Raw genomic sequence first — 124,416 nt, 5'->3', positions numbered from 1 at the left:
CTTTAAACCTTGAGAGTCACATGTCATGGGGCAGTCTCCTTTGTGAATGAGACCAGGGCTCTGAGTTGTCAGGGACACAGACATGGAGTTCTTTCCTGCAATCCTTTCTGGGATGTATTCTGTCTGGACCTCTCCCAAATTCTAGAATTTTAGATTGTATCCCCTTGTTTCAGGTTTAAGATTGAGTGACTCTACTTGTTTAACACTATTCTTTGTTTCTCTATAAAGGCAAAAGTCATTACAAATCAATGTTGCTTAAGACTAGTGCACAGTGTATGACTTGACTATGCTACAGTAACAAAGGAACCTAAAATTTCTACAGTTTAACACATGCAGGCTTCTATTTGGGAATTGTCTTTTCAACAGGTGGCCCAAGCCCTCATTGACATTTTTTGGGCTCCCATTGGCTCTGTATACAGCTAAAAGTTCACTATGGTGGAGCCAGGCAAGGTTGAGGGCCTTGGACTTTCCTCATTGACTTATCAAGAAGTGCAGGTCCCATGTACACCCAAGACAGGGTCTGTACACGCTAAGGGCAAAAGAGATGGAACCCAGAGAGTTATACCTTAAACCGCTGCCACAGTCAACTTCACCTACATTGAATGTAATTTAATTATTTCATCTGAGATGAGGAAGCATTTAAATTTGTCAAGCCACAGCGGTAAAATTCTATTCATTACCATGGAAAAGTGATAAAACGAAGAGCAAAAAGATGGCTGAACCAGCCAAAAGCCTTAGGTAGCAGTACATGGATGCCACTGACCGGCAAAGATCTCAGAACTGGCACAGGCCTCTTTGTGCCTCAGGATTTTATATGAGCAATGAAAACCCAGGGCAGAGATTTCTCTCTTTTCTATTTTGTCTCTAACTAGATTCTACAGCATTTGCTTCTGAGACACACAGAGAGTTATGGAAGGCAGGATTCATATACATCTTTTCTAAAAAGGCTCTCATGAAGCCTAGGTTGGCCTCCGACCCCCTATTTAACCAAGGATGTTTTAAACTTCTAATCCACCTGCCTTCACCTCCTAAGTGCTGAGATTACAGGCATATGCCAGTACATCTGGTTTATACAGTATTGAGCATTTGCGCATGCTAGGCAAACACTCTACCAACTGAGCTACATCCCGGCCCCCACTGACTTCCTTTGCCATTTTATGCATTGCTGGGCATTGAGTGTTTGCAACTTTCTCTGTGAGTGGTGGGAATGGCAGCGAACAAGACACACCATGTCTCTATTCTGGAAGGAAACCAGAAATAAAAAGGCCCAACCTTTATACCAAGCCCAACCTTTTCACCAAGTGTCATTTATTTTCCCGCCATTGGGTGACACTTTTATTTTTATTATGACACTTATTCCCTAAGTTATACTTACACACGGGTGTGTTCCAGGTGCTTGTCTTCTCCTACTGGGAAAATTGGCATCTAAAATGTACAAAATATATTGTCTCACAGTTTGGAAGGTGAGACTGGGTTCTCCATAGAAACAGAACCACTAGAAAAATATTCTGAGCATTATCTACACATATACTATGGAATAAAAGTCCATATGTATCTATGTAAGTATATCATTTAGAGGTCCAAGATCTAGTGGGTACATTGGAATTGGTACTTGTGATTATATAGAACAAGACTCCCATGGTCTTCTACAGGCCAGCAAGATACCTTAGAACAGGGCATCTCAAATTTCCTCCCAATGCTGTAACACTTAAATACACTTCCTCCTGTTGTGGTGACTCCAAACCATAAAATTATTTCATCGCTACTCGTGATGGTTTGTATATCCTTAGACCAGGGAGTGGCAGCATCTGAAGGTGTGGCCTTGTTGGAATAGGTGTGACCTGGTTGGAATGGGTGTGTCACTGTGGGTGTGGGTATAAGATCCTCACCCTAGTTGCCTGGAAGTCAGTCTTCCAATAGCAGCCTTTGGATGAAAACATAGAACTCACAGCTCCTCCTGTGCCATGCCTGCCTGGATACTGCCATGCTCCCACCTTGATGATAATGGACTGAACCTCTGAACCTGTAAGCCAGCCCCAATTAAATGTTGTTTTTTATAAGACTTGCCTTATACTTTACTGCTGTGTCTGTTCACAGCAGTAAAACCCTAAGACACTACTTTAAACTGTACTTTTGCTACTGTTATGAATAGATAATAATGTAAACATCTGATATGCAGGATATCTGATATGCCTTCCTTGTGAAGGAGTCTTTTGACACCTTTGCATGTTGAGAACTGCCACCTAAGAAGTCACTGGTGAGAGTCAGTCTGAATCTATAGGCCTGAGAATCAGGATGAAGTTGTATGGATAATGGGGAACAGGCAGAGGGATTCTGGAGTCTTAAGATCAAGAGCCAGGAACTCCTACATGGAAGGCAGGAGAGAACCCCATGCCAGCAAAGAGCAAACTGCCCTGTGCTCCCTTTCTGTTCTCTTTCTGCCTTCAGTGGGTTGGACCATGCTTCCTTGGATGGGCGTGTCTACTAGTTCCAGCTAGTCTATGGTTCCAGGGTCAGTCTCTCAGCATTTTCAGACACATGGCTTCATGAACATCCCATAGCCCAGGCAAGTTGACACCTGTTTTGTTATGATCGTGTCTGGATGTCTGAGGTTCAGATATGGATGGGGCTGGCTGCTGAGACAGTGAACAAGTAACTCCTCTAGGCTCTCCCAGTCCTCTGGTAGTTTACCCACCTCATCTTTGATTTGTATTCTTTTACAGAAGGACCTCTCACCCCAAACTCACAGTGTTACCAACCCTGTACATGTGTGCACCTGTGCCCTGATTTCCGTTTCCCAAGGAGAATAGTCATAATGGATGAGGTCTCTGGGAATTCTGCCTAGATTGCATCTTAACAAATACCACCTGCAGTCACCCTCTTTGCAACATGCCCACACTTTGAGCTACTCATAGTTGGATTTTACACAAGCTTCTTCAGGCTTGGAGAAGACATAGATCAGTACACCTACCTCAGTGAGGCTAAACAATTGCAGTGGAGAAACTGACAATTTACTTGTACCACATTGCATGCCCTCCATTTTGACATTTGGACATTCATTTGGTAGACTTTCTTGAGATCTCAAAACAGAAAAAGAGGAAGTCTCTGGTGTGGAAGATGTGGGCGTGGGCAGGAACCCCACCCAGATGGATGGCCTGAGAGTTTTGGTAACTTTCTTCCCTCCTGAGGTTGTGCCCTGGTAGGCTGCTTGTCTCCCCTGAGACAGTACACACTGCAGAAAGTGCCCTTGTTTTTGAGTGACTTCCAGAATGAGATTAATAGGCAGAGATGGGCCACGTGTGGGAGGTTATATCCCACGTCTCCAGAAACACAAGGTCCTTCAGGATCCTGGGTTTCCCTAAAGAGAAGCTTAAAGAGGAAAGCCACTCAACGTTGCACTCTTCTCTAGAAACAGAGAATTGGATTTAAATAAAAATAACAACATTAAGCTGAGGCAGGAGGCTCATGAATTTGAAAGAAGCCTGGGCTAGATTTTGAGCTCCAGTGCATCCTGGCTACAGAGCTAGACTGTTCCTAATGGGTCAGGGGGAACAAAGCAAACCAACCAAACAAACAAAAAACAAAAAACCGGAAAGGATGTGAATCCTAGACTTAGAGTGTACAAGTGGGAGTTTAAACAAGTTGCACTATTCTCCTTTTTCTTTTCTTTAACTGTAAGTCACAATTTAAAGCTTCCTTTAATTTTATCAGGGAGAAACCTTCCCAGTGACTTTGCCTCGTTTCAGTGTCTAGAACATTTACATGGGTACCAGGACTTGGGCCCACTTTCCATGGGCCTGCACTTCCCACTGTGGCTGATCATAAGATGTGTGCCCAGGGAGACAGTGAACCGTACATCCTCAGCACAATAAGGTCCTTCCTAACAGTAAGGTCTTTCAAACAGGCTTGAGGTGACCGCCTTGCAGGGAGCTAGTCAGTCTTCTTCAGTCAAGAGCTGGACTGAGGAGCCCGGTCAGGGTGGAATGGCTTTGAGAGCCAGGCAGCTTTCTGGAGAGAATGGCATTAGCTGTTGAAAGGCTCAGAGGAGTCAGCTTCATTCATTATTGAGCACTTATTACTCTTCGGCTCTGTGTGGGATCTCACAGAAAGACATCCTGAAGAGCGGTGATCTAAGCTCCAGAGTAAATACCCAACACCCGGCGCATGGTAAGTACCATAATCCACATAAAAACAAGGTAAATAGATACTGGGTGCGGGTGGAGGGTGGAAAGCAACGGCAGATTCGTCAGGCTTCATAGATAAACCTGGAAGTGCGCTGTGTGGTCTGCTGCAAATCCTAATTTCAGTGCCTGTGTAGTGGACTCAGATCATCTCCCCAGGAATAGTTACATAGCGTTAGCCAGCCCGTCAGGTCACGGGTGTGACAATGCACAGGTTAGCACATAAGGTCTGGGAGGTGTCATCTGTGCATTTTGATGAGGGTGGGTTTTCCACCAACCCACAGAGATTCATAGGCAGTGTGTTACCAGTCCTTTGTGTCATGGACAGCATGGGGAGCCTCAGTCTCGCTGCTTCCACTTACTGTGAGTTTCCAGCCCCCCTCCCCCAGCAGACTCTCAATCCTTCATTCATAACTTTGCTCCCCAACCAGGCCTGGGGAGGTGTGAAAACATTTCTCTCAGAGCTCAGGCCTTCAGGCAAAACTATTTCTATCTTTCAGTGAGAGGCCGAAGCAACAAAGTGCTGTTGTTAGGATTCTTCACACTGTGCGCTTTCTTGAACAAAGGCGTTTATACAGAGTCTGATGCAAGCCAAGGCTCTAGGAGGCCACGTGTGTCCTTGTTTTGTTTTGGCTTTTGCCTATTGGACATAGGCTCTCACTTATCTAGTCTGGGCTGGCCTTGACTTTGCAATCCTCCTAGCTCAGCCCTCAGAATGCTAGGCTTATTTGTATGAGGCACGACATCTATCAAGTCTTTGAAGATTTGAAACATTCAGCCCAGTAACTGGTGATGGTATGGAATGAGGGGCTGGGGAGACAGCTTGGTCATTACAGTGCTTGCCACGCAGGCCTGAGGACCTGAGTTTAATAACCAGCATCCATGTAAGAATATAGATGTGGTGCATGTTCAACATCCTAGCACTGGATAATGGGGGTTGGGGTAGAGGCAGAAGGTCTCCTGGAACTTGCTGGCCAACACGTCTAGATGAATTAAAGGGGTTTAGGTTCAGAATATACAGTAGAGAAAAAGAGGTGAACAGCCCAGCATTGACTTTTGGCTTGCAGCCACATACACATGTATAAACACAAATATGCACCTGGGAATGTAGCAGCAGACGGTAGATGGTACAGAGCTTTTACTCCTGTTTTAATTCTCTAGGGGAAAACCAGAGAAGTTAAGTTAGCAAATGGAGGCTCTCCAGTCCCCCAGCCAAAGGACGCAGTCCACAGCTGTTTGGACCCCAAAGTGCTTGAGCAGAACATCTTAGGAGAGAGAGAGAGAGAGAGAGAGAGAGAGAGAGAGAGTGTGTGTGTGTGTGTGTGTGTGTGTCTTGGATCCCCCCAAGGGCTTTCCTTGGTTAACTCCCACCTCCTGACATTCCCAGAGCCTCCCAGAAACGTCTTTACCAGATGCAGACCAAGCGTTCAGAACACATGCCTGTGGGAACATTTCATTCTAGCCTTAATACATACTCAAAGGGTTCACCCATTTTTGCACGTTTGACACGAACTTCCAGGAACTACCAGAGAGATTGCAAGATAATAACTTATGGGAATTCCCATCCACTGGTGGATCTTAGGCTCTAAGGGAAAGAAACGAAATGCTTTGGCTTGTGCTTCATATATATGCACGGAGCCTCAGCCTCAGGTCCAGGCAGGTTGAGGACTCTTCCCATTCCTTTGCATCATCAGAAGTTAGGGTGAAAAGATGATTCTTTTCATAGTATTCATGGTAAAATACTCACAGGCAGGATAGCTGTCGGGCAGGTTCTGGCAAGTCCAGAGACTTGCTGTAATTTGCATAGACAGACTACTCTAGAGGGTCCCAGATACCTCACTGAGGTGAGATTCCCAGCCCATGACTGGTAGGGATTTTTCACTCATTTCTTTCTAGCTGTTGGCACTCGTTCTTCTAGTATTGAGAACAGGGGGCCAATTTCAGGAGGACTCATTGCCCCCTTGTTGCCCCCCCACCCCCAACTGATCTGGGCCCTTCCTCTGGCATTGCTGGGGGCTGCTCGCCTGGTCCTGGTGCATGGACTTCAAGGCACCTCTGAACGGCAGGGGGTGCTGGCGTGCAAACTGGCTCTGCCTCCCGCGCCCGCGCTTAGTGCGCGCTCGCGCCCCGTCGACCCCGCGCGCAGTTCTCAGGGCGCAGGGCGGGGAGGCATAAAGGGCGCTGCGCTGCGGGGCGGGCTGCACGCGAGAGGCTGACGGGGCAGCGGCACCCGCGAGCCGGCACCGGGCGGGGCCATCGCAGCCACGCGCAAAGAGGCCGAGCGGGAGCCCGGACCGCGCGGGACCAGGTGGGTGACGCGCGCGTCCCCTTTGTGTCGGCATCGCCCGAGCGGGCCGCGCGGGATAAGGCTGTGCGGGGCTGGTTTCGGCCCCCTAACCCGTGCTGCCGGGCGGTGACCCCGCGGGCTCCCGGGCGGCGATGGGGACTATGCTCCGGGATTCCGCTGGGTGACGGCCGCGTCCTCCTGGCCGCTTGCACTTGGGGATCGCGCGCCACGGAGAAGTCTCCAGCCGCAGGCGCGGGGTGTGCTGAGCTGGAGTGGCCCGGGTGGGCGGCCGTCTGCAGGCCTTGGGTGGACTCCCGCCGTGACCTGGACATGGGCAGAGCGAGGGCGTGGGGAAGGTCGGGTCCGTTCTGGCCAGTGGCAGTCGCGAGTACCCCGCAGTGCTTAGCCGCGCCTGGCCGTGGGCATGGTCCTCTGCTAGCCTCTGGCCCAGGAGTCTCCGTGTCCCTTGCACCCCTTTTGCCCAAGGAAGTCCCCCTCAGGACTCTCGTATCCCGTGCTCCGCATTGCTCCCGGTTTTCTAAACCATTCGTGGAGCTCAGAGATTTTGTCGTTCCTCCTGCTAACGGAAGGCTTCCTGACCGCCGCCGTTGCGCGGGAAGAGGCGACTTCTTCACCCTAGGCGGGTCTCTGGTGGTCGCACTTAAAGTTTGCTCTAGTTCTTGTTTTGGTCTCTTTTTTTCAGAGAATGCTTTAAAGTATACTTATTTTGAACAGTCCTACAGCCTGCTTGGTACAGGGTCAAAGGCCAAGTAACAAGGAGAGCTAGACAAGGCTCTGGGAAACCTTCCCAGGGTTCCTGTGTCCTAGGATTAGAAGGACAGTCCAATCTTGCTTAGAACAGTTCTAGGAAGGAAGGGTCTTCCAGGCGTGGTGTCTGGGAGACAGGTCCTTCTCAATGACCCTGGCCAGGGTGGTAGTTTAGACGGCTAAGAGACGCGCATAAACACAGTAGCAGACAGAAGGAAAGGTGGTCAGGGTGCCCTCCGATGAGAGGGCAGAGACAGGGGCCTTTCTAAAGGAGGGCTGTGGAATCAGATGACCAGTGGGGCGTAGCCAGGGTGGTGGAAAAAGCACCAGCAAAGGAATGCAGAGTGTGAAGAACCGTTCCCACGGGGTTGCCTCCTTGGCTCCCAAAGAGCCAAAGTTTCGCTCCTCTTCAGCCGTACTGGACTACTTTTTTTCAGTGTCTTCCACAGCTTTGCTCTTATTACATTTTAAAGACTGCTGGGGAAGCATGTCTGGAGGGGGGTTTGAATTGCACTTGGCCTCTGTTGAGTGGGACTCGTGGGTGGTCTTGCAGGAGGACTACAAACAGTAAGTACTTCATGCTTCACGGTGGCTATAGCAGTGTTAAAGGGCCAGGTGCCCCCGTCGGGTTTTAAGTCAGACACCACCCTTTGCCATACACACCTATTTTACTTTCCAGGGGTCCACGTGACCCTTCTGGGAAAATGGGTGCCTATAATTCAGCTGGACTAGGAAGGGACTTTTCTGGACCCAGCACAATTTGAATTCTGGAGTTAACGACTTGATATATACATTCCTCTTTAGTTTTTTTTCCAAGTGAGTTTTTGTAGGCTCCCTAGCCCAGGCTGGCCTGGAACTCCCTAGGGAGCTGAACATGACCTTGAATTTCTGCAGTTTGCGCCAATGGAGTATTGGAGTGAATGGGATGGACCGCTATAATCAGTGTATGTATCATTGAGGTTTGAACACAGGGCTTTGTGTATATGAATGCTAGGTGAACACTCTCCTGTGCTTCATCTCTAGCCCCTGGACTTCATTTTTCTAAAGATGTGCTAAGTTCTCACGTTGATGCCTCTCAGCCCCGGCAAGGGGGAATTACTGAAAGATAAATTCCTGAAAGAAAACACGGGTGAAAAGGAGAGTCCACAGGCCACAAACCAGCGGAAGCTCTGGACAGTTACCTGTTAGTACTTTACAAGTGTCTTTTAAAACTCCGCTTGCAAGCTTACAGTGCCTGTTTCCAAACTGTTCCTTGACTACGTGGCTTCTCCGGGGGCCTTATTGTGGCTGGAGACTTGGAAAAGATACCACACGCTGTTTTCCCAGCGCTGCCCATGTTCAGAGCTAACGCGCTGTCCTGCTTGCAGCCGTAGGGCCCCAAGCCAGGAGCCACGTTGCCTGACTGAGAATGCTGTTTTTTCCACTGTGGTTCCTAGTTTGGCCTTGCTGCCTCCTTTTGTTCAAACATCTCCTAGAGGCCACTTTCTATAGTGGCAAAGAGGGAGAGAGAGAGCTGCTGGAGCCTGTCCTGAGCCACCGAGAGGCATGGCTATAGGTGGGTCCTCAGCCCTCCTGTATGGCCATGAGGACACGGTAGCTGAAGAGAAGCAATCAGGTGCCCAGACCACATGCTGGATCTGTCCTGAGTATCAGTGACCCTTTCCCTTTTTGCTTCTTGGAATAAGTCAGGGGTGTGAATGCTCTCCTGAGAACCCATGATCTTTAGCTGATTGGGAGAATGTCCATTTGACTTAGCAGTAGCCCTGCCCACGTGGGATGTTCCCATATTGAGACTGGGTGGAGTGGACTCGTCTTTGGAAGGTGGATTGTTGTACTTCTTCTGGGTCTTTGTGGAAGGTGCCTTTCATTCTTTCTGGCCTGGAGAAGTTATTTGAGACTAGCCTTCTTTTCTTGGGAGGGTTTCCCAATCACTGACACACATGGATACTTTTTCTTAATTAACTGGAGAAATTAATTGAAGCCCTGTTCACACGTCTTCGGGGCATTTGTTCCCAGCCGCGATCCCACCCAGCTGTCTGACCTTGGCAAGCATCTGCTTGCTTGGATGCCTGCAGTTCCCCGGGGATGGCTGTAAAGCATTGGCCCAGATGTTCTCCTAGGTCCAGGAGCACTTCTAGAAGATTTCTAGAAGAATCAATAGTACAGAATGACCTATGGATATGACCATTTGTGTGAACTTTCCCGAGGAAAAGGTGTGCTTTCACTCTGAAGGGTGGCTGTTCTCCAAGGCTGCATGGGGAGAAGTGAGCTTTGGGGAGGCCGCTGCAGCTTCACAGCTAACACTTGAAATAGCTGTGAAAGCTAAAAGGACCTCTTATCAATTGAGCAGAACTGTGGAAGGCTTGCTCTAGAGCAGTGGCCCTCAATCTGCATGACCCCTTTAGGGGGTAGAATGACTGTTTCATATCAGACATCCTGGATACCAGATATTTACATTGTAACTCATAACAGCAAAATTACAGTTACAAAGTAGCAACAACAACAACAACAACAAAAAGATTTTGTAGTTGGAGGGTTTCCACCAACTACACTCTCAGATTATAGGCTCGATTCAGTATTACAGGGAAGAGTGAGCTTCCTGCCAGGCTGAAGTCACGTGTCAGTTCCTGTTTGATTGTATACGATACGCCTGATGCTGGTAGTAGAGCAGACAGGAGTATATCCATTAAACTTTGCTCATAGGTAGGTGTACTGGCTAGTTTTGTGTCAACTTGACACAGCTGGAGTTATCACAGAGAAAGGAGCTTCAGTTGAGGAAATGCCTCCATGAGATACAACTGTAAGGCATTTTCTCAATTAGTGATCAAGGGGGAAAGGCCCCTTGTGGGTGGGACCATCTCTGGGCTGATAGTCTTGGTTCTTCAAGAGAGCAGGTTGAGCAAGCCAGGGGAAGCAAGCCAGTAAGAATATCCCTCCATGGCCTCTGCATCAGCTCCTGCTTGAGTTCCAGTCCTGACTTCCTTTGGTGATGAACAGCAGTATGGAAGTGTAAGCCGAATAAACCCTTTCCTCCCCAACTTGCTTCTTGGCCATGATGTTTGTGCAGGAATAGAAACCCTGACTAAGACAGTAGGTATTAAGTATCATATGGATTATAAATGCAGTTCTCATAGCCAGAGGAAAGGTGTATGGTCTACTTCCACCTGATGTGGGCAAGCATAATCCAGTCTCACAGGGTACGTGTTGTGGAAGCCGAACTTTGACCTTAGAAGTCTGCAGAAAATTAAGAGTGTGTGACCTTGATCTCCAGTGGAAAGAAATAGGATCAAAGACAAGGGCAGGTTGATTTTGAGGTGGGGTCTACTGTGTTGGAAATGTACAGTGTAGTGGGCCCTGTGCTTGCAGAAGCCATCGGGTTGTTAATCTGGTAGATTAGAAGGCCAGTGTCCAATCAGGACTTGAAATGGCATGAGGCACCTTGGGCTGTATAGAAACATAGAACAAACTCAGGCTCTGAGCTCACCTGGTTGACATCCCCACACTGGAGAGCTGTCCAAAGCAAGCTTCTTGCTTGTCACACAGTGCTTTTACTTCTGGTACCTTCTGGAAGGTTCCCCAGGGTATTTTCATTGCCATTCACTCTTGCCCAGTTTCACCGATGGTGGGGGTCAGAGTTCAGCACAGGTTTATGAGAGCAATGAAGTAGTGTGGTTGTCACAGGCAAGAGGTATTATTCCTGAGTGGCCTGAGAAGGCTTCCGTGACTGCTGCAGCTCCCGTGGGTGTTGAGAACTTCCCAGCAAGCTTGTGTGGAAGGTGTGGTAGTGTGGGCTTTGGGGGTCTTATTCTTGGGCCCACCCAGCTTGCCAACTGAGGTGGGTGTATTACGTATTAATTGTTCCTGTGTTAAAACATCATGGTGGAGGCAACTTAAAGAAGAGAGTTAATTTTAGTTTATGGTTCCAGAGGGATACGAGTCCGTGATGCACAGCAGCAAGTGGCAGACTTGATGGGCAGGGCAGGGCAGGAAGCTCCCATCCTCAGCAGCAAGCAGGAAACAGAGAAAGTGAAATGAAGAAGTTATGAAGCTTTAAATAACCAAAGCCACGTCTAGTGACATACTTCCTCCAGCAGGGCCACCCCAAACAGCTCCACCAACTGGGGACCAATTGTTCAACTTCCTGGGCCTATGAAGGGCATTCTTATTCAAACCTCCAACATGGGGCAACTTGGAAAGCTCTCAGAGTCTGGCATGGATGGAGCTGGCTAGTCAGCTGGGCTGTTGATATCTAACCAAAGACTAAGCATTTTATGCACTGTTATGCTTCTGGGAGAATGTGTTAAGCTATCAAAGAACCAGTTTACATGTAATCTGTGGGTCAAGGCATGCTTGGTTTGGGATGGTAGCACAATGGGAGGTGATTTGGAGGAAGGAGCTGTGTGATACATCAAACTAGGATGTCCCCTGACCTCCTGGACAGATGGCTCATCTCATAATGTGACTGACTCTGTTACTTGGCCAGTTTCCTGGGTAGCTCAGAAATTCTGTTCTTACATGTATGTATGTATGTATGTATTCATGCATGCATTGTCACATGTGCATGAGCAAGTGCACACACACACACACATCCATCATGGGCTCCCTGCACTTCATGTAAAGGTGACTTCCTTTCTAGCATCAACCACTGAATTTCTATATCATTTCCCTGAGCCCCATCACACCCTTCTCAGTGAATCTGCCCTCATTCCCTGAAGGAAGAAGCCAGCCTGCTGTCGGGGTCAGCCACTATATGAGAGTACTCACATGACCGTGGGTAGAGGAGGGGTTTCCTGTCACAGAAATAAATGTTCAGAGCTTGGGATCTCTAGCCCCCCTTCCTACATTTCCACTCTTTTTTTTTGGGGGGGGGTGAGACAGGGTTTCTCTGTTTAGTCCTGGCTGTCCTGGAACTCACTCTGTAGACCTCTTAACAGGAACACAGGGAGCCAGCACCCACACTGAATTTTCATGTGGTACTTTGTATCTGTCTCTGCTGTCCCTCAACATTCTGTCCACTCACTCCTGTTCAGACACCACCAGTAACTCCGTGGCCTGATGGGGAGCCTCTGGGAGGCTTGGTTGAGCAGCCTGTCCTCCAAGGAGATCTCTCAGTAGCTGCCGACTGGGACCTTTCTGCTGCCATCTTTTGTCAAGACCAGATTCAGATGATCTGCCCTCAGATAACTTCCTGTTCCTTATTGGAGCACCACTAATGTGTCTTTACTCCTCCCGACATAGGCATTTTGCAGAGATAAAAACGGAGGTGCACAGAGAAGAATGAGGCAAGACTACAGAGTCAAGGCTCAGGCCTAGGCCCTGGCTCTCTAGGCCCAGGCTTCCCTGGGCTTAGGTCTCCCTAGCCTTACATTGCCTTAGGCCCAGCCCCTACCTTCCCTTCTCCTCTGAGGTAGATTTTTTCCCATTAGGCACTTCTGTAGCAACTTTCCCTCAGAACCCACAGTTGCATTTATCTAATCTATTTTACTGATCTGTGTATCTTGTTTCCTCTGCTAAGCATCAGCTCTACAAAGGCAGGAACTTACTCATTTGGGAAGTCTGCCCCACCCACCCCACAGGTGCCTTGCTTTCTTCCCGAATGAACTGCTATGAACGGATTGACAGCATTCAGAGGGTCTAGCCCTACAGGGTCTCCATGGACATATTGTGTCAGTGAAGGAGAGCTTTACTGTCACTCTTTCGTGTGACCTCAGCACTCCCCATGCTGCTGGCCCTTTGTTTGGAAGGTTGGGCTGAAGCCAAATTCACCTCCGAGCAGGAACAGTCGGGTGTGGGCACTGGCTCTGCAGTGAGGGGTGGAATCCTGCCGGAATGCACAGTGGAAGCCCTCGGGTACTACATTTGGTATAGCGAGTGTGTAGGCAACTCCATGCTGACAAGGGCAAGGGTCTGGTGGACTAATGCCCGAGCTGCAGCCTGAGGCTTCATGTGGTGCAGATGAGGTAAGAGGCATGGTCGGCTTGCTGGGACATCCATCCATAGTGCACTAGAAGGAGCCGTAAAATGAGATAGACACATTAGATTAGGTCCAAGAACTAGGCTGTGCTCAGCAGGCTTACCTGAGGGGAGACTCTGAGGAAAGGCTCAGTGATCCTGTATTGGGTGTGGTGCTCTGGTACAGAGGACTGACTCAGTGGCCGCAGGTTTGAGGGTGCTGAGGAGATGCCCTGGCTGGGGAACCCTAGGAACAGCAGGGCAGGGAAGTTGCTCACCCATACATACGGAAGTCCTTCTGATAAAAGACTGGAGTAATCTCCCCAAAGCAGGGGGCAGAACTGTTCCCTGGTGTGCTTGCCAGAGCCAAGACGGAAAGAAAGCCCGTGCTCTTCCCTCTGAGGGGAGAGAAGCAACCACTGCAGGCAGATAAGATTCTGCCTTAGGGAAAGAACAGTGTGACCTTTGAAGAGTCCGTGCCCTTGTACTTGTACACTCATAAGCATGGGGGCATGTGTGTCCCAGACCTGTGCATTGGAAATGTACATGTATGATCAGAAATACAGATTCATTTTTCCTGACATCCCCCCCCCCCCCATGGCTCTGCCATACCTCTTGGTAGCCTGAGCCACAAAGCAAATCAAGAGCTTCCAGAAGCCTGTTAGATTTGGCAACCCAGGTTGGGGAATTGGTTAGCTCAAAAGCGTTTACTTCTTTGTGGCTACATGGCCAGGGGTAGATACTCGAAGTCCTCAGGTGGGTGGGTGGGTCAGAGATGATGTGGTATGCCTGGAGACCCTGATTCTGTTTTTGCTGGCTAGAAAGGCAACTGCAATAGGCAGTCTGGTCGGTGAAGGGACCAGATGTGACGGGGGAAAAAAAATCCATCTGTTTGAGGCCCAAGAAACTACCTTTTCAACATGCCTCCCCAGTTTCTGCCCTTGCCTCTGGGCTTTCCCCAGTCTCTGTCCTCAGGCCCAGTACTTTAGTGCTGAGAGAGGAGAGAAAAATTCCCTGCGTTTCTAGCATGAGAGCAGGCAGGAGTCAACCAGAGGTGATAGGCTGGAATCCAGGCCTAGGTGTCACTCTGGGCCTGGTGATCATCTTCTCTACCTCTGTGCCATCTCTGTCGTCATAAGGACCAATCAAGCTGGATGAAGGCCCACCCTACCTGATATCATCTTACCATGAGGAGACTAAGGATGGGACATTCACAAGTGCACTCTAGCATGTGTGCATGTGTGTGTGTGTATGTGTGTGTGTGTGCTGGCTTGTTTTCACTGTCATCTCAGTACAATCCAGGAGAAATCCCTTGGGAAGAGAGTCTCAGTTCAGGAATTACGTACGTCAAGATGACCTTTGGGCATGTCTCTGGGGGGGGGGGTTGTCATAATTGTTAATTGAGGCAGGAAGACCCACCTCGGATGTGGGCAGTTCTATTTCACGAGCTGCATTCTGAACTGAATAGGAAGTCAGCCGAGGAGGTAGTGGCAGGCAGCATGGGTGACTCTGTCGTGCAACCAACTGTAGTGTGACCAGCAGTCTCAAGCTCCTGCCTGTGTCTTCTCTGCAGTAATGGACTGTAACCTGGAATTGTAAGCTGAAATAAACCCTTTCCTCCCCTATGCTGCTCTATAGGTCATGGTGTTTTATCACTGCAACAGAATTGAAACTAGTAACTCTCTCTCTCTCTCTCTCTCTCTTTCTCTCTCTCTCTCTCTCTCTCTCTCTCTCTCTTTCACACACACACACACACACACACAAGCAACTGTTAGTGCTTGTGTGCATTCATATGCATCACCATGTGCTTTGGTAGCATCAGAGTGTCTGTTAACAAGGACTTGCACCCACAGGTATATTTACTCATGATAAGGGTAGATGCTTGGAGGCTAATGCGGTTACTCTCATGTCCCTGAGAACCAGGCTCTCCGCTTTGCTTCTCTATCCTTAGTCCTCAGGATACTGGCCTTTGCTTGTACACAGGTCTTAGATGTCTGGCCTTAGCTGTGGGCTTGTGTTTTCATTTCTAGTAGGGGTGTGTGTGTTTGTATGTGTATATGTCTGTGGTGAGGAATATTTCTGTGTATGTGTGTGTATCTGCATATGTATATGTGTGTGTACATGTGTGTATGTGTATATGTATGTGTTGATGGATATTTGTGCGAATGTGTGTATCTGTATATGAGTATGTGTGTATGTGTCTCTGTGTGTTGATGTAGATGTATGTGTTTGTATGTATGTGTTGATGGATATGTATGTCCATGACATCTTCTGCCTTTCATTAGGAAGAGACAAAGTTTTCTGAAACCACTACAGTTGATTCTGGTGTGCTGTTGGGCAGGAGCAAGACTGTGTAAACACACGGCAGAGACAGAGAAGTGGGAAGCATGCAGGAACTCCAGAAGCTAGGGTGAGACAGAGTTCCCGGTCACAACCAAGGGCAGTGTTTGGCTGTTCTGAGTGTCAGTAAACAGCTCTCCCTCCCTTACCTGTTATTTCTAGAAGAGCAGGAATCCATATGGAGCAAGATCCAGGTGGATGTTCGCACAGCTTTGATACTCTTGATGTGGTAAGGGCTCCTGTGCCTTTGTCTGAAGCCCTGTGTGGGTTGCAGAGACTGTATAATAGCTGCACGAGGCTTTCTGCAGTAGGCACTCACTTGGTACTAAGAGCTGCATCTTTTCCCACCCAAGTCCTGAAAGTCCAAATGGAGTCTCGGCTATTCACTGCACTCGTTTATGTTGTTAGTTTGTACTCATTTGATGTTAATCACTTCTCAGAGAGTACTTGGTTCTGGGGATTTGGAGCCTTACCCACTATAGGGAGGGTAAGGAACGGAGAAGTGGGGCTGAAGGTCTGGTGAGGACTTTCTATAACAGGTAGGGCATTATATTCTGCAGTCTGCAGAGCATGAATTCCTAAATGATTGGAATTTCCTGCATTCCACTTTCCCTCTAGAAATCTGTTCAGCTGGAACCCACAGAATCCCTTCTCTCCAGCTCCACAGCCTGTCCCTTGATGCTAGCTGCGGGGTGAGCCTGCAGGTGCATGGATTTCACAGGCTGAGCAAAGACTGAGCCCCACCCTCCGTCCAGCACTGTAGTATCCTGTGTCTGATGGGAATGTATCCTGAAAGACCTGGCTTCTCTTGCTTCTGAGGCAGTTGTGCAGTTCCTGCGAGCCAGTTGGCTGCAGAGAGGGACTCTTATCTCTTAATGCTTTAATACTCTCTGGCCTTGTTCCTCATTGGCTCCCAGCTCTGCTTCTTTGACGGTGCCCGTGTTTCCTCTCTGTCCTAGATGCCGGCAACAAATCAGCTCCAGCCAGGAGCAGCAGTTCCACTGAACCCATTGATGACACATGCTGGCCATGAGTGAGTCCTGTCTCTCTGGCAGATAAGGGCTGTGTTTCTAGGTGGCAGGACCTCCCTTGTGTGGCTGTAAGCCACAAACACAGGCAGATGGAGGAGATGGGACAGCCCCGGAGCCTGTGTGCTATGGATCTTGGCAGCTGACTGCTCCGGCTCATTCTATTTGAGCTGTTTGGATGTGGGTGAACGGTGTAAAAACACAATGTGGCGCACAAGTAGGAATTTGTCTATGAATCACATGTTGAGATAACTATATTTTGGCTGTTCTGGGTTGAGTAAAACACATTACGAATAGGACTGGGGAGATGGTTCAGTGGTTAAAGTGCTTGCCACATAGGCAGGAGGACCAGAGTTGGACTCCAGGTGGGTGTGGCAGTCTGCCTATAATTTCCATGTTGGAGGGCAAAGCCAGGGTCCCCAGAGCTGGCCAGCTAGACTGAGCGTGATTGAGAGATCCTGCCTCAAAGAGTGGAGTGGATGAGCGACTAAGGAAAACTCCTGACTTCCAACTTCCCATGTGCATGTGACAGGCCTTCGTATATACATCCACGCTCATGCACCTAGACACGTGTGCTCACACATATGCAAAGTCACATACACATATGTGCACATCGCACACATACACACACAGAAAGAAAAAAAATCCATTGTCTAAAATCAGGAGAGTATCCACTCTCCCGACACTTGCTTCTTTTCCTCCTTCCACTTCCTCTTCTTTCTCCTCTTCCTCTTCCATCTTGTCCTTCTCTTCCTCATTCTCCTCCTCTTCCTCTTCTTCCTTCTCTTCTTCTTCCTCCCCCTTCCTCTCTTTTTCCTTCTCCTCTTCCTCTTCCTCCTCTTCCTCTTCTTTCTTCTCCTCTCTGTCTCCTCCTCCTCCTATCAGAGAATACAAACCCACACATGTATTTGGCGTTCTGTTTTCTTGGACTGTGCAGCTGCTGTGGAAGAGCAACAGGAGCAAGCCCCCAAAGCTCGTGGCATTCTGACCAGGCCTGTCCCTCTGGAGAAGTCACTTCCCAGGGATCATCTGGCCATGGGTTGGCTCCTGGTCCTATGTTATCACTGAGGTTATGAGTCCACTTGACACTGTGAATTCCCACCCACATTGTTCCATTTGGGCACTCCTGAGTCCTGCAACCTATATTATTGTAATTAAGCTACTAAATGGATTCAATTCAGCATAAAATTGGATTCTAGAGTTTTTTAAAAAAATATTTATTTATTATTTTAATGTGGAGAATGTAGCCTTTTCCTTAACAAAGCTTCCCAACCTATGATGTATATCTGACCACCTTTCACCTTTGCCTGAGGTTGTTGCCAGGTGTCCCAGTTTTTCCTCCTGCTGGGAACTTATTATCCCGGCCTTCTAGGTCTAAATCAAATGGCAGCCGTGGAGGATTCAGAGTAGCTGATGGGAGGAGCCCCTCTTCCCTGTGCTTCACTCCTGCATCTGCCCCTGACTACATAGCCATGTCCTGATGCTAAGCCGTTATCCCAGCCAGCTGCTCCATCGCCCTGATTCCACTCTCCTCCCATGACCTCTGTGCTGTTGACCTCTTTTCTGAGAAGATTCTTCTCCCCGGCATCTGTGTGTGTGCTTTCATAGCTGCCCCATATTTTTTCTGCTTTTCTGCAGCTTGTGGCTTTGCCTGGCCTGTGCACTGAGCAGTGTGCCTCCTGGCAGACTCCTCCCCATCACTGGTCTTTCCGTCTTTTTCACTCTGCCCCTGGCTCTGATGTACGAATCCTGGCTCCCTGTCTTCCTATCCTATGTAGTGGCTGTGCGTATTTCCATCAAGAGTCAGGCCTCCTGGCTTCCCCAGGTGGCTCTGGCATAGTAGGGACAAACGGGAAGGAAGTCACCATCCCTCTGTTCCCTAGGCCGGCAGAGAGCCAAGGTGGCTGAGCTTTGCCAAATGGGATATTTGTCAGAGCCTGGAAATAAAACTATTAGTTCTGAAGTATGAAGAGACAGAGCTGGGACTCTTGTCAACACATATGTTTTATTGCATCAACAAAATTGAGCCCTCGTGAGGCCTACTGAAGCCCATGTGCCGTGAGATAGATCACATGACCTCTGAAATGAGGCACTGCCTAGTGGTCCAGCCAGAGCTAGGGAGGCCCCAAGAGTCTGGCACATCCTGGCTCTGAATACTGTTTTGTTCTGTCTCTCTCAGGCAGTTGGGGGTAGCTCAGATTCCTTGGGTGACAGAGTGGCCAGTGGGCTCTAGGGGCAGAAGTATGTGTCAGGCACATTTAAAATTTTCTTTCATAGGACCTTGCAAACCAAACTTCCATGTGCTGACCTTTTCTCTGAACCCTTGGCTGGGCCGAGTGCATGACTGCCATCCCACTACTTGGGAAGCTGAGACAGGAAGAGAGAAGCAAGTTCACCCAGCCCCAGTGTTGAGTTTTAGGCCAGCTTGAGCTTAGAACTTGGACCTGTCTCAGAAACTAAAAGGAAGGGTAGCTTGGAGGGAAAGGAAGGGAACTCACTCATCTCATCCACAAGGGGCTGAGGGTGTCCCTCAGATCACAGAGTGCTCCCTACGCATCGAACCCCTGACTCCACCCCTAGCTATGCACACGACTGTAATCTCAGCACTCAGAAGGTAGAGGCAGGAGGGTGAGGTCTTCAGGGTCATCCTTAGCTTCTTAGTGGGTTCTAGGCATCCTGAGCTACGCGAGACACCGTATAAAATTTTACAAAGGGTGTTGCTTGAAGGTATATGTTGGTAATTTTCAAAGCCGTGCGCCAGGTATAAACCAATAGCGAATGGGCTAATAAGAACAATCGCTTAAAGTTCACACAATCCTAGGGTGTCTGGGTTTAATTATATTTGGATCTTTCCTTTGTCTGTCCAGATCCCAGTCTGCTTTGCACAGCTCTGCTGATGTAGGAACAAGGAATAGTTACAGCGTAACCGTGGGCAGTGGGCAGCCATAATAAAGACCTTGAGAGATAAGATAAAGGTTTCTTTGTAAACATGAATCCATTAGTTCTTAGATTTTTTTTTTTTTTTAAGAAATTAGCTGAAAGGAACTTCTTATTTTTTAAAGATGAACTAGCTGTGGGAAGGAGGGAAATGTATCTTGTTGGCTTAGTCAGAGTAATACATCTCTTGGCCCAAGCTCCGGGAGGGGCTAGATTAGGATGAATGTATCAGTTTTCTTTGCTATGCAGCCAGCCCCAGAAAACAATGCTAAATGTGGAGAAGAATAAATGATTTGCGCACAAATGCTTAATGTTTTCATTTCTTTTTAAAATGTAGTAGCTCCAAGTGGAAAATATTTAAATGTGATTAAATAAACATCATTCACTAATTAGATAAGATTTTCAGAGATTGTGGCCCTGGGAAAATGTTTAGATTATTAAGAGAAAATAATTGTGAGACAGGCTTGTATGTAAAATACGGTTTATCAACATGGAAACTATGCCAAGGGAAAGACTCATAACTCACAAAGAACGTGACTTTTGTTTTGGTTTTGGTTCTTGACCTTTTTTTTTTTCTAATTGTGGTTTTGTAGTTGGCTTCCTGTGTCGTTGCTTGGGTTCAGCAAACTGTTGATTGAAAACACCCAGGGGAGGACCTTTTCCTGTCTTGATTTTGCTCTTGATATTGTTAAAGATATTCACATTGTGTTAGACAGCCTGTGTAAAGCAGAGAGGATGTACAATATTATGGGGTCTTGGGTGTGAGTCCTGTCATCAGTGACAGGGACAGAGACCCAGCCCTTATTCTGTCTCTGTGCAGGAACCTAGAAAGTTTCTATTCCCTTAGGGATTCCCATTTAGGCAAAACCAGGATTCCTGGCTTCATAGATCAAGGAAAAGGATACCATGGTATCTTAGTGTTTTATTGCTATTAGAGACACCATGACCAAGGCAACTCTTATAAAGGACAACATTTAATTGGGGCTGGCTCACAGGTTCACAGGTTCAGTCCATTATCATCATGACAGGAAGCATGGCTGCATGCAGGCAGACATAGTGCTGGAGGAGCCAAGAATTTTACATTTTGATCCAAAGGCAGCCAGGAGAAGAGGGGTTTTAAGGCCCTGGGTAGAGCTTTAAGTGCTGGACCTAAAGCCCCTCCCCACAGTGACTCACTGACTCATACAAGACCCACCTCTGCATAGTGTCACTTTCTATGGGTCAAGCATATTTAATCCACCACACATGATGAACCCTGATGAAGCAAGGCTGGGGATTTACCAACAGACATTTTACATGTATATCTCATGCTCGGGGTTTTTAGACAAATGACTGAATAGCAAAAGCACACCAGGAGGATGAAGGTGAGCTTCCCTAGGGCAAGTTGGAAGCAGGTTTCTATGATGGGGGTGTATAGGGTTTTGTTGGCTTTGGCACTGGCTGGTATTTTTTGTGAGCTTGACACAAGTTAGCATCACCTGGGAAGAGGGAACATGGAGTGATGTAATTGCCTCCATTAGGTTGTCCTGTGGCAAGTCTGAGGCATTTTCTTGATTAATGATTAATGTGTGTGTGGGGGTGCAGTATACTGTGGGCATCTTCCCCTGGGCAGTTGATCTGGGCTTGTATAAGAAAGTAGACCGATCCCTGCAACTGACCCACCAACCAAAGAGCAAGTATAGGCTGGACCTAGACCCTCTGCATATATGTAGCAGATGTGCAGCTTGGTCTTCTTGAGGATCCCCCAACAACTGGAACAGGGCTGTCTCTGACTCTGTTGCCTGACTCTGGATCCCATTCACCTCACTGGGCTACCTTGTCTGGCCTCAATGGGAGAGGATGCACCTAGTCCTGCAGTGATTTGATGTTCCAGGAAGGGTTGATACCCAGGAGGACCTCCCTCTTCACAGAGAAGGGGAGGAGGTGATGGAGAGGAGGGGAATTGTTACTGAGATGTAAATTGAATAAGTGACTTAATTAATAAAAAACAACAATAAACCAAACCAACCTACCAAACAGAAAAGAGGCTGAGCAAACCACTGGGAGCTAGTCAGTATGTGGCGCTCCTCCATGGGCTCTGCCCTGAGTTTCTGCCGTGACTGCCCTCAGCTACAATGAACTGGAAGTATGAACCAAATAAACCCTCTCCTCGACGAATCAATCACAGAGTCTATGACAAAACAGAAAAGCACACCAGGATCACTCTCAAGTTGCATTTCCGAAGGCTGTAAGGGCCCCCTGTCCCTCTTTGCTCCAGAGGACCACTTACAGGAGGAAGAGAAGTTCAAGGATGGACTTTTGGAAATGGAGGCGTGAGGTAGATTTACAGACACTGTTTAGATTTACGACAAAGAGCAGGCACCAGAAACTCAAGGTTACTGTTGCTTGGTCCCTCAGTAAGCACACTTGGTCCACGGTCCCTCATAGGCATCCTATGGAAAGCATAAGTTGTCTCTGTGGGCAGCATGGGATTGCTGATGCTTTCTGATGCGGTCGGCAGGACCGGCCAGCTGGCCAGCTGGGGTTTTTCTCACACTTTCCCACATTATCCTTCCTGCCTTTCTCTCATGCCTCAGCTATGCAGAGACTGCCATTTTACATAAGGTCTGGTGCATCTGCAGATTTTGGTGTCTGTGGGAGGAGGCAAAAGCTGGGGCCATCATCGCTGGCTTGATCCCAGGTGATAACTATATTCCATTCCATAGTGAAACGTATTATTGTAGTTTGAGATGTTGACCAAATTGTAAATTATACCTTATTTTGTATGCATATATGTATGCCTTTGTGTATGAAGGGATATGCAACTCTGTGTGTGTGTGTGTGTGTGAGTGTGTGTGTATCTCTGTGTCCGTGTGTTTGTAGGTCAGAGGACAACTTGCACGAGTCAGTCCTTTTGCCATGTGATTTCAGGGGATTGAACCTAGGTCATCAGGGTTGGTGCAGTTGACTTTATCCACTGATCCACCCTGCTAGTTCCCCACCAAAAAAACTTTTAAATGTAAATTAAAGTTCATCCCAACACATATAATGCATTATTTCAGACATGACAAGCATTTCAGCGGATGAGCCAGCGGTCTAAGATAGGCATTTTGCAGTGGTGGTTTAGAGAGAAATGAGTAACAGACCAGGAAGGAACCCTCCTGTTATTAAACTAAACAACAGTGCAAACATCAGCACTGTTTCAGGAGGGCTGCTGGTTGGCTCCTGTGGAGGTCAGGCCCCTGCAGATCTGTTTGTGATGGTAAACCTGAGAAGGGAGGCAGTGGCCTGCAGAGTCAGCATGCAGGGCACCTCCCAGTGTGGCAGCTGTGGTCAAGATTGTGCAAGTTGCGGTAAGATGAGGTCAGAGAAGAGGGTCTTGCCCAAGCTCTCAGCTCCAGTGGGACTTAAGTGGAGGCCTTTGACTTCTGTAATTGTTCACAATTTGTTCATCTATATGGGGAGAATGCTACCACCATTATTTTAGTCATGGGACTCCTTTGAGGACTGAAGACATCATGCCTCTGAAAATGTAAAGGCAGACATTAAAGTGAATCCAAGAATACCCCCTGGTGGGAAAGGGTGAGACCTTCTCATCCATAGCAATGGAGAGAGCGGGGTCTGGAGTTGTAGCTTAGTGGTAGAGTGCTTGACAAGAGTCCCTAGGTCCTGGGACCCATGCCCGGCACTGCATAAAATGAGCCAACAAATAGTAGAAATTAAAAACTGCTAATTACTTTCTTTAGTTTTCAGCTAAAGGTAGAAACACATACATGAATAATACCCCATGCTCTCCTTATTTTTTAAACATAATTTTTTTTGTTAAGATTGCAGTGATGTCTGTGGCCCAGGAATGATGTGTGTGTGTGTGTGTGTGCATGCATGCTTATGCACATGCATTTTTGTAAGCATCATGTTTCTCTCTCTCTCTCTTTCTCCCCCATTTTGTTCATACACAGATTCTTTCTCACAGTGTCTAGGGTAGACTTGACATCTCCAGGGTTTCCTGGGTATCTTTGGTCACGGGTTTGGGTTGTGAAGAAGGAGCACACTTGGGATGGTTTCTTGGTTCTTTTATTTCTTTGCTTTTATATTCACGTGTAGTTCTAGGCTTGGGATGTCACGTGGGAGCCAGAGTTCAGATGGGAGGCTGTGGATCAAAAAGATCAAAGTGATTGTTAGTGGTGTTCAGATCATCTTGGTCTGCTCTATTTTTCTGCCTGCTGGATTTGTCCATTCAACACCTATAGGTGGTGTTAAATCTACTTAAAGGCTGCTTCTCCTCTGTACTGGTATCAGCTTTCCGTATGAGTTTTGGCACACCTTTGTTGAGTATGTACATGTTTTTATGTCGTGCGGTGGAATTTGCCCCTTTATAGTTTGCATCGCAACAGTTCCCTTTTGCATTGAACTCTTGCTATTCAGTTTTCTTTGGATTAGCTTTGGCATGGAGCACGTGTGTCTCCATCCCTTAACTTTTAATCTGCTTCCGGAGATTTTCAGCGAGTTTCTCATAAACAAAGTAATGAGCAGCTGTAGTTTGCTTTTGAGCTCATTCTTGTATCCATTCAATATAATACTTTTTTTTATTTCTTTTTTTTAATATTTTTATTACATATTTTCCTCAATTACATTTCCAATGCTATCCCAAAAGTCCCCCATAGTGCCCCCCACTTCCCTACCCACCCATTCCCATTCTTTTGGCCCTGGCATTCCCCTATATTGGGGCATATAAAGTTTGCAAGTCCAATGGACCTCTATTTCCAGTGATGGCCAACTAGGCCATCTTTCGATACATATGCAGCTAGAGACAAGAGCTCCGGGGTACTGGTTAGTACATCATGTTGTTCCAACAATAGGGTTGCAGATCCCTTTAGCTCCTTGGGTACTTTCTCTAGCTTCTCCATTGGGAGCCCTGTGATCCATCCAATAGCTGACTGTGAGCATCCACTCCTGTGTTTGCTAGGCCCCGGCATCGTCTCACAAGAGACAGCTATATTTGGGTCCTTTCAGCAAAATGTTGCTAGTGTATGCAATAATGTCAGCGTTTAGAAGCTGATTATGGGATGGATCCCTGGATACGGCAGTCTCTAAATGGTCCATCCTTTCATCACAGCTACGAACTTTGTCTCTGTAACTCCTTCCCTGGGTGTTTTGTTCCCAATTCTAAGAAGGGGCACAGTGTCCACACTTTGGTCTTCATTCTTCTTGAGTTTCATGTGTTTAGCAAATTGTATCTTATATCTTGGGTATCCTAAGTTTTGGGCTAATATCCACTTATCAGTGAATACATATTGTGTGAGTTCCTTTGTGATTGTGTTACCTCACTCAAGATGATGCCCTCCAGGTCCATCCATTTGGCTAGGAATTTCATAAATTCATTCTTTTTAATAGCTGAGTAGTACTCCATTGTGTAAATGTACCATAATTTCTGTATCCATTCCTCTGTTGAGGGACATCTGGGTTCTTTCCAGCTTCTGGCTATTATAAATAGGGCTGCTATGAACATAGTGGAGCATGTGTCTTTTTTACCGGTTGGGACATCTTCTGGATATATGCCCAGGAGAAGTATTGCTGGATCCTCCGGTAGTATTATGTCCAATTTTCTGAGGAACCGCCAGACTGATTTCCAGAGTGGTTGTACAAGCTTGCAATCCCACCAACAATGGAGGAGTGTTCCTCTTTCTCCACATCCTTGCCAGCATCTGCTGTCACCTGAATTTTTGATCTTAGCCATTCTGACTGGTGTGAGGTGGAATCTCAGGGTTGTTTTGATTTGCATTTCCTTGATGATTAAGGATGTTGAACATTTTTTCAGGTGCTTCTCTGCCATTTGGTATTCCTCAGGTGAGAATTCTTTGTTCAGATCTGAGCCCCATTTTTAATGGGGTTATTTGACTTTCTGGAGTCCACCTTCTTGAGTTCTTTATATATATTGGATATTAGTCCCTTATCTGATTTAGGATAGGTGAAGATCCTTTCCCAATCTGTTGGTGTTTTTTTTGTCTTATTGACTGTGTCTTTTGCCTTGCAGAAGCTTTGCAGTTTCATGAGGTCCCACTTGTCAATTCTCGATTTTACAGCACAAGCCATTGCTGTTCTATTCAAGAATTTTTCCCCTGTGCCCATATCTTCAAGGCTTTTCCCCACTTTCTCCTCTATAAGTTTCAGTGTCTCTGGTTTTATGTGAAGTTCCTTGATCCACTTAGACTTGACCTTAGTACAAGGAGATAGGAATGGATCGATTCGCATTCTTCTACATGTTAACAACCAGTTGTGCCAGCACCATTTGTTGAAAATGCTGTCTTTCTTCCACTGGATGTTTTTAGCTCCCTTGTCGAAGATCAAGTGACCGTAGGTGTGTGGGTTCATTTCTGGGTCTTCAATTCTATTCCATTGGTCTATTTGTCTGTCACTATACCAGTACCATGCAGTTTTTATCACAATTGCTCTGTAGTAAAGCTTTAGGTCCGGCATGGTGATTCCACCAGAGGTATAATACTTTTATTTTAATTTGAAGGTTTCATAAATATATACAATGTATTTTGAATATATTCATTCCCTACATCTCTTTTTAATTTCTCCTGAGTTCACCCACACCTTCCATCCCATCCTAACTTTGTGCCCTCTTTTTTTTTTTTAAATTTAATTTAATAATGCACAGAAGAATTTGTGCTGCCCATATACTCCTGTGTGCAGAGTCATCTGCAGGGGCATGATGGACCTATTAGAGGTCACACCCTTAAAGAAGATGAACTCCCATCCCTTGGGAGCCATCACCGTCATCTTCTCAGCTAGGTGTAGGGGCTCACAGTCCCCTCTATCCTCCCTACTGGAATGTCACCTGGCTTGATCTTCTGTTGGAGCCACCACTGCCCTGCCGTGAGTTTCTGAGTGCAGTGGTCCTATGATGTCCAGAAGACTCTGCTCCACTCCCAGCTGCAGTCTTACAGACTTTTACATCTCTGTTCATCGCTCTGAGCCTGAGGGTTGGGATAAAGATCTGTGACCAAGAACCACATAGACACTTGCTCACTTTGAGAAGTTGTGATTTCTGATTAACCACCGCCCGCTGCACAACCGCTCTCGGATGAGGTCTTTTAACTGATCTTTTTAGGCAAATCATGTTTAACATGATTTTTTTGATATGATTGCCTAGGAGCTCTAATACCGATGGATAACTATTTTCAATTCATTGATTTTTTTTTCCCTTTGATTTTCCTGTTTGCATATTTATGGTATTAGCAGGTTTTGATTAGCCAATTGATCATACCTTATCAAACTAAATATTTTCAGTGAACTGTCCTATAATGTAGACTCTATACTTCTATAATGCTCCTGCAGAAATCACTATGCCACCAGACATAATCACTGTTGCTTTAGGGCATCTCTTCTTCCTAGCTCCAGGCCCTGTGATAGGTCGTAGCTGTGACTGTGATTTCAATCTCTATGCAGGGTCTTAGAACTTCATTTCCTGGGTGTTCTAAGAAGCCAGTTTGTGTAGATAGGAGTAGTAAGCTTATAGGCTTCCATACAGTGAAGCTGGCATCTTAGGTCTCTACCCTAATGTGCCATTCCTATCCCCAGCAGTGCCTAGTCACAGTGTCCTGTAGTCCCTGTCTGTGAAGGTGGCAAGAACTTAAGTCACACAAGGCTCAGAGAGATACCTTGTAAGGTTGGGCTATTTTAAAGACAGGGTTTTGAGAATTGACCTTTTAGACTGTAAGAGACCCTAGAGATGCCCCCGTTCTTCTTGTTTTGAGCCTAACATTGTCGCATCAGAATAGCTCTTGCACCTTTACATCGGTGAGATGTTTAAAAGGTTTTATTCACTCATTACTCTTTGCTCTGTTAAGTGGGCAGTAATTATCTGTGTACTCGTTGTGTGGATAGTTTCATCTTCGGTCATCTGTGGGATTGGCTATAACTGATTTAGAGCCATTAGACAAGCAGATAGCCTGGGAGACATGTGATGCTTGGCCTTTATGGGACTGTCCCACCAACTCTATCAGCTCAATTGTAGTTTTTAAACAAGAACTTAAAAGGTCGATTCTGATTGTAGGAACGTTCCAAAGATGCAAGACCATTGGTGCATGCCAGAAATGACTGATGGCCTGTGTGAGAGATCTGAGGGAGTTTATTTTAAACTAAAGGACATTTATTTATGTATCCATTTATTGGATGTGCGTGTATGTGTGTGAGATTGGAATCAAACTCAGTTCATCAGGCTATTTGGCAGACAGCTTTTGCCAGCTGTGCCCTCTCACTGGTCCTGAGATCTGGTTTTGATGGTGGTATAGTGATATGGTCCTATGAAATAACTCGCCACATTAACGCGTAAACTTTAAAACACCCAATCTTACATTATGTGCATACCACAAATAGAATACATTATAAATGCACAAGCCAGACAGTACAGGATCTCGCGGTATCTGGTGCTTCTCCTTCCTGCCCAGGCCTTCAGTCTTTGGATACAGAACCATCAACTCCTTCATTGGAATCCTCTCCTTGTTAGAGTCCCCATCTCTCCCAGCACACATATGTTTTGGATAAAATCATAATGCATCTTGCTCTTTGGAGAAAGTTTCCCTTGCTCAGCACATACAAACCCACCTCATTCCCTTTTAAGATATGTCGCCAAGGGAACTGCTCTCTGCGTTTTTTAAAGTCACAATGTGTTTTATTGTCGGACGACTCTAAGTAAATTAGTTTTTCTAGTGTAACGTCCCGACAGCAAAGAGACTCTTATTTTGGGCCTGCATCGGCATCCAGTTGGGTAAATCAATTGGTTCTTTGTGAGCGGCTTGAAGCTTGAGACTCAGTTTCATTTTTATGAGTGATTTCTTTCAATTGGCAAGGATGGCAGGCTAACCAGAGAGAGGCCTTTCATCTCAGCAAGAGAATTAAAAAAAAATTAATTGATATCCAATGAGCCAAAGCGTGTGCTTCGTGCCTGCCTTGAGAAATGCTTCAGTTGCCTAATTTACCGCAGAGAAGGAAAATGTTAAATAGGTCCCTTCAAGACAACAGGAAAGGGATTGCTGAGGAATGCTGGGTGGCTTCTCCATGGACAAGACTCTTAGTATAGCATGCATACAAACAGAGAGGTGCTTTATTGAAGCCAGACAAGACCCCCATTCATACTCAACTCCAGCAGCTCACACGTGTGGAAACCTCTGCTCTCAGCCACTGTGAGAACCTCCCTGCCTGCCACTGCTCTGGGCTTTGGAATCCAGACTTTCAGGACCAATGGCACAGAGGAGAAGACAGTCCTGGGCCTGTTTGGGGAATGGGAAGATCTGGGGAGAAGCAGCCAGGTCCCTTTGGGTCCCTTTTGTTGTGTGCCTGTGCAACGAGACATGGGTCTTTCTTCTCACACTTGCTTTGTAGTGATAGCCAGAAACAGGTGAGCAGAGGCTTAATGTCAATATACCGTGGGGGGAGGGGGGCAGTAAAAAGGAGAGAAAGAAAGCCCTGTTTGTGGAGCCAAGAGTACAGGGAATTAGGCCCTTCCTGTGGGGTTTTAAATCATAGTTTGTGGTATGTTATACATGGCGTATGTGACCCTTTTCAGAGAAAAAAGTAAGTAGTGGCTGAAATTTACCGTGCCAGGGATTGTTAGCCTCTGAAAATCTAAGGCTGTACAGAATTCTCAAGAGGAGCAAAGGGAAAATGTCTTCATTTTTTTCTGGTGTCCTCTAGAAGAACTGTGTCTTCAGTCCTGCTCACGAGTGGAATGCTATTATACAAATGTTTGGCACGTTGTCTTTACTCCCAGGTGTGTCTTAGACAGCGTTCCATCCCAGCAGATGAAGGGCCATCGCTTTGTCTCTCATGAGGATGGCGTCATGTTATTGATTCAGCTTGCTATCCTCAGTTCTATCTTCTAGTGTTTATTCCTGCAATGGCTCCCAAAGCTGATATATCACCGGTCAGTGTTGATCCTCCTGTGTGAGGGCTCCCCGGTGTTGCCCCATCCCCTGACTTCCTAAAGGACACTGGGCATAGCTTTAGCCTCACTGATTGCTATTGGTACCCTGTGCTTTGTGTCTCTGTGAGTTGGCATTAGATAGTGAGGTATCCCTGCAGACGTCTGTTGTCCTTTCCTCCGATGCGCTCTTGTCTGTCTCCTGACTATATCGCAGACACATAGAGTTGTTCTGTCTGCCCCAGAGCAGTTTAGGGACCGCATGCTTGGCACCTGCCTCCATCCTCTCAGGTGCTTTGCCGCTCACAGTCCAGCTGCTCCACTGCTCAAAATGAAAACCTGAAAGCATCTTTGGCCTTTTCTCCTCTCTTTCCTTTCCCTCCTCCTCCTTTCTCCTTCTCCTCCCCTCTTCTTTCTGACTCCCTTTTCAAAGATACAAGGTCCTTCTTCGTTTCCTCCCCTCCCCTCCCCTCTCCCTTCGCTTCCCCTCCTTTATCCTTTAACTTCCCCCTTCTCCCCCTCCCCTCTCCTCTTTCCTTTCTCCCCTTCTCTCCCCTACTCAAGATCCTTTCTCTTCCCTTCTCTTCCTTCCCTACCGCATCTCCCCCTGATCTCCTCTCCCCCTTTCCCTCTGCAGTCTGTTGCTCCTGAAACTCACTTCACAACACATCAGTCTCCTCTCACCACAGCTGCTAGGACTCCCCTGAGTCTCCCACACCCACCTTGCTGAGCTGGTCCCTTCTCAGCCTTCTCTATGCCCTGCTTCCATTTCAGTCAGTCTGTTACCATCCCTCAGAGATCATGAGAGACCTTTCTAAGTAACAGCACCCCCCCCCCCAATTCGAGGCTTTACTTTAGTGTATCACTTGTGACTCACAAGTGTGCATACGCATGGGTGTGCATGTATATGTGGGCAGATAGGTTTACACAGACACAGAGACTGCAAAGGTCTAGCAGGTCTGTTTTATAGTCACACAGGGCAGCAGATTGTCATCTACAAAGTTTATACTTGTGCAATTTAAATGGGCAAAAAATTAATAAAATCTAGATAGAAAAATCTCATAGTACTTGTAGTAAGTGTGGTTTTGTGTTGCGCTGCTATGGCTGTCCCGTGGCACACACAGCTTTGGAGCTCTGAGTTGGATATGCTGGGAAGGAGGCCAAGTGATGCTCCCACTTTGCATTCTCCTCACAAACCCAGTTATTTTAGTGGTTCCCTTTATTTAATAAGCCATGATCACATATGCCCCCCTTTAGATAGAGATGTGCGTACACTGATGACAGGAGTCCATGAGATCATTCCTTCATATTTTCTGCATAAGCTTGGCTTTGGGGGTTGACTTATCTTTTGTGGCGGCATCCGTGTTCATATGAAGGAGTGAATTAGATAATATTGGGATTTCCTGATAGGAAATGAGACATCTTACCTAATTCTTCATTATTTTTGCTTCTTGGGACAAACAAATGAAATTTGTTAATTATTAGAAGAGCCATGGGTCCACATGGGGTTCCATTTTGTGCAGGATTCTTAAGAGCAAGGACTTCTTGCCCATCTCTGCTCCAGGCACACTTACCTGTATCTCAGTAGAAGTCCAAGTGCAGATGGGGAATGGAAGATGAAGTTAACAAATGCATTGTTGGTATCTGCAGAAGAGACATGGAAACATGGCAGGGCTCACTGGGACACAGATGGAGAGGGCTGAGCAACCACAGGCGGTGCTGTCTTATCTCAGGCTCATGCTGCTGGACGAGTGGTGCTGTTTACCCTGGAGTCACAGTTCTTGCCTGGGGACTATATGGGAGAATATGCAAGTCAGATAGCCAAGTAACTACACTTAAAAATATCAAAATTTATCATTCTTCATGCATGCTAAATCAGTAAGCAAATGAGAAATAAAACACTTTTACTACCATTAATAGCATCTACTGACACCTTATCTTTAACACTGCAAATGAGGGGCTGGAGCGGTGGTGCAGCAGTTAGAAGCGACTACTGCTCTTGTGGAGGACCAGAGTTTTGTTCTCAGCACCAACATTGGGCGGCTCACAACTGCCTGTAACTGTAGCTATGGGGAAATCTAGTAACTGACTGTAGTCTCCATAGGCACCTGCAAGCACATATGCATACATACAGACAGGCATATACATACCTATCCATAAATAACAAAATACAGTTTAGTATGATTCATCACTGTAGAAGGCATCTTGTATGCAACATATGGAGTTTTGCTCTTAATGAGCACATGTTAATTACACATAGTAACAGGGTTCATTGTGACATTTCCACACATGTGTAGAATGTATTATGATCATATTACCGTTTTCTCCCACTCCATCCAGACTCCTTCTCCCCGATCTCCTTTCTATTTCCATGTCTTTTTTTTTTTTTTTTTTTTTGAGACAGGGTTTCTCTGTGTAGCCCTGGCTGTCCTGGAACTCACTTTGTAGATCAGGCTGGCCTCAAACTCAGAAATCCGCCTGCCTCTGCCTCCCGAGTGCTGGGATTAAAGGCGTGTGCCACCACGCCCAACCTTATTTCCATGTCTTACATGTGCCCAATCTTCCAGAAAAAACTGCAAACAGGCTTTGAGACCATGAGTTTTGGGAATGAGGGAGTCAGTGGACTTTGTAGCCTGAAAGGTTGAGGGGCGGGGACACCGAGCTCCGAGCTCCGAGCCCAGGCAGAGAGTTTTGCAGCTGCCAAGCTCTTCTTGATGCAGCTCGAAAAGGCTTCTCTCTCCCCTGTGCTGTCTGAGCAGAGTGTTGCTTTCTTGCTGGCAATAAGGCATTGCTATTTCTCAGCTCTTCTTATATGGGAACACCAGCAGAAAGGTGGATCTGGAGAAGGAATGTGTCGCCTTTTGTCTGAAGAGTCAGAAGTTATTGCCATGTGAAGGCAGAAAATAGACCTGAAGCCTAGTGGTGGCATTTTCTGAAATACCCATAGTGAAGCTGTTCAAGACTAGCTTGTGTGCAGGTGAGAGGCTTAGGAGGAGGGGTTAGGGCTCTGCTGGGAAAACAGAGTGCTGAAGGCCTCAGTCTTGAGCAATCTGAGTGTTGCAAGAAAAATGAGCATTTGCATGCGTTGTGGGCTAAGCTTGATATTCTAGTGTAAGGGGAGAGAGAGGGAAATACCAAAGAGACACGCATCTGTCTATCTGCCAGGATGAATCTTCCATCCTGTCAAATGGTGGCTCTAGAAGCCCTCATTGAAGGCACCAGGAAACTTTTTCAGGTAGGAGCAGGAAATGGTCACTGGTGCTCTGTGCTCCATGACCACAAACTCATCAGAAAACAAAAACAAAAACACAAACACAGAGTTCAGGCAAGTGTGTTGCAATCCTGGTGAGCAAAAGATTTAGAAATTCTGCTGCAGTCTTACCTTAGTTTTACCTTGTATTTCTACATCTTCCAGGAGCCTGTGCATTTCTTCCCTCCATTCCTTCCTCCCTCCCTCCATCCTTCCATTCTTTCCTCCTTCCCTCCTTCCTTCTTCCCCATTTAAACTAATAGTTTCCCAGACTTTCACATAGCTTGAAAGTCACCATCTTCGAGTCCCCATACAAGGGTTTTGAGCATGTTTACAGGTGGTCTTGTGACTGTCACCATTACCTGATTCCAGAATGTTTTCAGTAACCCCTGTCTATGTACCAGGTCTCAGCAAGCCAGGCATTATCTTTCTCTCTCCATGGATTTGCCTTCACTCACTATATGAATGGTTTCATATAATGAAGAGCTTCTGTGCTCTTCTTTCTTTAGCCCAGCATAGTGTGTTCAAGACTGAGCTTCTGGCTGAGCAAATGGCTCAGTGAATAAAATGCTTGCTGAGGACGCAAGTTCAACCTCACAGAACACATGTGAAGACTCAGGCATGGCTCCAGCAACCCCAGTACTGGGAGGCAGAGACAGAAGGATCCCCAGACTTACTGGACCCTACTTAGGGCAAATGATGAACTCAACTGAGAGACCCTGTCTTACAAAACAAAAACAAAAACAAAAACAAAAACAAAAACAAAAACAAAACATGATAGTAATTTAAGAAGGACTTCCTAGTTTCATCCTCTGGTCTTCATACAATCATCTGTGCCTTAGTGTGAATCAGTACTGTAGTTCCTTTCAGGATGAAAACAGCTGCATGGTCATGCAGTTTACCAGCTAATGGACATGTGTGTTGTTTTCACATGTAGCCTAGTGTGGATGATGCTACTTTGATCATGTGTGTGCAGGACTTAGTGTGTAGCTGCCTTTCATTTATCTCAGGCATTTACTGCGTCATAGGCTAGCCTTGACTTTAATCACGAGCTGCAAAGTGTTTCCCAAGCAGGAAACTTCACTGCTTTGCACCACCCCCACCCCCAGCCCTGTAGGTTTCTCTGCATCCCATTCAAAGCATTTAATGTAATTACTAATGGAGAGTTTGTGCTCACCCTCATTCTGCCTCCCAGGGTTCTTATTTCTCCTAACTCCATTTCACTCATTATGCATTCCTGAGTTGTGGTTTTTGGTGCTGCTTTTCTTGATGGAAAGAGACTTTCCGCTGAGTGCCTATAAAGACCATCACTACCCATATCCCTGTAGGAATCCCACAGGGACAGACAGAGCTGGGTGGTCCAGGCCTGCAGGATGGTCTGTTAACTTCTTGGTGGGATTTGATTTTGTTGCCTAGTGAACCATCATTATTTCTCTGGCAAACTGTACTGTTACACTGATGCTTAATGTGATGGGTTTTCAGACAGCTGTTTACCCAGCTTTCCCTTGGCTTTGGAGATAGGAAGATGAGTGCCAACACCTTGGTCCTTCTTAGCATCCAGACCATGCCGTCCTCCTGCTATTCTTGTGCTGACCGCTCTCTGTTCCCTTGCTTCCTAGGTACTTTGTGTTCTGCTGAGTCTGGTGTCCCCGGGGCTGCTTTTCTCAGTTGGATGGACCCCTAGTGCAGAGACCTCTTCCTTCTACCTATGGGAAGAAGCACCTGAGTACTCCTAAGCACAGCAGGACCCCAAGACCTGGCTGGAAGATACCACCTCTCCTCACCTCTGCCCTTCCCACAGGTAACCTTGGCCTCTGGAAAGGAAGGCTTGGAGACCTTCCCTTATTTCTTTCTTACTACCCAAGTCTCAGACCAGGGACAGGAACAGTTGGACTGCCTGAATAGAATTTTGTACTCATCCTAAACCGTGGCATGTAGGCAAATTCCTTGCAGGGCTCTCCTGGATGAATTTTAAGGGGTGTCATACATGCAGGCTGTTAAATTTATGCTTTGTAACAGATCTCACTTCAGTTGCTTATTTTCCCTGTGTGGGGCTGATGTTGCCACTCTCACGCTGGATCTTAGTGACAGGTTCATGAGGCTGTTGTCACTTATGTGACTCACCGGGGGTCTCCTGTGTTCATTCATGCTCTGGCAGCATAAGGAGCGAGTTCTCATTTGTGCCTGGTGCTCTTGTGATTCAGAACATGCCGTCCACACAGCAGTCCCAGGACTGGCTCTTGCTGTCTCTCAGGAGGAGGTATGAGGACAGAGGCAGCCATGGGGAGACAGCATGTACATGGTGTGAAGAAGTAAATTATGATACCTGACAAGACAAGGAGGTAGCAAGAAAATAATGTCGCGAAGCTTTCCAAGTATACATATAGCAGTTTTTACAGGTGGCCAGGGAGGTCTTTAAAACACATGGGATTTGAACTCAGGCTTCAAGGAGCTACAAGCATTAGCCACTTAGCACCTGGGCAATAAGCACTGTTGAGGGAACCTAAGGTCACTGAAGCCTGAAAGCAATGCATCCTGGGAGCTTGCAGGAGCTCCATGGAGGACAGGGTGTCGTGAAAGGAGCCCAGGAGAGACAGAGTCAGAATGGGTCCAGACACTGCAGGCATCTGGGTTGTCTGGCAGGACAGCCATTGCCTCATGGGAAACCTGTGCTGTTTTATTTATGTAGAGGAGGAAGGGAGGCTGCATTCCACCTGAGTAGAAGCTACTAAATTCTTTTGTAGAGTCTGTGATGATTATGGGACACCCCAGTGGGGATGCCACACTGGCAGTATCCCCCAAGCCTCTGTTAAGAGGTTGATACACTCTGAGATGGCATAGATAGCATTCTGACTAGTGGCTGATGCTTAAAGTAATAGGATGTGCTATGCCCAGAGAGGGAACATTTTAAAAGTTGTGCTGTAGGACCTTCTAGCGTCATGAAGAACATGTGTGAAGGGTTAGCCAGTAAAGGAGACCTAGAGGGGACATCCAGGAAGGAGAGGCTGGGCACTTGAGGGCATTTTCAGAAGGAGGTTCCAAGGAGCTGTGTCCAGGTGCTCGTGGACTGGGTGAGGCGAGGAGCAATGGATTCTGGGATCTGAGCCATCTGGGTCACCGGTTAGTGGGGTGGTTTGGTCTGGTGGCTGTGATGGTGCTGGCAGGAGTGATGGAGACAATTGGGAACCGCTGCGCACAGCTTTGCTGCAGGAAGAGCACAATTTGCGGTGCAAAGGTCAGGAGAGTTATTTATTTTCAGTTGGAAACAGTTTCCACGGTCTGTGTGCCAGTGTGAGTGACCGAGTCTAATGACATCATGGGTATTGAGCTCAGAGGCTGCTGCGGCCACTCCTGCCTCTGGCTTAGGAGGTACAGGGGCTTGCCACATGAAGGCTGTGTGGTGGATATGTAGCTATGACATAGTAAGGGGAAGAAAAAAAATCGACCGGCCTGCAGCTATGTTTCTTTGTGATCTAAGAGAATAGTTCGCCTGCTTTGATGGTTAATGCTGACTGTCAACTTGGCGGGATTTAGAGTCACCTGTGAGGGAGCTTTTAGGTTGGGTTAATTGAGACAGGTAAGCTAATCCTAAAGGATGGATGACATCATTCAACAGGCTGAGGTCTTAAACTGAACGAAAAGGAGAAAGCTGTTTGGACACCAGCATTCATCCCTCTCTGCTTCCAGACTGCTAATGCAGTGTGGCCAGCTGCCTCATGTTCCTGCTGCAGTGAGCTGGACTAGACCTACGGTGGCCCAGCTGGGGAGTCGTAGGCACACTGTAGGCTGTGAATTGAGGCTCTGTTTGGCTAGACAGAGAGGGACAACATGCGAGAGTGAGGCTGCTGGCATGCAGGAGAGTTGAGGAGTCGGTTCACGGTGGGGGCTGAGAGCCTACAGTGAGACCAGAAGAACTGAGGCTGGTGGTGGGGCCTGAGGGAGGTCCGTCCATACCTTTGGAATCAGGGACTTAGAGGAGGTCAGCGTGGGCACCTGTGGCCTTCTGAGTGATGAGGGACTCTTTGGGTGTTTGTAGAAATCAAAAATCTCTAGAGTACTTTCTCCCATCCCCGGAAATGGAGGCATTCTTCTGCCTTGCATTTTCGTTGTCTGTTTTAAAAAATGGTCTGCTTGGGGCATCTTCCTGTGCCCACCCACCACACAGCCCTGTGACCAGCTCACTCTTTTAAGGACAGTGGGACCGATAACTGATGTGTCACTGATGCCTTTCTGGATCCAGTACCATGGCCAGGTAGGTGCACCAGGTGCATGGTGGCATCAAAGGTGACTGGCTTTTCACGTGATATTCCTGCTGCCCATTTTGTCCTTGGAATGTAGTGTTGTAAGCTTTTATCTTCTCATTAACACTGATAGGGTCATTGCAGCCCTGTCTGCGAGGCACTTATGGACCAGAAGCAGACTCTTCCAGCTGTGGGGATAACCATCAGGGAGCAGACCAGAAAGCTTTCCAAGGTTGAGTGGATTCTGCACTTTGTCCAGCATCCCAGCATCCGCCCACACCTTCCTCCTAGGACATTTGCTTAGGAATCTGTCTCAGATTCCAAAAAGTATGAAATAGCTTCAAAAAAAAAGGAAAAAAATCAGGTTACAGAGGCCAAAATACCAGAAAATATCATTCTGGCACAAGCAAAGATGATTTGTTGATGTTGAGGGTAGAAATAACATGGTTCAGATGCCTCTGGATACCGTCAGTGTGCACATCTGGAGTGGAAATGACATGAGATGTATAGATATCTGCTTTTTGTTCTAATTGCTTCCCTCTTCCTTTAGTTTGAAAAATAGCCTTCTTTTTAAAAACGGGATGGGGGGGGGGAATCTGACTGAGGAAGTTTGGCTGAGCTTTGACCCTCTCTCTCGGCCTTGGGAACAGCTGGAATTCAGAGAACTGCATCTGGTTACTCTAGCTCTCTGCTGCTGTGCAGTAGGCTTCATAGACTGCAGGGCGGAGGCAGCTGAGGGGACCTCAGCTAGGAAGATGAGTCTCGGTGCCCGGCTCCCTGGGCTCAGGGGCATTGACCTAGAGAAATTATCTCATCACTTTATTTTCGGAGGCAGGGTCTGTCATTCATTTGAAGCTTTGTGTTCCAGCTAGGATGGTTGGCCAGCAAGCTCCTGATATTTGTCTGTTTCTATTCCCTAACACTGGAGTTACAGACATACCATGGCCACCTTTTCCTGGATATTGACTGGGGAGTTGAACTCAGCAGGTGTTCATACCAAGCGCGCTTGCGCACTGAGTCGACTCTCCAGTCTTCTTGAGGTTCATTACTTTACACAATTGCAGGGACTTTGTGAGACATACCTGCAGATATCCAGAGGATAGTGATGGTACATTTGGACAGGTTCATTAGGAGCTGTGAGCTTTTATCCCAGGAGTAACCTGAAGAACAGGAGAAGACTCAGAAGGAGAAGCTGGGGCATGTGCTGGACAAAGACTGATGTGTCTGTCCTTCCTCTGATTTTAAAACGCTCAAGGCTGACAGTGGAGTTTCATAGACACACTTTCACATTTATAGAAGTCCCATGCAGCCGTCTCCCACATTTGCTGCCTAAATAACTCCCCACTCTAGTTCGCTTTACTATTGGTGAATTAAATATAAATGAGAAAGCCATTAGTGTCTTGGCCTTGTCGGATGCTTTAGAGTGGATAGCATAATTCAGTCATCACAGCCTCACTTCAATCCTGACTTCACTGGTTTCAGTAATCATTGTGTGCGTTGTGCCTTACCCCATATTTCTCAGTGTTTTAGAACCTGTGTCTCCCGCATACATGTTAAAACACATAGAGTATATAACAAAGATGAAACATTTGTGTTCAAATCCTAGGCGGGGCTGCTTCCGATAGAGCACAGGTATAATTGACAGGTTTGAACATAATCTCTTCCCATTTCTATTGTTCCAGAAATGATCAAAACAGCCAACAAGACCTCACCAGCATACATTTAAAGAATTCTTGTAATAAAATTACAATCATATACTGATTTCCCCCCAACTTTTTTCTATGTATATGGACCTAAAATAGTATGTGTTTAAGAGACAAGTCATGGATTAAAATGAGTTATTTATATAATTCTCATGTAGCCTTTTGCTGTGGTCTAGCTTTCTTTCTGTTGCTATGACAAAACACTCTGACCAAAAGCAGCTTAAGGGAGGAAAGGGGTTATTTGAGCTTGCAGGTCACAGTGTGTCACTCAGAGAAGTCAGGGCAGGAACGCAAGCAGGGGAACTTGAAGGAGAAACGATGCTACTCCTGTTTTTTTGTGTACATTCTGGTATCTGAACTCAGGTCTGAGGCTCTTCCCCACTGAGCCATCTCCCCAGGCTGTCCCCAGTTCAGTCCTATTCTAGTAGCTGTAGTTACAACCAGGCACTCTCCTGTCACAGACATGGAGGTTATTGTCAGCCTTGGCTATCTCAAGCCCGCTACTTTTAATATTCTTCCATGTCTTTCTTGCCCACAAGGGCATTTTTCCCCTTGATCAGATATCTACAAAGGGCACCTGTGCTGAAGAGAGATTCACTAATAATCAGATACAGAGACCGCCATGGCAACTTCCTGAAGTATGTTGAGCACTACTGTCTTGCCAGCAGAGAACCAGTCTCCTGTAAAATTGGGCTTTAGAAACAACCTGTCACTTAGCGCTGTAGGGCTGGTTAATTTTTACTCAGTGGTGATGTGACTCTGGACAGTCACACCTCACACTCTGTCCTCCTCGGGGTTGATGGCTATTGTGTGCCGTTGTTCACCTTTATCCTTTAAGCGGTATTTTCCCTCACTGATTTGAAAAGCCAGCCCTCATACATGCTGAAGAGGATTGTTCAGTCTGTGTGCTAAAAATAGCACCTCCCAGTCTGTGCCATTGATTTTCATTTTCTGTGGAGAGTCTTTTGGATGGCCACACATCCTTGACTGCAGCGTATAGAATCTTATCAATTTTGCCTGACAGCTAAGGCCATGCATCGGATGTGCGTTGTATTCCAAGGTTTTTAGTTGATTCTTTATGTTTTCTTTGGATAGATTTGTAAATTATTGGGCACTACTTTGTGTGTGAGGATATTGTAAACTGACATGACGTTTATCCATAGGAGACAAACAGCACCCAGGGCTCTGTTGATCAGCCCTCCCTTTCTCTACCAACCTTGATGACATGCACACCCTCCTACCTGTCGTGTATTCACGTTTTGGGTTCCTTCTGCCATTTTATCTGTTCATTCCAGTGTCGCTACAGCCTGTGGTATTATTACAGCTCTTGAAGAAAGTTCCATATTTGGACCACCTAAAGTTGCAATTTCTTCTTGCCTGTGTACTTGAGCCTTTAAAGTTCTATAAAATGGTAGAGCTAAATGATAAACATTAGAGCAGCAGAAGCAAACTGAAACATGCCCTGACCTGGATGGCTTTAATTGTCAACGTGGCACAGCCAGAATCATCTGAGAGGGAAGCCTTGATTGAGGAGTTGCCTAGATCAGTTGAGCCATGGGCAGGTAGGTCTATGGGAGCTGTGGTATTGACTGATGTAGGTGGGCCATGTCCACCATGGGTGGTACCATTCCTAGGTAGGTGACCTAGACTGCATAAGAAAGCTCTAGTGTGAGCCTTAAGGCCAGCAAACAGGGCTCCTCCCTGCACCCCCCCTGGGTTTATCCTTGTGTTAACTGTCCTCAGTGGCGGACTGAAACCTGGAAGTGTAAGGTGAATTGTGTGCTTTCCTAAAAACCTAAGTTGCTTTGGCCATGGCATTTTATTGAGTTAACAAAAAGGAAACCAAAACCCAGCCTAAACAATAACAGTGATTAAAACAAACAAACAAATAAACAAAAACCCCAAATCCAACAAACCCCATTGATGAATAGACTGGGTGCAGGTCAAGAAGACAGTACTGCCATTTTTCCCCACTGTACCTTTTTAGGGGGACATTGGTGTCTGTCATATCCCTTATTAACAGCTTTTCTCCCATCTTGTGCTTTCATATAGATTTGCCTTGCCCATCTGTGTGGCTAGTTCTAAGTCAACTTGATAGTCACTAGCTATAGCCACTTGAGAAGAGGGATCCTCAACTGAGAAAATGCCCCCCAACAAGTTGGCCTGTGGTGCCTTTTCGTGTTAGGTGATTGATGTGGGAGGACCCAGATCACTGTGGGCGGGGCCATCTCTGAGCAGTTGATCCTGGGTAGCCAACTGAGCAAACCAGGAAGCAGCACTCATCCTTGACGCTGCGTCAGCTCCTGCCTCAGTTTCCCTGGGTGATGGAGTGTGTGACCTGAGAATCAGAAACTGAAATAAACCCTTTCCTCCCCATGTTGCTTTTGATCATGGTGTTTTATCACAGCTGTACAAACCCTGACATCCTCTCCTGTGGTGTTTGTTCCCAGCTGTCTTACTTTGGGAAGGGCGGACTGTTAGTGTCTACAGACTCATTGGTCGACTCTTTCGGTGGTCCCACATATTTAGTACTCTTTAACATTTGTCTGAAGGTTCTCCAACATATAAAAGTCAGTTGTGAATAATGAAAAGTAGTTTACTCTTCTTCCTTTTTCTGTTTTTGTTGTAGGTCAGGGAGGAAGGAGAGCTATGAAATGTGTTTATTCCTCATGCCTGATTCTAATCAGGACTGGTTGTTACCACCTTCTCTCTGTGTTCAGTGTATTAGGTAAAGGAAATCCTGTCTTCTCTTTTCCTTTGTTTTCAGCGCTCCATCTTCAGTTTTTATTGAGGATGCATGATGAGGTTTCTCTCCATGTGTTGGGATCCGATCCATTTCCCACCATCCCCCCCCCCCCCCGTGTTACGTGACACGTTGCTTATTGCAATGTCAGATTCTCTTGCTGTCCTTGGAGAAACATGTTTAAATACATGTCTCACACACATCTGGATCCTATTTGCTCATATTTTGTTTTAAATTTTTCTTCCTTTACTCATGAGAAAGTTTGGCTTTCTCCTTTCCCTAAACTGCTTTTATCTGATTTAAGAGAACAGTGACTTTCTTACCTCTCAGCTCATCACTTCTTACCCCCACCCCCTCCCCACCCTGCCATTTCCCATTTCGTCAGAAGACTCTTTTGACATGAGGTGAAATTACCTGCTCTTGACAGTTGTGATATGTTCGGTTATAAGTGAAGCTCGGTGATCCATTGTGGAAAGGCACTGTGGTGAACAGTGTGTGCGTGATGGGAACTCTGGTCTTCTTCAAGCTCAATGAGTCCCCTTGCCCTCTGACCTTTGGATCCTTAGTGCTTCATTTGAAGTCCACTTTGTGCCTAGATATTTTGTCTTTATAGCATCAGAGTGAAGCTGACATCTCAGCTTTGTCTTTGTGGCTCCTGAATGCTCAAAAGTCCCTGCGTCTCAAAGCTGACTTCATTGTGCAGAACACTGAAGGTGGGATCCCTTCTCTGCTAGGAGGTGTCCCATAACCACTGTGTACATGGTCAGTCGGTGAAGAGGCATGACTAACAGGCAAGGTAGAACAAGTATTTTTGATCCATTTGAGCTAGGTAGAGAGTTCAGGCCTCACTCCTGTGAGAGAACTTTTGCCTATGTCCACAACATGAAGAAGGGACGTTGCTCTAGTATTAAGATTAATTATCTGGCCAGGGAGATGGCTTTGTCCATAAGAGGCTGCCATGCATGTCTGAATTTGGTGCCCCCCCAGAATCTGTGTTAAACACAGATGGCCTTGCAATCTCAGGGTTGGATGGACAGACATGGTAGAATCCATGGGGCTTGCTGGAAGTCCAGTATAGCAGAATTGCAAGCTCTGGATTCAGTGAGGGACCCTGCCTCAAACATCAGGGTGGGGATTGATGAAGGCACTGGCCTCCTCACATATGCACATACATTTTTCATTTTTCCCCAGAATCTTGAAATTTGGGCATACATCAAGGTTTTACTGCCAGGCGCATTTACAAGGTATCTGTGGCACAGAGCTGGGTCCCTTTCCTTCTGCATGTCTTACTGTGAGTTAACGTGTGTTTAAAAGTGGAACCACAGAAAATTCAGCTTTGAGTAAATGGCAGGGATCATTCTGGGCAGGGGTTTCCAGATGTTATTTTGGGTATGGCATTGTAGCAATGCTTCTCACAGGTTGTTTTAAAGAAACCTATTCCTTAAAACTAAGTTACAACAACATTCTGCCTGGGCGCAGATCAAAACAAACTGCCGTGTCCTGTGTTCTCCATGGTCTTCCAGCCAATGCTTACAAGACAAAGTCAGGATACCTACAAATCCCTTGGAAATTTGATTTACTTTTGACCTCATGTCAGAAGTTCAGGAACTTGATAGCAGAAACTCAGAGCTTCACAGAGCTGGCCAGGGGATGGACCAGCCGATGTCAAAAGCCCCTTCCGAGTCCCCTAATGTGCTTTCCCACAACCAGGCACAGTAGTTCCTTCATGTAAGGCAATTAGGAAATGGTTGATACATTTCACTTTTATTCCCCCCACTCCAGCTCATACAAATATCTATTTTTGAAAACGTGTGTATTGTGTGTATGCCTGATGGGTGTTGGATGCCTTGGGACTGGAGTTACAGATGGTTGTGAGCCACCTTTGGGTGCTAAGAACCCCAGTCCTGGAAGAGCAGCCAGTGCTCTTATCTCCTAACTGCTTCCTGTAGGTCAGCCTCTTGTCAGGTTGTCTTGCTCAAGTGGCCCACACTTATTTCAGCCTGACCAATCACCACATTCCCAACTCTGAGTGTGCTGGCCCCTGGTATGTCCTTGACTTGGGAAGCCTGCCTGGCGTCCAGTAATGGGCAACTGGACAAAATCCCTGCTGTCTGGGCTGTCTTTACTTGCTGGTCGCAGCTAGGCTGCTCCCTGTTTGTCACAGAGGAGTTGGTTCTTCCCAAGCAGTCAGACCGCATGCTATTTCTGGGCTGTAAATTTCCAAAGCTGTTTCCCCGTCCACCTCTTCAACCACATGCTGGAAAGAGACGTGTGTTTCCAGCTATAATCGGTACACTTAAATACTGGTTAAATTCAGAGGGAATTAAAAATCCCTATATCTTCTGACCCCGAATGAAGCTATAAAAATCGGACATGGCCAAAGGCCCTCTGGGGCCTTTCAAAATAAGATGATCCTTTTTAACCTTTTGAGAGCTTATTGGGGGTTTCAGAATAGCACAGACCACATTTAAGGGGTTGTCTGATTCATAGGGAACAGTGTCTGACCATTGAGGAGTCCTGGATGCTCACTGGCAAATTCTTTTCTTGTGTTTACTTTTACAGAGATGAGGTGCTCTGAAAAAAAAGATCACTCCATTTGCTGATAAACTGCTGAGGACAGTCCCTGGCTTTGGGAACCTTGATACCCAGTGCTGGTTCTATACTTAAAAGAGGTGTGACACTTAGGGCTCGGGAGTCAGAGGCACCCTGAGGAAGGCCCTGCAACTCTCTCTCTTAGTGGTCATCATTGATGGTTGTATTTTAGACTAGAAATCATCTTATACATCCCATGGCAACCTGTGAGAAGCAGCCTAGAGACAGGTGACAAGACTGAGGTACCCTGGGCAGTAAATGCCCCCTCCTAGGGAGTATGATTTGCAGTTGAGTCCTAAGTCCAAGAGTCTCTTAGACCCAGATTCCCTCTGTTGTCCTAGGGTCAGTTTTGATGCTCTATCTGTTACAATGGTATCCACCAGGCTGCTGGGCTTCCTGCTGAGGATAACCATTCATACTTCTGAAGACACGCAGGCAGGCATAGAGGGCTCCCCTGTACATGATCCGAGAACTTTATAATCTTGCAGGTGACCTGGCTTCATTTCTCAGCACCCATATGTTGGTTCATAACAACATTTAACTCTCATTCCTGGAGATCAAATGCCCTCCTCTGGCCTTTGTGGGTACTAGGCACATGGTGCACATGTATACATGCAGGTAGAACACTCACATACATTATATTTTTCTAATTACTTATTGTTGTTACTGATAGTGGTGATGTTGGTATTGGTGTGTGTGTTTGTGTGTGTATGTGTGTGTATTTGTGTTTGTGTGTGTGTGTGTGTGTGTGTGTGTGAGAGAGAGAGAGAGAGAGAGAGAGAGAGAGAGAGAGAGAGAGAGAGAGAGATCACTGTAGAGTTGGTTCTTTTCTCAAACCTTGATACAGGTCCTTGGATCAGACTCAGCAGCAAGAGCTTTTACTCCTGAGCCCCCTTGCTGTCCTCATAGGTTTAGTCTGCAATGTCAAACATCTTGAGATACTTGTGGTTGAAAACTCTCATCAGTGGTACTCGGGGCTGTGTGGACCGAGGTGGTCCCATGAAGCAACACCTAAGGAAGATAACTGCAACCTCCCCTTCTCTGGCCACCAACACATCTCAGATAATAAAATATCCTCCGGAGACTTAGTTCTATCCTTCAGTTCTTTGGACTCTACTGTATCTGAGATAGGCTTTCTCTTTGTCCAGGGGTCTCTGGGAAGTGTGGGAGTGGCTTTTTGAAACAGTATCATGAACAAGACATTTGCCTGTCCAGTGGCCTATTTAATGTCCCATTGGCATTGGTGGAGTTTGGATCAAAGAACCACGCTGCACAGACTGATTGCATGGGTGGGGGGTGGGCACCCTGTGCTGTTCATCCAAATCCTGTTTCTAAGCAGCTTTGTGTTTAGTTGACCCAGAGCCATGTCTGAATAGTGTATCTGGGTTTGGATGGTACAGCAGCATTTGGACTTAGTGATGTTCTGGGTCTCAGTGTCCCCTGATAATCTGGCAGAACACCTGGAGGCACAACCTGAGGACCACCTTTTTTGCAAATGCTGTTATTTTAAGTAAAAGAAATGTCTTCACTCCCTCCCACCCCCTTTCCAATCTTAGAACCATGGATTGTCTCGTAGGTTCTGCAGGCCACCACGCACTCCCCTCCCACCACCCGGTCCCAATCTGTCTGTTTTTGCCAGCTCCATGTCAGATTCTCAGCTTTTCTTCTGGGGTTACAGCTGAGGCTTCTAAACTTGGATGCATCCAGACTGGGGTGGGGGAGTCAGGATGGGATTCCAGGGATATACACGGATCGCTGGAAGGCTTCTGTCACCATTGCTCTGAAGGTGACAGATGGGAGCATCTCTAGCCACAACATAGTCAGAACACGTGGTCTCGCCCTCAGTGGTGGGACTTGATCTCTACTCTGCTTGGCCTGAGCAGGTGCTTTCGACACCACTGGGCTGGGCTGTTGTCCCTTAGCAAACTCTGGACGGCTACTGAAGACAAATGTGGGGCAGGATGCCACACCAAACCAGAGCAAGCCCTTCTCTGGTCCCATCTCTGCTGTTTGGTACTCACTCAGTCTGGTAAGCAAAAGACACATGCTACATCGCCAATACAACAGTGTGCTACAAGGAAAGTTTCAGATCTCCAACCCTGTCAGCATTTATCTTTATCCACCCACAGAGAGTGAACTCCCTAAGGCAGTGGTTCTCAACCTTCCTAATGCTGTGACATTTTAATCCAGTTCCTCATGTTGGGGTGACCCCAGGCATAACATTGTTTTTGTTGCTTCTTCATCACTGTGATTTTGCTACTGTTATGAATTGTAATGGAAATATCTGTGTTTTCTGATGGTTCTAGGCAGCCCCTGCAAAAGGATCATTCAACTACAGGTTGAGAGCTACTCCCTGTAGGGAGTTCTTGGCCATGGGCTGCAGCTACCACCTCAGTCTCTTACAGGGAGCAGCATTGCTGCATCAGAGTGATAAGCTCCCGGAACTTCAGTATGTTGTTGCTTTGTTTGTGTTCTAAGTCGTAGCTTTCTGTATGCTACTCTGGGGAGATCAATGTGACTGATCAAGTTCTTGGAGCATCTCGTATGGCCTCTGGCTCTCAGTCCTTTGGTTACCTGGGTGGCCATTTCTGAAGCTTGACCTAGAATAAAGATGGGTTGCTCTCTATTTTGCCTGCAGCACATGGCCATACAGGGACCCTTTCACCTTTGCTGTTACCCTGGCTCACGTTAAGTAGACTCGTTGTGTTTAGAGGAGTTCCAGCATGCAGCATTAGGGGACAGTCAGTGTCCCAGACTCTATCACGTCTCAACAACATAGACAGATGTTTGCTTTGAGTTTTTCTCAAGACCGGATGTTTGCACTTTCTTTCCCATATGGGATCTCTTGCAGTCTGACATAGGCATCCGATGCAGACATTTTCTAGGCTCGTTCCCACAACAGCCATCCTTCTCTTAAGTGTAGGGATCTCCATCATGTGGCAGAGGCGCCACCTTGCTATGATGTTCTGGTCTAGCTCAAACTCAAGTCTGCCTGGGCTCATTTGACCCCATTTACTTTCTCTTGCCTTTCGTAGAGGGGCTTGACATCCTCTAGTAGATGGTTTTTCTCTTGCTCTGTCCATTTTCCCGGGGATAATTAATGCAGGAGTTACCAGTGAATTTACTGCCTGCTTTATAAAAGGCACACACTAGTGATGAGTGACAGGGCTTTCTGCAGCAACCTCAAAGGGAGCGATGAGGAGAAAGGCCAAGTCAGTACCTGGGTTTGGTGACTCATATGCCATGAGTGACATGCGATGGAAAAGGCAAGGGACTGCATCGCACCAAGCATCAGCTCCGCAGTTACACTTTTGATGCCCCCGTGCTTGGAGTAGGCTCTATATCATTGTGTAGAACATTTCTGTCTAATCCTTGTTACAACCCTTGAGGCAGAGAGCATCTTGCTGATCCATCAGAAACACATAACCTCCCCACCCCCCATGAGGGCTGAGGTAGGCCATGTGCCACCTCGGGAATATCTCACCAGATCTGCAACTCCAAGCAGGTCTGATCCTGGGAATCCCCAGAACTTTGTAATCTGCTCTTTTTGCACGATCTTTGTGGGTGGTCAGGAGGTGGGAAATGGAGAAAGGAAGCTGAGTAGGTAGGGAGGACTTGAAGAATGAACAGAGCATCTCTCTTCACACGTGTGGAAAGTTATTTAGGAATCCAAAGGTCATGGCTCACTTTGAAATTCATTCAGGTGTAGCATTGCTGAAATATTTTTTAAAAAATAAGTACAAAAATTAAAATCCACAGTTGAGGCTCCCCCCATCCTATGTGCTCCCCAGAATGTACCTAGAAGTCTGGGGTTGTCTGGTCTCTCTGTGCTGCATGCAACCTGCCCTGCGTTCATGGAAATCATTGTTCTGTGTTGCTGTCTCTTTGGCTCGGCTTCCTGGGACCCTCTCAGTCCTCATGTTCTGAGATCCTAAGAAATAGTGTTCCTTATAGATATGCAGCCTGGCCCTGCTGATGAGAAGTGTGTGCTATAGCCATGGAACCATTGGAAAAGCCAATGGAAATAGGGGAGGAAAAGGAAACTTCACTTGGCTTTTTTTTTTCTCAGAAATGGTTTTAGATGCTCCTGCCTCCTTCCCTCAGGAGGAGCCTCCGAAGACGTCCATGCCTTAAGTGGAATCTGTGCAGCTGAGCCAAACCCTCTGAGGTCTCCAGATCCACTCAGACTTGACCTTACAGTCTCAATTTCTCAGCGTCAGCCTCAGCCTCACTGAGGTTTGTTGCTAGGATTTTGGAGGAAGAAACATTTTTTTTTTTGTTGTTGTTGTTCATTGGCCAACTGTAACCAGGGACATCCTGTTGGCTGCAAGCACCATGGGGAAAGTGAAGACCCTGCGTGCAAAACATTTTCTTTTATTTGACACAGGGTCTCTTATAGCCCAGCCTGGCCTTTAACCCACTAGGTAGCTAAGAATGACTTTGAACTTCTAACCCTTCAGCCTATAACCCCTGAGTGCTAGGGTTCATGGCAGTAGACTGCTAGACCGGAGTCTTAGGCTGGGGACTATGGTTGTGTGGTTTATACATACATTCCAAACCCTGGACTCCCATACTAACCAAAGGAGAGAGCCAAAGTTGAAAAGAAATCGTGGGAGTTAGAAGGGCCACTGCTCACTCTGTGTCTGGTTAGGCATTTATTCTACCTCCCCAGAACTTAGTTTTCTCCCCTATAAAGGAAGAGGCCATGCTAGGTCACCTCTCTTCAGACCCTTCCAATCCTTGAATGTTCTGTGGCTAAAATGGGTCTCAATGTAAGAACTCTTGCCTTATGATGGCTAATCTTTCCTGTTAACTTGACATATCTCAGCGGGGAACCCAAGTGAAGAATGTCCCCATCAGATTGGCTTACAGACATGCTTAGGACATTCTCTCCATTGCTAACTGATGTAGGAGGGCTCAGTCCACTGTGGACGGTGCTGTTCCTAAGCAGGTGGGGGTCTGCACTGTAGCTAAATGAGAACCTGGGAACAAACTAGTAAGAAGCGTTCTTCGGTGGTGTTTTTAGTTAGTTTGGTTGGTTGTTTGGCTGTTTGGTTGGTTGGTTTTTGGTTTTTAGTTCTTTTCCCTTCAAGCTTCTAACCTGTAAGATGAAATGAACCCTTCCCTCTCCAAGTTGCTCTTGGTTATAATGTTCACTCCAGCAACAGGAAGCAAATGAGAATTGGCTTCCTTTCGGAGATCCCAGCTCTTTTTGTTTGGAGGTGCTCCTCTTTCCCAGATGGCCTGTTACTCCCCCAACTTGAAGTGCGAGGGGAGAGCTGGAGCACGGTGTAGTCTGCTCTTGACTTTGAAATTGCCAGCGAAGTCACTGGTTGGTGTAATGCCAACCTAAATTGTACGGGGCACATGTATCTGTAGTCACGTGTTCATGTTTGTGTGCTGTACTGGAGAGCTTTGTGTAATGTTTAGAGTAAGGTTGGACCCTTTGGATGTTTCCCGGCGTGTGGGTTTAGGGTTTGTCTTCTTAGTGCCTTTCTGGTAATTTCTTTTGAAAACACCATGCGATGCTTTTGCAACCGAGAAAGAAATAACAAATGCTTTCTTTTCCTGAGGCTGACATTAGGCCAGCTCACTGTTTCTCATTGTCTTCTCTTACGTCACAGGGAGGCCTGTTGCTTCACAGATATTTGGTTTCTGCTCAGTTTATGTTTACATTTTTGTCTTCCATGATACCCAGATGTGAATGGTGACAAAGGTCACAGGTAGCCCTGATGTGGAGAGCAAAGTCTAAGCTTGTCTGAGAACAGAGCTCATGAGCTCTAAGTTTGAATCCTCGTGGAAACTGGACCATTTGGGGCTGTGGCATTCTTAGATACCTGCTGTTCCTTGGATGGGTGAGGGGAATCTCTTGGGATCTAGAGAGATGAAGTATAGAGTCAGCCTTTGGAATCTTGAACATGTTCTTAGAGATGAGAAGGGCTTGATAAGGATGTAATTCATATTTTGTGTTTATGGCTGATGATTTTAAGAGAGTTAGGTCTATTGTACAGTGCATGTTTTCCCTGGGAACAAGGTTTAACTTGTACTCCACTGTGGGGCTTACTGTTCCTTCTGCCTGAAAAAGTCCTTTGCACTCACATAACAAAGCCATCCTGCTACCTGAAGGCCACCATAAGAAGCATTCGTGAGAAAGTCTATCCTGATGAGATCACCTGGCAGTCCCTATCCCTCCTCCTGGGAATCATTAGGCAGTGTCACAAATAGAAATGTAGAATTTTTCACTGTGTCTGATTTCAGTTGGGAATATCACTATATATCCAAGGGTAACCTTAGAATCCATGCTGCCAACTTCTTAGTGCTGGGGCTATAGGCATGTATGATATACCATATATAGTTGTTTACATGCTGAAGGCTGAACCCAGAGCCTTGTGCATCCCGGGCAAGTATTCTCATCAATTGAGCTACATCCTCAGCTTCTTGAAAAATATCATTGTTTACTAAATATATCTAAAACTTTGTGTAAACCATTGAGCTCATTTCTCTACCTGAATGTACATCCCACTAGAGTATGGTACTCATTAACTAAGATAACCAGTGACATTTATAACCCTTACTAGGCAGCCAGTAAGATTTAGTTATCTGTTCTCCTGTTTCTCCTGTTTACATACACACCTGTGTTCTTTAATCCTGCCATCTGAGGTCTCGGGATGTGAACCCAAGGCTGGCTCGGACTTTACTTGGGGGAGGTGAGCTGGCTATAACTTGAAGGCCTTGTGATCCCTGAGAGCATCCATGTCTGGTTGACCTCTGAATGTGTTGGTCAGTGAGGAGAGTGATGTCATGGTAGTGATGATTTTAAAGTACAGATGAGAGCGGAAGAGCTGACTCAGGAGAGTATGCTTGTCACAAAAACTTGAGGACTGGAGTTCAGAATCCCAAAAACATCTAAAAGCCATTCAGATTGGGGATGGAGTGGAAGCCCACCATTTTGGAGGTAGAGACAGGGGATCCAGTGTCCTTTGCACATCTCAATGACTGCAGTTTGAACACTGGGTTGACCATTCACCCTTATCAAACCTCATGGACACAGCCACCTTGAATTCTGGGAAAACAAGGAAGTCAAGAAGTCAAGTCGAGACAACTAGAGATGGTTGGCTCTCTACAAGGCCAATTATCTCTGCATCCTAGTGTGTGTGTAGGGGGATTATCTAACATTAAAATTAACTCCAATTTAAAGCTGCTGGGTAATATTGTCATGTATACTCATATGACCACCTTAAAGAACCACTTTCTCTTAATCCCAGGCAGAGAAATCAAGTCTTCCTGTGGAAGGCCAAGACAGAAAAGGTGTCCTCAAGTGTCTCAGATGAAGAAAGTTTGAGGTTAGGAAGTAAATTGGTGCAACTTTCCTCCAACTTTCTGGCTTCTTGTCCTTCCATCTTTCTTCCTTCCTTCCTCCTTTCCTTCTTTTCATGTGTATGTGTTTGTGATTTTCACACATGTATGTGTGTGCTCATACATGTGCATATGTGTGGGAGTGTGTGTGTGTGTGCTTATACATGTGCATATGTGTGGGAATGAATTGGAAAGTCAAAAGTTAATGACCAGTATTTTCCTCAACAGCTCTCCCCTGAATTTATATAGGCAGGGTCCCTCTCTGAACAGAGAGTTCACCAATGCTAGCTTGTTTAACTTACTCCAAACACCACACCACCACTGAAAATCTTATAGGAAACTCAGTACCTCTCCCAGAGACACAGCTCTCGTCATAGTTACTTTCTGTTGCTGTGATAAAATAGCTAGACACAAGCAACTTAGGGAAGAAAGGATTTATTCCAGCCTAGAGTTCCAGGGCAGTCCATGGCAGAAGAAGCGTGGCTACAGAGCATTAGGCCAGCTGCTCTCAGTTTAATCCGCAGTCAGAATGCAGAAAGGGAGAGAACAAGATGTGGAGTTGACTAGAAAACCCCTCTAAACCACTTCTTCCAGCAAAGCTACAACTCAAGAGTTCACAACCAACCCAAACAATACCACCAAGTGAAAACTAGGTGTTCAAACCTATGAGCCTGGGGCGGGGCACTGCACAGTCACATCATGACAGCTCCTTTATCACCTTCCGGAGGAAACACTCCTGGTTTCCTTCAGCACCCAGTGTAGGAGGAACAAGTGAAGAAAGTGGCTCCTTGTGAGCTGTGGGGATGACAGTATGTCACTCTTGCCTGCTCCACCCTCAGTGTCTGGTTGTCCACTGTGGGTACTGGCATTTGCTTATATAAGAAGTGCCTCTGCAGAGCCTGTGTTGTGGCTGGAAGGCAGCAAGTCCAGTAGTCCAGGCTCCAACCTAGAGCATCCCTCAGCTGATGGATGGTGAAGTGTGCCGGACACCACCAGTTCCTTGCAACCTAAAAGGGTTAACTGTGAGACAAAGTGTGAGTTGGCATCTCAGATTTCCCCTGGGGTTAAGCATCCAGTAGCATCACTCATCCTCAGAAGATGGCCCCTTCCCTGGCTGTCTTTCCTTGTCTGCTTCACTTCTCCATGTCTGTAACTGGGTTTTGTGGGAACACTTCCTAATATCACCAGCCTACACTTGAACCGTTGTGGGCTTTTAGGAGAAGACCAACTCAGAGCCCTCTTGCAGATTTCTTTGTTCTTAAGTGTGAAATGAATATGACCAAGTTTTCTGGACTCAAGATTAAAGGACTAAATGACTAAACAACATGGGTGTCCCTTTAAACTCAAAGCACTAAACTTGCTTGGTAGGGGGTTAGCCTTTTATCCACATTTCAAGGAACACAGAGGTTTTCCAGAAATGGATCTGTGTGTTCTGTAAATTGTCCATACCCCTAATGTTGGGGGCAATGACTACCTTTTCAAATGATGCTTGTTGCTGGGATGCCCCTGGGATCCTTTTAAACTGCACACTCTTAGGCTATGGCTGACCCTCCCAATGGTATTGTACCCATGACTGGAGAAAAATGCCATTATTGATGAAGACAGAATATCACTTCCCAAGGTGATGTTATCTAAGGTCATAGGTAGACCTAGCTCATCCTGTCTGGACAATAGTCCCTTTACCTCTAGAGACCACCATTGAGAAGGTTGGGTGAGGCATGTTCTGGGAACTTTTGGCTTTCATTAGTTACACAAGAAATCCCAGAAGAGAGTATTATGTGGTATTATTTAAGAGTCAGAACAGGGGCAATCCTTTTGGGGTGGCATTGGGTGCAAGAGAGGCCAGTTAACACACAGAGCTCAGCCAAATGGATCAGTACGAATCACAGCATGGGCTCCTTTCTGACTGGTGTAGCCAGCTCTGCCAATTATTCCTTGCTTCCCAGCTGGGGCAAACCAGTGATTTATTCTGGGAACACTGAAGAGACTCCTGGAATTGAATGAGCTCTTGTGGCTGTGGCAGTAATGAGGCCGAGCCCGTGAGACAGCGTCCTGGCATGGAAGACTTAGCTCTTAGTATTCTACCAGTGGCGGCGGGTCTGTCCTGAGCACAGGAAGCCAACATACTTGACAAAACACTCATTTTCTTGAGTTTCTAAAATAGCAGCTGAAATTACCTGTACAATTGTTTATTTATTTATCTTTACAAAATAATCTAGCCACAATGTTCAGGAAAGCAAATAGATTCTTCTGTGGAGCATGGTAGACACTCCGAGACTGATGAAGCAGCCCCCAGCATGTCTGAGGATTGTCCTCAGAGAGGTGACAGTATTAACAGTGTCCTTTGTGTATATTAAAGTCTGCAGTGGACCTGGGAGGCCAATGAAGCCTGGGTGATGGTTATGATCAGAGAGGTCTAAGGTCAATAATGCTATAGCCACAGCATGAGGTCACATGGTGAGACCAGTGCCTGGACTCAGGCATACTCAATGATTGTTGCCTCGAAGCACAACATCCCATTGTTACTTTAGGAGATGCTCATCCTCAGGGGCAAGGCTCTTGGAATGTTGGTGATGAGGTGGGAATGGAGACCATAATGATGGTGTCCCATTGATTGAGCCAAGTCTTATTGGCTGCATCTGCCAACATGGCTGATGCCCACTGGGGAATCAATGCTGGTGTGGATAAATTGTGTTCCCTTAAACTTCAGGATTTCTACTGCAGCCCTTGCCTGGACTCAGTACCTCAGAATGGGAGCCGGCAGTCTTGGGCAGAGGTATGAGGTTGAAGGTCGCTTACTGTAGGGTTGGTGCTTCAACTCAGTTGAGGTTGTGTTCTTGCAAGAGGGAGGAGTGTGGAAACAGAGACACAGCAGGGAGGAAGATGTGAAAGAAATTGAGAAGATTGCCATGTTTCTCGTCATGGTGCTCAGGAGCCAACTTGCCAGTGCCCTCCCTTTGACTCCAGGGTCCAGAACTATGGGGCAATTAATTTCTACTATGTTCTAGCCTGACTGTGATAATTGATTCCAGCAGCCATAAGAGACAAAAGCATGCAAATACCATTTTCCTCACCGTATGGAACAAGGCCCACAAAAAGCAGGGGCTTTAGGAAGCCTGCCGAGAGCATGTTAGGCTGTGGTGGAGATCCATGCTGCAAGTCAGCCATACATCAGCCCCAGGGTGCTATGGCAGTGAACCAGCTGTATGGCCAGTTTTCAACCTATGGGTGATCCCTAGGCCCTAATTCTCTGCCCGCTGCCCTTTGCTTTGCTCAGTTTGGAGCCCCAATTTATTGCTGCAAAATTACATGCTACACAGAATTTAGTGCACAAAATCTCTTATTCCCCCCAGCTTTCAAAAGTCACTCTAGTGAGGTATGTCTGACATTTAAGAAGCTGTGCTCATTTACTGTAAATGACTGAGTTTGCAGATGAGTTAACACACATAAAAAACTTAACATCATCTGGGGCATAAACGAATCTATCACCAATGTGTTTCCTCCAGCCTCTCTAGTGATGCTATTTTATCACTGAAAGGCAGAGAGATGGCTCACTGGTAAAGTGCCCCACATGCAAGAGGATCCAAATTCAGATCCCAGGTCCTATGCGTGAGGTGGAGGCTTGGAGAAAGAAAAGAAAAAAAGCAGATACCAGGTTATCTATGTGCCTCTATACACAATTGCACTCAAACCTTTTTTTTTTTTTTAAATGTCAGATACTCAAATCCATGAAACACATTGGCCAGCCAGTCTAGGCCAATCAGTGAACCCCAGGTTCAGTGACTGTCCCAAAGGATAAAGATTCAAAGCAGTCAAGGAAAACACTCAACGTTGACTTTGACCTGTCACTTGCCACATTGCTGTGCATATAGGTGCATACACGTGCACACATGCAAAAGAAAAAGATTAAAAATACTGAATATAAGATTTACTCTCTCTGGAAATCAGTCTGGCGGTACTCAGAAAACTGGACATAGTACTACCGGAGGATCCCGCAATATCTCTCCTGGGCATACATCCAGAAGATGTTCCAACCAGTAAGAAGGACACATGCTCCACTATGTTCATAGCAGCCTTATTTATAATAGCCAGAAGCTGGAAAGAACCCAGATGGCCCTCAACAGAGGAATGGATACAGAAAATGTGGTACATTTACACAGTGGAGTACTACTCAGCTATTAAAAAGAATGAATTTATGAAATTCCTAGGCAAGTGGATGGACCTGGAGGGCATCATCCTGAGTGAAGTAACCCAATCACAAAAGAACTCGCACAATATGTACTCACTGATAAGTGGATATTAGCCCAGAAATTTAGAATACCCAAGATATAAGATACAATTTGCTAAACGCATGAAACTCAAGAAGAACGAAGACCAAAGTGTGGACACTTTGCCCCTTCTTAGAATTGGGAACAAAACACCCATGGAAGGAGTTACAGAGACAAAGTTTGGAGCTGAGACGAAAAGATGAACCATCTAGAAACTGCCATATCCGGGGATCCATCCCATAATCAGCTTCCAAACGCTGACGCCATTGCATACACTAGCAAGATTTTGCTAAAAGGACCCAGATATGGCTGTCTCTTGTGAGACTATGCTGGGGCCTGGCAAACACAGAAGTGGATGTTCACAGTCAGCTATTGGATGGATCACAGGGCCTCCAATGGAGGAGCTAGGGAAAGTACCCAAGGAGCTAAAGGGATCTGCAACCCTATAGGTGGAACAACAATATGAACTAACCAGTACCCGCCCTGGAGCTCATGTCTATAGCTGCATATGAATCAGAAGATGGCCTAGTCAGCCATCAGTGGAAAGAGAGGCCCATTGGTCGTGCAAACTTTATATGCCTCAGTACAGGGCCAGTGGGAGTGGGTGGGTAGGGGAGTGGGTGGGTAGGGGAGTGGGTGGGTAGGGGAGTGGGTGGGTAGGGGAGTGGGTGGGTAGGGGAGTGGGTGGGTAGGGGAGTGGGTGGGTAGGGGAGTGGGTGGGTAGGGGAGTGGGTGGGTAGGGGAGTGGGTGGGTAGGGGAGTGGGTGGGTAGGGGAGTGGGTGGGTAGGGGAGTGGGTGGGTAGGGGAGTGGGTGGGTAGGGGAGTGGGTGGGGGAGCGTGTGGGAGACTTTTGGGATAGCATTGGAAATGTAATCAAAATAAATACCCAATAAAAATATGGAAAAAAATTTACTCTCATATACAATATAATAATTTTATCAATCTTTCTTTAAATTATTTTTTAGTACTGAGGATTGTCCTTAGACCCTTCTGCATGCTAAGCAAGCACTCTACCATTCAGTCCCACAGAATCATTCATAACAACCATTAAAGGCTCTGAGCATCTAGATTATGAGTAGTAGGGTCACTCCTGACTCTACTGTATGAACATTTTGAGGAGCCATATTTTTTTCTTTGTTTCTTTTAATATGAAGTATGGCTTCCTAGAACTTCTAGTAAAGACAGAAAAAAAAATAACTGCCATTTTATCTAACATTTTTAATTTTTTAAAGTATGTATTTGAGTGTTTTGCTAGCATGTATGTCTGTGTTTTATGCACATGCCTGGCTTCTGCCAGAAGAAGGAATCTGATTTCCTGGAACTGGTGTTACAGATGTCTGTGAGCTGCCATGTGGGTCCTGAGAATTGAACTTGGGTCCTTTGAAAGGAGCCATCTCTTCAGCTCCTATCTGATGTTTTGATATCGCATCTGGGTTTCCCACTGCCCTTTTGTCTTGTTTTTATTGCAAACTCTACCATTGGCTAGACTCACAGACTGGACTTAGCACTCACCAGGAAGTCACATGGGTTCCTCTGGGACAGCAGTGTAGTGTACAGATTTCCCCCAAGCTCTCTCCCATTTCCAAGCCTGCGAACCCTTGCCTAATTTCCTCTTGCTCCAGCTGTCTGGTTTCTTGACACTGGCTGTTGTCTTTGGCACTTGGGACTTGGTCATGGTGATGAGGAATGTCATGGATGGGGGGGACTCTGTGACCAGCCATTCTAGTGGAGATGGCAATTCCTGTGTTGTTTATCTGAGGCCCATAAAAAGGAGAGGAGGGAGGTAAGATGACTTTATGCCAAAAATAAAGTCGAAGTCAGACCTAGAGAGTCCTTGTACAGCTTGAAGTTCATAGAGTTGGTGGCAGAAACAAATAGGGAGACAGGAGTCCAATTCCTAGGTTATCCTGTGCCTGCTTGCTTCAGGGAGTCTGCCAGAGTCTGTAGCTACCCACTAGGCCATTAGCAAGCTGCTAAGTACCACTGAGAGGATGGACTGGGGTAAGAGTTGTGACGGTGGGAAAGTCCAGGAAAGCCTGTGGTGGGTATGTGCTGGCCCAGCTATTAGGGTGTTTGCCTAGTGTGCATAACACCTTGGGTTCTGTCCTCAGCACTGTTTATAAGCCATGCATGATGGTTGCCAAGCTCTAATCCTGAAACTCAGGAAGTAGATACAGAAGGATTGAAAGTTAAAGGAGACTCTGGGCTAATGAGTGCCTGTCTCAGAAAATGCAAAAGGAACAAAAGAAAGAGCTGCCCATCAGGGAACAGTCTTGCTCTTAGCAGGTCCCCAAGACCCCAGGTGCCTGTCACTGCTCATGAGACATCTGGCTGATCCCTTCACATTCCAGTGCTGCCTCATTGCTCATCACTATGCCACCTCTCCTGGTTTGTCTGTTTGTTTGTTTGTTTCCTTGCTGGTTTGCAAAGCACAGGAACTGCAGGTTGGTTTATAAGCACAGAGGCTTGGAGAAGGAGTCCTTTTTTTTTTCTATACAGCCTGGAGGTGAATTGCTCCCTCTTTACGGCTCCTATCAGTCCTGTAGCATTATGCAAGATGCCCCCGGAGCCCTCCCACCTCTTGAAGCCTCAGCAAAAGCCAAGAGTGAAGTGGATTCCAACCTTGATGAGAGTCCACCTCCTCTTCTATGCCACCTCGTCACTCTGAGTTTGGGACCGTGGGCAGGCTCCCTCATCTGCATGGGTGCATCTCAGGCTGAGTGACACGGTAAATGCCAAGACACTTGGCTCACCTGGTAAACTTGGGCAGCCAACCTTTCTTGTTGCTGGTAAATGAAAGTAAAATTACATAATTTCTTATCCTTAGCCCCACCCACCCTTCATAGTTCACGAGGCTTGTAGTGTTGATAATGTAATTTTCACTTTTAGCATGGCTTCCATGTAGGAACACAATGCCAGATGGGCTGTTCCTTGTTTTAGCTGATTCTCGATTCCTAGGGCTAGAATACAGGGTTGAGAGGGTCCTCTTGGTACTTCCTAGACTTCTCTGCTCCTTCCCTCTCTAGTCCTCGGAATGCGGATCAGTCTATCTGTGAAAGTGGCTGCTTGTTGCACTTGTTTCTTGGGACCATGGTTGCCAGCTGTGGTTCATAGTTGTGTCGCTTCTGGTCAAAAGTGCTATTGAGACTATGGGCTGGCTTCTGTTTTGTGGTTGTACCCAGGCCCAGCCTCCCAGCAGAACCTTCCTGCAGATATGGGAAAGCATCTTTGCAGGGCACATGTTATATGGACAGCTGGTTAGTCCAGCCAAAGTCCTCACCCAATGATGGTGTGACAGAAGCCCAGCAGCAGCATCCAAGAGACCCAGGAACTGTGTGGTATTGGTGGATAAAAGTTGAATTCATAGCCAACTTGTCTCTGCTTCAGACTAGACTCTGATAGTGACTCATTTTGTGACTTTGGGCTCCTTGTGGGACTTTAAAACCGTAAGTTTTCTGACCAGGAGACAATGTGGCTGAAACATTACAGGGGATGGATGGATGGATGGAGGATGTGGCAGTTTAGTGGAGACTTGGTAGCTGAACTGTGCTCAGTGCAGGTTGCTTTTGCTGCCACTGAACATTTGTTGAGCTGAGACTCACATCAGCAGGCCTCTATTTGGCAAGGCTGTACACTCCCTAATACAGCATCAGGCTCCTTATACAGAGACCTAACATTCACATCATAGAATCACTAGGGGTTTAACCAAAGTTAGATTGGATTTGTTTCATTAGCCTTCCTCAGTTTCTCTTCTGCATGCTGCTCCCATTAAACCTTTCCTAAGGTGGCCTGAGAACAAGCATATCCCTTCCTGTGATATCCACGGGGTGGCCAGGTCATAGCGCAGAGTCCAGTGGCGGTAGATGTGTAGAGAGGTCAGAATTAGGCTTATTCCTGGCTTACAGATTTGGAATCAAAACCTAATTTCAGAAATACAGAATTTCTGAAATTAGGTTTTCATGAGACATAAAGAGATGCACAGAAGGGAAAGGCTTGGGCTGGAGAGGGGTTTTCAACATGGCTCGAAAGTCACCAGGCTTCACCCCATGGATCAGCATATGGTACGTGGGCTGAGTCTGGCCACTAGCCTGTGCCCTTGGATCCCAGCCAGGCCTTGGGTTACACATTATCTCTGCATGCTTTTAGGCCTGAGCATCAGGGTTTAGTGGTCCATGGGGTGCTGTGGTCGACAGAGCCACAAGTATTGACTGTGTGGTCCATTATAGTTACAGTCTGGTAAACTCTGGGCCTCACTGTAGCAGAATACTCACCAGTGGAAGGAAAGATGTGGATGTTAGGACAGAGAGAGGACTAGCTCAGTCCAGAGTTGGACTTAGACCTCTTGAGTGTTGAACAGTGTCTTAGTCAGGGTTTCTATTCCTGCACAAACATCATGACCAAGAAGCAAGTTGGGGAGGAAAGGGTTTATTCGGCTTACACTTCCATGCTGCTGTTCATCACCAAAGGAAGTCAGGACTGGAACTCAAGCAGGTCAGGGAGCAGGAGCTGATGCAGAGGCCATGGAGGGATGTTCTTTACTGGCTTGCCTCCCTTGGCTTGCTCAGCCTGCTCTCTTATAGAACCCAAGACTACCAGCCCAGGGATGGTCCCACCCACATGGGGCCTTTCCCCCTTGATCACTAATTGAGAAAATGCCTTAAGGTTGGATCTCATGGAGGCATTTCCTCAACTGAAGCTCCTTTCTCTGTGATAACTCCAGCTGTGTCAAGTTGACACAAAAATAGCCAGTACAAACAGTATAGAATTCTAGAGGAAAAATGGCTGTCTGAGCAGGGTCCTCAGATTCTGAGGGAGGGAGTGGCCGAGTCATGACTGCAGGAGTACTACACATACTGGTGGTGTTACCCTAAGTGCAGTGATCAGAATTAAAGGACAGCTGATGTGGTGACTGTCAACAAGATCCTCATCACTTCACCTTCCTTCTATCTCACTTTCCTGCTATCAAGTGTGTTCGCAAAGTAAGCATGTGCTTCAGGCCTGTAATTTCAGCTCGTGGGGAGGCTGAAGCAGAAGGGTTGCGACTTCCAGGCTAGCTTGGGTTGCAGAGTGAATTCAAGGTCAACCCAGCAACTTGATGAGATTTTTTAAATTTTAAAGTTTAAGATAGGGTTGGGAATGTTATTGAAAGGCAAAGCCTGGAACACAGAGGCTTTAGTTCCAGATTCAGTTAGTGACCTGATTTCGAGAAATCATCCCACCCACCACTGTGATCTGGTACTGATTGGTGTCTCAATCACAGTATGAACCAGAACTTCAGGCCAGTCCAATGCTCAGCCCTCATCAGAGAAGGTTCTCTAAGTAGATGGTAAGTAGCAAAGAAACCCACAGCTGGTAACATGTAGAGAATAAGGGATTGGGGCATGCTCAGCCCGATATTGGATGTCAGTATCACACCCCTCCCCTCAGGCCTCAGGGATCTATGCTGAACTGGAGGCAGGAAGACTATGAGAACCAGAGGCAGTAGATGACTCCAAGATAACACCGTCCTCGGGACACAGCAAGGCACATGGTACATGTGAATTCATGAGACTAAGGCAGCGTGCATAAAGTCTGCATAAGCTTGAGCCAGACACATCCCAGCAAGAAGATGGAGAAGTGGCCATGAAGTCCCACCCCTCCCCATGAAGCAGTAGGGATTTGATTGCTATTAGGTGAGGAAAGTCACTTTTGGCCACACTCCAGGGCAGGTCTCACATCCAGAAGTCAGCCAGCACAAACGGGACCCCATGTTTTGTTTTTGCTTTTGCTTTTTAAAAAAGAAGGAGAACATGAAGTTTGGTGTGTGTGTTGGGGGAAGTGGTGGTTAAGGATGTGGGGAAGAAAGAATCTGATCAAAATATATGTAGGAATTCATCAAAGAATAAATAAAAATGTTATTTTAAAAAGAGCTGGAGAATAATTGGGGAAGCCACCTGATACCAAATTCTGGCCTCTAGCCAGTGAGTCCCGAGGATCTACCAGTCTCTCCCCCACCCCGACCCTCCCCATAGTGTGGGCTTACAGACCTGCCAGCACATCTGACTTTACATGGGCTCCGGGTATCTGAAATCCGGTCCTCCTCATGCTTGAGCAACAGGCACTTCACTTACTGACTTGTCTCCCTAGCCCAACTACTCTCCTTTTTAAGTTCTTGCTAGACTTTATGTTGCCTTTCCCTTTTTCTATGGAATGATTAAGCTCCTTCCCAAAGGCTGACAACATGGAGGTTCGACTCAGCGATGAGAAATGCTTGAGTCACTTCTCTCTGATGGGGATGAGCCGAAGGCATTGTTCCTTTTGACAATAGAGTAGATTTCAGATTTTAAATTAGGAAGAGACACTCAGGAGAGCAGATCTACACGGACAGTTTTGGAATTCAGTAATCATGTGTGGTCACCCCTCTTCAGTTGAATTAAGAAGACAAGTTATAGACCATCTATTCTGAATTACCACGATGGTCACAGTGGCCACAATGCTTCTTTTATTAAAATCTCTGTAGTTTATAATACCTCGTTACACTTTTTTTTCTTTTTTTATTAGATATTTTCATTTACATTTCAAATGCTATCCCCATTCCTAGTTTCCTCTCCGAAAAATCCCCTATACCCTCTCCCTGCCCTGCTCCCCAACCCACCCACTCCTGCTTCCTGGCCCTGGCATTCCCCTGTACTGGGGCATGTAATCTTTGCAAGACCAAGGGCCTCTCCTCCCATTGATGGCCGACTAGGCCATCCTCTGCTATATATGCAACTAGAGACACAAGCTCTGGGGCGGTGGGGTGGGGAGTACTGGTTACTTCATATTGTTCCTCCTAAAGGGTTGCAGACCTCTTTAGCTCCTTGGGTACTTTCTCTAGCTCCTTCATTGGGGGCCCTGTGTTCCATCCAATAAATGATTGTGAGCATCCACTTCTGTATTTGCCAGGCACTGGCATAGCCTCACAGGAGAGAGCTATGTCAGGGTCCTGTCAGCAAAATCTTGCTGGCATATGCAATAGTGTCTGAGTTTGATGGTTGTTTATGGGATAGATGCCCAAGTGGGGCAGTCTCTGGATGGTCCTTCCTTCTGTCTCAGCTCCGAACTTTGTCTCTGTAACTCCTTCCATGGGTATTTTGTTCCCTATTCTAGGAAGGAACAAAGTATCCACACTTTCGTCTTCCTTCTTGAGTTTCATGTGTTTTGCAAATTGTATCTTGGGTATTCTAAGTTTCTGGGCTAATATTCACTTATCAGTGGGTGAACATCATGTGTTAAACTTTCCTAAAGGTAGGTGTGTGTGTGTGCATGTGTGTGTGTGTGTTTTCTGGCTGAAGAGACTATTCTATTAGTAAATTGCTTACTAGGTGAGCATGAGAATCTGAGTTCAAACCCCAGTGCTCATGTGAAAGGCTGGGCATAGGGGTACATCAATGCCTGGAATCCTGGTGCTATAGATGAGGAGATAAGCGGCCAGTCTAGCCTAGCTGATTTGGTGAGTCCCAGATCCCAGTAAGAGACCCTGTCTCAAAACATAAGGTGGATAGTGCCTGAGGAATGATGCTTGAGGTTGACCTCTGCCCAGTACACACACACACACACACACACATACACAGACACAAGCACACACACACACACACACACACACAGAGAGAGAGAGAGAGAGAGAGAGAGAGAGAGAGAGAGAGAGAAAGAGAAAGAGAAAGAGAGAGAGAATGTCCACCTATATAAACACATTAGCACACTTAGCACACATAAATACAGGAATGAATAAATAAAAGGTCTCTGTTGGGAATCTTGCTGATGTTTTCCTGTGGCCATTCTGGGCCTGGTGCAGCCCTCCCAACCTCCTTAGGTAACAGCTTCGGTTAGCATATTGGCGCTCATCTAATGCTTAAGCCTGTAAATGCAGCCTATACTGTGCATCCCTGCATGCCTTGCAGTTTTTACATCATACGCTCTGCAGCTCTTTCCACTCAAATGCATGCAGCTTTCCTGCTCTTTCCGCAGTCTCCCACCTTGAGGAGCTCCGGTTCATGTCACGAGCCTTCTCTTTGTGTGGCTTCCAGTCTTGCATTGCAAGCGGGGCCATGGTGACTGACTAACTTTGGCTGGGTGCTGAGAAATTAGATTATTGGGTCAGTGAGTCAATTATGCAGTTTGGGCAGATATTGACACGCTCCCGGGTTCATGAACCGTGTTATTTTGAACCATTCTCAGTGAGGTGTTCCAGAAACTTAGAACCTCACTGCCCAGGCATTTGGAGTTTTCCTTTGCTCATTGGGAACAGCATCTTCCAGCTGTTTGATTTCCTGTACACATCATGTTGTTCTGTCAGCAGCATCTTTTAAGTCATTGCTGTTTATTTGATGATTTACTCTCTGCTGTTTGTTTCTGTGAGACAGTCATGCTCTGAAGCTCCTCCTGTCCTGGACTCTCTGAGTCGCCCAGGCTGCCCTCAAGCTTCAGGCAGCCCTCCTGAGTCCCCAACCCCCAACTGAAAATTAGCATGCTAGAAGCACCCCATGCCTAGCTTTTTAGTTAGTGATTTTTGAAGCCCTGGAGGGATTAAACATGAACCTATTTTTTTTCTGTGTTCAGTTTTGCATTGTTTTTATGTTTGAAACGTCTATTGGCTTTGCAGTTATTGAAATTCATTTTTATAAAGGAATACTGGAGGAAGAAAAATAGTCTCTCCTCATTTTTACTCAGATGACGGCTTCCTTTGGTGACCGTGCCCCCTCTGTAGTAAACCCACAGTGAGAGTGGTGTGGACTTTGAAATTTTCACCTCAAAACCTTGGCTCCTGTTCCCTTCCTCGGTATGGTACGTGCCTCCTTTCTCTGCCTTACCAATCCCTTTAACAGGCACCTCACACACAGAGGTTCCTAACATCACAGGGAATGCCATGAGGAACATCCTCCCACTGCTGATGTGTAGATGACTTCCATGAATGGGAGTAACTTAATCACAACATGGAAACATTTCTAAGCCCCTGCAGTATGTCCCCCTGCCTAGCAAACGTGACATTTCACTGACTTTCACTATCACCCACGTTTGTTTAATAGCATCTCTGAGCTCTTAACCATGTCATTGCAACTTAGCAAGTGATTTTACTCAAAGAAGCCTGAGTCTAGGAGGAAGCTCAGAGCTCAGGTCCTGCACCAAGTGCCCAGAGTTGGCCCAGAGCCCAGAGCCAGGCTGATAGTTCTTAGGAAGCCAGGATTGGCTCTTCCCCACGCAGGGTCATCCCACCAAAGTGCAGATGACAGGACATGATTTTTATAAACATCTCAGTGTGCATGGATCCTAATGCCACCCAACCTATGCCTGCTCTGTTGAATGAGCATTTTCTGTTTCTTAGAGAAGAGCAGTAGGGTGTCACACGAGTGTTACAGACTAGTTCTTACTCTGTGCTACTGCTGAGGTAGATTGCTAGGGCACAGTAGTGACAAAGTAGACAAGCCATGTTCAAATCACTGTGCTCTTGAAGTGCCTGATTCTGGATTCTCTGCAAAGAGAATCCATAAGCACTGAACACTGAGAGCTGGAGGGAGCAAGTCCAGTAGTCACTAGGATGGAAAGATGAAATGCTGTCCCTGTCATCATGAAGCTGTTTGGACACTCCTGGGAAGTGCATCCCAGCCTTCCATACCCCGTCACCTTTGCATAGGGTTCAGCAGCAGACTACTAGGAAAAGGAAGTCTGTCATTCAGTGTAGTCCTGGGGACAGGGGACTATTCTGCAGTGTCAAGAACCTTGTCGGTGGCCTTCAAATGTCAGAGGCCCAAGATAGCTATGAGTTAGGAAGATAGTGGCTGGACAGAGTGACTTTGTTATTTTGTAGGCTGCCATTCTGCATCAGTGGAGCTCAGGTGACCAAATAACCTGGGTCCTCAGGAGTTCCTGATCCCAGTAGACCCATTATCGTTTCTCCAACTGTGTCCTCTCCCCAGGTGGGACCTCCAAGCATAGGGGCATCTTGCCATTGTTGTAGTAATATTAACTTCAGGTTGAAGTCAGGCTGTAAATAAGCTCCTTTTCTAGACTCTTGTTAAGTGGATATCCCCAAAAGACATGCATCTGGCCTTGGGGACTGCACCCAGGTTGTCTTCGGGTTTTCTTGGGAATAATTGGAAATCTGCATCTCTGTTTCGCTTAAGGAGAAGTTGCATCAGTTCATCTGGTTGGATTCAGTTCCCACCAGGTTGGGGCTGCACACAACTGGCTCTGCCGTCTGAGTCCTGACCATCAGTCTGGGTTTTACTTCTCTGTGGATATTCTCACCCAATTCAAGCTCTCTCTCTGCGCCTGTGGGGACTGTCACCATGTCAGAACTCATTCTAAGTAAGTTTTGAAGAATAAAATTTTACAGAGTATTTTTTTCCCAAAATGAAGTGTTGTCTTCTAGGAAAAAGAGCAACACCAGAGGTCTGGGGTATTGCTGTGTTGTGACTCTCTGTTGTGACTTTTCTACCTCATGAGCTCATCTGGACTTGAAGTCTCCTCTGCCAGGTTCCAGGGGTAGAGGAATTAGAGCAGCCCTGGTGTTCCCTGAGTGTCCAGCGGCAGTCAGGATCCAACAGTGAAGGCACTGAGGAGTTGGGAAGAGACATCTGCTGAGCCCCTGAACCACAACAGGAGCAGCTCAGCTTCACCTGTTGTCTTTCCTGTCTAGGGATGGACTGATCATCCAGCTCTCCTCATGGAGAGGCAGGGATTTCAAATCAACTACTAGGCCCCCCGCCCTGAACATATGTGTTAGGACAGATGTTCTCTGGGATTGGCTGTGAAGACAGGCTAAGGATTGCTGTTAGTGTGGTTGAAGGTGTTGAGCCCTGGATCTGTAAGTCTGGACCACTGTAGATTGATATCAGGAAGCCAAGGCCTCCATGACCAGATTGAGAGCTTTATGATGAAAACCATATTGTTTTCTCAGAGTGAGACTGCAGGTGACCCAGACAAATACCAAGAGCTCATGTGTAAGGACAAGAGAGTCAGTGTTTGTGAAGAGAACCTGGAAAGTCTGTGCAATGGATGGGCTTGCCTTTACTTGGTAGGCAATGATGTTAGGGACATTGGCCTGGAGTCCTGCATTAATAAGTTGTTGGGTAAACTGCTAGTATCATTCTTGAACCTCCACATTTTATCTGTTGAGTGAAGACATTCGTCTGAATTTATCTCTCTTTGGTTTACTCTGTAAACCATGGATTACAAAATGCAAGATGTAATTCAGTGTGAGAGAATACGACAGATAATGCTAAGTGTGCCATGAGATCATATGCAGCATTGTTGGCTAGACACTGGGTACATGGGTGTTGTGAACAAGCCATGTCAGTGATACAGAGCATTGCAGTTATTTACTGTGGATCACTTAGTTTACTAAGCTACACCAGTCTTCTCACCTTCACTTGACTGAGTTCTTGAGGTCTCATTTGGAATCAGTACCATGGCAACCGCAAGCTCTTTGTTTCTTCTGAATCTTATTATCGATAGGTTATCAATCAAATGGTAGATCGCAGGTTACATGTGTGATTACCGAGTGTAACTATCACGTGTAACATGTTACACGTGTGATTATCAAAAATGCCACAATGGAGTGGAGGGTGATGGAAAGATTCAGTGCATGTGAAAAAGAAAAAGAAAAAAAGAAAAAATAAAAACACCACCATCAAAAAAACGGATCCTTGAGATCCAGGCGAAAAGGTATATAGACAGTGTCAATGTGATAGCATTGATGGCAGTGAGAATTGCAGAGCTGAGTCCTGCCTGTCAATCTGCTTCGCAGAGGCTGGAAGAAGTACATGGAAGTAGTCACTGACGGAGCACCAGGGGGGGATATGCCCTACTACAGCCTCTTTGTGTGTGTGTGTGTGTGTGTCTGCCTCACTGTTCTGGCTTTGACAATCTGCTCAGTTAGGTGTGCCCCACATCTGCTGGCTTAGACTACTTGCATAGATAAATGGCATCATATCCCACCATGACAGTTATTCTGCAACTGGAGGGACTCCCAGCTGAAACAGAAGGGATGGGACACACTCTGGTCTATGTTGAATGCAGTGGCTTTGCACAGGGCGTCCTTTCTGATTATCAGTGGTGGAGACCTTGTGCTGGGAATAGGATCCACCCTGCTCACCCAACAATCAGGCATTGCCAAGGGAGCCCAGCCCTGTTGTAGATCTTGCTAACAAAGGAAAAAATGAAACACAGCATGGTATTTTTTTCTTTTTTTCAGAAGTTTTTGTTGTTGTCTAAAAAAAAAAAAAATATGTAATATCAACACCAATTCCACAAGGATCCTTTCTTTTTCAAGGGGGAGGCAAACACAAGCCATTAAATAGGTATCTGGGGTATCAGAGAGTGTCTCTGGGTGAGAGAGGAGGGGCAGGGAGTGATTGGGTTCTGTTTTCAGCAAAGAATCCGGTGCTTAAAGAAATGGGAGATTCAGAAATGTGAGGATTTCTCACATCGCAGGCATAGTGCTGCCGAAGCCACTGCGGCTCTCCGAGCTCACTGCACTTAGTTTTCTTTGTTATCCTTGAGTTTCTTTTTTAATAAAAAGACAGAGAATTAAGAGTTGAGGCCCCATGGAAAAGAATTCCATAGCAGGGCCCAGTTGGCCCTGTTGCTATGATGCTAGGCCTGCTTGTGCGAGGATTTGAATTTGGATCTCTTGGACCAAGTACAGTATGTCTGCAGCCCCTGCATACAGAATTCACGGGATTCATGGGAGCTCAGGGGCCAGCTAGCCTGTCGCTGGTGGCTCGTTTCCTTTCCTTGTCTCTGACCTCTCACCCACTGCCCTTGAGGATTTGAGGCTGGAATTTCCCAACATGTGGAAGTCTCATTCAGGAAACCTCCCCAGTTCCTCCCCAGCAGCCCTGCACCCAAACCAAGCAGGGCGGATCCCTGAAGTAGGGGTGAGCAGATTGTTTGGTTCCGGGCCAGAGGGATAACTATTTTGAGCTTATGTTTTGTTTACTTGGTAATCTTTAAAAATATGTGTATGCTTGTTCCTGTGTGTGTGTGTGTGTGTGTGTGTGTGTGTGCCTGAGAGAGTGACAGAGGCAGAGACATAGAGAGAAATATATGTTGATGTGTATGTGTGTATGTGTACAGACCAGAAGTTGACAATGGATGTCTTCATCTTTTTTGTCGTCGTCGTCGTCGTCATCATCATCATCATCATCATATCTGTTTACATGCACATGCACATGCCATGATGTACCTGTGAAACTCAGAGGACATTTGGAAGTCAGTTCTCTCTTTCTGTCACGGGTTCTAGGTTCAAACTCAGGTTGTCAGGCTTGTCCAGCATGTGCTCTTATCTGCTGAGTCCTCTTGCCATCCAAGTCTACTTTATCTCTTTTTATTATTTATTTTGTGTCTATTGATGTTTTCCCTGCAGGGATGTCTCTGCATCATATGTGTGTAGTGCCCTCAAAGTCCAGAAGTGGGTGTTAGACTCTCTGGGACCAAATAGACAAGGCAGGTCCTGGGGATGGAACCTGGTTCCTCTGGAAGACCAGCCAGTACTCTTAGCTGCTGGACCATAGACTCAGCAGCCTGTATTGCCTAGTTCACATCTGGGCTGCATAACCTGGAGTCTACTCTAAAAGAGTAGCAACCTTCAGAAGAGGGCATAGATGTTCCCAAGTCCTGTTAAGTAACAGTGATGTACCTGACCCCATCCCAGCCTGATGGGTGTGGCCACAGAGTTCTTCCCCAGGCTTCTGGGTTACTGTGGAGCTAAGCTTTGCTCAGGCACCACCCCCACCACCATCTACTCTTTCCAAATGTATCTAGAATAGATCTGCTTGTCATGGGCTCTGATTGTCATTGTACCTGTGGGGTTATTCTCTCCAGTCCCTAAGTCTTACCTGGACTGTCTCCAGTCGGCCAATAGGCAAGGCAGATATCTTCAGGGACAGATTCCCGTATTTACATATAGTCAACACGTATATATAAGTTCAGCTTTTAAGTGCAAGGCGGGTACTCTCAGAGGCACTCCTGCCTCCTCATTGTATGGGCTCTCCTGCAGGTGGTCTGACTTGTCAGAACTGTGTGCAAACTCTTTCAAGAAGATAAGCTCCCCCATCAGTCTGGTTTCTAGCAGTTTTTTCAATAGGAGAGCAGTCTTGTGCCTCTTGGAAGTGTCTCTGCTCCTGCCAGAAGGGTTGTCCTTTAGAGTGCTTAGTAGATGACCATCTTTTACTGCAGAGTGTGTGAGCACAGTTCCATCTTTAGTTTCATTCCAGTTTTATCTTTTATGTTTTAACTTGGCACAGAAGCCGTACAAATCAATGGGATGCCAACATAATATTTAATGACTGTGATGTTCTGGTCAGGGGAAGAATGTTTGTCTCTTCAGCACCATTTCTTGTGGTAAAATGCTTATGATATTCTTGGGGTTGGAAGCATAAAAGCAAACAATTATTTGTGGCTGTGTTTATCATGAATATTCCCCACCTCTGGACCTCATCTGCATAGCCCTGAGCACATGAGTGACAAGGGATGATCAGGTGACATTATAATAGAGACTGTTTTTGCCAAAAGCACCAGCTTTTCCTTTGGACTTGAAATAGCCAATGGATCCCCAATCCCAAAACAAAGCTTGACTACTATGCCTTCATTCTGTGTCTGTCTCATTTGCCCTAACCCTTGGGTCAGATTCTGCAGGAGGCTGCTAATCACTGCCAGTACCCTCCTAAAGCTGGCGATCTTTTCCCAAGGCTGAAGATCTGAAGATGAGAACAACGGGTTTTTCTAGCAGGTTGCCAACTGCCAGTTTTATTTACAACATCCTGTTCCAGACCCCTGGAGTGGTGCCTAGGAGGCTTCATTCCTTGTCTTCACCTTCTAGGAACAGCAGACCTTTGTAGACATCATCACCCTGGTGAGACTGTTCCTCCTGAACATGGTCATCTCCTGGGAGCCAAACAGCACCCCCTGAACCACACACTAAGTAGTTTCTCATGCTGTGACAAAACACCAATTGAACCAACTTAAGGAAGGAAAGGCTTGTTTGGATTCACAATGTGATGGTATCGTCCCGTGGTTCTCAACCTGTGGATAACTGACCCCTTGGGGTCCAAAGACTCTTTCACAGGGGTAGCATATCCTGCTTTGCAATTCATAACAGTTATGAATTAGCAATGAAATTTTTTATGATTGGGGTCACCCCAACGTGAAGCACTGTATTAAAGGCTCACACAGCACATGCAAGGTTCAGTTCCAACATGGTGGGTAAGTTATTGCAGCAGGCATGTGAGGGGCTCAGAATAAATTCTAAATTTTCTGGCAGAGTTGTGTCGGGTAGGCAGATACTACTCTGTAATAAAATAACAGTGAACTTGTTAGGGTCCTCTTTGCCATTTATCTCCCTGCCCTTGGCTTCATAGTGAGATTTGGCAGGGCAGGTTTTTTTGACTAGAAAAGGCAAAGAGTTCCCTTCTATTGTGCCTTGATGGTAGCCACTGGCTTGGTTGGCTTTTGTAATTCTTCATCTTCAATACTGCTTCAAGCTTTCTCGATGCCTAATATCCTTTGCTTAATACTTGATGGAAGTGGAAGCATGCATGTGTGGGTGTAGGAAATAAAGGATAAGGGATTGCTGGGCATGGTGGTATGTAACTATTATCCCAGAGAAATGAGAGATGAAGACAAGCCAAGAGGACCAGGGATTCAGGCTCATTCTTAGCTGTATGGTGAGTCCCAGGCCAGCCAAGGCTGCATGAGATCCTGTCTCAAACACACACACACACACAGAGGGTGGGGAGAGGGGGGTGGTGCTGTGATGGAGGTTGGACTTTCAGGAGGCTTGGAAGATGTGCAATATGGAATAGTGGGTTACAGGTCTAAACTGACCTAGGGGATATACTCATTTGACTCTGGTCTGTGTTAGCAGAGTTTGAACTTTGCAAAGTATACCCTGTACTCATCACCTCTCCCTTTGAGATCTGTTCCTCTCTCTATGAGGAGCTCAGTCACATGATTCCAGGTTGGCCAGAGGCTGAGCATTTCACATCTTTTGAGAAGCTTATGGCTTTGAGAAACCCTGAGCTATCCCCAGCCAGACTATCTTGTTACTCGTGAGATCACTGACTCATGAAGGTGCAGTCTTAGCTCCAGGGCCTCGTGGTGACCAGGTCCCAAAGCTGAGTTAAACGTGAGTTCTTCTGGTCTTCTCAGAGTCTTCTCTCACCCTGACTAACTCTTCTCCCCTCTGCTACCTCCATTCAGTTCTGATTCAATCAAAAGACTGACAAGCTCTACATCCAGAAGTTTCCCAGGCTTGTTGCCCTGGCAGTAGACTTCTGTTTGTACCCTGAAGGAAACAGCTATTGTACTCCATGCTGAGCTGGCTGCAGGCCTGTTCTAGACCATGCTCACAAGCACCAAATTAAAGGAACCACAAAAGCTGCAGATGACAAGAGAAAACATCCCCCTGTACCCCACAAAGGGCTCTCTGTGTAGCTAAGTGTGCCCCACGTCCAGCCACTCCAAGCTTCTCATGGCTGTGCCTGCATTCTATTCTCTATATGCCATTATCTGAAAATAAAGCAGAACAAAGTTGAAGGTGACAGTGTCCCTCACCAGGTCTGAAATCATCCGTCAAGGGGAGTTTATTCCAAAAGACAGAATTGTTGCTGAGGTTGCTTAGTGTGACTGCTTAGGGAGTCTGTAAGCATTTGAGGTTGGAAAATTCTCTCTGGAATCAGAGAGCCCTTCAACATAAAAAAATGTAATAATTTAATGCTTGGTGTCTAAAATGTTGCTCTCTGGTAGCCAAATATAATGTTTATCTGATTACCATAAACTGACATTGATATAATAGGCCCTTTATGTCTTCCTTTACATTTTGTTCATGGATGGGGTTCAGAGTGCTTAGCTGCCCTTGGCCTTCTGTGGGAAGCAAGCCATGATAATAACAATACTGAACATTAAATTTTTTTGTTTCATTTTTTGAGATTATAATATAATTACATCACTTCTCCTTTCCCTGTTGTTCTCCTTGTTCTCTTCAAATTCATGGTCTCTTTTTTCATTAATTGTTGCTACATGTGTGTGTTATATGTATATACATCTTCCTAAGCATAACCCGCTCAGTTTGTTTAATGTTATTTTTACGTATATTTCCGGGGCTGACCATTTGCTATCAGGCAGCCAATTAGTAGGTTCTTCCCTGGGGAAGTTTCTCCTGTTCTCAGAATTCCTTAGTTACAATTGACTGGAGTTCTCTGGGTAGGGTTGAGGCATGATGGGCTTTCCCCTGTGCACTTTGACACATCCGTTGTTGTCCTTGTTGAGCTCATATTTAAGGAGTCCTGTGGGTGAGAATTTATGGGTATAGGTTCCAGTAGTATAGGAAACATTGTCTCACCGCAAACTCTCTGAACTCTGATCTCTGGCTTTTACAGTCTTCTCACTCCCTTTTTTGCAATGGTCTCTGAGCCTTGAGGAGTTGATTTATAGATGTATCTGTTGGGACTGGTCTCTACAACTCTGAATTTTGACTGGCTGTCATTTTATTTTATTTTATTTTATTTTATTTTATTTTATTTTATTTTTTGTAATGGTCTCCATCTGCTACAAAGAGAAGTTTCATTGATGAGTTATGTGGACTACACTTATCTGTATATCTATATAGAGACACATGTTTAGAGTATATATACATTGGGGAATATGTTGGTTTAGTAAAGTAGTGGTTGTAGACTCTCCTCCTAGATCCATGACTTTATTAGCCCTGGGTAGTTGGCTAGGCTTCCTGTGTCAGATGAGATTTTCCTCATGTCGGTTGAATCTTATATCCAATTAGACAGTTGTTGGTTACTGCAGAGTTATGTGTATCACTCCTGGGCCCTTAGGGTTATTGTACCATCTGTGGTGGTTGTTGTTGTGATTCATAGATGTCATAACCGAGAAGATTATTGATTGTTTCTCTCCTGTGGAAGCTTGTGTGGCACCTCCTGGTACCATGAAAGCTAGTCCTTAGGAAGGAGAGACCTCTGGCTCCTGTGTCTGAAGTTCATGGTAACTTCAGTAATAGACACTTGCCTTCTACTTCTGGGGTCAACTAAGGACAGCAGCAATAGTGGAATGTTTTCGAAGTCTCTTGGGCTACCCTTACCAACAACTCAAGAAGGCTTCTCATGCCTGGTGTTAGTGGTTTAATGATTTGTGCTCTTGGAGGGAACATAATCATCAAGGATCAGTAATTTTCATTTAAACTATGTGTAAATATTTATATACACACATGTGTTATAGGGTTTTTTTTTTAGGTAAACAGTGAACTGTTATGATTCTTTATGACATTTTCAGACATTCTACTGGTATTTTACATTCCTCCCATCTTCTGTATTTCTCTCCCTCTCCCCTCGCTAATTATGGCTTCCTGTATTTTCCTTACGTTTGGTTTGTTGAGTATAATTTTTTTAGGCTGTTCATTTGGTGGTATTTCTTTTCCCTTCAATTATTTTGTAGATAATTTTGCTGGGTATATTAGTCTAGGCTGGGCGTCATAGTATTTTAGGACTTGCAAAGTATCTTTTGGCTTTATTGAGAAATCACCTGTTACCGTGATGGGTTTTTCTTTATATGGTACTTGTATTTTTTTCTCTTGTAGCTTTCAATACTGTACTGACTAGTTTACGTCAATTTGACACAAGCTAGAGTCATTAGTGAAAAGGGAGCTTCAATTAAACATGTCTTCATAAGACCACACTACAGGCAAACCTGTAGAACATTTTCTTAATTAGTGATTAATATGGGAGAGCCCAGCCCATTGTGGGTGGTGCTATCCCTGAGCTGGTGGTCCTGGTTCTATAAGAAAGTAGTCTGAGCAAGCCAGGGGGAACAAGCCAGTTTGCAGCACCTTTCCATGGCCTCTGCATCAGCTCCTTCTTCCAAGTTCCTGTCCTGTTTGAGTTTCTGCCCCGACTTTCTTTGATGATGAAAGGTGCTGGGGAAGTATAAGCCAAATCATTTCCTCCCCAAGTTGTGTTTGGTCATGGTGTTTCATCATAGCAACAACAACTCTAACTAGGACAAATATACTTTCTCCCATTCTGTATAAAGTGTTTTAAGTGATATATCATGGGGATTTTCTCCTCTGGTGTTATCCGTTTGGTGTTCTGTGTCCTTTTTGTATCTGTACGGCTGTCTGTGTCTTCCCTTAGTCTAGGAAAGTTTTCTTCTGTGATCTTTTTGAAGATCTGGTCTATGCCATTGACTGAAGATTTTTCTCCCTTATGTATGTATGTATGTCTCTCTCTCTCTCTCTCTCTCTCTCTCTCTAATTTTATATATTCAATGTTTCTTTCTTCTTACTGAATTCCATTCTCAAGATGTCTTTGTCCTATTTATTTTTTAGCTTTGTGGATTTTTTTCCGGGGATGTGGTGTGATTGGAGAGAATGTAGACGTTATATTTCCTTAATTTTATTGAGTTTGTGTCTTTAACCTCCTTGAATTCTTTGATGAGATTTATTATTGTACTTTTAAAATTGTGTATCCTGAGGTTTATCTGGATAATTTCACTGGCTGGGGACAAGCTATAGTGATCCACTCTTTCCAGCCATGTGCCACCATCTCCAATTGGTCTGTTTACATTTTGAATATACAAGTGGATCAGAATTTCTATGGTTTAATCTGCCCTGAAATCACTCTCATAGATGCACTCAGAGGTGTGTTCTCCTAATCTGTGAGTTTCTCAACCTTTGGATCTGAAGCAAGATTAGCCACTCTGAAACTTCTTCAAGATGGTCTGCTGGAGCCTCAGGCTGATGTTGAACATTTCCCCAAAGATGGTCTCAGCAGAATTTCTCCTATGTGTGTCTGTGACTTTGTTTTTGTTTGTTTGATTGTTTTCACCTGTGGGCAACAAGAGCTCTGGAAACAATTTGGACAGCCATGTGGACATTTCTTTCTGTGGTGCTGATGATGTAATTGTGAATCTCTGAGCACTCAAGTGGAGGGGAAGTATGGGGTGAAAAGCTGTGAAGCCACCCTGCCTAGGGTTCTGTGTCTGTGTATCAGTCTATACCCCATCCAGCCCCCTACACATTTCAGTGTTCAGACATGACTGCTGTTCCTGTCCTAGAGTTCCTAATGACTGGCCTGTAATCTCATCTGGACAGGTGTGTATTAAAGGTGTGAACCCCTAGAGCTTCTGTGAAACTCCCTGAAACCTGCTGGCCTTTGAGTGAATGGTCACTGTCCAGCCCCCCCCCCCCCCCCGCCCTGCCCCAGCCATGTTACAAGATAGACAAGTAGTAGGCTCCCTCTTTGGTCCTTTGCTCCCTGTCTGCCTGGTCCTCCTATGGCAACATCTTAATTTGGGAATGGGCTTTATGGTGCAAAGCCATATTGCTGAGCTGTCTTCCTATAGGAAGGAATTCATGACCCAATTGATCCCCAACATAGGGCCTTCTTAGATTTATCATACATTACTTATTAGCATGTCGAACCCTTAATGAATGAGGTCATTATGAATTCACTGGGATGCCTGTAAACTTTCTTTAGGTGTTTTTTCAGAGTTTAGTAATATCTTGGGAAAGCTTAGCTTAAAATGTCATCCTTTTCTTTGAGCCTACATTTCTGGGGGGTGAGGAGGCTTTTAAAAATAAAATTCACTAGTGAGACTTAGGTTGGGATTTGTAGGTTTGGATTTAGAGGTAGGAAAATGTCACAGGTAGACCAGAGAATGCCTCAACACACACACACACACACACACGAACATGTACAAACATACACAGAGCTCCTCTGGTGACATACTGGCTCTTTATGCATTCCTCACTAAAACTTTTACTTTGATCAGACTTCCTTTATTTTTACCCAGAATTCCACCTTACCTTTCAAGATCGGTGTCATACATATTTGGATGATTTCAAGAAAATTTCAATCCTGGCAATCTTGAGGATCGTTGTCCAGCATTCTTTAGGACATTCTTGAATCACTATTTGCCTGCTGTTCTTCCCACCATAAGACTGGTGTTGCAGGTTTAAGGAGTAGACCACAGCCTGAAGTTTCAATCTCACCCAGCCTAGTCAAGGGTGCACACTGTCACCCAGCCTGACTACTGTGACACCCACAGTGTGCCTCCACCAGAGACAGTGTGACATCACTCTGGCACCCTCCTCTCTCTGCACCTGGACAGACAGTCCCTGTGTGCAGCCCACCCTAGAGTCTGAGTTGGGCTCCATCTCCCCGGGGGAAGTAGCTACAGAGGCCAGCAGAACTTTCTCACACAAGATATGTGTCTTTTCTCTTTTTTATTTTGAGACAGAGTTTCCCTGTGTAGCCAAGCCTGGTCTGGAAGTCACTGCCCTCCTAACTCTGCTTCCAGAACGCTGGCATTGCTGGTGCAAACTCTTGTGACTAGCTTGAAATTTGTGTCAAGTTCCAGTCAGTTACTTAACTGTTCAGTCTCTTTTGTTTTTTTTTTTGTTTGTTTGTTTGTTTTGTTTTGTTTCTTGATGGGCGCAAGGGCATTGCTTTTGTATTTGGGGGTCACAGTTCATACCCTGCTCAGGGTATTCAGATCTTGGCACAATCTCTCAACTTGTGAATGTCTTTGCACACTGCCAATGAGAGTGGATTGCTTTGAGTATATCCTTGCTCTGTGGGATGTGGGGTTTTCCGTGTTCCTCAAGAACCCTCTTCGACCCTGCTAGAATCAGCCATTTGTCTTGTGCATTCTGGTTCCTTAAACTGGAGCACTTTATTGGACTGATGATCTGGGCATGGCATACATTCTATGCAGAGCCCATGCCTTCTGCGTCCTTGCAGCTGACGTGCAAGGAAGGCACATGTGCACACATACTGACCAGTGTGTGTACCAGCACACTGCTAAGCTGTGTTTTCGATCTGCATCTATAGTATTCTAAGCATGAGTTCCTACTTAAACCTCCAGTGCTATTCTCTTATCCCAGGAGTTCTAGTGTCTTTGCCTCGATTAGATGAGCTTCAGCCTCCTATCCACAGGGGTGTCTGGAAGTCAGTGCAGAGAAACAAGTGATGACTGAGAAGGATTAACAGGTGTCTTGAGTAGTCACAGGCTCGTGGGCTCACATGCAGCAGCCACAGGGGACCGTGGGGTATCCTGATCTGTCATTCCCCATCCCATACCCTTGAGTCAGAGTCTCTTACTAAAGCCAGAGTTCCTCATTTTATGACCAGGAGGGTTACCAGGGAGGCTAAGGTTCCATTTTGGGGTTTTTAGTCTCATTAATAAGATAAATTAGTAATGGACTCAAGAGGAAGTAAAGGACAATGTTATTAGACTTTAAGAAAAGATTCTGGGAAAAGAGACTGAGAGAAAGTATTGTTATTTATGTTAAGCATGGAAAAGAATCAGCTTATTAAGGAAAAAAAGAAACAAGTCAGATGGTGGTGGCACACACCTTTAATCCCAGCTCTTGGGATGCAGAAGGGTGGATCTCTGAGCTCCAGACCAGCCTGGTCTACAGAGCTAGTTCCACGACAGCCAGGACTACACAGAGAAACTGTCTAGAAACCAAGCAAAACACAAAGAAAGAAAAAAAGCACCCCTAAGAATGGGTTTTCCTAGTGAGCAAAGAAAGGTACCCCCTAAGTATCCAGCCTGGTGGCAGTATATTGTCTTTTGTACTCCTCCCCCACCCTTAGTAGGTCAGGCATGCTCTGTTCTTTAGAAGATGCCACTAAAAGGAAGGGCTTCTGCTCTGCAAGCTGGCTTCTTTCACACGTTAGAATTTATGTAGCTGTTTTAGTTCCTGCTTTTCTAACAGAGGCTGGCTGTAAGCCCAAGTGTACCCCAGCATAAATGCTGGGGTTACAGGTGAACACAGCCTTTTACATAGGTGTTGGGGACTCCATTCCCGGGTCCTCACACACATGCTCTTACCCACTGAGCCATCTCCACAGCTCCCATTGTCTCTTCTATCTTTGATTATTATAATTATGGACTACTTGCCCATGGATATCTAGAAGGATGGATCACAACACTGACCATTGCGTAATCTCACTTGAAGGTAAGGAGAAAAAACTGACAGGTATAATAGACTTCAGAATGGTTGAAAATTCCTCTGCATAATTTAGCTCAGTGCCTGGAATCTTGAACCTTTGAGGACCTTGAGTCATGTGGATATGAGTGGGGACTTCAGCATGAAAGGATGCTAACTAGTGTGCAGGCACTGTGGTGAATCCCTGTCTCCTGAAAAGCCCCTGACAACACAGTTGCCTTCTGTGGCTGCATTCCTGAGTTTCTGGTTTAGTAGGTCTGGGTTGGAAATTGCAAACTAACAGATTATATTCGTTACCTGTCTTGGGTTTTTTTGTTTGTTTCTTTGTTTGTTTTGGTTTTTTTGTTTTGTTTTGTTTTGTTTTTTTCGAGACAGGGTTTCTCTGTATAGTCCTGGCTGTCCTGGAACTCACTTTGTAGACCAGGCTGGCCTCGAACTCAGAAATCCACCTGCCTCTGCCTCCCAAGTGCTGGGATTAAAGGTGTGCGCCATCACGCCCGGCGAGACCTGTTTTGTTTTAACAAAATACCTGACAAAAGCCATTTAAGGAAGAAAGAGTGTCTTTTGGCTCACAGTTTGAGGATGCAACCTTTGATGGTGATGAAGGCATGGCAACAGAACCTGAGTCATATTGCATCCAGTCAGGGAAACAGGGTGGATGCTGATACTCTGTCCTTTATATCCAGTCCAGAACCAGAGTTCATGGGGTGGTGCTGCTCACAGTTAAGATCTTCCTACCCTATTAACCTAAATTAGTTAATCACTCACAGCCTGTCCAGAGCATGTCTATTGGGGATTGTAGATCCTGTCAGATTGATCTAACAGGTTCTCCAAGACTGTGTCTGCTGCTGCTGCAGTCCCAGAGAGTAAGAGGAAGCAATGGGCCACACAGCTGAGAAGGAAAAGAGGAGATAGCCAACGACTTTGAGATTTCAGAGGGATTCCATAGATCACTGGGCACAGAAGCTCAGCACAGGAAACTAGAGTTTAGAGAAGAAAGAAGGATGTCAAAGGAGCTTGATTGGGAAGAAACATAGGTAGGACTCTCGAGAGCAGGGGCTTGTTATAGTTGACTTGGTCATGAGTTAAGGGAAGATAGTGATGTTCTTTACCTCCCCTTCCCTAGCTTTGTATTGAAGAAGTTTGGGGGGAAGAGCATTGAGATGAGATGATTCTGGCAGATAACCCTGCCAGCTTCCTATTAATGTGCTAAATGTCCTCAATGGTTAGACATTTTCTCTCTTCAACTTTTTCTTGTCCTTGACTTCAATTCTCTCCTACCAGTGCATAACCCTCTGTGTATCTTCAGTTGGGCTTAATAAATATCTTGCCCCACAAACATTTTGAATTGCTTGAATCTCATGATTATAGTTGACTAGATGCCCTTAAAATAGTCTGTTGTTTCCCAGGACTTGACATTCACATTAGGAAAACAAAGACCTTTTTTTTTTTTTTTTTTGTAAATAGTGCATTGTGAGTCTCTTAGCAAATCCCTATTGTAAGTCTGCAGCTGTACAGTGCTTGCAGAACCATATTTAGGCCATCCTGTGTTTGTGTGTGTGTGTGTGTGTGTGTGTGTGAGAGAGAGAGAGAGAGAGAGAAAGAGAGAGAGAGAGAGAGAGAGAGAGAGAGAGAGAGAGAGAGAAGGCCCTGGTGGACTCTCACACAATATAGACATTTTTCTTACATGTCCTGTTGTTGTTGTGTTGTTGTCATTATTGGAAGCCTAGTTTTGGCCATAGTTAAAACACTATGTATTTCATAAGAAACAGAATACAGAAGTAGCAAATGAAATGCAAATCTGTCCTGCTTTTGAAGTTGCTTATGGTGATGGGGCAGGTGCAGAGGGGACAGAGGTAAGGGCAGGGGCTAACTCATTGTCTAGGGGGTCAAGCGGAAAGCATGGAAGGGGAGAAAGGAAGCCATACAAGTCAAATCCTCCCAGCTGCTCCAAGGCAGACTGTAAACAGGAAGGGGAGTGGGGTGCTGAAGTTGGGGGGAGACAAGTCTTGGGAATGAGTAAGATTGGACAGAGCAGTGGCCTGAGACAGAGGCTGTTGAGGAAGCAGGAAATTGCTCTTGCACAGGCCAGAGCCTATGGAGAGTGTTTGAGGACTCAGGACTGTGTGGATTCAGTTAAGCCCGACTTTTCTGCACTGTGTAACCCACTATAGGCTGCTGTCCCATCTTTGGCCATCTTGAACAGCTCATAACCAAACAAGGTTTTGGTGTCTGCATCTTACAAAAGTCCCTGCTATTGTACTGGATGTTCTGGAAATTGCTTTGGGCCTGTCTCTGCTCTGCAGATGTCTTTTCTTCCCCTTGCAGCCTTAATGGGGTTGTTTAGCAAGTTCTCTCACCTGACAGGTTTTAATGACTCTTGCTTACCAAGCTGGCATCATCTGCCTTTAACCTCTGCAATTCAACATGTGCAGTGACTACATGGGTTTTACAGAGAAACAGTTGAAGGTTCCCTTGGCCTTCCAACATTACCTAACTATGTGGCAGATTATTGAAACCAGGCCCATTTGATCCCTTCCTCCTATCCCTGGCACAGTGCCCTGCAAAATATCGACCCTGTGTCTGTATGACATCATCAGCAACAACTGTTCCCCATATTCTACCCTCCAGGATCAAGAAATCACTTAGCAGAGGCAGCTTCCTGGGGACATTTCCAATCTTGAGTTTGAAGCCTTATCAGCCTTTGGCTTGACTGAGTGTCTTTAGGCTTGTGAACCCTTTAGGACTAGTAACCATTCTTAACCAAAGTATAGTCACTTTGTAGAGTGTAATGTATATATTTGACAAAAATTAGAGATATAAACAGGAAAAGATGCATAGAACTATAAACCAACCAGCCAACCAGCAAACCATGGCCTTGTTCTTAGGACCTTAAAAACCCATGCTGGGGTTCATTGTCATTTGGATAATAAATTTGGAGTTATATGGATATGCCCTGTATGAGCACACATGAGCAAGTTGTTTCACCTGACATGTGTTAATGTCTCTTGCTTACCAAGCTAGCATTATCTCTCTTGTCACTCTGCAATTCCACAAGTGCAGAGACTCTACAGGGTAGAAGAATGCTAGTGTCCCCTTGTACCCCAGAATGCTGAGATCCTCAGGAGCCTGTCAGCATTGACGATATTAGGGCACACATTTTTAAATTATTTTAAAGGCTCTACTTCATCTATCTAAAGTCAATTTATCTATGCCAACGAGTCCTCTATAACAATAGAGAATATACTTGGTGCAGAATAAGTTAATGGCAGCCATTAACTGCCCTAGTAAGCTGCTGGTCCTTCCTTGCTGCCATCCACTCCCTGTCCTGAATGCAGGTTGGTAGCCCTTATTCCTGGATGATTCCAGAGTACTGTGGCCACACCCTTGTCTCCTTGAGCTCTGCTCCCGGGGTCAGGTCTCACATGTGCCTAAATCTCTACTTTTCTTTGTTTGTTTGTTTGTTTCATGTTCCTACACCACTATTCACTGTGTCCTATCTGTCTTATATGTGTGCAGTTTGTGCTGGCTTCTTTTGAGTCCCAGATGCCTTCTCTCTCAAAGGCATCGGGTATGGAATTCAACTAGCAGTTTGTCTTCATTGAATGCTTACACACAGGTACCAGTGGGCCTTGGATGACAGAACGTAAGGAAAGGTGGAAAATGTTTAGACTGTGGATCTAACGCTAACTGCAGAATATGGCGGCATCATGGGATTCTTCTCTTAGATAAGCAGTGCTTAGCCTATATGATGACCCCTTTGGGGGATCATCTATCAGATGCACTATATATCATATACTTTACATTATAATTCATAACAGCAGCATAATTATAGTTATGAAGTAACAATGAAATAATTTTGTGGCTGGCAATCATAGCATAAGTAACTATATTAAAGGGTTGCACCGTTAAGAAGGTTGAGAACTACAGACTTAGAGTGAGTGATAAAGCCATGTTGGCATGAGTCATCACAGGGGAAGGAGGAGGCCATCTGCATGATCCCTCCTCATCCCATCCTTCTTTGAAACTGGGCAGGACTTGGGGTCACCCCGGAGATACTTCTCTGTGGCTTTGAGAGCATTAACGAGATCACCGCTCCCTCAGACATCTTTGAGTCTCTCTGGATGCTGGAGCTGGTGGTTGCTGATAGTGGTGTCAGATTCCTCTTCATTTACCTCCTGTATGTGTCTATGTCATTATGAGTACAACCCTGTGCTGTAAGGAAGAGGTTAGGGGATACAGAACTTTGCTGTCTGCTCTTACTTGGAGGATCCAGGTACTCTTGTCAGCTTCATTCGGAATGAGATTTACATAAAGAACAATGAGCACTACTCCTGTGTGCCAGTGTTCATCTTAAGATGAGGGGAGGGAGACCTGGTGAGTAGTCACATGGCTAGAGAGTTTATCTGGATTTTTAACTGAGTGCTATTTAGTTCAATGCTTGGCAAGCATGGCTTTGGAATGCAGGCTACTAGAATCACAAAGCATACCTTGAAGTACACCAGGTCCCAGGTAAGTACATGATGCTTAAAATCAAGTGGCAGGGGCTCAAAGTGAGAATTAAGATCCTCAGTTGCAAGGATTTGCTTATGTAAACAAAAGGTGATGTCTGGGAGGATCCTTAGAGAGGTGTTGACCTGGGAGCTTGGTGGTCTACTTCTTCCCTCTCCATGGTCCTCTTAGCTGTGTCACTCATCATGGATGGTCAAACAGCCAGCATGAGTAATACAGCATAGGTGGTGTGCAGCAGGCAAGCAGAGATGAGCAGGAGAATCAGTCATAGGCTTCTTGGATGTGGCAAAGAATGTCCTGGGGGCTGGGAAGTGAGCATCACTGAAGGACTGTTGTACACATTTGATTTCCTTAAGTGAACCTGACTGTCAAAGACCCTCACTGTCCAGAACTGAACATTTTTGAAAATGGGGTTGCTTAAGAGGCATACAGGGGTGAAGGTGTTACTGGTAGTTCACTGGGAAGCTGCTTATCTTGTGAGAATAAGAAGGGCCTAAGAGATGGGTTCATTAGGTCCTTTCCCTCAGATGTTTCTCCACTATAAACTGGAGAAGAGTCAAAAGCAAGAAGTATCTTAGCCAACCTTCCATGCTTGCTAAACTTCACCAACACACTACTATCAATTGCATCTCAGAGGGGTTAAAGGATGGGTGGGTATGATCCATTTCAGTCTTGAGGATTAACACCAGAATGTAAAATCGCCACCCTCAGACCTGAGGCAAGGGCCCTGGATAAACCTCTTCTGAGGTTGTCTCCATCCACAATCACTTGTTGTCCCCTCCTCAACCCTATCCCACTATATCCAGGGGATGGAATTCTCGCCCTGTTTCTATGGAAGCCACAGGAGGGAGATCTGAGTGTGTATGTCTCTCGTTTCAGACTGTTCTGCGATGACCACAGCAAGGTACCGGCCCACCTGGGACCTGGCCCTCGACCCACTGGTGTCCTGCAAGCTGTGCCTCGGGGAATACCCAGCGGAGCAGATGACAACCATCGCCCAGTGCCAGTGCATCTTCTGTACCCTGGTGGGTCTCTTGGCTCAAGTCCATACTCTAAGAGCTTGTTGCTCTCACATCCAGATGCACCAAGCCACCTTGGGACTAAACATTGTGGGAGCCTAAACATATATTCAGACTCCTACATATGTGGGAAGGATGCTTCTGTAAGTCAAGCAGGTGGCTGGAGTACAGTTGCTTATGACACACAAGCTATCACTTAAGCAGGATTGTGGTATCTGCTGGGACAGCATAAATGCCCGACACAGCACACATTCTTCTTGCCAGACAGGAGGCTTTCCCACACCTCATTTTCAGTTTAATGATGAGTCCATACTTGACATTGTGACAGAGCTAAGCTGAGGACCGTGAGTAGCTAGGATATGTAGCCATTAGTGTTAATTCTCCCTGCTGGAGGCTGAATGACTGTGCCTACAGCTTGAGGTCTACAGCTTTCTTACACTGTAGCCAGAATTTCTTGAGGGCAAGTGATCTGTTCTCAGTATGAATATAGAGATTCCTAATTCAGGAAACTTGGGTTTGGGTCTAATTCACACATGGATTTTTCTTTTTTCTTTTTATGTTTTGTTTCTGTCTATGTATGTGTATCTGCTGTTTTTCTCTTTCTTTGTGAGAGAGAGAGTGTGTGTGTGTGTGTGTGTGTGTGTGTGTGCACCAGTGTAAGCCAGAAGAAGGCATCATATCCTCTGAAGCTGGAGTTATGGGCAGTTTAAGCCAGTGATGTAGGTTCTGGGAAGAACAGCAAGTGCTCTTAACTGCTGAGCCAGCTCTCTAGTCTGAAACTTAGGATTTTTATCCATCATAAAAGAAAAGAACAACAAAAATTAACAGAAAAAAAGAAGTGCCTTAAAAACTGGAAAAAAAAATTTACTCAGCTTTTCCGATTCCCCCCCACCCCCCCCAAATCCCCGAGCACAGAAGGAAACAGAGATGGGGCAGGTAGGACAGGGCAGTGGTGATCTGAGGGCGTGGCTACAATTGTGTGATATGACTATGATGTGTAATGTGATGGATGGGTTAGCGTGCTGCACTGAGGGTATAGGTGCATCGACTCAGCTTAATTGTTCTCTCTGGAATGGAAGCAAAGCAAACAGGAGCAACTACAGCAATAAACCCAAAGTCAAAAGGATATGATACCTGCTTAATTGATTACCTCAGAATATTTGCCATCAGGTCTGAGGAGCTGGCTCAGTAGGAACAGGTCCTTGGCTTGCAAATGTAAATTCCTGAGTTCAGATTATCAGAATCCACACAAAGCCAAAGGCATAACAGGAACTTGTGCCATCTAAGTGTTCCTACTGGGCACTGGGAGGTGGGGGCAGGAGGGGCCCTAGAAACTCATGGGCCACCTAACCTGGCTCACACCGAGGAAAACAGTGAAGGCGCCCTGTCTGAAGCACGGTGGAAGGGGTGGCTCTACATCTGAGGTTGTCCTCTGCACACACCCATATTCACACATGTGAATGCACACACTGCATACATACTGCAAATACACGAAGCGTCACCCCAGGCAGCTTAAACATACACGTTTGTTCGTTATATACCAGTAAGACTGAATGGCAAAATAAAACACTACAGTTACTTTTAAAGGTACAGAAGTGGAGAGAGAACTTTCTTTAGAATATTCTTTGAAAAAAGAAAAACAAAAACAAAAACATCACTTCTGAATTTGAAAGGCATCCTGACTGTAGACTGTGGGCAGCTGCCTATGGAGTTGAGATGAGGACTTGGCTGGAAGTCTTTCCTAACTCCCTGCCCTGAATGTCTTCACTCTCCTGCCCAGGGCCTGCACCCTATTTCATTTAGGCCTTCAGATCTAGGAGCCTAAGCCTTAAGCCCATAGCAACTTGTTCCCAACTGGTCCTAGGCTGACTCTCCTCTGGTTCATTACTTATCCCCTCAATATGTAGCTTAGTGCAGGACTCATAATAGCTAATCAATAAAGACTCAGGACATGAACCAAAGTGATTTGATCTTACTCCCGGAGCTCACATTCAAAGCCAGGTGCCTCATTAAAGCCCCAGGAAAAACTAACATCAACCTGCTAGAGAGGAAATTGCTTTTGATGTTTTCAGGAGGAAGGGGAGGACAGAGGAGGCTGGAGACTAGAAGAAGATGGACTGACTCTCCCCGTCTGATTAATGCACTGAGCAGGGCTCAGATCTTAGCCAGCATGCTGGCTAGGACTAGAGCTTGTCAAGTTGTGCTAAAAAAAAAAAAAAAATAGCTTTCTGCACAGTGCTTCCCTATTGCCAGAAGGGACATTTCTACAGTCCCCTAACATCCATCTACTCTGAGTGCCTTTGGGCGCACCAGCTTCTCTCCAATCACCTGGAGCCATCAGAGCCACAGCAGGCTCTTTCCTCCTGAAATGCTTCCTGCCTTCGTGCCAAATCTTTCATTCCATTGTTGTTGTTGTTTCCATGTTTCTAAAGAATTCCTGTAAAACAAATAAACAACCCTAACTCATGCCAGGGGCTCAAAGGAATGTAAGATGCAGCCACCGCTTTCTCAGAGAAGCCAGGCCAGAAGTACCAAGGAGCGATGTAATTTTGTGGAAGTTGTGACTTTTCCCCCGTGGCTATTTTCTAAATTTGAGGATGTTGAAGATAGTCATCTTGCCTGCAGCTCTGGGGTTGAGGCAATAAGGACACCCATAGGTTGGCAGAGAAGGCAAAGCAGTGCCAAAGTGCCAAGCCAGTTGCACATGGCCTTTTCTGCTGGGGTCACTGGGGTCACAGAACATGGACAAGCCACAGAACAGCTAGGGCTCCTGAATGGACAGACAGGAAAGTGATACAACTGTGTCGCACTGGGAGACAGCTGCATGGGAAATAGTAACGTTTGATCCAGAGATGGAAGATGTTGGCCCCAAAGGTTCTAGATTCTGTGGCTCAGACTGACCTGGCTCTCGGTAATGTGAGGACTGAGAATCACTTTAAGAGTGCCCAGAGGTGGAGTAATAAGTTTGACTGCTTATCGTCTGTGGTCTCCACATTAGGAACCTGGGTTGTCTCTGAACACTAAGATGTATTAACCAGCTTTGCCATTCTCACCCGAGTCTCTGTGGTATGTGCCAGCTACTCATATCTATGGCTTATACCAGGACTGGGCTCTTTTTCTTTCCCAAAAGGGTCACTAATAGATGGGTGACTTCAGTGGTCATTTCTTCATGACAGTGAAGAGGAGGAAGGGTGTCACCAGTAACTCTGGATCAAAAGTACAATCCTTTCCCAAGAAAGACCCAGCTGTAGGACCTGACTCCTTGGTTAGTTAAGATAGATCCATTGATTGGGTCAGCCAGGGGACTGGAATCTGGCATAGATCTCTGAGCTTAAGACCAAGCAGGTAGGGAGAACCATGGAAGCAGAGAGTCAGAACATTTCTGTGAATGTAGAGATTAAATACCCTCCATGCTAAAGACTTCAAAACACAGCCTTTGCACACGCCTCCTCTCTCTGCAACCACAAAGCACCTGCATGACTAGGCTTCTCCCACTGCCTTGGCTTCCTTTGTATCCATACCTGAAGCTTCTCTACTCCTCAGTCATCTGGTGTTTAAACTAATTTTTGTCTTCGCCAGACACTGTGGTTCTGTTTATTGATCCAGTTCTGCTGCTGGGAGTAGTCTGCAGGTCCAGCAGGGTTGTGTACCTAATTGCTTGTAGGCTTGGCACGGTTTGAAGAAACAAAATCTGTTTTACAATGTGGAGTCAGCTGGCCCTGGTCAGAGAAAATTCTAGCAAATAGTTTCCAAAAGTGTTCTTGAGATTAGGTACCTTGGTACATGTGCACATCCCAGGGAAATCTAGGAGTGTGAACAGCCTGAATCAGGTTGTTCTGCCAGATGGAGTTAGGGTCCAAGAGTCAGCTGGTTACCCTCATCCTACATCCTCCTGTCTGGTGGTTGGGCCCCTTCTTTGGGATCAGAGAGGTACACAGATGAGGGAACCAATGAGCAGAACAGGTGAGTATCCTGGTATTGGTCCACCAGGTGGAGAAAGGCTAGGTGGGGTGACTTGAGGTGCAGGACTGCATTTCTTTGTTAAGAGGCTGCAGAGCAGGCTTTTGTGTTCTGTGCTCGGAAAAGCTTCCTGACCTGAGTGGACTTCTCTTCTCTAACACAATTTGCATGCCACGGGTGAAGCATTTCCACATCTACCTCAGACTTTAGGGTTCTTAGAAAACTACCTCGTCAATACTTGCTACAAGGGATTAGGGATATAATGCATTGATAGTTTGGGGTGTGTGCTGGTTGGTTTTTGTCATAACATAAACCTAGGTTTTGACATAAATGTAGACATACCCAGGAAGAGGGAATCTTAACTGAGAAATGTCTCCATCAGATTAGCCTATAAGCAGGCCTATGGGGCTTCGTCTTGGTTAATGGTTGATGTGAGAGGTCCCAGCCTATGAAGGGTAGTCTGAGATCCCCGGGGTCCTTGGTCCTGGATGGCCTAAGAGTGTAGGCTGAGCAATCCATGAAGAGCAAGCCGGTCAGCAGTATTTCTCCATAACCTCTGCTCTAGTTCCTGCATGCAGGTCTCTTCCTTGACTTCTCTCCGTGATGGAGTGTGACCTGAGTGTTATAAGCTGAAATAAGCCCCTTACTCCACAGACTTCCATTGGGTCACAGTGTTTTATCATAGTGATAGAACCCTAAGGCAGAGCATGCTAAAGGTTTACTGTGTCCTTTCTGTGTTCTGCTTCTAAAAGCCTGTGACATGGACAGATTTCATCTGGTATAAAGGACCAACAGATGGGAATGTTGTAATGGGCTGTTGTTATTATAAAGGTCAAGTTGTTACTGGGTATGCCTCTGTTTCTAAGTCTGTGGCTTCTGTCATCATTAATTTTACATGGGATGCTGATGAACTGAAATGGCAAAAGTGAATTCTCATACACACAAACCACACACACACACACACACACACACACACACATACACATACACACAACACACACATCATACACATACACACACACATTACACACACACATACATACACACATGCACACGCACACACACACACACACACCATACACACACCATACACACACACCATACACACACACACACACACCATACACATACACATACACATTACACACACACATACACACATGCACATGCACACACATACACACACGCACATGCACATGCACACACACACACACACCATACACACACCATGCACACACCATACACACACACACACATACACACACCCCCACGTGCACGTGCGCATGCACACATACTCACACTTCTGTTAATGCTGTCCCAGCACCATGCTGTGCTGTGTGCTCCTAAAGCCCATTCTTTGTCTTGACAACCTCTGTTCTGCAGAGCATAGCCCATAATTCTGGCTGAAGTAGGACAGTTTCCTGAGCATCCTTAATGCTCCCAGCTCCTCCTCACTCATAGCTTTTGAGTGCTTTGGGCACAGTCTTCCAAGCTGGCATGTGTGTGCACTAATATATAATATGACAAGTGCCACAAGCTTGAAGATGAGGTTCTTTGTGCAACAAGAAGTGACAGTTCATTTCCTGCCAGCAGAATGTCACAGCCCATGCTACTGATTAAGCACTATATAGAGACAGCTGCTTGTCACCAGGGTAAGGAGGGGCAGTCCTTGTGGCTCTCATGTCTGCTGTTCATCACAGCCCCTACTGAGAGCTGGGCTCCTCTGAGGCAAACCTTCTAAGCCCTTGCTGCTCTGTACCTGGCTGTGTAGACTTTACTTCTGCCTCCCAGGTCTCATGTACACGTCTGGGACCTAGATGTCACTCAGCGACTTCTCCACAGATCTTCTCTGCCCTGGCAGAGATCTTCTCACCTCCTCTTCCCATGCTTGCTACCAGCCTGTTCAATGGCATCCTCTGTGGTCGACAATTGCTCTGTTATGCAGGACTGAGTGGCATGTCCCAGGAAGGAGAGCAATCTCTATTCATATCTCATGGCAGTCTTTAAGAATTTGTTACCCCATATCACTTTTCCAAAAATAAATATAGCTAGGAACTGGGGGCTGCTCTGTAGGCATGTTCTCACCCGCCATGGGCCAGTTACTGTTCCTTCCTACTGTCCCCAAGGCCAGGTATCTTTTGACCTGAGAAGGAGGCAGGAATTGAAGACGGATACCTTCCTTCTCCCTGTTTTGACTAGTCCATCCCCAAATTGGTCCTTGTGTTCTCCCAAGAGGCCTGTCTATGATGTGTTGCAAATAGGTCTACCCTGAACCTGGGATGAAAAGACTCCCCATTGAGTTTGCTCACCAGGCTCCCAGCCCATTGTCATCATGATGTAACAACATAAAACTCCTGGCTTTGTGATTTGATGGTTTGATCTTTGATGGTCTAGAAAATTCATGTCTCTCAGAGTGTCCCTGTTGGAGTTTAGGCCTCAAGTGTTACCAGTCTGAGAAATTGAATGTGATCAAGTATCACACTGATACACTCAGACTCCCAGCGTCACCACACACTTTAGCCTGTACTCTCCCCAGACTCTCTTACATTCCCACGGGCATAGAGGCCTGCTCTGACGTCAGCCCCTTCTTCAAGTTGCAGCATATTTCCCTGTGAAGAAACTATCTATGTCGACTTGACCTTCAACCCTAGACAAGAGAGAGGTCAGCACCTGTATCATCTAAACTTCAGTCTGTGTCTTCATAGGATGCTGTACTGGCTGGTTTTGTGTCAACTTGACACAGTTGGAGTTATCACAGAGAAAGGAGCTTCAGTTGAGGAAATGCCTCCATGAGATCCAACTGTAAGGCATTTTCTCAATTAGTGATCAAGGGGGAGAGGACCATTGTGGGTGGGACCATCTCTGGGCTGGTAGTCTTGGTTCTATAAGAGAGCAGGCTGAGCAAGCCAGTAAAGAACATCCCTCCATGGTCTCTGCATCAGCTCCTGCTTCCTGACCTGCTTGAGTTCCAGTCCTGACTTCCTTTGGTGATGAACTGCAGTATGGAAGTGTAAGCTGAATAAACCCTTTCCTCCCCAACTTGCTTCTTGGTCATGATGTTTGTGCAGGAATAGAAACCCTGACTAAGACAGATGCTCATAGCGGCAGGCTCTTTGTGGACCCTAAAGGTCATTTCAGTGAGCACCCATAGTCTTGAGCCTCTGTGTGCAGCCTGGAAGAGTGCCATAGACTGCTCTTCTCTGGTTACCTGCAATTATAGGCCCCGTTCTTCACTAGGCATCAAAGAAGTCATGGCTTCTGTGTAGAGCCTGGAAGGTCAACAGAGAGATGCGCATTAGCTGATGTGAGAGTGAATCATGCAACAACACTGGACAGGGACACTGGACACTGGACTCCTCAGATACCAGGTGGCTCATTTCATGACCAGGATGGCCTCTCTATATTGGACAAGAAGACTACTAGGGTTGGGAGGTAGAGTTTTTTGTTTTAATATTTTTAATAATGAAAACATTTTAAAAAGTAAAGTTGGAAGTAAGGAATTGTAGGAGGTGAAGGTCACTATTTAAGAATTGTCTCCTTGCTGGGAGGCAATACCGCACCTTCCAATAGGGAGGTTATCAACACAGATCAAGTGGTAACTGGAATATGCACATAATAACTAGACACTGGCAGTAGACACGCTCAAGTACCCTTGTGCATGAAAGAACTCTTCTTAGAAGCCTTGGGAGGGTGCAGCAGGTTAGTACCTGCGCACAGCTGGTGGTGATATGCACTTGGCCAGTGGCAGGGCTGGGCACCACAGCCACATTTACTCTGGAGACACAGAATCCCTGTTTTATACAGACTAGTAAACAGGAGTGGTTTCCATCTTCTCTTTAAACATGTAAAGTCTAGATTTTATTTTTATTTCATTAATTTTCAGAGACTTTTCTATGTTGGATGCTGTGAGTGACATCAAGCATTTGGGGCTGCCCAAGGTTCTCAGGAAACTGTCTTCAGAGGGCTATGCTGTATAGAGTGCTAGTCTCGGAGTCTGAAGCTCAGTTATCTGCAGGCGTGTGGGAGCAGCTTGATGCTGTCTCGGATCACTAGGTCTTCTGCTGAGACACGGCATGCCAGTTGAGTTCTGGCTCAACTGTAGACCACTGATTCCCCACTGCCTGTCACTCTCTCGCAGGTAATAGAGAGAATGCTAAACTCTTTTGACCTTCAGAGAACCTGCCTGGTGATGGAGGGGAAAGAAAGGCATCCATTACTGCTGGTGCTGGGAATGCTGGGAGAATCTTGACTTCCAGCTGTCACCTGGAGCAGCATGTCTCTGGAGAGTGACATTTCCCATGTCTGCCAAGCTTACCTCATACCCAGGGCACAAGGTTCCTAGATGAAGGTTGTACCCACTGTGACAAGACTGGTTCATGGGTTCAGAGCCAGCTGTGACTCCAAGGTCCTGGCTCCCTAAATGCCATTCTCAGAGCCTACTTCTTTGGTCTGCATCTGTCCCTGAGTGGTCTTTATAAACCATGGTTTGTGATTCGCCTAGGCCACCTGGGTATGTGTGAGCCACAGTGTCTGGGTATTGTCACTAGGGTGATCAGCAGCCAAGCAGGCTTTTGAAGACAAAGCATTCATAGTTGACTCACTGGAGGTTCAGGCCAGTTTCTGCAGCCCACTGTTCCTTGGCAGGAAGCGTCCAGTGGAGTGGGAGTGTCCTGGCCAGTCAGCAGATCTGTCTCTCTAGCTCTCTGAAAGACTTGGAAGCCTCAGTGGAAAGTGTAGTGCCTGGAACGTTCTGTGGTTCCTCTCCCACTCTGCACTGCTTTCCGTAGTCCATGCTCCTTTCCTGGAGTTCCTTTGTCCTTAGGGCCATTTTTTCTCTCCCAAGCCTTTTCCTGACCCCAGGTGACACAGATCCCGAGTGTCTTTGTTTCCTGTTTTGGTGATAAATCATGACCCACAGAGGACAGGATGAGAGTTTCATCTTTCAGGTGATACTCCATTTTTGAGGGTACTCTGATAGGGCAAGAATTTGAAGCAGGAACTATGGAGGGAGTCTGCTAACTGGCTGCTCCCTGGCTCATGCTACCTTTCTTATATAGCTCAGGCTCATCTGCCTAGGGATGTCAACACCCACAGTGGGCTGGGCCTTCCACCATCACTTAGCAATTAAGAAAATTCCTCATAGACATGGCCATGGGACAGTCTGATTGAAGCACTTTTTCAGTTGATGTTAGCTCTTACCAAGTGTCTCTAGGTTTGTGTCCAATGGACAGTAAAAGCTATGATGGGCCTCTGTGTTGTCTTGGATGTTGTCAGTTTAGTACATGTAGTCTTTGTTCTGTGAAAAAAAAATTTTGAGGTAACAGAGATGCTTCAAAAATTATTGCTTATGCTACAAGAGGCTGTGTGTATGTGCTGTGTCTGAGTGTGTATGTGTGTGTGTCTGTTTATGTGCAGTGTGTGTGTGCAATGTATGTGTGCCTGCCTGTGTGTGTGTCTATGTGATGTGTCTGAGTGTGTGTGTGTGTGTATCTGAGTGTTTATGTGTAACATGTATATGTGTGTGTGTTTGTGCAGGGTGTGTATGTAATATGTGTGTGCGTGCCTGCCTCTGTGTGTGTGTGTATCTGAGTGTTTTGTGCAGTGTGTGCATCTGAGTGTGTATAATGTAGGTGTGCCTAACACTTTGTGTGGGTGTGTGTGTTGTCTTTCAGAGATAGGGTCTTGTTCTCTAGTTCAGGATGACCAGCTATCTAGTAACAGGAACTCACTGTGTAGCCAGAGTGACCTTTATCATTAATTTTTTTTGTCTCACCTACAAAGTTCTGGGATTACAGGCCTGAGTCATCAGACCCAGTTTAAGGAGCTCCTAATTGAGGAAAAAAATAGAAGGATCAGACAAAAAAAAAAAAAAAATAGAGCCAACCTTGGAGTTAGGCACACACGCTCTGGGGTCTTAGTGACTGCATTTGTAGAGAATGACCTGAGTGGTGGGCCCTCAGTTTCACTTCGGTAAATGGTAGTGATGACGCCTCCCATGGGATTCTGGTTTCCAGGACTGTTTGTTGAGCTACAGCGGCAAAATGACTAACAGCAGTCTGGTCCTTGGAAGGCATTTGATTAAAGAAAGATGATAGATATATCAGAAACTGCATCTGTTCCTGTTTGGGGGATGTTTATTTATTGTTTCAAAAGTTTCTCTGATTGTTTGATTTGTGTGTGTGTGTGTGTGTGTGTGTGTGTGTGTGTTCATTTTAAGACATCTTTTTGCTATTAGATTGGAAAACAAGGCTTGTGAGTCATGACCCACTTTACATCTGGAAGAGGGCCGTGGCTGGTTTTTGATGGATGCAGGAGCGGTCACTCTGTAGTAAACAAATCAATATTCTCATGACATAAGCTCATGGTGTGTGCTGCTCAGAGATGCAGTCCATCAGCCCGCTGAGCTTGCTCTTAGGGAGAGGCCCAACCCCCCCCAGACATGACTCACCGATTGTTGTTATAAGCAAGCCTTTGAACAATGTGGTTGTGAGACTTCCCCAGGGAATACATCTCACACCTGGTTTAATTGTTGTGTTTCCCTTCTAGAGAGAAGGAGGCTGTGTCATTATATTGGATTTTAGCCAGTGTGGTCCAAGTTTTCTGAGTTCCGTTGGTTTAAGACGTTCCAGGATCCCCCCCCCCCCCCGCCCCCCGAGACCCAATTAGACAGATTTAATTATAGACAGTAAAGCAGTGCTCTCGTTGCTAAGGGTTTGAACTTTTTATGCCTGTGACTGTAAAAGGCGTATCACACAGTCGGACAAATGAGACAAGAGCCTCTGCATACTTAGTTCCTATAACAGGATTTGGACCAAGGGTTGGGATATTCTTCATTTTATTCTGTCTATAAAAAGCCCAGCAAGGCAGGCATTTTGATTTTTATCATCTAGAGAACTAGGAGCCAAACATATCACAGATGAGCCACCATGGCCTTAGTACAGGCACCGAGATTAACTGAATGTATTTGACTCTAAGACTGCAGGGGTATGCTCCCCTCTCAGTTATCTCCATAGACAAGGCATGCCAAGTGCCACCTCATAGCAGGTTAGTAATGCTGTCTGGGTTGGGGTGGGGTGGCACTGTTACCCTAACATACTTGGTGATAATCCTGTTCTTATCTTTTTCTGGTTACCTGCCCTCTCTTGTCCCGGATGGGCCTCCCATAGATGACAATGAGTTTGTTTCTGACAAGTTCACCATGTTGTGCCTCAAACAGAACTCCAAAGCCTCTCTCATCCACAGAGAGATGTAAGTGGGTCATGTGCGGAGTCAGTGTCATTATCAGAGAGCCCTGGAAGATGCAGAAAGCTGAGGCAGTTGGACAAAAACCACTGCTTAGAGCAGTGGTTCTCAACCCACCTAATGCTGTGACCGTTAGTACAGTTCCTCATGTTATGGTGATTCCCAACCATGAAATTATTTTCATTACTACTCCATGTGTGTAATTTTGCTCCTGTTATGAATCATAATGTAAATATCCAATCTGTAGAATACATAATATGCAACCCCCAAAGGGGTAGTGATCCACCAGTTGAGAGGCACTGGCTTTGAGCTTCGGACAATACTTTGTATATAAAGTCAAGTCGCGCAAATTGTATCTTGTATCTTGGGTATTCTAAGTTTCTGGGCTAATATCCACTTATCAGTGAGTACATATCATGTGAGTTCTTTTGTGATTGAGTTACCTCACTCAGGATGATGCCCTCCAGGTCCATCCATTTGCCTAGGAATTTCATAAATTCATTTTTTTAATAGCTGAGTAGTACTCCATTGTGTAAATGTACCACATTTTCTGTATCCATTCATCTGGGTTCTTTCCAGCTTCTGGCTATTATAAACAAGGCTGCTATGAACATAGTGGAGCATGTGTCCTTCTTACCGGTTGGGACATCTTCTGGATATATGCCCAGGAGAGGTATTGCTGGATCATCCATAGTACTATGTCCAATTTTTTGAGGAACCGCCAGACTGATTTCCAGAGTGGTTGTACAAGCTTGCAATCCCACCAACAATGGAGGAGTGTTCCTCTTTCTCCACATCCTCGCCAGCATCTGCTGTCACCTGAATTTTTGATCTTAGCCATTCTGACTGGTGTGAGGTGGAATCTCAGGGTTGTTTTGATTTGCATTTCCCTGATGATTAAGGATGCTGAACATTTTTTCAGTTGCTTCTCAGCCATTCGGTATTCCTCAGGTGAGAATTCTTTGTTTAGCTCTGAGCCCCATTTTTAATGGGGTTATTTGATTTTCTGGAGTCCACCTTCTTGAGTTCTTTATATATATTGGATATTAGTCCTCTATCTGATTAAGGATAGGTAAAGATCCTTTCCCAATCTGTTGGTGGCCTTTTTGTCTTATTGACTGTGTCTTTTGCCTTACAGAAGCTTTGCAGTTTCATGAGGTCCCACTTGTCAATTCTCGATCTTACAGCACAAGCCATTGCTGTTCTATTCAGGAATTTTTCCCCTGTGCCCATATTTTCAAGGCTTTTCTGTACTTTCTCCTCTATAAGTTTCAGTGTCTCTGGTTTTATGTGGAGTTCCTTAATCCACTTAGATTTGACTTTAGTACAAGGAGATAGGAATGGATCAATTCGCATTCTTCTGCATGATAACCGCCAGTTGTGCCAGCACAATTTGTTGAAAATGCTGTCTTTTTTCCACTTGTCGAAGATCAAGTGACCATAGGTGTGTGGGTTCATTTCTGGGTCTTCAATTCTATTCCATTGGTCTACTTGTCTGTCACTATACCAGTACCATGCAGTTTTTAGCTCGGGAAGAACTAAGACCAAGGTGTGGATACTTTGCCCCTTCTTGGAATTGGGAGCAAGGCACCCATGGAAGGAGCTGCAGAGACAGAGTTTGGAGCTGAGACCATCTAGAGACTGCCATACCCAGGGATCCATCCCATAATCAGCCTCCAAACACTGACACCATTGCATACACTAGCAAGATTTTGCTGAAAGGACCCTGATATAGCTGTCTCTTGTGAGGCTATGCCGGGGCCTAGCAAACACAGAAGTGGATGCTCACAGTCATCTATTGGATGGATCACAGGGCCCCCAGTGGAGGAGCTAGAGAAAGTACCCAAGGAGCTGAAGGGATCCGCAACCCTATGGGTGGAACAACAATATGAACTATCCAGTACCCCCCCCCCCCCAGAGCTCGTGTCTCTAGCTGCATATGTATCAGAAGATGGCCTGGTCAGCCATCAGTGGAAAGAGAGGCCCATTGGTTGTGCAGACCTTATATGCCTCAGTACAGGGGAATGCCAGGGCCAAGAGGTGGGAGAGGGTGGGTGGGGAGTGGGAGTGGGAGGGTGTGGGGGACTTTTGGGATAGCATTGGAAATGTAAATGAAATCAATACCTAATAATAAAAAAAATAAAGTCAAGTCTCTGGAAAGCAGCTTTGAGAATGGCTTTTGGGGGAGTTTGCCTTGGCCTTCCTCTCCTACTTCCTTACTTCCTCCCTCCATTTTCCTTTGTTTTGCCATGTTTTCCTTCCTTCTCTTCCCTTGCCCTGCCACATCTGGCAAAAAAAAATAAACACGTTTTGCCAAAGACATGAAATCCCTATGGCTCTTACAATCTTTCTGCCTCTTCTTCTCCAATGATCCCTGATCCTGTGAGTAGGGGATATAATATTGCTATCCCATTACTCTGGGCACATTGGCTAGTGGGACTTATATTAATCATTGTCTACTGAAGAAAGAAACTTTTCTGATGAAGGTTGAGAATGTACTACTCTATAGGTATGGGGATAAGAACGTAGGAGCAATGTAATACAATGTCCATTTGGCAGAATAGTGGTAGTAGGTTTACTGAAGAGCCTAGAACCTAGACAGCCACATGTTAGATGCAGTGAACAATACCACGTATGAGTTCTATCTTAATGACTAGACTTAAATCCAGACTTTTGGTTATTCCTGTAGCATTCATACCACTATTGCCCCAGTAGGCATATCTTGCCAGTCTAATAGTTAATGTATTTCTTATGGTTAACAGCTGTTTGCTTAACAAATCACTCTGTCTTTGATCTTTGAGAAGTAAAGGTGCTTATACACATTTCTGTCTTTCTTTCAGTGCCTGAAACAGTATGTTGAGCTCTTGATCAAAGAAGGGCTAGAAACTGCAATTAGCTGCCCGGATGCTGCCTGTCCCAAACAGGGCCACCTTCAGGAGAATGAGGTACATTCAGGGAGGGAGCACATGGCTTGGTTGTCTGTGTCTGGTTGACTGTGTCTGGCTTCTCAGGATGCTGTGTTTTTCTGCTTGGCCTTATGTTGTATTATGTTCTAGACCTCTCAGTATCGCCATCATTACCTGAAATCTTATTTTTCCCCCTTTCAGATTGAGTGTATGGTTGCCGCAGAAATAATGCAGAGATATAAAAAGCTACAATTTGAAAGAGGTAGGTGGCCTGCTGTGTATCCGGCTTTGAATTCTACAACAGAAGGTGGATAACTTTTATGGAGCCTTCTTTTGGGAGAGATGAGTGTACATGATTTGGTGGGAGTGAAATATTGCACCTCTGGAATAATGGTGTGAAATCCTCTGAGAGCCTCATAGTCTGGTGCCCTGGGTATGTGATCTATTTAGCACTAGGAGGGATCTGGGAGACACTATGTATATATAGAGATTGGGGCTTCTTGTTGGCTTAAAGAGATCCCTGGTTCACATTGTTCTTCAGCCAGGTTTGGGTTTATTTGGTTTTGGAAACTTTTAGATTTCTCCTGCATTGAAAAACCCCAAAGGCATGGGAGGAAGTCCCAAAGCTGGGCACTCCTTGCAGGTACCATTGTAGAACACTGAATCTAGATTCAGCCTGCCCTGTCTCACTGCCCCTTGCGGCTTAGCTAGCTGTGCTCATGAGTAAATGAGTCTTGGTCCTCAGTATCACAGGCCTGATATACCAAGGTCCACTGTGCCCTTACCTATGGCTATTGGGTGACTTCCCTGGTTTCGAAATTCCAGTAGGAGTCTGGCTACACACTCATCTCTGAGGGCCAACTCCTCCCCTTCTGCTGGGCCCTTCACAGACCTTCCTACTAGATGCAATCTGGTGGAGTGGAATGAGAGGAGGACTAACTTTGATGGTCACATTGCTAAGCTTGAGACATGTTGGATGCCTGGGGAACTTTTCATCTTTGCTCTCTCAGGTGTTCTGCACTCATGAAATAGTATTTGAAAGAACCTACAGAACCCTTTTCCTCCGATTTCAGAGACTTGAGGTCACCTGCAAAGAGCAGATCAGAGACTGCGATGCAGGTGGCTTCTGCTGCAGAGCCTCTGTGAAGGCATCCAGTAAGTGCTCTGATTGACAGTGCAGTGGAAGCTCCTGTGACCACATCCCCTCTCCCTAGACACTGTGAGCCTGTACCGAGGTCTGCTTCTGAGCCATATCCCAAAGTGATGTGCTTACATGGAAATGCAAAATTCAGAGCGGGAGACACCTGTGACGAGGGGCTGTGGACACTCCAGGGTATCAAGCTTAAAAAGAAAATAGGAGAAATGCTAATGATAATCTCTAATTTTCTTAAAATATAATATATGCATACTTTTATGTATACCTGTATTTTATATGTACATGTGTACATATAGACAACTTCAAAGATCAATCAGGGCAGTGGAGAGAAGGCTCAAAAAACACTTATAGTTGTTCTTCAGCAGGATTTTGCTTAGGTTCCCAGCATCCAGGTGGTGGCTCACAATCATCTATAACTCCAGTGCAAGGTCTTACACCCTTTTTCTGGCCTCTGTGAGCACCACATGCATGAGGGCCATGTACATCCATGCAGACAAACATACAAACTACATACATGCTCATAAAATTAGGTGAAATAAAATTTCCAGCAGGTCAATAAGGATCTTTAGTGGCTTCAAAATTTGCTGTCCAGGGTTTGTTTCTTTAGATGGCGTCCATCTTTCTCTTTGGGACACCTTACCTTAAATATACTGTCACACAGCATTAAAGACAGAATGAGGAGCTATAAAATTGATTCATTTGGATCTCTGAGAATCTCAGACTCTTTTAAGCTCATTTTCAGAGGATCTTAACAGACACTGGAGGTCATTTAGATCCCAGGGAGATGAACTTTCTGTGACATGAGGTTTAATTCCAAAGTGAAGCTTGGTAGATTTTCCTATCAAATAATTTTAAGCTTTCTTTCCCTTCCCAGTACTTTGGCTGAGTCCAAAAGTTTCTGGCTCTTGAATAAGAAATGAATCACCTTAACTTAGGTTAGAAAAATACTGAAAACTCTCACTAGAAAACATCTCAGCAGCCTTACATTGAGTGATATTTAGAAAGGATTTGGACTTAATACCACAAGAAGCGCTGGCCAGATGGCCATGTGGGACCTAAGACACAGCTGTCTGCTCCAGCCAGCACCTTGGACTAACCTAGAGATGTGATCTCAAAGCCAACTTTGACTTGCTTCATTCCTTCAAAATTTAGTCAGTGGAGAACACCTTAGGAAGAAACTCATTTGGATGATTTTTTAACAGGTAGTTACAGAGAAGTCCTAGAGTTTGTTTTAGCTGCAAAAGGCTCTTTACTTAGGCCCCTGCCACACATACACCCAGGTGTCTTGACTGACCTCCCCCCTGAAGTCTTTGACCATCTGAAGGCACAGAGGGTTCTTAGCTACTGCTTCTGCTTTCTGGAACCTTCTCTCCCACTCGGCTTATTACTCTGATACCTGGATGAGGAAAGGCTCTGGAAAGATGCCCATGAAGCATTCTCTTGTGCATGCCTGCCCTGCAGTGTCTGTCTGTGTGCCATGGAAGGCTACATGCATTTCTTCCCATGTCTGTCTGGAAGCACACTGTCTCTCAACTACACCATCTTGTTTACTAAAAGAAAAACCTTTTCAGAATGATTAATAAAATGACCAGGTATGTTTCCATTCCCTAACAAGAGTCCTCAATTTGCACTGTCTTCCCAGCATGGATTTACCCACCACCACAGACAAGGACCAGGGCTCTGGGCAGATGGAACAACGCAGCAACAGGGACCACATGAGGATGTGTTGGAGACTGGCCCCTCAGGATACTGTAGCCTACCATCTGTCTTTAAAATGTAAACTACCTTTGTAAACAGTGGTTGGACATTTTTCTAATAGTGTGGTTGGGGCTCTGCTTCACTGAAGGTCCATAGGAAATCTGTGTTAACCCCAGCCTCCTAAAGAAAACCTCTGCATGACTAGTGTGCCTCTGGCAGAGTAGAGTTCTGACTTGATGCTTTTGCTTCCCTAGAAGGTATAGTTTGCTACATGTAAACATATCTTATGAACATACATGCACGTATATAATTTAGTTGATATAATCCACTATGTGAGATGTAGCACGGATCACACATTATTAATAGATGCTGGCGACAGGAAAGCTGAGGGACACATCTCTATGTTCTGAGAGAAGCACACGAATGCTGCTTGCTATGGGCTTTGTTATGGATGCTCCTTGCTTGTGTGCACAGCTGGCAGAACTGAGCAGTGAGAAGGACAATGAGCATATTAATAGATTCCTGCCAGGGGTTGGAGCTGCTGCATAGCCAGCATGATAGGCCTCAGCAGAAGGTGGATGCTTGTAGTCCACTTAAAGATAAATCACTTCACCTTGTCTGCTGGGAATCTTTCCGTGATGATAGGTAGGGTCATATCATTGCCCTGAGTAAGACAGTCATGTTCTTGGCGTTGTTACCATGGAAACCTTCCCTAGGCCTCCTCTCCATGCCACAGCAGAATGGGGCCTTCTGTGATAAAGGAACAAGGTAGACTCACTTACTGTTGTCAAGGGTGATAGCACATGTCAGGAAGTGTGTGAAGAGAACCCTACCCTAACTGATGTCTGGGGCTTCCAGAGCAGAGGGAAAGCCAGAGGGCAAGAGGCAGGACATAAGGACTCCAAGGGTCTGAGACAGAAAGCCTACTCCAGCAAGGTTCTCATTCTCAAAGCATGAGAGTAAGCATAAGGCCAGAAGCCTATGGTCATTCACACATTCAGCATGTCAAGTGCCCATGTCTCCCTCTCCCCAGAACATCATTCAGTAGCTATGCAGATGGAATATGCCATATCTGGCGTGGGGCCAGGCTAACTGCCCCAACATGTGTACATAGAGAGGTGAATTTGAAAGTTGGTGTGAGTGGAAGGGGAAGGGCTGCTAGAAGAGAGAACTCTGGGGGTCCTTGGGCTGTGGGTGCTCACTGGGGATTTCTCTCAGCACATACCTGAGGGCTGTGAGGTTTCAAGGAGCTCTCAACACCCCAAGCCTCCTGGGCAACACTTCTCCAGTTCTATATGTATTTACATGTTTAATGGCCATGACCTTTCTTCAGATAGCAAACGTTGACACCCAAGTTGGACAGTAGCTACTGTTCATTTGTTGAGTGTCAAGAGCACCTCAGATATTTTATAGTATTGTATGAAGTCCAGTCAATGTGGAGTGCAGTTCTCAGTTCTGGAGTGTCACATACAGCATCTCAGGCCCTTGCTGTCATAGCAACAAGATCCTTTTATGCTTTTGATGAACACTTCTTAATAAATAAGGAGTAGTTAGTTACCTTGGGTTAAGAGTCCGCCAGCCATGTCTGGTAGGGCAGCCCATCTCCAGCCCCCAGCTGCTATAATTAAGGTTTCCCCAGAACCTTCATTTGTAGGTTGTTTTGTCTGCTCTTAACCCAGCAGCAAACAAAGCAGATGTCATAGAAAACCAAAAATCACATGGTCTATAACAATATAAATAATTCCTACCTTGCCCCTTACAGAGGTTGGCTTGCCTTCACACTAGTAGATACGGCCATTGCTGATCTCACACCTGACAGGCTTGCTCCTCCAGCACTGATCAGAATGGTCCTCTATAATTGGAGCAACATGAAACCCACAGAAAGGCACATACATGTGTATGAGGTCAGGACTCTGCAGTGTGAGGCCTTGTAACTGGGGGCTTATTTGGCTCAGTTGGAAGTTATACATTCATTTTATAAGTTATATAAGTAGGGAAAGCATGGTGGCAGGAACATGGGGTAGCTGGTCACATTGCATCCTCAGCCAGGAAGCAGAAAGTACTGAATAACTCTTCTTAGCTTGGTTGGTCCTTTTTATCCAGTCCAGGGCTCCAGTCTGTGGAATTGTGTTGCCTGAGGCTTGTATCCTAGGTGATCAACTCTCCTCTGTAGTTGACAGTCAATGATGATCATTACGGCCCTCTGCACCCTCAATCTGCTGGGTGTCCCATTAGGTGGAGCGCCTGCCTTTGGACTGGGTGAACTACAACCATGTCAGGCTACCGGACACAGGGCCAGGGGGTTTGCAAGCAAGCACATTCTCTCAGCAAAAGTCACTGCTCCCCAGATTGCTTCTCAAGAACAGCCTGAGTGCAAAGCTGAGGGCTAGCAGCTTGTGCAGGTTTGTGGAGATGGTCCTGGAATTCGCTGGCCTGCCATGGTCCCAATTGTTAGCCTCCTGTTTGTGTCTCCTACCACACCTGGGGAAAGTTCAAAGTCCACTCGAGAAGAGGGAAATGGAGATGCCCTGCTGGCTTACTATGGAGGAAGGGCAGCTCAGGACGAATTATAAATGCAGGGTTTGGATCAAGATGTGAAGGAGGGGGAGTGCCACCATATCCTGTTTTTAAACTAAATTCCCTGACCAACCCCATCAAGTCAGGCTTTGCAGTAACTTGGGCTTATTCTGCATAGAAGACAAACTTCTAGTTTTACCCAGTAGTTAGGGGTTCAGGCTTGGCAAGAGAGTCTGCCTTGGGTATGTGAACCATCCTAGTAGAAGACTAATTGAGAACAAAATTAGACACCTAGGTCTGGAAATGCCATTGCAAAAAACCACGGTTTTGTATGCCTCCCTATAATGTAGTAAGGCAAGAAGACTAATGCAATACCAATCCTTCCTTCCTTCCTTCCTTCCTTCCTTCCTTCCTTCCTTCCTCCCTCCCTCCCTCCCTCTCTTCCTTCCTTCTTTCTTTCCTTCTTTTCACCATTCAACAACTATTTGCAACTGACTATGTATGCCCCTGGCACTGAGTGGTAAAGTTTCAAGAAAAAGTTCTCACCTGACTCCAGGAAATGTGCACTGCTTGTGGTGGGGGAACCAGTGGGCAGGTTGCAGACAAAGATCTGGTAATGTTGACACTCAGGGGAGCTGGGCTGGGCTAGTACTTCTCCAGAAAATAATGGAACTGGAGGTTAAGATGGCAGCTGAAGGAGCTCTGGGCACACCAGGTACCAGAGTAAAAAGCTGCAAGGGGTTTGCAAGGCGTTGGATGAACACAGGAGCAGTAAAGGAGCAATTGTCTGGGGAGTGTCTGGCTGGGTCACCTAGATGTCCTGCATTCTGACTGCATGGCCAGGACCCCAGAGGGTCTCCATGCTCATCCTTCCCGGTGCCTGTGACATCCTGAATCCATGCTCACCCTCTGCGATGCCCATGGCATCCTGAATCTGATTTTTGCCTTCTGTCTCATTGTGCTAGAGGTGCTCTTTGACCCTTGTCGGACGTGGTGCCCAGCATCTACCTGCCAGGCCGTGTGCCAACTCCAGGACATAGGGCTGCAGACCCCACAGCTGGTACAGTGCAAAGCCTGTGACATGGAATTCTGCTCTGCTTGCAAAGCCCGCTGGCACCCTGGCCAAGGCTGCCCAGAGACCATGCCCATCACATTCCTTCCCGGAGAGACCAGGTACTGTGTAGGAGCCATGTATGGTACAAAGAATGGGCTTGGAGCTGAGGGCTGGGGGACTGGGAGTATGGGGCCAGCAGAAGAAGTAGGCTGCCTTCCTGAAAGTATCACTTGAGAACATGTGGCTATAAATGCTATGGACTCAGAAAACACTCTACCTCCTAAAGTAAAACACAAGACCCTGGATATATAAAGATGTCTAAGAACCACCATCCCTGCGTGAAATGATAGAACCACACTGGACTGCACACCCAGATTAATTAATTCCTCTGAAACCTGCAAGTTTTCCACAGCTACCCTCTGTTGGAGGTAGTCTGAAATGGGACTGCAGGAGTAAGACCACTAAGCATAGTAGGTGCTGGTGACAAGCAAGGTCACTAGTAGGTCCATAGGTACCTGAAGCCAAGAGCCTCACATCTTTCTAAAATTCTGAGTCTATTAGAATATGGCAAAAGACTACTGTATTTCTTTCCTCTTGCTTCTCCTAGTCAGATAGCCCAGCTGTTTGCCCAGGTGGACTTTATAGATGAATTGAATAGAGTGAACCATAACCAACTGGTTATATCAGGGGTATTTCCCCACAATAAAATGTATGCTATCATGTAGTTCAGCTTGGCAAAGTGGCTGTGGTCCTGGTGATCACACACTCATGGCTGTTCACCCCCTACCCAAATGGGGTCCTCCCCACCTGGTCCCTGATTTCTTTTGTTTTCCCATCCTCAGGAAGGTACCTCAGCCATGCCCCAGCCACAGATCCTCTGTTGCTCTCCCAGCATAGCACTGTCCTCTCTCCCTTGGTCTCTAGTTCTACAGGTCCACCATGTTCCTTACCAGAGCCTCCTCACCACCCTTTGCATGGGTTCCCTACCCATTCTGTCATCTTTATCCCCAGGGTAGTATTGATGACTACATCCTATGTTTTCCTACTGCAGCTTAGATGCATTGATCACCGTCCAGGACTTACTGTGTTGTAGGTCACATCTTCCCATGACTGACTAATGCTTCTGCTGTTAGGGGATCCCACTGCATGCTTGACATTTGACATGGCATACATCAGGCATTTGATACCAGCAAAGGTCACTGAATTTAGATGGAGGGTCATAGAAACTTCTAGACTCCAAGAAGAAACGTCCTTGCTTGGCTTGATTAAAAGTGGTCGGTAGAGGTTGATTTGTAGGGAGAGGAGAGCAGAAGCAGATAAGCATCTATCAGGGGAACAGCCCAGTGTTTTGTCTCTTCGAGTAATCCTTAGAAAGTGAGTGAGTGAGTCCTGCCTCTGAACAGGAAGGACAGGAGTGAGGACCCTTCCTAGTAGGGCTGAGGAGGTTGCCAGCCCATGCATTTTTCTTATTATAAAACTGTACCAGAGCTGGAAATGAGCGCAGTCAGTAGACTGCCTGCCTATCATGCAAGAAGATCCATGTTTAATCGCCACTACAGCATAAGCCAGACATGGTGGCTCATGCTTGTAATCCCAGCATTTAGGAGGAAGTTGGCACCCAGCAGTTTCCTGGATTACTCTCCACTTTATATATTGAGGGAGGGCCTGTCAGTTGAGTGCAGAGCTCATCGATTGGCTACACTAGCTTGCCCTGGAGATACCCTGTTCCTACCTGCCTCTAGCACTAAGACTGTAGAGAGATACCACACCAACTGAACTTTTAGTTGGGTTCTGGGAATCCAAACTCCAGTTCTTGTGCTTGCATGACCCGCATTTTCTCCACTGGACCATCTTCCCAGCCTTTCTCAGAATTTCTTAACCTATCACATTCCACTGGTGGACAAAACAGAACCCCATCAGGAGCACATGCCTCACTACACTTAGGAAACCAGAGGGAATGATCATGAGGCATGTTCGTTGCTGATCATCAGGCAAGTTGTACTAAAGGAACTGGTATTTAACTCTTGCATATACTGTGATCCTTCCAAATGATCCCTCTGCCAAGATGCCTCAATGACTGTGCACTAAGACAAATTGTACTATGATTGGCTCAAAGTGGAGCCATCTCTTTGCAGGTCATACTTGATTGATGCTGTGGGTTCTACTACACTATGTACCCTGGTAATAGTGGCATCTTCTCTTGGCCTTTCCCATTTATTCTCCCAGATGTTGTCATGAATATATATTTCAAAGGATAGCCATCTTTTAAAAACTAAAAGAATGCAATGGATGATCTTGTTCTGCTATGCCAAAAATACCTGTTTTACTTTTGAAAAATTAACAATGTCTACTTATTGTCAATTAAAAAAAAATCAGTTATTGTCTTAGTCACTGTTTTATGGCTGTGAAGAGACACCATGACAGAGGCAACTCTGATAAATAAAAGTATTCAACTGGGGCCTGGATTACCGTTTCAGAGGGATAGACCATGATCATCGTGGTGGAAAATAGACAGGCATGGTGCTGGAGCAGTAGCTGAGAGTTTTACATCTTCATCTGCAGGCAGCAAGCAGAAAGAGGGAAAGAGAGAAAGACACTGGGCATGGTGTAAGCTTTTGAAACCTCAAAGCCCATCCCCAGTAGCAAACTTCCTGCAACAAGGCCACACCTATTCTCCAAAGGCCACATGCCCTTACCTTTCGAAATCTTCTTAAACACTCCCTGGTGACTCAGCATTCAAATACATGAGCCTGTGGTGGCCATTCTCATTCAGATGTCACAGCTGCTTTATACAAGCAGTGTACTTTCCTAGCCTCACACCGAAGACAGCTTTGTAGAGGTGTCCTGTAGCTGGTTTGTCCAGAAGCCAGCATCTGCCACCAGACTTAAAACTAGTAACTATTGCACATCTTTCCCAAGTCTCCAGTGAAGCAGTAGTGTCAGGCAAGCCAGGGAGATCTTCTGAAGCAAGTGTGTATCTTCATGTACACGTGTGTTTATGACATTTATTTTTATGACAAGACTAAAGTGGATAAAATTTATTATCCACTCTTTGGAAAATGCACACATTTGTGAAGGCTTTGTTTGTTTGTTTTTTATAGAAGTCTAAATTTAGGTATGTGCTGACATTGCTTTTTGTTTTGTTTTGTTTTGCCTTAATCTAGCAGAATCAGAATATTTTGGCTATTTGTTTTCCAGAGCTTTTGTTTCTTTGGCTTTGTATCACTTCCTTTAGTAACAAGAGGGCCTTGTGTCCTTGCAGTAGAGAGGTACTCCCAGAACAGCCCTGCTGCTGAGGTTCTCTTGGTCCCTACTGCATGACCCTCATAGTATGTCTCCCACAGCTCTGCTTTCAAGATGGAAGAGGGCGACGCACCCATCAAACGCTGCCCCAAGTGCAGGGTGTACATCGAGCGGGATGAGGGCTGTGCACAGATGATGTGTAAGAACTGCAAGCATGCCTTCTGCTGGTACTGCCTGGAGTCTCTGGATGTGAGTACTATGCAACCTCGCATGGCAGACATGAGCTGTGGATTCAGATAATGTGGGAGAGGGACCATCCTAGCCCTGGAAAGCTGGAGGCCTTGCTAGCAACAAAGACAGAGCACCGGGGGATGATTCTCCTGTGTTTGTGTAGAGTTTGGTTCCCTGAGGTGACATCTGGGTATGGAAGCTTGGGCCAGGCTTGGGGTTTAGCTTTGCTTTGAAGAGTGTTGGAGTCTCCATAAACATCAGAGTAGCATTCCTAGTGAGGCAAAAAGGCTGTCTGGCTCAACATGACTCCATAGGTAGCCAGTGCTTCTTCAAACTTCTAGAGTCTGACCACGAGCAGCTCACTTTAGACATGTTTCAGTACAGCACAATTTGGAAAGCTATTTCTCGGTGTAACACATTCCTGAGTACACAAGGAGATGTGATTACATCAAAACTCTTCTCAAGATACATGTCACTTCTGTGACGATGGCTTCAAGAGATAGGGTACATGTATTGTCTTAAGGGCCTAAGAGAGGATCTGCTGTGGTCTGGGTGATACAGATAGCAGAGAGGTCATCTGGGCAATTAGCCACCTCTAGTCCTTATTGTGAGAGCTTGGGGAATCCCCTGTCCCTACAGATAGTACAGAGGTTCTAGACTGTTGACCACCTCCATCTTCCAGCCTTCTGGGTGGAAAACAGATTCTATACATCCTTTTCTTTGGGAAGACAACCCAGTATGTTAACATTCATGGTTTTCCTCTGTGATGGGTCAACTTGATGGGATATATATTTTACATGGAAACCCACGTCTGGGCATGTCTGTGAAGAGGTTTCTAGATGCTGTTAAGTGAGGAAAACTGTGGGCTGAAGTCCTCGCCTGAACAAGGGCGAGGAAGCTGACTGGCTTCAATGTGACCGGCTGCCTCAAGCTCCTGTCTGGAGCCAGGCTTTATAATCCGTTCAGACTGTGAGCCAAAATGATCCCCTCCCAAAGTTATGTCATAGTACCAAAGAAAGCAGCTAACACACACGGCCAGGCAGGAAGTGCTCTGGCATGTGACAGGGGCATGGCAACCCACAGAGAGGGCGATTTTTGATGGGTGTGAAATCAATCCACTACGCAGAGTGATATATAGGACCAGAGGCTAGAGGATGGGGGTGGCTGGGGACGTGGAAGTTGAGCAAGAGAGTTTGTTCACCTGCCAAATAGAACAAGAGATGTTGAAGCCAGTGGTTACAAAAGAATTGGACACGAGAAAGGCTTGATGTGGCCAGAAATGCTGGTGGGAGGAGCCGAAGCCAGGATGGAGTAACTCTTCTCTGTGTGTGAGGTTGAAGGCTTTGACCTCCCTCAGGACCTGGATACCTGGCAAAGCAGCCATGCAAGGACTGATTGGATGGAACCCCTAGCAGAGTCTGGAAAGTAAACTTGCTCTTTGCCTGGGGTTCCACGTTATTACCAGAACTGTCAGGATCAAAGCCTGGACTTCAGTAGCCCTCACAACTAGACTTGGCTACCCAGTTAAGAAGCAGAGAGATGTGTTCAGTGTGGTCGCACTGGGAGGAGGAACAGGAAAAGGAGTCCGGTGACCCTGCCCTCACCCCAGGTACCAGCCTGAGTGTTAGGTTTAAATAGGGGTCAAGATAGAAGACAGAGTCTAGCAGCCCTGGCCAAGGTGTGGTCCTGGCCGTCGTCGTCTCAGCTCTAGGCTCTGCTGCAAGGTAGCCTGATGAGTGGTCAGGAAGTCGTGAACTTTTCCTGAGAGTGACAACCACAGCCCCCCTTTGTACCAGAGTTCAGCTTATTTCTTCTTTCATCTTGAGACTCATGGGAAAACCCCAAGTCCTTGGAGTCCATTTTTTTAAATAGTCTTAGAAGCTGGCATAAGAGCTGGCACTGAAGTCAGGACCTATTATTTCAGGGCTGGGAAGCCAGAGGCGGGGGATAACTGGAGCTCCTTGGACAGCCAGTCTAGCTGAATTGGTGAGCTACGGGTTCAAGCTACTGGTGTCCCAAGTGTCTCTTTAGAATATTTCTACCTCTGCCAGGGTGGTCACACTCTCCGTGGGGTGTGCTCTGCAAGTTTTTATTTGCCACAGGTCATCTAGGAGGATTGGATGACCAGTACCCATTTTCAAGGGCAGACATCAGTAAAGACTGTCCAGTAGCTGATGTCTGTGGATCAATGTGTGCTTTAGAAAAGAACTTCAACGCCTTTTAGAGAGCCCACAGAATAAGATGCTGTGATAGGCAGATTGGGGGGAAAAAAACGAGACAAGCGCACTCAAGCTGTTCTCTGGGGTAATGTACTATTAACATCCATGTGAAGGAAAAGGCAATTAAGACTCCAAGAGGAGAGCACTCGTGGGCAGAAGTGGCCAGATGGAGTTTCAACAGAGACACATCTGGAGCTAGAAGACTGTGTGCTCACCTGTCCAAGGAGGGTGAGACAGCTGTTGAGCTCCTGCCTCCAGTGGTCATTGCCTGGAACTGCATCGGAAAAGCCAGGGTTCGCTGCCACACTGTCTAGCGGGGAGACCTTAGGACAGAAATCTCCAGGGTGGTTCCCCTTTCAGCTTGAGAGGCAGATTAGTTCGACTGCCCCCTAGTGTTGGTCTGAGGGGAAAGATGATTGCTATCCTAAGCTTCCCTGGTTTTCTTGTCCTTTCAGTCATAGTTGACCCCAGGGATATTCTTTAAAGGAAGCTTTGCATTGGTGGCCTTGGTAAAACGAGCAAAGGGTGTTAGCCTGCTGGGTGCCCTTTCCTACCTGTTTTCTGTGCTTGTGATGGACAGGCAAGGGCTTCCTATGTGTGGAGGTGAGAACACCTGTCCCTGACACTCAGTGGTGCTGATACAGATTGAGATACATTTAAGGGATGATCATCCTCAGAGGGACCAATATAACAAGCCTTCATTCAGCCCAGGAACCTGGCAGTCTGGAGGTGACTGTCCTGAGAATGTGAGGTAGGGCCACCTGAAAAGAGACATAGACTGGACAGTTCTCTGTGCACTATGAAAGGATCCCTGCTCCCTCTAGGCAGGTGGAGGGAGACCTTGTGGGTAGAGGGTGATTGCTGGAACAGGTCTTGAATAAAGAGAAGCATGGCAGTATTCTGACCTCAGGGAGGACTCACCTGATGAGAAGCTGTTCTCATGTCGTGGGATTTGACACAGACAGGCCCCAGAAAAACTCCTGAAACTCAGAACCTGATCTTTCTCTTCACTCACTTGTGTTGGTACAAACTCCAGAGGCAGCCTCTACACCCAGGAGACCCCTGGCTCAGTACCGAAATGTGGCCAAGACTCCCTCTACTGACCAAGGCTCACAGCTCCTTCTTGCTGCTCTGTGGAGAGGGCTGTGGTCAAGAGCAACAGTCTCCAGGTGTGCAACACATGTATGCCCCTGCTCTCACTCTTTCCTGTGCACACACACCGGGTATCTGGAAAGATAAAACAGACTGAAGCGTTCAAAAGACTGAGTCCAAATCCAGCATTCACAGTAGACCTTTCTCTGACCTTCACAGGATGATTTTCTTCTGATACATTACGACAAGGGGCCCTGCCGCAACAAGCTGGGCCACTCCCGAGCATCAGTGATCTGGCATCGGACACAGGTAAGAGAGAGAGAGAGAGAGAGAGAGAGAGAGAGAGAGAGATCTAGAAGGTGAGTGTGTATATCTGTGTATTTTTCAGAAGACAAGACTGTGTTTTCTAGAAGATGAATGTGTATATATGTGTGTTCTAGAAGATGAGTGTATTCATATGTGTTCTAGAGGATGAGTGTATGTATATGTGTTCTAGATGAGTGTGTGTTCTAGAAGATGAGTGTATTCATATGTGTTCTAGAAGATGAGTGTGTGCATATGTGTTCTAGAGGATGAGTGTATGTATATGTGTTCTAGATGAGTGTGTGTGTGTGTTCTAGAAGATGAGTGTATGTGTATGTTTGTGTTTGTGTGCATGTCCTAAAAGACTTCCCAACTGAAAGTGAGGCTGATGGCCCTGAACCCCTTGTACTTGATGAAAAGCTGTCTAGAGCTGTCCTGAGAGAGGCAAGCAAGTTGCTAACAGGGAAGGTTGATGGGCAAGTCATGGGACATTTCTTCTGTCTGTGCTGTAAGTGGCTCTTATGTTAGCTGATTCAGCTAACGTAATTATATGTTGAGTGGTATTTATCACCTGTGTGGCAGGCCCCTTTGGGAGTTGGAGCCACATCTGTAAGACATTCTTTTATGGAGCCTACTGTCTGTTAGGTGGAAAGCAGAGGGATGATGAACCAGCATTCTCACCCACAACATAACTCATCTCCAGAGTGAGGGACAGCGACAGGGTCTTAGATAGAGTGAATGGGAAGGTTCTTTATGGGTTAGCACTACTTCTGTGTGTCACGTAGTATGTCTGTGTGTAAGTGGCTTGGATCATGGAAGGACAGAGTGGGACAGAATGACAGAGTGGGACAGGGAGTACAGGGTTAGTTTGACATTTCAGCAAGACCGTGTCTCAGGTCTATGCAAGACCTAGCAGACATGGATTGTATTCATGCTGAAGTTGGTAACTATGGAGGGGTTAGAAGAGTGGGGTCTGCAATGCCCCCTACTTGCTGTGGAAGGGGCTTCGTTCACAGACTTTGCCATGAATCCTCTGAGCACACTGTGCCAGTCCATCTGAAGACAGAGCCCCACTTTCAGGTTGGTGGCCTAGAGTTGGGAGCAGATCTAACTGTAACGACTTTTGCTTGGCACTCATTGCTACAAGTTGATGGGGCTGGAAGCCCATGAGTGTGACTGTCTGCAGCAGGGCTGAGGGGAAGGGCATAAAACCTGTACCTTCAAGGTTTTGCTTAGGAGCAGGCACTGCTCCCAGGGGCTGACCAGGCCTGTTTTCCTGTACTCCTCAGTGCATGCAGAGGTCACCATGTATGTGATGAGTGACCCTCTCTGGAGCCTGGACCCATCCCTCTGCCATCCGTATGGTGTATCCATGGCCTGGTCATCAGGGCATGTTCATGGTGACTTTTTCCCTGTGCCACTCACTTTTGTCTCTTTCTTTTCTCTTTCTGGTGATTTCTGTATCTGCCAGTCACCAACTGGCAGTAGCTTGACAGCTCAACTTACCAAACAGCATGTAAATACAGATGAGGTAGGCTGAGGAGCTGAGCCGAGGTGGGTTGTACTGGTCAGAGGGTGAGCCATGTGGTCAGGTCACTGTGGAGGCAGTGTCATGTGCCAGCTGGAGTTATCAGGAGCTCCAAGTGACCTTGAGGGACTTCACTGTGAGCTTTGGGACCCCAACATTAAACATATGTGTTTGTATGTGCACCTGACTGCAGATGCCTGCAGAGATAAAGAGAAAGCATCAGATTTCTTAGAACTGGAATTACAGGCATTTGTGACCTGCCTAGCATTGGTACTAGAAACCCGACTCGGAGCCTCTAAATGAGCAGTGTGCTCCCAAGTGCTGAGCCATCTCTTCAGCTCCCACAGTGTGCACATGATTTTTAACATGTCACCTGGCCTGCTTGGTGGGATCCCACCACCAATATTATGTTTATCAAAAGAGCGTCCCTGGCTTAGCTACAGCAGAGCCTCATTTATAATTTGGAATGTGATTTTATTCATTTATTTTAAGTGTGGGCAAGTACACCTATGGAGGTGTAAGTACACATGTATGGTTTATTCCCAGGGACAATTCCAATAAAGGAATTCCTTCCTTTACTCATATTTGATGCTTCACCATATAGCGGGCCTTAAGATCATTTATTATATTCAAAGTTGAGGAAACAGACTTGGGGGAGTCATGCACTTATCATCTTGAGCACTAGGTGGCATTCAAACTCCATGTTCAGCTTTTCAGTAGGCAGAATGGCTAATCTAAGGAAGAATAGGGAAAAGAGGACCTTGTTCGTTTGAAACAACCCCACTGCCTGGTGTAGGTGTCAGTAGGTCTGTGTTTGGACCTTATTACCAAGAGGGGGAAAATGAGGGTTTTTTTTTTTAAATCAAAAAAGTCCATGTTAGGCTTTAAATTGCAGAAGAGCAAAGCTAGTTCAGTACAGTATCTGATGTCCCATGTCCCAGCCATTCTAGTTACTTCATTGGAAGGGTCCTGCCCTTGCCTTCTTATACATTAACCACCTGGGGATCTATGTCATCTCGGCTGTTTCCTCTCCTCTAGCACAGGTAGGCCTTTTTCTTGGATGGCCTTTACCCAGAGCTGAACCCACTTCCTGTGAGGTGTATTGGCCTTTGATGAAAGCTTGGTCTTTCTATCAGACAGTGTTCTCTTGGAGTGTCCAGATCTCAAGTGCCATTGTTTATGTGACAGCTAGCCATGATCTGACAAATAATGGTTGTCCAGGGAGAAATCACAAAATGGTTGAATGCATGGTAGTATGGCTTGGGGTGGAGCATGAAGGGAGAATAGAAAGGAAGCAGGGAGAAGAGGGAATACAAGTAAATGAGCCAGCGGCTGGTTGGGAACATAGGAGGAAAGATGGGCCCATGGATGTATGTCAGAGAAATAGTTCTATGAATGAGAGGATAGGTGGTGGATGGATGCATGTGTGACTCTGTGGATGGTTGGATAGGTGGGTTGGATGAATGGATGCATAGATGGATGGTTAGCTGAATAGATGAATACATGGGAAAGTGTATGGTAGGATGGCAGATGGATAGATGGATTTGGATGTATTGATGGATTGGGTAATGGTGGGTGAGAGTTGGTGTGATTTAAACTTCAGCTATAGAACCTACAGACCAGCCTTCCTCACCTCTCTCCTTTGTTTCCCTTCTAGGTGGTGGGAATTTTTGCTGGATTTGGGCTCCTGCTCTTAGTGGCCTCCCCTTTCTTGCTCCTGGCCACACCCTTTGTGCTTTGCTGCAAATGCAAGTGCAGTAAAGGTGACGACGACCCACTGCCCACCTAGAGGACGGCACGACGCTGGAACAGATCCCTTCCTCGGGACGTGTGGCTCCCCTACCCCTACCACCCCTCACACTAAACATGTTATTTGCCTTATGTGCCCCATTGAGCTTCAGTGTCCGGCTTGCTGCAAAGATTTCAGGGATGACGCCAGCAAGTGGGCAGAGGCCCGGGTGTGGTCTCCTGGGTGCTGCTGAGGCACGAGAGGCGGAAGTGGGTGGGGGCATCCCCTCAGAGTCGTTCTGTGTCTGCAGACCTGGCTGGAGGTGGCACCAGCTACATACCAGGCAGTCTCCTCCCTCTGGCCATAGACTGGAAATGTCAAGTTTAAGAGACTCACTGGGACAAAGGGTCTCCTTGGCTTCCAGATGGCACTGTGGTGTCAAGAGAAGTCTTCAAGGATTAGACTGTCTTCAGCCAGCACCTGAATATCCGACTTGAGAAAACCACCCTGTTTGTGACAACTGTTTTTATTCCTAAAGGCATTTAGTAAAACCCTTTTTAGAAGGCTCTCTCCCCCTGTCAACTGAGTAGTGAAAAATCAATAAGGTGCGTAAAAACCATCCTATGCCTTTTTTCGAAATGTGCATTTTATGAAGTTATAGATAAATCTTTTCTGGCCTGACCATTTTATTCAGGAGCTACAGAAAGCCTTATGCACACTCTGTGTTTTTCTTGGAACCTGCTGTCACCAGTTTTTGAATGCTGTGAGCTGTGTACTGTTACCCACATGGGCCCTGCGTCGTTGCATTTCTTTGAAATCACTGCTACATTTGAAGGATTATCTCTAGCTTCACAGCATTGCCCTCTGCCCCAGTTCAGCTCACAGGGTGCATCCCTTCAGTCCTCTCTCCTGGTGACATCAGATGCCTTTGCGCATCTTGATGTTCTCCTCTGAACTAATTTTACTCCGAGTGACTCTATTTTGATTCCATGCCCAACTTTTTAGGTAGGCATCAAGGAGACAGTGTCATCCATCTCTAGGGAACACTTGGAGGCTGGCTTGGAGCTTTCTGAAGTCTATGCATTGTTCAAATGTTTTAAGTAATTTGAAAAACCATGTGGCTCACACACTCTGGACCCTGCTAACCAGGTTGTTCTTGCTAGGTGAAAAAGGAGAGAGAAAGAATAAAAAAGGAACAAAGGAAGGAAGGAAGGAGGGAGGGAGGGAGGGAGGGAGGGAGGGAGGGAAGGAAGGAAGGAAGGAAGGAAGGAAGGAAGGAAGGAAGGAAGGAAGGAAGGAAGGAAGGAAGGAAGGAAGGAAGCCTTCTGTTTCACTTAATTTTTCTGATGTGCATAGTTTGTGAATTGATCCTTCCCTGGGCTGTGTGACAGTTACATATCAACAAAGAGCAAGTTAGTAAGAAGACACAGGTATTCCATAACTTGTCTCTGAAAATAGGGAGCAGAGCTTTCTCTCAGAGTTGGCTTTCATAGTCCAGTGTGCTTCCCAGGAGCAGGCTAGAGGTATAGAGATTTGGGGAGGGGGTGGCTGGGCATTTGTCTACTACAGGAACATCCTTAGGGGCTGTCTGTATGACTCTTCATTTATGGGTCAATGTTAAGCCCTAACAGACACTCCCTGCAGGGCAATGGCATAATTGTCTTTATTTTTAATTGACAGTGAGTAACTGAGGTAAAAAGGAACCACTGGTCTCTCATCCTCTGGTACTGATTTTCTTTATTAAGCTAAAGCCATTTAGAGTCTCAGTCCTCATCAAAACCACACTGAAAAAGTCCCCCTGGTAGTTGCAAATTACAGGTGTGACTTCTTCTGTGTGAAGCCTAGGTCTTGATCCTCTGTGGTGAGAAACTGGTCAGTAGCTGAGATTTGAGACCTCAAGCCTGCAATTTGTATGAGAAGTTATCCAGTCAAAACCCCTTAAAATGCCTGTCAGGAATCTCAGCTGTCCTGGGCCCTGCCCTGGCTCCTTCTTGCCTTGCCTTGATTGCTGCTGTCTGATTTGTTCAGTGACATTCTGTCTTTGCGGTGGGGGTGACTGCAGTTCAGGCTCCCTAATCAAAGATGGGGTTCCCTTATGTCTAGGAGACTCCTCTGGATGACCACACACCTCTGTAACCCCACCTGTGCTCACACAGCAGCCTACAGTGGGCTTCCTAAGCACATGGCTGGCACAAGCGGGAATCGTGGGGACACTGGGGCCAAACTGGTGTGGTCAGAGTATCCTGTCTGCCCTGAGTCTTTGTACACTTACTCAGTTGGCTTCAGTAATAAAACCTAACTTGTCCGTTCCCTATAGAAACACCAGCAAGATCACATTGAAATATATAAACTTATGTATTGTCCCCCGAGGGAGTCCTCTAAGTAGAGGCTACCACATGCATTTACTATGGATGTTCAGCTTGAGCCGATTGTGGTTGGAAATGCATATGCAACAGAAGAGGTGGCCCCAGATGCACCTGGCCTCTCTGTTGGTCCTAAGAAGCCCGAGGGCCTCTGTGACTAGTCTCATTTCTGTTGTTCAGTGTGGTTCCTCAGAACTGAAAATGGAGTTCCCTGAGACAGACTGTTTTCCTGATGGAAGAAGAGCTGGCCTTGTGGAGAAGGCTCTGAGTGGCAGGCTATGGGGCTGTTCCGTACGGCTTCACTGAGCACTCGCTGGTCTGTGGGTTATCCGCGGATAACCCTGCTACAGAATCTCCCTGGGTGTGCTTATCTCTGCCAAACTCATTCTTGCACCTTGGTGTCCTGGGGGGCGAGGCGTCACATTCTCCCCCAGGATGATGCCGGTAGCGGCTAAGTCATGCTAGGTGTTCGTGGAGGACTGGGTGACAGCTCCTTGCAGGGACAGGGGAATTGGATTTCATGAGTTTGGGCAGATCTCACTACCCAGGAGCAGCTCAGAGTGTGGAACCAACACTTGCCCACCCATCCCGCTTTCCTACCTATCTTGAGGAGAACAAATCTTCCCTATAGTTTATTATTCCATAAAGCAGATGTGAGACTCTGACCAGTTCCCCACTGACAACAGTGCACGTGGGAGAAAGGACAGTGAGGCTGGAAAATTGGCTTCAAGGTGGAATTATCTTTTCCATTGGAATTAGAAAGGGGAAAGATTATTTTATGAGTTAGAAGAGGAGTTTCCCTCTGTAGTCTTTAAAGATTAAGGGATTAGAAAAAAACAGGCAGGACTTATTTTGTATACTTCCCAGATTTCCACTGATTAATAAATATACCTGTGAATATATATATATGTAGATCACAATGAAATTTTCAAGGGAAACCATTTTGCATGTATACCGTTTTATGAAGGTTTCCTTAAAGAAAATAAATACCAAAGCTTGTTTCTCCCTCACAATGAACCCAAACCCTTATGAAGTTAAATGAGGTGAAGAAATTTGGCTATTGCCAAAAACTCAACCAGGAGGGAAGGGCTTATGTTCAAACAATTACTGATGCCCTGTGACTAGGGGAACCTGTCCTTTTGGTAGTTAAAACCCCATGGTCTCCAGCCTTCCTGACTTGTATAATCCTGTCTTCCAAGATCCCAGGGCCCTTCCGTTAGGTGTAGCTGTGTGCCACGTGCCTGACTTTTCTTTTGTACTTTGCTTACTTTGCCTTGGGTATATTTTAATCTTGTATAAAACAAAAATGCATGTGTCGGTCATGCGCACGTGCACACGTAGACATTCTGTATTTGACAAATGGCGGTAAGACCAAACAAACAAACAAAACAAGAAGAGAATTGCATTTGTGGTTTTTGCAACGTGAGTACACTTTGTACCACTAACACTGTGATGTATAAGAGCTGTCTGAATGCCTTTTCATGTTGTGATTTGTACTCCAGAATCCTATGGAAACATTTGGTTTATAATTTCAATACATATTTTAAATGTATTGTGTCTTATGTAGTCTGTCTCCCCTTTCAAAGGGATAGCTTTTTAAAGGTATTTTGGCTGGAATACAGGTGATTATTTTGTAAACCTTGCCTGGCTCCATCTTTTGTAGCTGCTTCATTGGCTAGCCTGAAGACTGGATAATAAATGCTGCTGGAGGTAGGAGGGGGAAGGGGGACAGGTGGGGAGGAAAGAGGGGCATCTTGCCGCTTGGGACACAACATGTATATTCTGGGACTGTTAATCACTGTGACAACATACACAACAGAAGCAACTGAAAGGTTTATTTTGTCTCGTGGTTGAAGATGCCAGTCTCTTACAATGGTAAATAGATGGCAGAGTCCTTAGCAGCAAGAGTGTGTTGCTGTGACTCTTTATATCTCAACCAAGTAGGAAGCAAAAGAGGGAACAGCTGGTACACAGCTGGTTTTCTTCTCCTCTTTTATCCATTCTTGGATCCCAGCTGCATCAGTAGGTGACTATAGGAGTACCTGGCAGCTAGTCACAGGGCATCCACAGTCAGCAAATGCAGGGGGCAGGGCAATGGAGGGAGGGACACTGATGCTCAGCTTGCTTTCTCAACAAAATTTACTTCATGGCGCATCTGTGAGATAGTCTTGCCCACAGTTAAGATGCCTTCTTCAGTTAAATCCTAATAGAAGTACCCTCATAGGTAGACCCAGAGGTCTGTTTGCATGGTGATTCCATGAAGATTGACCATCATACAAGCCCATGAGATCATTTCTCCAACATTCAGGATGGATCTTTTCCCCTTAGTCTGTAGAAACGCCTTCTACACACACTCAAAGGTGTACTTCTTCACTAATGACCAAGGTATTTCTTGACCCACAAGTTGACAATGAAGACCAACCATTACAGACTCTGTTAAGAGTAGTCTCAACTCTCAGATGCTCAACCCATCTAGATAATGTGGTAAGTCAGCTTTTGACTTATCCCCTTATTTCTCGTGGTGCTGAACCAGTGTTACATCTCCAGGAAGGCTGCTGCACATGACAGCGCTCCACCCATGTGCCCAAGCCATGCTGCCATACTTTAATGAGTATTTACTGCTCTTTAATTACCAGTGGTATTCTTTTGAATGCTGGAAAAAGTGCATAATATAATACAGATACTTCTGGTAATAAAGGCAGCCATCTTTCCAAATCAACGGGGCATTGGTTCCAGGGTCCCCTCTGATATCGAAACAGATGTGAAGATAATGAAGAGTTTGTAATCCACGTGCACACATCCTACTGTGGACTTTCAGTCATCTTTAGGCTTCCCTCAAAGCCTAATACAATTGAAATACTGTATTAGTTACATTTCTGTTGCTGTAATTAAATTCCATGAACAAAACCTACTTAAGACAGAAAGAATTGCTTGATTATCCAGACTTAAAGAGTCCAGCACATCAGGAAATCCATGAGGTTGGAGGCAGGAACAGGAGGCTGAATGAGCGATCACATTTCATCCATACTGAGGAAGCAGACAGATGAAAAGGAAGTGAGATGAGGATATAGACTCTCAGAGCCCACCCTAAGTGAAGTACTTCCTAGCAACACTGTACCTCCAGAAAAGAACACCACCAACTGGGGGCCAAGTATTTAAACATGGGAGCTGATAGGAAACACTTTTCCCACAAGCCACCACAGCGTCTCTGTAAGAAGTTGTTATAGGGGAATAACCACAAGGAAGGAAGTCTACACATCCAGTGCAGCAGTGGCTTTAAGTTTTTCTGGATATCCTCCCCTCCATGGTTGGTTGAATCTACGGACATCAAACCTACATATAAACATGATGAAGTGAACAAAAAGCCAAAAAATCAGTACATATCCCCTGGAGTTTTCCATCTGCCTCGTCTGAACTTTCTTGGATAATATATACCTCATCCACTAAGGTGAATCTAGGAACAGGTAACTAGTTATTAGTCCTGTGTTTAAGTTGGAAATATACCCATAGTCTTAAGACATGGATGGAGGGATGAGTTCTCTAATAACTTGTTGACATGGGCACCGAGGGCTCAGTGCATTGGTTACGTGTCTTTGCTGTGACAAAGGGTATGGAGGAGAGGGCTTACTTTGCTTCACAGTTCAAGAGTACCATCCATTATGGTGAGGGACTCAGGGTCATAAGATCATGAGGCACTTGTCCTACGCATCTGACATCAGAAAAAAGTGAGTGTTAGTGCACAGCGCTTCTACCACCATCACTCCCCACCCAGTAAACATAGTCTAGAAAGGCTCCCAGCCTTGCCTAGAGGCTCCTCAAATTCTGTCTAGTTGGCATTCAAGATTAACCATCAACTTATGATACTGCCTGTCACAGAGCTTTGTTTGAAGAGGGAAGCAGAAGTCAATTCTTGGAATAAGGAATGGCAGGTGCATGGCAGCTTTGGCATGGCATGGACATGGACACTCAGCCCTTGGAGGTCTAGAAAGATGTCCAGGGGATGCCATGCATGAGCTGGGTCTTGCAGATGAATAGGAGTTAACCGAGGAAATGAGTGTTGAAGAAGAGACCCAGTCTGACAAACATGGGCAAGTGGCTTGATCTTATGTGTATGTTGGCAATAAAGTTACTCCAGTGTTGACCTTAGGGTGGCACAGAAACTTGGCTTTCTTTGTCAAGATTCTGAGGGGATGTGGAGCTTCCTGGGTGCTGTAAGAAAGGACCACACCATGTAGGTAGAACAGCCTATAGTCATTGTCTCACAGATTGGTAGCCAGGAAGGCCCAGATGAAAGTGTCTCCAGGGTTGGAACCTTCTGAGGACTGTGTTGAAGAATCACTCATGTATCTTTGTTCCTCTTGGTAGTAGTATCTAACAGCCCTTGACCTTCTCCAGCTGGTATGTGTATATGTGTGTACATATATGTACACGTACACATAAGCACAGACACACATGTGTATATATATAATCCTATTCTGTCTCCAACAGCATGTGGTATTCTCCCCTATGTGCCTGTGATTGACAGTTATGGCCACACTGAGAAACTCACCTTGATCATCAGAAAGACCGTTCTGCTGACAAAGTCCCACATTCATGAGTTCCTGGTGTTCAGTTTTTGGGAAGTTATAATTCTGCCTTTCCCTGGCAGCATGGTGCAGAGAACACTGCCCCAACAAATGTATAAGGAGCTCACTGAATCAACAGAGGCTAGTGGAGACATGAGCTTCTGGCATCCACCTATCTCTTTCCCATAACACCAGGCTATCTACACATGCTGCTATATTTGGCCTTTAAGTGGGTGCTGGAGATCTGAACTCGGTTTATCATGCTTGTACAGTGGGCACTTTATGGACTGAACCTTATACCACAAGTCCTCATGCACAGATTCTTTTTTTTTTTAAGATTTATTTATTTATTATATGTAAGTACACTGTAGCTGTCTTCAGACACTCCAGAAGAAGAAGTCAGATCTCGTTACAGATGGTTGTGAACCACCATGTGGTTGCTGGGATTTGAACTCCGGACCTTCGGAAGAGCAGTCGGGTGCTCTTACCCACTGAGCCATCTCACCAGCCCCGCACAGATTCTTAACTGCAGATTCTTTACACAGTCAGTGAGGAACTCCCAGTTAGGCAGGTACACTCCCTTCCGTGAGACTCTGAGGATTTGGCTTGCAGAGTCCACCCAGCGTACATATCCTCAATCACAATTCATTTGGGATCCACAAAAGGACAAAAGCCCAATTTTGCTCAGATATTTGAGGAGAACCTTTCAGGAATGAGAAAATGAGGCTGCCCAGAGTGGAATGTGCTCCTCTGCAGAGCTCCTAAGGCATTGTGAGTGCACAATGGATGGTAAATAATCACGGAATGTTTTTATTAACGACAAAGGGGTAATCAGCACCATAATGAAGCTTGCAGATGAGACTAAACTGGGATTTATAACAAATACCAATTAGGAGACAGAGACAATGGAAAGAGACCCCCCACCCCAGAGGGAAAGTTACAACAAAGCAAGTTTCCGTTTTGCAAAATAACCACAAATGCACCTGCGGAGGATGCATACTGTGGGGAAAGCCCAGAGTGTTTAAAGGGAGACAGTCCCCAGACACAGCATTTTTATGACAGGCACGAATGAACAGTACAATTGATGATGCCAAACATGAGATGGCCCTGTGTTCTTCAATGAAGATGCAGTACATGGAAGCCCCTCATCTGGCTGCACTTCAGGAGCTACCCAAGATGCTAATAACCAGGACCTCTTCCGTTTCATATGGATGCACCTCAGGCCTCCAAGCCCATCTTGCTGATTCCTCACCTCTGTTCTGATGATCTTCTCCATGCTCTCTCTGATGCGTCAGTCCAAAGTCCTTGAAGTCCTCTATGCACTTGAGTGGCTGAATCATGTTCCAAATAGGCCCACTTACCTGCTTACTGTTCAGTATAACCTGCAGTCCACAGGGGAAAGAATCATGAAGTGACCCTTGGGGGGGGGGGTGAAGGCCACATTTCAGGCCACACTAATAGGTTGTCTGACATCTGTACTATTGTCCCCCAAATACACAATTACTTTCTACCTTCTGTCCATTGAAATTCCACTCGGGGCCTGACCAAGCCTTGCAGAGCCCTCCCAGTCCCCTTTGTTCATATCATCCTCATGCATGCAAGAAATCTGTCCAAATTTACAAAACATTGTAAAAACTTACAAAAATTGGGTTCATATTTTAGGTTTGGTTATGACAAAGAGGGGTGCTGGACTGGGCAGGTTAATGGTGCTGGGTGTTTACATCTAAGACTTTTTATATCTGGGTAGACCAAGAAGCACAACCAGCTATAACTCGTTCCCAGTGTCCCACCTACTCCAGCCAAGTTCCACCTCCTAATGATTTCAGGAAGCACCAGTACCTGGGACCACCTGCTCAAGCACACAAGCCCGAGGGCATTCATGTCACATTTAAACTAGAGTGGATAACGAGTGCTAAGGCATCAGGGTAAAGGGCGAGGACACCAGCTTTGCATCTGTGAGGAGGAAGGCACTCCCACCTGTCCTATGGAAACTGAAGAGAAGACCTTACACTTCCTGATACTGTGGAGAACTCAAATTCTGCAAGGTACCCAACCATTGAGTACCTGGCTACCAGCACTTCCACAGTCACATGGGATGGATGGATGGATGGATGGATGGATGGATGGATGGATGGATAGATGGATGGATGGATGAAATTTGAAGATGACAACATCTTCTCATAGAATTCTGCCAAGGGGTTTGTGGGTGGAGTCAATCTCTTCAGAGATCATATGCAACCCAGAGAGCGCTCCCTGGAAGAGTAACTTGGAAGGAGAGGTTGGAAGGAGGTAAATGATGAGAGGCTGGAGCAGGTTTGCCATGAGTTTGAGGCCAGCCTGAGCTGTGTGGCGAGCCCTCGGAGAACAGAAAGAAATCAAAAGATGGAAGTCAGAAGGGAAGGAAGGAAGGAAGGAAGGAAGGAAGGAAGGAAGGAAGGAAGGAAGGAAGGAAGGAAGGAAGGAAGAAAATGGGACTGACTGTGTAACCGGAAGTGTTTAAAGCCTATTTCCTGCTTTAAATTTTTTTTAATAATCTTATTTTATGTG

General features: G+C 46.0%; 1 protein-coding gene across 4 annotated transcripts; it reads left to right on the top strand.

The window, feature by feature from the left end:
• Positions 1-4,515: 4,515 nt before the first annotated feature.
• Rnf144a (ring finger protein 144A) lies at positions 4,516-115,106 on the top strand. 4 transcript variants are annotated; one of them, XM_029484624.2, is made up of 9 exons: positions 4,516-4,544; positions 34,270-34,451; positions 83,924-84,069; positions 98,106-98,210; positions 98,373-98,433; positions 104,508-104,715; positions 107,941-108,088; positions 111,601-111,690; positions 114,870-115,106. In XM_029484624.2, the coding sequence occupies exons 3-9, from the start codon at positions 83,935-83,937 to the stop codon at positions 114,999-115,001; spliced, it is 879 nt and encodes a 292-aa protein (XP_029340484.1). In that variant the 5' UTR covers positions 4,516-4,544; positions 34,270-34,451; positions 83,924-83,934; the 3' UTR covers positions 115,002-115,106. The 4 variants fall into 4 exon arrangements, with proteins under 4 accessions (XP_029340484.1, XP_021034612.1, XP_029340483.1 ...); XM_021178953.3 differs by lacking the exon at positions 4,516-4,544 and adding an exon at positions 6,347-6,489; XM_029484623.2 differs by lacking the exon at positions 4,516-4,544 and adding an exon at positions 7,671-7,803.
• The last annotated feature ends 9,310 nt before the right edge of the window (positions 115,107-124,416 follow it).

This window comes from Mus caroli, unplaced genomic scaffold (genome assembly GCF_978045245.1).
Source record: "Mus caroli unplaced genomic scaffold, Mus_caroli_1 scaffold_14, whole genome shotgun sequence".
Taxonomy (NCBI): Eukaryota; Metazoa; Chordata; class Mammalia; order Rodentia; family Muridae; genus Mus; species Mus caroli.
Note: the sequence above shows the minus strand (reverse complement) of the source record. Positions and strands in the feature narration are given on the sequence as shown.

Coding starts and splice junctions, on each gene's coding strand:
- Rnf144a (XM_021178951.3), top strand. CDS start 78,502: ATGGATCACAACACTGACCATTGCGTAATCTCACTTGAAG. Junction 98,211..98,372: donor GCCACCTTCAGGAGAATGAG/GTACATTCAGGG, acceptor TCCCCCTTTCAG/ATTGAGTGTATGGTTGCCGC. Junction 108,089..111,600: donor ACTGCCTGGAGTCTCTGGAT/GTGAGTACTATG, acceptor TGACCTTCACAG/GATGATTTTCTTCTGATACA.